Raw genomic sequence first — 144,179 nt, 5'->3', positions numbered from 1 at the left:
ACCTCCTTATGCAAACCGGAAGAGACTTGCCCTGGAGAGTGGAGGGAATCCATTCCTGGAAAGAGTTTGACAGACTGAATGCAGACATCAATTACTCTGTAGCATTGATTGCCTGTCCCTAGTTGCCCTTGAGAATATACTTGTAATTTACCTTCTTGAACAGCTGTAACTGACGTTCTCTGAGCTATCCCATCGTTGCCTAAGTGATTAAATTCAATGACTTTGACCCAGCAATACTGAAAGAACGGCGATGCATTTCCAATTCAGTCTGATGAGTGGTGGCTTGGAGGGGAACTTAGGTTAGAGTGGTGCTGAATAAGCACAGCAGGTCAGGCAACATCCGAGGAGCAGGAAAATCAACGTTTCGGGCAAAAGCCCTTCATCAGGAATACCTCTATTCCTGATGAAGGGTTTTTGCCCAAAACATCGATTTTCCAGCTCCTCGGATGCTGCCTGATGTGCTGTGGTTTTCCAGCACCACTCTCATCTAGACTCTGGTTTCCAGCATCTGCAATCCTTATTTTTACCTTGGAGGGGAACTTGCCTGATGTTGCCACGTATCTGCTATTCGTATCTTTCTACTTGCAAACATTCCTTGGTTAGAAAATTTCCACAATGCAGTATTTCTATCCTTTGACTTGAACGTTTAGCAATTGCACTTGTATACAGAGCTATCCATTCCTGCCAATCTAAGGTGTTTCTGATAACCACTCTTTCTGAAAGAGGATTGTACCTCACCAAGAGTGAAACTTTCCCTTCTATTCGACATCTATGAGAACAGCAAATTGTTTCCTCTGAGTTTTCAATTCCACTTTTCATCTGCGTTAACTGATTAATTTGAAGGGCTTGAATGGAAAGGAACTGAATGCCAGCAGGGGCAGAATTTGGAAAGATTGATACTGTTGTTTCTTTCTCTTCAAGACAAAGGTATTTTTAGAATACAATTACTTTCAATATGTACTACAGATATTATCCAAGATGGCGAAGCAGCTGTTTTGGGGCTCCTGTTCACCACTGCTTTCCTCTGTCCATTTCTCATTTTCCTTTCTCTGCAGTTTTCTCGTACCTTTTGCCCTTGCCAAGTTCAACTGTGGTGGAAATGGTGACATCAGGGATTGTGAGCCTATAGAGATAGTGCCAATGTTTGGCGACGGTTCTGATTAAAGGGGTGACAGGTTTGCATTTATTCGGGAAATTTGTGGACTTTGATACTTCAAATGATTCTGAGGTGGCTCTGGCATTGACACGGTGAGCACAGTGGTGAGTGGTGGGACTGGAGTGTAGCAATCTCAACAGAGTTGAGTCTGGCACATATGGCAAAGAGGCGCAGTTCTGGGCCAATGGCTTTTGCAGTGGTGGTAATATCACGCTGTCGGAACATTGAACCTCTACATTTGTCCCAACAAGCCAACACCAGGAACCCACGCAGACTATTACCGTATTTACTTCTGAGTAATGCACCCAACCAACTCATCCCTGAGCATTTGTGGGCGGCACGGTGGCACAGTGGTTAGCACTGCTGCCTCACAGCGCCAGATACCCGGGTTCAATTCCCGCTTCAGGCGACTGACTGTGTGGAGTTTGCACGTTCTCCCCGTGTCTGCGTGGGTTTCCTCCGGGTGCTCCGGTTTCCTCCCACAGTCACAAAGATGTGCAGGTCAGGTGGATTGGCCATGCTATATTGCCCGTAGTGTTAGGTAAGGGGTAGATGTAGGGGTATGGGTGGTTTGCGCTTTGGCGGGGCGGTGTGGACTTGTTGGGCCGAAGGGCCTGTTTCCACACTGTAAGTAATCTAATCTATCTAATCTAATTATCAGAAAGTTAGCATGGCTAATTGTCCTCATGTGCACATCTTTGGTTTGTAGGAGGAAACCAGAGCACCCGGAAGAATCCTACATGCATGCGGACAATCTGCGTATTTCACAAAGATAGTCGTGTGAAGCTGGAAATGAACCTGGGGTCCTGGTGCTGTGAAGCAACAGTGCGAACCACTGAACTACCGTGCCCTTTCCTTATCGGCCTGCATTCCTGTAACTGGGTGTAAGCATAAAATTTAATCTAATAAAATATAATCTAATCATGCGGTTCACCCAGTTCATGTTCCCTTTATTAAACAGCCAAATATTGAACATTTCCTGATGTCGACATTGAATGCAAAAGTTCGATGGTAAGATTGACTCTTGTTGGAGATGGCCATTCCTTGGCATATGTGTGCCCCAATTTTACTTGCCACTGTTTATCCTGGACGAAATGGGGAAGTGTGTTGTTTTTGCACGTATAGAAAAGCAAGAATGTGTATGTGCAGAAAAGAGGTACAAGAAAAATATTAGCTAAGAAAGCATTAGGGAAATGATTCTTAATCCTTAAAGTATATTTGTGGATAATTGAATACTAACTTTACTGCAGAATTATTAAAGTAAATAATTTCTTCATAACGTTTGAAATAATAGTCTCAGCAAAATGGTTGAGATAGCTGATTTGCATAGACTAAGCACTTAAAGATGCATTGTTAAAACGTACGTTCAGGAATGAAATGTACCAACGGACAATGGAACATGTTACAAGTAAAGTGAAGAGAGAACATCAAGATAAAAGTTTAACCTTGCGTCAGCACTTACAGAGGGAAAGGTTGCCAACTTAGAGAGAAGGGGGCAAAAAGGGTGGAGCATAGCTGGGCAGTGGCAGAATACGTAGATAGATGGGGTAATGTAGGAACGGGGAGAGATGACCTCACGCAACTCAAAGCTGTAACTGTGTTGTACTTTGAATTCTCTTTGCTCATTTTCTTCTGCAATTGATGCCCTTTCTTATAAGATCGCAGAATAAATTGTCTTGTATCCAGTTTTGGTGGTCTCATCTAAATTTTATTGAGTTTGTTTCTCACAACCTCAAACCTGTATTTTGTTGAGAGGAGAAGCAAGAATACCAGAACTGGGGCTAAGAACATTAAAAATTTTCTTCGTTGAAATGTATGTAGGTCATGAGGGAATTATGTGTATATTCTGAGATCATGTTTCCCTCTATAAGGCTACTATTTGGGTTTAGTCACAGAAAAAGACGTGCATTTCTGAAGGGTGCCAGACCAAATTCAGATAGGAACTGAAAATTGAAATGAAAAATCCCATCAGATTAACGTGTAAATTGTTAAAATCTCTGTCAGGAACCACGGATTTTTTTTTAAAAAACAATAATCTGCAACGCATGACGTGCTCCGTTCTGTACTCCAAGAGTTTCCAGGCTGAACTTAACAGATTCATTCTCAGCTCAATTCTACTGTAAATGTGTATAATTTACTGGCATACTGGCAATGCGTCTGATTCCCTCCTTATTAATCCATAACCTGAATTCGGCAGAATATGATAAGGTTTACTTCTCAGGGATTCCACTGAAACATATATAGACAAATGCATACTTAATTATGACAAGAACAATGTTTGAGATTTCGTCTGATGTCGCAAATGGATATTTCATCTGAACATGTGGAGATTGTCAGAGGAATATAAAGAGATGATACAGATACCTGATTAGATTAGATTCCCTACAGTTTGGAAATAGGCCCTTTTGACATAACAGTCCACAACAACACTCCGAAAAGTCATTACTTTCCAACGAATGCAGCTCACACTATGGCCTATTTAGCATGGTCAATTCACTTGGCCTATGGTAAGGAAACTCATGCAGACACGGGCAGAACGTGCAAACTCTAGACAGACAATGCGTCTGAGGCTGGAATCGACCGTACGACCCTGCTGCTGGAAGGCTGCAGTGCTAATCACTGTGTAACCCTTAACGAAAGGCATCGCCAATGGAATAGGTTGACAGTAGGTCGTACAAAATATGAGAGTACCTGTTCGATTAAATTTCGTGGTTATTTTCAGATTTTAGCAGGGCATAACCTTCCAGAAGATGACAAATTCAGGGGCAAAGCTAACATACTTGCTGCAGTTTCAAATGCTGCCGGGTTTGCAAATTGGCATTGAGTAATCTAAACAGTGCTCTTAATGCACACACTCATGATAAAAACAATGACTGCAGATGCTGGAAACCAGATTCTGGATTAGTGGTGCTGGAAGAGCACAGCAGTTCAGGCAGCATCCAAGTAGCTTCGAAATCGACGGTTCGGCCAAAAGCCCTTCATCAGGAGGGCTTTTGCCCAAAACGTCGATTTCGAAGCTACTTGGATGCTGCCTGAACTGCTGTGCTCTTCCAGCACAACTAATCCAGAATGCACACACTCATGATGAGTCAATTTAACAGTTAGACACTGTTTACATTTAGAAGCACGTAAGGACACTCAGCCTGAATGAAATACAGCCTACTTTGTTTGAAAATTTAACAATTGTCTCTAACCGTCATTCATCGTGAAGGGAACATTTCACATGATAATATCGAAAGAACAAATTATAAAGGCAAATGGTAGGCATAAGAGTAACACAGTCCTGCAGGAATGATCAAGGTTGTATACAGGAATTACACAATGTATATTCTTCTCAGAGAGAGAGAGCAATGAAGATTCACTAGCTTAATGTTTCGATTATGGTGCTGAATTATAGTACTGTACGAGGAGAAAGTGAGGACTGCAGATGAAGATCAGAGCTGACAGTGCAGTTCTGAAGAAGTGCAGCACGTCAAGCAAAATTGAAGGAGCAGGAGAATCGACGTTTTGGGAAAGCACCCTTCATCAGGAATGAGGCTTGCTGGCCTTGGGGCTGAGAAATAAATGGGAAGTGGTGGGATTGGGGAGAAGGTAGCTGAGAATGCAATATGTAGATGAAGGTAGGGGAGAAGATAATAGGTTGCAGAGGAGCGGGAGGCTAATAGATGGGAATGACAATGGACAGGTGAAGGGGGATGCTCAGTTGGAGGCTTAGTACTGGGATAAGGTGGGGTAGATGAAATTAGGAAACTGGTGAAATCCACAACGAATCAGTGTGCTTGCAGGGTCCCAAGATGACACGGCCTTCCTCCAGTCCTTGGGTCGTTACGGATTGGTGATGGAGGGGGGCAAAGACGTGAATGTCTTTGGTGGAGTGGGAGGTGGAGTATTCTGCTACGAGGCATTTGGGTTGGCTGGCGCGGGTGTCCTCTGAAGTGTTCTCTGAAACAATGTGCAATTTGGCGGTCTGTCTGATTGATGCAGATCACTCTTGACCTGCCCATAATCTTTCCCATCTATCCTCCCCAACCTCTTATCTACCTATTGCATTCTCAGCTCCTTTCCCTCTGCCCTATCCCCTCCCATTTATCTCTCATCCCTACTCCAGAAACCTCATTCCTGACAAATCGCTTATGCCCAAAAAGTCAATTCTCCTGGTCGGATGCTGCCTGACCTTCTGTGCATTTCCAGCAAGACACTCTCAACTAAATTTTAGCACTGTACACCTCATATGCTCTGACGGACGTTGACGTTGCCAAATGCAAAGAACGAAGGATGCAAAATATTTACCACAAGAATTGTGCTATTATGAACAGACGTAAATCATCTTAAAATATCGTTTCCTCATTCTTCAGCAACATCATATCCAAAACGAGCTGCAGAAACATTCTTTATTTGGCATCAACTTTCAATACGTATCTCAGTGACATTGATGTACAGCCAACCTCTGTGAGAGCCTGTAGCAGAGCAACAAGTTTCACTTCAGAATATTGTATGTTTCAAAGAGAGCACTAGTCATTCTTCTATACTCTTGTGAATAAATGTCCAATTTACTTCGCCTCTTTTCACATGACTATCCCGTCATCCGAATTTAGTGATTCTTTGCTATACCACTTTGTTGTCAGTTGATCATGAGTTCAACTTGGGACGTTCCGAATTGACTCACAGCTGGATAAATCAGGCCTGACAGAAAATTGGCCAACATGATTTTTGCAGCAGTGAGCACATATTGGCAACAGTGAACATTGGATCCCGAGAAATAAGTGGTATTGTTTAGGTTTTCCAGCTCCATGACTTCCAGCCAGTCACTGAGGACATGAAGGTTACACCTTTTGAACATGCAAACAGACAATGACGTTGCCACAATTACATTGGATGATTTGAACCATGCATAAGGTCCAATTGGTTAAAGGAAACAAAATGTTCTACAGGATCCGCAGCAATGGGAATAAAAGTACACTCTTGGAAGACGACCGATCAGCAAAGACTCATGATAGAATGTTGTGCAGCAACTTTGAAGACCCAGCGGAAGATATGCCTGGGAGTTGGGAGACAAACATTCTGGTGTATTCAAGGTAGAGGACAGCAACATATTGTGGCTGTCAGAGCTGCTGTTTTCTTGAATATTTTTGCGGTGTTGTCGCTGGTTTCCTTGAATTCCTTGAACAGTCATAACTGCTTTATAAGTTGTTGCATTATTTCCGAACTTTGGCGTAAAAGGATTCAAACAACGGCACTTTAAATGACAAGGAGACAAAGGCACAGACAATATGATCCGTGAATCAAACGAGAAAGAAACATTGTTTGTTACAACAGTTAATTTGCACAGCGACTGCTTCTGATGTTTGAGTTCAAGTATCTCTTGGCATCGCAGTGCATTGAAGAAAAATAACAAACACCAAAACTAACAGCTGGCCTTGGAGGAACTTGTGCGCTGGAGCTTAGCGTCTGGGAGCAGTTGCAATGCATTTGAAGGCGTGTACTGTACGTTTATGAGTGAGTGAAGATGTTTGGCACTGAGAGCTCGCAGACACCTGTCTTGAGACTGACAGGCAGTCCAGAGTGTACAGGAAAATTGAATATAAGTAACATTTGGCTGTTTTCACAAAAAGTTCAAATTTAAACAATCAGATTAAATCATCCCCAGGATAATGAAACCCAATCGAAATTGAATTCATTGTTTTTGTCAACCTCGAACCAATGAGATGATCCGATGTTCAGAGTATAAGTAAGCTGGCACTTTGACAGTGAGCATGTCAAACCAACTGCATTCTCTCGAGAGACTGCCATTCAAACACTATCAAAGGTACATTTCTAGTACGAAATATCTTTGCAGCAAAGGACAGAAGATGACCAAGGGAACTTCCAGATGAAAGAAGGCAGTCACCAATGCCGACAGCCGCTGAATGGTTTCGAAATTAAGTTCATGTAATCTTAATAGTGGCTTTTATTGTATCAGCAGATTGTTATGGAGTGGGATGTAGATAACAAATATTGAAGAAAAAGGAGGCTTAGATTTTTTGCAAAAATGTTGTTGATTAATTTTCGCTTTTAGAGTTAAAGATTAAATTGATATTGTTACGACACCAAGTAAACCCCTCTACTAATGTCAACCAGCCACACAGAAAAGAATCACCGCTGTAATTTTTTAAAATTCGAGAGGCAAAGAACAATCCCAGAGGTAACTGATTAAAGTCAAAATTAACGTTAGACTTTAAGTCCAACAGAGAATAATAAAACTAACAACTATGTACAACTTCTTTCTTGGAAGCCTTTTTTAAATCTCCTATTCTACAATACCAGTGCAATAAAAAAATTCCGTTTAAGATTTACAAACAAAATCACGTTTCAAAACGTTTCAAATCAGAGGAATAGATAGAGTAGACAGTCAGAAACTTTTTCCGCGGGTACAACAGAGTGTTACAAGGGGACATAAATTTAAGGTGAAGGGTGGAAGGTACAGGGGAGATGTCAGGGGTGGGTTCTTTACCCAGAGAGTGGTGGGGGCATGGAATGCGCTGCCCGAGGGAGTGGTAGAGTCAGATTCATTGGCGACCTTTAAGCGGCATTTGGATAGGTACATGGATGGGTGCTTAATCTAGGATAGAAGTTCAGCACAACATCGTGGGCCGAAGGGCCTGTTCTGTGCTGTATTGTTCTATGTTCTATGTTCTATGTTCTAAAACCAGTCTGCTTTGTCGAGATTCCTCTGTAGATTTTCCCCAGGTCAGTTTCGATGTCTTGCTGTGTAAATGTCTTCCCCAGAGAGATATCTCTGAGAGAACTTTAAAACTAGCAGCCTACACCTGTTGTTGTTTTGGCAGTAGTCTCTTAACTTTCAAAAATGTTCGGTTTTATACCCTAAAACATGGAATCATGTCATTGGGTTCAACATAATCAAAATACTTAGATTAAACTTGATTGGAGTTGATACCTTGGGGCGGAATTTGAATTGATTGGTTGAATTTATGTTTGTCTCATGGAAACCCAGCTGCTCTATTTGTGTCGATAATGTGTTACATTGTTACCTTGTTCAGATACATTTGAGCTGTGTGAAGCAGTTTTGCTCTTAAAATTAAAATGGCTCTTAAAATTGTGAAGGAGATTCCAGGGTTGATGAGGATTCCGAAAATTCCCAAGGAAGTTTAGGAAGACAGAAAATGACCATTACTATAGAATTAGCGAAGAGGTTAGGTTTGGGTTGAATGAAGGACAAAAGTAAGTCTGAAATTGTAAGTGAGTAACTCAACACTTAGGTGTATCAGAGAAAAAGGCGAGTGCAGTTGAGTTCGCAAATAAAACGTCATTTAGAATTGAGAAGCATTAATTTAGAAGATAAACACAGAGGGTGAGGAAAAAGAACGGGAGAGATAACCACGGAGGGTGGTGGGGGGGGGGGGGGGGGGTGGGGGGGAAAGAAAAGGAGAGACAAAAAGAAAGAGAGAGCGAAGGTAGAGAAACAGATGAAAAGGAATGAGAGAGAGTAAAAATAATGAGAGAGAGAGAAAAAACATAGAGAATATTCTAAGCTGAGCAAGAAGAGCGAGAAGAAAGTGAGAGAGAGAATAAGAAAAGGAGAGAGTAAAAGAGAGAAAAGATAGAGGAAAGGAGAGACAATTTGACATTGAGAAGTTGCCACTTAGTCAGGAAAATCAAGTGAACAGGATGGAGATGAAGAGAGAGACGATACTGATATATACAAGTATATTAAAGCAATGACACATTTCGATGAGAAAGATATCCAAGACTTCTTTATCTAATTTGAAAAAAAAATGGCTAGGCGGATGGAGTGGTCTGGGGACTTGTGGGTAATGGTAGCTTAGACGAAACTGATAGTCAGAGCTAGTGAGATATTTGCAGCACTATCAGACGAGATTATTAATGATGAGTTTATGCTGTCAAGAGATAATGAAGATGTCTGACAGGCGATTTTGAGGGCTTATGAACTGTTATCAGAAGTGTGTAGACAGTCGTTCAGAAACAGAAAGAAGAAACCAGATCAGAATTATGTTCAGTTCAAAAGATTGAAACATAGTAATTCTAGGTATGCGGGCCTAAAAAAATAGAAAAGATCTATGAGGGCATCAGAAAGATTATTCTGCTTGAGGAGTTAATAAAATCACTTCGAGAGATGAAAGGAAATCTCAAGAATTCAGAAGAGCAGCAGACATGGCAGAGGAATATACATTACTACATAAGGCAAAGTTTGGCTTCCAGCAAGAATTTCATCCTGTGAGGGATAGAAATTGGGAGAAGGAGAAACTCTACACTACAAACCAAAGAGTAGAGAACACGAGTAATTATTTACTACAGCTTCTAAAAAGAAGCCCAAGTGGCGAGGTTGGCGGTTCAATGCCTCATGAGTATTCAGTGTAATGGAGTGGGATACAGAAAATTATAGTGCTTTAAGAAATGCATTGAGAAAAGGTGTCTTCACTGCCAGAAGGTAGGATGAAGGAAACCAAAAGCAATGTTGAGGAGTTTCAGGACAGTGCACAGCCTAGGCAGGGGCTCGGTATGGATTTAGAGCCTGACCTCTTCAACAAATTCACTTCTGTGGGTAAGTTTAATGATAACGAACGGGGAGGAAGGGCAAGAGATAATCATTTTAAGAGATACATGATCTAAAAAGTATCTAATAGTAAGAGATGAACACAATTGCAAACATTCTGACTGTTACCCGAAAGAGTGTAATTTGTGTGATTTGTGGACACAAATTTACAGTTGCCGACAATGAAGACTGCAGATGCTGGAGATTAGATTCGAGCATGTGATGCCGGCAAAGCACCGCAGGTCAGGCAGCATCCACACAGACACACACGCCCACATCTATGAAAACTAGTAGCTCAGAGGTGGAGCTTCTGGATTTATGTTTTCTTACTGAGCTGGAAGGTTCATTTTCAGTCGTTTTGTCACGATAGTAAGTAACACCATCAATGAGCCTCCGGTGAAGCGCTCGTGTTGTGTCCCAACTTCTTTTTGTATTTAAGTTTCCTTGTTTGATGTTGTGACTTCCTGTGTTAATGTCATGGATACTGTTGGTGATGTCATTTCCTGTTCTTTTACTCAGAGGCTTGCAGATGACGTCCAAGTCGAAGTGTTTGTTGAGTTCCAGTTGGAATGCCATGTTGCTCTGAATTCTCGTCTGTGTCTCTGTGTGGCTCGTCCTATGATGGATGTGTTGCCCAAGTCAAAGTGGTGGCCTCCTCATCTGTATGTAAGAAGACTAGTATACGTGGGTAATGTCTTTTTGTGCTAGATGATGTTCATGTGCCCTAGTGGGTCGTTTTTCTTTAACATGTTTGTCCATTGTAGTATTGTTTCAGTTCTTGCTTGGAATTTTGCAAATGACGTTTGTTTTGTGTGTTGTCTGTATATGGTCTTTTAAGTCGATTAACTACTGTTTAAGTGTATTGCTGGGTTTGTGGGCTACCATGATGCCAGGATGTTTGCGTAGCCTGGCAGCTATTTTCGAGATGGCTTTTATGTAGGAGTGATTGACTTGGGTTTCTATGCGTTGTTTTCTGCTTATTTGGGTTTGGTGTTGAGAAATCAGTGGACTCTTTTTATTGAGTATGCATTCTTTTTGAACACGCTTTTAAAGTGATTTTCCTCTGCTCTTTGTAGTTTCTCTATGCTGCAGTGTGCGGTGGCTTGTTGAAATAAAGTTCTAATGCAGCTTCGTTTGTGGGTGTTGGGATAATTGATTCTGTAGTTCAGAAAATGGTCAGCATGTGTTGTTTCCCAGCAGATGCTGGTTTGAAGTTCTCCATTGACTGTTCGCTCTACTCTGACATCTAGGAATGGCAGTTTGTTTTTGTTTTCACCCCCTTTTGTAAATTCTGTGCCAGTAATAATATTATTTATGGTCTTGAAGGTTTCCTCTAATTTGTTTCATTTAATGACAACAAAGGTGTCATCTATGTAGGGGAACCCAAGTTTGCATTACATATTTGGCATTGATGTAACTTCGTAACTCCGCATTACTGCCTCTGCCGAATTTTGTTTTTGCAAGTGTGTGGGTATTGAAGAATAGCTCTACGAGGTGACGCTGTTATCCTTATTTATCAAGTTTGTTGTGTTTGGTTTTTGTGCCTTTGCATCTTCTGATAGTGTAGTCAGTGCTTCTTTGGCCAGGTTGATGTTGATGAATGTGAACAGGGCTGCTACGTCAAAGCAGACCATTATTTCACCCTCTTTGATCTTGGCATTTTTGATGGTGTTTAAGAATTCTTGGGTTGACTGAATGGAGTGGCAGGAATCTTCCAAGAGGTGTTTTATTCTTTGGTGTGGTTAATTGGCTAAGCTGTACATTGTCGTTCCAGATAGGGAGACCAAGGGTCTGAAGGGGGAACCTGCTTTGTGAATTTCGTGTAATCCATGGACTCAAAAAGTTCCTAGAAACACTATCCATTCTCCCCGACCTCAAATACATCTCCGAAATGACTGCAGACTACTCAAAACGCTTGGCATCATTGTAGCCCCCATACCCACCAACACACTAAACCAGAAGCTAATTAACTTAAAGGACCCTACCCAGACAATGAGCAAAATCAAAGGCATTAACAAAATACCTTACAAGAACTGTAACAAACAATACATTGGGCTAACAGGCAGAAAACAAGCCACCAGGATAAATGAACTCAACGAGCTACAAAAAGGCATGCCCTACTATCACCAGTATTCTTACGTTGAGATGATGAAGGACACCACTTTGACTGGTACAACACATCCGTGCTAGGATGAGCCAAACAGAGACACGCACCAGAATTGCTCGAAGCTTGGCATTCAAATCACAACTCTACCAGGAAACGCATCAATTTAGATCCCATCTACCACTTTCTGGGAAAAATGCATCCCTAACGCATGAAACGACGTCACCGGCACAGAAAATCAAATCACCAGCTCAAACACACCTGAACACAGAAATAGGAAGTGGTCTATAACTTCAGTGCTTCATTGGAGGCTCACTGATGCTGTTACGTTGTATATGACTAAAAGGCTGATAATGAATCTTCCAGCTCAGGGTGCAATCTGACATCCAGAGTTAAGGCGAATAAAGGGATCTTAGAAACAGATTAAGGACAAAGTGGTAACTAAGCAGAGAATGAGGCTCCTACATTATCAGCAAGCAACCTATAAATGGAGCCACAACAGATGTGGGAGACACTGAAAGAGCATTTTGCATTATTCATCACTATGGAGAAGAACTGGAAGGTACAGAATATAGGAAATACTTTCTGACATATTGAAAAAGGTCCATATTACAAAGGATGAGATGCTGGTTGTCATAAAATGCATAAATGTGTATAAATCCCCTGGACCTGATCAGGTGCACCCTCGAACTCTGTGGGAGGCTAGGATGTGTTTGCTGGTCCCCTTGCTGATTTATTTGTTTCAGTGATAATCCCAGCTGATTTGCCAGACCACTGGGAGTTGGCGAACGTGATGCCAGGTTTATAAGGATGCAGTGAAGTAAAGAACGAAAGATTTGTGAGCCTGATATCAGTGGTAGGCAAATTGTTGGACGGAATCCTGAGGGACGGGCTTTACATGCATTTGGAAAGGCAGGGACTGATTAGGGGCAGTCAACCTAGCTTTATGTGTGGACAATCATATTTCACTAAATTATGATTCACTAAATTCACTAAATTCACTGAGTTTTTTAAAAGATATAACAAAGAGGATTGATGAGGACAGAGTCGAGTTCTATGTGGTCTTTACTAAGGCAGGCAATAAGGATCCTCAGGATAGATTGGTTAGCAAAAGTAGATGAATACAGGGAGAAGTAGTCTTTTGAATGCAGAACTGGCTCGAAGGCAGAAGACAGAGCATGTAGTGGGCGGGATGCATGTCAGACTGAGGGACTGTGACCTGTGGCCTGCCAGAATGATGGGGGTTGGATTCACTGATCTTCATCATGATAAGGATGTAAATGTCGTAGGTGTATTTGGGAATGTTGCAGATGACACCAATATTGGAGGTGTCGAGCTCAGCGAAGAAAGTTACTTCAGAGTACGGGTGGGATCTTGATCAGATGGGCCAGTGAGCTGAGGAGTACCACGTAGAGTTTAATTTACATACACGTGAGGTACTACCAATCAGGGCAGAACAGATACAGAGATTATCAAACAGTACAGCACAGTAGAGATCCTTTAAGTCTTGATATTGTGCCAAAGTTTTCACCTACTCGAAGTTGAAACACAGCAGCAGAACAAACTCTTAAAACTACATCTCCATGCGAATTAACGCCAGCACATCATATGGTTTCTGAACTATCTTGTCAACTTGGTTGGCAACATTGAGGGATTCATGGACGTGTACCCCAAGATTCTTCTGTTCCTCCACACTGCCAATAATTCTGCCTTTTATCCTGTGATCTTCACTCAAATTCGACCTTCGAAAATGAATCACTTCTCACTTATTCATGTTGAACTCCACCTGCCAATTTTCAGCCAAGTTCTGCATCCTGTCAGTGTTCTAATCCAAACTACAACAGCCCTGCATATTATCCACAACTCCACCAATCTCCATGTCATCTGTAGGCTTACAAACCCCACCCTTCCATTTCCTTATCCAAGTCAGTTATAAAAATCACAAAGAACAAAGGTCCCAGAACAGATTCCAACGGAATACCACTGGTCACTGAGCTACTGGCGGAATACTTCCCATCAACTACCACCTTCTATGGGCCAGCCAATTCTGTATCCAGACAGGCAAGTTTCCCTGTATTTCATGCCTCCTTCATTTCTGAATGAGCCGACCAAGGGGACTATGATCATATGCCGTGCGAAAATCCAAGTACACCACATCTGCTGCTCTACTCTCATTGAAATGTTTTGCCACATTCTCAAATAATTCAGTAAGGCTTGTGAGGCATACCCTGTCTGCCACCAAGCCATGCAGACTAACTCTTATCAAGTTATGCTTTTTCAAACAATCATAAATCGTGTCTCTCAGAATCCGAACAACAATTTTCCAATCACCAAGATAAGACTGACTTGTCTCTAATTCCAATGTTTTGGGGTGGTTGCTTTCGTAGTTCAGGACTTGGTCTGTGTGTGTGGCTTTCCTGTATACATTTGTGGTGAATTCTCCGTTAGGTGTTCTCTGTGCCAGCACGTGTAGGAAAGGGAGATTGTTTTCCTTTTCTTCCTCTCTAGTGAATCGGATTCCTGTGAGTGTGGCGATAATGATCCAGTTGGTGTTTTCTATTTGTGTGTTTTCAAGGATTACAAAGGTGTCATCCACATATCTGACCCAGAGTTTGGGTTGAATTTGCGGCAAGACTGTTTGTTCTACTCTCTGCATCACCGCTTCTGCTGTGAGATCATAGATGGGTGAGACCACGGTGTGCCGTTGATTTGTTCATATATTTGGTTGAGGATGTCAACTAGACGGGGCACGAACGTCTGCAACACAAAATCCCAGCTCGGCGAACAGAACCTCAACAACGAGCACACGTGCTACAAATCTTCTCACAAACGTTGAACACCTACGAGCGAGAGAGAAGCCAGGAAATGGGAATCCTCTGCCAACCACCTAAGCGCCACATAAAAACAACTCCGGTTCCGGCATGAATGCCAAAAGAATCGAATCCTTCCACCATGTGTCAGATACAGACCACCAGTCAACAACACACAAGCCAGGGAGACAGCCAGACAGAACGGATTCAGGATTATCCAGGTAATGATTACAGACGCTCACAAAAGATTTCACATATGCAGACAAGAAATTGCGCGCCAAAAATCGTTAATTTCAAAAAATACCAATCAGGAATGGACCTGGACCATAGATCAAGCCGTTACCACAGGACAGAACAGGATCACAGACCGCAAAAAAGGCACTAAAAGAAAAAATGGCCAAATAAACACACAACTGAGAAGACACCACAACACACACGTGGGTTAGACACCTCTCCCACAGACTGCTCACAGACACGGAGAGAACAATACTGGCCAAGGGACTCAACTACAACGACAGGGACGCCAAGACAGCAGACTTCCGAGCAGCACTAGAATGCATACTCAGGAACAATGGACTGACAGAAGAGACACAGCAAACAGTGAGACAAAGTATTGTACCTCTGATAACAAGGAAAAGACAAACACATAACCTCAACACCAAGGAGAGGGAAGCAACAAAATCACTCAGAAACGATAAGAACATACTACCAGCAGACAAAGGCAGAATGATAGTCATCCTGGAAAAAGCAGACGACATCCAAAAAGCGCAACCACGACTTGCAGATGACACCACCTACCAATAGAGGGAGTTTGACCCCACCCCCAGCTCACCAATAGGATAAACAACACACTGAAGAACCTATAAAAAAAAGGACAGACAACCAGATTTCATCTACAAAGAATGAAACCTGAAAGCAACAACACCCCCAAATTCTATGGACTAACTAAAGTGCACAAGCCAGACATCCCATTCATATCAATGGTATCACGACCAGGGATACCATCACACAAACTGGCTAAAGAACGACAGCAGAAACTGAAACACCTGATCAGCGAATCTAGACACTCCATACAATCAACACAGGAATTCTTGGACATCAATAGAAATAGACACATAGAGAAGGAAGAAACCATGGTCTCATTCGATGTAATGGTAGTGTTCACCTCTATCGACAAAACCCTCGCCAGAGAAACAATAGGCAACCTGCTGGACATACAGAACAGACAACAGGACGGTGAACCTATCAACAAAGTGGGCATACTCAAACGACCGGACCTGTGCCTCACAACACACTTCACATTTAACAACCAAACCAATTCAACAAATCAACGGCACACCCATGCGCTCACCCAACTCTGGAGTCATAGCAGAAGCGGTAATGCAAAGAATAGAACAAACAGTCTTACCGCAAATTCAACCCAAACTCTGTGTCATATATGTGGATGGCACCTTTGTAATCATTAAAAACACAGAAATAGAGAAAACACACCGGATCATCAACGCCACACTCACAGGAAACAGATTCACTAGAGACGAAGAAAAGGATAACCAACTCCCATTCCTACACTTGCTGGTGCAGAGAACACCTAACGGAGAATTCACCACAAATATATACAGGAAAGCCATACACACAGACCAAGTCCTGAACCACCCCAAAACACACAAAAGAAGTTGCATCAAGACACTATTCAATAGGACCACAACACACTGCAGTACAACAGAACTGCAAAAAGAGGAGGAAGAACACCTATAAAATCTATTCGCCAAAAATGGATTCCCGCGCAATTTCATCAACAGATGCCTAAGGGAAAGACAATGGAACGAGGACATGCTGCAAACCAAAGGACGAGCCTCACTACCATACATCAAGAGCATTTCCGAACGAACAGACAGGCTACAGTGACCACTAGGACTCATAACAGCACACAAACCAACAGCCACTCTCAGACAACAACTCACCAGAACGAAGGACCTGATACCCAGCATGAGCAAAACTAATGTACTTTACAAAATACCAAGCAAGGACTGCACAAAATACTACACAGGACAAACAGGAAGACACCTAACGATCCGCATCCATGAACACCAACTTGCCACGAAACGACACGGCCAGCTATCCTTAGTAGCCACACACGTCGATGCCAAGCAACATGAATTCGTTTGGGACAACACTACTATCATAGGACAAGCCAAACAGAGAACAGCCAGGAAATTCCTGGAGGCATGGCACTCATTCACAGATTCAACCAATAAGCGCATTGACCTGGACCAATATACCAACCACTGCAACGGACAGTTGGAACTGACAACAGGAAGCGGCAGATTCAAACCACGACAAATGCCGGAGGAAAGATCACTGTAGCGCTTCGCAGGAGGCTCCCAAGCACTAAGGATGACACCTAGACAGGGGATGAAACGTCTCCAACGCAAATTCCCAGCTCGGCGAACAGAACCACAACAACGTGCACCCGAGCTACAAATCTTCTCACCAACTTTGAGCAGTTTGATAATAGTGACCACAATTCTGGTTTGGTTGCATTTGTGATGTAAAGGGATCAGTATATGCCTCGGTCCAAGAGTAATAGCTGGGGAAAAGGCAATCATGATGATATTAGGCAAGGTTTAGGATGCAGAGGATGGGAAACGAAACGATAGAGGATGGGCACAATTTAAATTGTCAGAGCCCTTGATAAGCATGTACCTGTCAGGCAGGAGAGAATTTTTCGAGCATGGGAACTGTGGTTTACTGAAGAAGTTAAATCTCTAATCAAGACGATAAAGGAGGCTTATGTAAAGATGAGACATGAAGCCTCGTAAGAGCACTTGAGAGTTACGAATTAACCTGGAAGGACCTGAAGAGAGAGGTAAGAAGAGTCAGTAGAGGACATGATATGTCTTTGGCAGTTACGATCAAGAAAAAACAGAAGCTTTGTAAAGGTATGACAGGAATAAAATAACGACCAGGGTATGATTAGGGCCATTCAAGCAGAGGAGTTAGACATGATGCATGGAGTCCAAAGAGAAAGGTCATGCACTAAATGAATATTTTTTTGTCATTAATCGCCCAGGAAAAAACTCGCACTGAATACTGAGATTATCAGAATATCTGTGCCTTGACTATTAGACTAGAAGGGATTGCAGTTCACAAGGAATAGATATTGGCAATTCTGGTAAGTGTGAAAATAGATAAAGCACATGCGCTAGCTGCGATTTATCCGAAGATTCTCTGGCTTTGATCTTTCAATCTTTGATGTCTACAGGAATAGCGCCAGAAGTTTTGAAGTATAATAAATGTTGTTCCCACGTTTAGGAAGAGGGGTTGAGACAACCCTGGAAATATTTGGTCAGTGAGCGTTACTTTTGTTATGGGCAAGTTTTTCCAAAGGATTATAAGAGATTGGATTAATATTCATCGAGAAATAAAAAATTGATCAGGGATTGTGAATTGTAGGTCGTGCCTCACGAACCTTGAGTTTTTTGAGAAAGTGACCAAACAGCTTGATGAGGGTAAAGCAGTTGATGTCCTGTATATGGATTTTACTAAAGCGTTTAATAACGTTCCCTACGTAGGCTATCACAGAAAATACGGAAGCATGGGATTGAGGCTTATTCAGCGGTTTGGAGAAGAAGACAGAGAGTGGTGGCTGATGTGAAATGTTGATGGTAGAGTTCAGTTACGAGTGATGTCCCGCAATGATCCATTCTGGGGCCACTGCTGTTTGCCATTTTTATAAACGATCTGGATCAGTGCGCAGAAGGATGGCTCAGTAAATTTGCGGATGATCTCAAGTCGGTAGTGTTGTGGACAGTGCAGAAGTATGTTGGTGGCTACAGAGGGACAGATGTAAGCTGCAGAACTGGGCTGAGATATGGAAAATTGAGTTTCATGTATAAAAAAAGTGTGCAGTGTTTCATTTTGGCTGGAGTTACAAAAACACAGATTACTGAGCTAATGGTAAGAAACTTGGGAATCTGGATGCGCAGAGATAACTCGTTGTCCATGTGCGTAGATTCCTGGAAGTTGCCACCTTGTTTCGGAATGTTTCTTGAGAAGGCATACGGTGTGTTAGCTTTTATCGGTAGAGGATATGAGTTTCGGCACCATGAGGGGTGTACAGCAAACTCCCAGTAAAGTGGATGTTCTATTCCTTTTGCTGACTTCCACCCATACTGACTCAGCTGAGGTACACATTATGGTAACGTTCTGGTGTTATGTTGCTGAACAAATAGATGTTGGAGTGCAGGTCCTAGTACATTGGAAGTGGAATTTCAAGTAGGTCAGCGTGTGAGAAAGACTTTTGGTATTTTTTCCTTTACTGTCAGAGTATTGAGGAAATGTGGTTATGTTGTGGCTGTACAGGACATTGGTCAGACTACCTTTAGAGGATTGTGCATAATTCTGTCCTCCCTCCTATCGGGAAGACGTTGTGAAACTTGAAACGGTTGAGAAAATATTTAAGAGGATGTGGCAAGGTTTGGAGGATTTGAGCTCTCAGGAAAGAATGAATTAGCAGGGACTGTTTTCCCTGCAGCATTGGAGGTTGCGGATAGACGCTGTCGAGTTTTTAAAAATCATTAGGGACATAGAAAGGGAAATAGAGATGGTATGTTACCTGGGTTGGGGCGAATCCAGAACTGAAAGGCACAGGTTTAATGTGAGAGTGAGAAAGTTGAAAAGGGACTTAAGTGGCAGCTTATTCGTGCAAAGTGAATGGCATGAGAATGGAATGAACTGCCATAGGAAGTAATGGAGGCTCGAGCAATTACAACCTTTAAAAAGCATCTGGATGGATAAATCAAAAGGAAGTGTTCAGAGGGTTGTCGGCAACGTACTGCAAAGGGTATTAGCTGCATTTAAAATACAAAGTCAACATGGATAATTTGGACTGACGAGAGTGTTTAATGCTGTTCATCTCTATGACTCTATGTCTTGAAAATACAGCGAAAATAAAACGCTCTTCGTGAGATTGTTATTTTGGAGGAGTTTGGAGCAATAGTAGCGAAACTGTCTTGTATTCAAACAGTTGATACAGATGGAACAAAGTTTGTTGTGATGGCTACTGTTGTCGAAAAGCCAGTGGAAAATCAAACAACTGAGGTGTTATGGAAATTATATCCTGAATATTTATTTTAATTGTGTGGTAACAAGTTCAAAAAGATATAGGTTTAAATAAAGGGAACAAAATCAAGGAATAAAAATAAGGAAGCTGATGCTAAAATATCGGAAACCATGTTTGATCAAATGGTTGAAAGAAAATCTGAACACTGAAGGACAAAGTGGATATTTTTCATTCTGACAAATTAAATGAATTAGAGCACGAAGATGAAAGATTAAAAATACAAGCAGTTTAATGAAAACGCATACACAGAATAATATGAGTTTGTTACTCTTTTCAAAAATGAAGCTTTGTTGAGAAAATGGATATCATCACATATTTAGGCGAAGGAAAATGTCCAAAAGTTCATGAATGTGCATCACCATTGGATGATATGAAATGGTGTTGCTGCTAATGTTATGACACAGCGGTGAACTCTTCTGCTAACAACCAAATGCCCAAAAAATTTCACCTCGCCTCGAAATCTGTTGAAGAGTGAGTGACAGAGAAGTCCAAAATTCCACAAGTTAAAGAAAAAAGTATCAACTTATTCAAGTTTTAATGACTCTGACAGCGCAAGAGAAATCAAGTGAAATAGTTCACAAATTAGATATATCAAACTAATACTCTCAACATTATCCCGGCCATGTTGGTCGAGTTTAAAGTATAGAGACGCACTGCACAACGTTGTGGGTCATGTGTGATATGACAAATTGCACACTGCCATCAATACATTCTTTCTAGTCCTCGCAGTGGGTTAATTGCCCAGACTTTCTGAATGATGGTTCCTTTTGCAACATAAATGGGAGTTGTGCATGGAGAAACTGCATAATTGAAGGAATTGCTTCGAAACTGCAACTCCGACCCTCCAAATATTTCCATTGAAACAGATAATTTGTCGGGTCGTGACCAGGTGTCTGCCAGTTTATAAAGTATTCCAGGTAATAGAGGGGTTCACAGAACCACAGTACAAACCCTGACCAAGTGAAGCTTCAAGCCATCAACATCCCTCACAAAATTTGTGCAAGAACATCACACCTAAAATCAATGTGACAACACAATAAGTAATAGAAAATTAATGAAGAAGGTATGCACATCACTATTACAATTTATTTACAGCATGAACATTTGAACATCGCAGTAGATTGCAATACTTGATAAAATCATGATTGACATGGATAGGATAAATAGACAAAGTCTCGTCCCTGGGGTGGGGTGTCCAAAAACAAAAGCATAGATTTAGAGTGTAAGGAGAAAGATATAAAAGAGACCTGAGAGACATTTTATCGCGCAAAAGGTGGTACATATATGGAATGAGTAGCCAGAGGAAGTGGTGACAGCTGGTACATTTACAACATGCAAAAGGCATCTGAATGTGTAAATGAACAGGAAGGCTTTGAAGGGATGTGGATCGGATGCTGGGAGGGGGGACGAGATTGGTTTGGAATCTGTGATCGGCAGGGACGAGTTGGATCGAAGGGTCTGTTTCTATGCTGTTCATCTCTACGACTCAATGACTCTAACTCTGAAAGTGAACGATAAACTACAACGATTAACAATTCCAAGCCTCGTTCCTCTTAACTGCTTACTATCTGTTTCCAACTGTAAAACAACATACTTTTTCAATAACAGCCCAAATTAAAATTACAACAAATTAATTACAAAATCACACAGCGGCTGTAATTGCCTGTGTCTGTCTTCCACTGGCTGAAGACAGTGGTTGCCTCACCTTTTAACTTTTATTGCAAAGATGTTGCATATGAAAAAAAGTGTCTTTGACTGAGAGTGTTTTGAAGGATATTCTCTCCCTAGATTGCAGTTACGGTCTGGCTCACTTTAAGCATGCCCCAAACATTGAATGTCTCATTGGTTCAATGTTGGCAAAACAATACATTCCATAATGGTTGGGTTTTATCATCCTGAGATATAATTTAAACTGATTGGTTAAATTCAAATGGTTTTCAAAAGAGCAACCAAGTCAGTCATCTCTTTTAAGGCCAAGTGTTACACATTTTCAATTTTCCAGTTCATTTTGAGCCTGCTAGCTTGTCATACAACAGGTGCTTGTAAGTTGTTAGTGCAAACAGCAGTGACTCTCTCTGAAAGGTACAGTACACGCTTCAAACTTCATAACACCTCATAAAATATTTTTTTAAAAACCATCATAATGAAAAGAAGACATCATTGCTTTTCCTATTTCTTAACCACAGTACAATGAGATACCTATGACATTAATCTAAGTTCGTATTAATTTCTGCACACATGTATATGTATAAAACTTTGGTATCAATTCATTCTTATGTATATTTTGTCTACTAAATCTACGATAACACATCTACTATCACATTCTTCCGACCCGCAACATATACATGTTGTTAATTAAGAGTCCGTAACATAACACTACAATGAAATAATTTCAGATTCTTGTCATTAAACCGTTCCAACAATATAAAAGATTGCGATCCGTCCACATGACTTGTCTGAAGCATTGTTCATCACATAAGTATTAAATGTTGCAAGACCAGTACCAAACACAGCAATTCCTTTCAATGGTAATGTATTTATTTTGGGGGGTGTTATGTTTCTTTGAAAAGTAACTAACTGGCAGTTCAATTTCATCATCATCTTCCCGCAGCTCTGGCAAAGATTGCAACTTTGAAGTGATTCAAAGTGTTTGCTGTCGTTTAAACTGGTGTGGTGGTTAATACTGCTTTTAAACTGTCAAATCCGTCGATGCCCTTCATCTTTGCGTTCCTTGTGAACAACCTTCATCGTCCGATGCTATATCGCATTCCCTCTGTCTTTGCACCTTTTATTTTCCTTAAATCTATTACCAGTTTTGCTTCTCTCATCGCTCAGAGACTTCTGCCAACTGTATCATTTGATCTTTCTAAGACTCATGAAAGGTAACTACATCATCCAGACCGACTGCACAGATTATTAACCCATCCACAACTCTGTGCGTACATCTTTAGAATTTTTTGGTACAATTTCCATTCCAAAACGCATCACTTTCAAATGATATAGCCCATTTGGGGTTAAAAATAAAGAGAAGTCTATCACTTTCTCTGATAAAGGTGTCAGAAGGCTAGCTTTTTTTTTGCTAAAAGCTGTTCCTTGGATAAATGAAACTCTGTCCTTGGTTTTTTTCAAAGATGTAAAAAGCAAGGGCAGGCACAAATAAGTCTCGTTTGCAGCAGAGATGTAAAGGATTTTGAGAAGCCCTTTGCTTATATGTAAGCAGAAGAGACTTTGGGCCGAAGTGGTCATGCTTTGTAAATGATCTGGATCATGAAAGGGGAGTTGTCAACTCTCAGGCTGAGCAGTTTAATTTAGTCTTGAACTGGTTGGAAGTCTGACAGTGATCTTTGGGGAAACTCTCTCTCTCCTTCTAAATTCAAACTACAAGCATGTGTTTCACTTACATTGGTTTTTTAATGAGAGTTTGCTTATTGAGACTGTTGTGTATATTCGGAAAAATGCAATAAAGTGTACATTGGGTAGACTGACTTCTCTAGGATTTCACTATTCTGTTCTTTGTGTTTTATTTTGTGAATGAAGTTTTGTCTGCTTTAAAATATAGTAGTCAATTTAGCTTAGTAATCCAGGTAATTTGATAAGTTAATTTGCCAATGCTCAAGTCACCTTCCTGGGCCACGTTATTGAACAGTGACCAATGGCCCTACGGTATGTGAAAACGAAAGTAATTGGGGAATTTCCCACACCATTGACAAAAAAAAAATCCCACTGTTCCAAGGGTAAAGTGGATTTTACTGCAAGATTGTGCCGAATTTGAGCATTGTGGCAAGTCCACTCACTGAATTGTTTTTTTTAAAAAAGGCAACAAGTTTCAGTGGAAAACTGACTGTCAAAAGGCATTTGACATTCTGAAACTGTGTTAACCAATGCCCCAGTATTATCCACATTGGATTACATGAAGCCTATCAAGGGGGCTATCGATAGCGGTAATGTGGATGTCAGTGCATTGATCCTGCAGGAGGATGGCGAGTGCATAGAAGGATCCTTCAGGTATTATTCCAAGTAGTTGAACATTCCTTAACAGAAAGAAACTTTAAGCTTTGTGTTCATCTTACAACATTTCAGTGTTTATATCACTAGTAACGCATCTGAGACAATCGCATACACTGATTACAACTAACTTACATATGCGTAAACATTTAATGACAAAAATGCCAAACTATGCAGATGGAGATTGTTGTTGCACCCTCACAATTTTACAATTGTGCATGGTAGGTCGCAAAAACCAGCTTGCTGAAGTATCATCGAGACTCGAATGAGATAAGGGGACGATCGCTGACGTGTATGCTGTGGTCTGATTTTTCATGTAGTGGTGCATGTCTCGATGCTTATAGTTAATATCGTATGTATTTGTTTGTTCAGACGACTGATGAGATTTTGAAGGATTAAAAATGAAGACTTTATTTCGTATTGATGGATCATTTGTTTAAAGAGGGGGGTGTCACAAAGCTAATCCCTTCTTTTTTTTTGAAAAGCTGTTCCTTGGTTCAAAAATACTCTGTCATTGATTTTTTTTTTGATAAACCAGGCCAGGAACCAATTAGTCTGGTTTTGTGTAAAGATGAAAAGGAGTTTGGGATGACTTGGGTTTATATGTAAACAAATGTCATTTCATGCCATAGTGGTCATGTTTTAGAAGTAACCTTTTAACTTAAAGGGGAGCTGTCAGCTCTCTCGCTGAGCAGTTTAAGTTAGTATTGCACAGTTTGGAATTCAATGGTGAGCTGTGTGGTAACTATCTCCCCGTCCAATTTCAACCTGGAAAAATGTGTTCCATTTAAACTGTTTTTAAAAGGGAGATTGCTTACTGGGACTGTTGTGGACAATCAGGTCATTATTATTAAGTGTAGTTGGATAAACTAAATTGTGTAAGGATAATTTAATCTGTTCTTCGTGCTTCTTTGTGTAATTTTACGAATACATGTCTGTCTGTTTTAAAATTTAGTAGTCGACCTATCTAACTTAGTTTGGATAATATTCACTGTGCACTTAGTGAAAACATTTGCAAAGTTATTGTCTGTGCTGCCTGCTCCAGAATGTTATAAGCGGTCTGGCCCAGTCCATAACAACGTTTACTGCTATGAAGCACGCAGTAAGTCCAAATTTCTGATGTAACCACCTTGTCCAAATTTCTCTGTCACGTCTTCCAAGTCTTGGTATTGGGGATGAGTCTGATTGTGTGGCAGCATTGACCTTTCGATAGTCCATACAAAATCGTTGAGTGTCGTCAGGTTTGGGAACTAACATTATTGGCGAACAACATTAATTCTGCCGCGATTCGTTTACACCTTCTTTGAGCATCGCATTAATGTCCATCTGACGTGTGTGGGTTTGTGATGATGAAGTCCGTAAAAGGCGTTGCTTTACTCAACAGCAAGAGTCCTTCCCATTTTTTTTCTGAATTTGTACCCCTACTGTTGCAATTAACGTTTCTACTGTCTTCCCTGCCCCTGAGACAGATAGTTCAGATATTTTCCCACACCTCAAGGATCTCCTCATAGTTTGACATATTTTGAAGCACATGAAACCGCACGACATCTGGATTTGACTTCTCACTCTACGAGGCAGTACTTAAAAAGTGTCTCTTCCATTCCCACACTCTATTATAACAAACATTCAACGTATTGACATGACATGCCCAATGCAATATTTTTCCTTTCCCACATATTTCTCACATATTTTCCATTACTCAACGTTTCACATAACTTGAAATAAACGACTAACCTGGCTTTCAAGGTACCCCTGACCATTGGTAACAATACTAATATCTCATCTGCAAGGGAAAACATCCGAATTTCAAATTGTTTATCTGCCACATGCTTCATTCGATGCTGTGCCCTCTTCTGTTGCAGTTCAGCTAATTCATGTACACGGTTTAATCTCTCCCTCACCTCTGATTACATAATCCAAATGTGAGATCTCTGATCAGAGTCCTGCAAATTTCTCTTTAAATACTTTCAAAGAAGCTGTCGCTTCATGTCCAAATATTTCCTCAATGGGAGTAAAACGGAATTGATTCGTTTGGGGCAGCCCGAAAGCATCAATATGGATCGGGTACCTTTGTCCGAATCATTCAGGTAATCCTGACAGGACGCTGTTTACATGGTCTTCACGGTGCAATGCCACCTTTCTCAAGCTCCCTGTTATTCAGGCTCATACCCACTTGACTTAAAGTCTTCTATGTCTAAGATATCCATGACTTTCATAAGCAACCAAGCAATAACATTCGACCGTTGATCAGACTGCTGAACAGACTGTATCTCTCTGTATCGCCCATACCACGTGATGAGATCGACTAACTCCTCTACACACTTTATGCCTTATACTCCGTAATGGAATTGCCTCTGGATATCCAGTAGACATATCCATTATGCATAGCAATTACTGGTTTGCAATTTTATCTTTCAGGAGGATCATCATCCACATGAAAGTTTCTTCGAAAGTAGGAGTTGGCATCAATGATGCTGGCATTTTTACTGCTGCGACTTACCGACCATTTGTCATGTAGTGCAAAATTTAACCGCATCCTTGTGGATTTTAGATCAATACAAATGTTCCATTCCATAATTCAGGTATCCGTACGACTTCCAGTCTGCATGTTTCTGCCAACAGAATCTGGTGCACTTTTACCCGATTTCCTTCTGCACTAATCTGCCATGGTCTCAATTTTCGTTTGTTTTTGAATTATATTTTTCACATAATATTGTTCAAGGATGTTCCCTGATTCCTTTTATGAGTATACACTCACACACACACACACACACATATATATATATATATATATATATATATATATACATAGAGAGAGAGAGAGAGACAGTACAAGTACTTCCCATTGAAAGGTAAATGGACTTACAACAGAAAGATGAGACAATAAATGATATAACTTTTTTACAGATAGGATGAAATGATATATATATGTATATATATAATTTTATATACATATATATATAATTATATATATATATATCATTTCATCCTATCTGTAAAAAAGCTATATCATTCATTGTCTCATCTTTCTGTTGTAAGTCCATTTGCCTTTTAGAGCGAAGTACTTCCGCTTGACACTCTACCTGTTCAGGACCTTCCTGCACCATTATATCAAACGGGATTTCCGCGAACTGAACCTCAACTCTTTCACGTTTCTCTTCAGTTTTTGTTTCGTTTTGTGACCTATGATTTTTGGACGTTGTTGATATCTAGCCTGGAAGTGTTTCAGGTCATTTTTTAAAACTCCTCGATTCCCTGATCTTCTTTGGGCTGCTCCGCAACAGGAAGTGTCACTCCGATCTTGGATCCTGCTGAATCGTTCCCAAGAAGAAACTACATTCCTGGAACTGACTCTGTCGATCACTCTCACGTCTCCTTCCCGAGTCTTGAGTTGGCACTCCAACATGATCTTACATAGGGGAACGCTAAATTTCTGTCCAACTATCCCACATATTACTACTTCCTCAGGTAACAGAAGGAATGCACATACTTTCATCTCTTCCTGTTGAGACGGGTGAGACCTTGTATCTCTCAAAATTATAACTTGCTTCCCCTCTTTACACGGTCTTTCTGAGTAAGCTTCACCCACAGAGGCGATGTCTTTTCAGACAGCAATCGTTACCTCCTTACCTAGCCCTTGTCTAGGCTGTGCACTTCCCTCCACCTTCTCACTTTGCACGCAGTTTCCTATACTACTTTCTCAAAAGTCGCTGACTGAGCTTCTTCGATGACATCTTTTCCACTAGTGCCTCTCTTTAATTACCAGCACTATGACTTTACGTGTCCCATCTTCTCGCAGTGAAAAGACCTTTTCCCAGTGTCCTTCTTCAAAAGCTGGCACTATAATATTCTTTGTGCGACTCCATTCCAATGAAAATATCGGACATATTTCTCCTCATTTTAACCTTCTTAGGCTTCTTATTTTTAAATGGTGATATACTAATATCAGTGTGTTCTGCTCTATTTTTATACATTAGAGTCTGCCTTTCTCCCAATGTCTATCCCTTACAGGACGATATTCATTTTTCTTTCACTTTTATTTTAACAAACCACAGGTAAACGAAAGTAAAAAATATTTTGTCCTGCTGTTATGAAGATGTGTATATACCTTTAAGAGACTTAACATCAACACAACTGCCGTACCCAGAATTTTGTGTACTCAAAAATTGTGACCCTATGACTCTGGGTTGAACCACAAAACCATTGCGAGGAGACAAAATCAAATTTGCGTCCAGCCAATACATTTAAATTATAAACATATCAAACCTCAATCAAGATTAAATTGTGTATTTTTAAATCTAAAAATCCAATGACATAATCCATAATATGGAATAATAAAACCGAGGCATATTGATTATTTGAGAGGAGAACTGCCACAGCCGAGGAGAAAATGACTGCTTGAAATTAGCTCTCTCTTTGAAGTACCTTTTCGATGAGTAACCTGCAAAACAGAAGTTCCTCACCAGAAGAAGACACAGGAAAATCTGAGGACAAGAACCGAAAGCTGTCTGGTTTTGTGATATGAAGTGTTGTTTTCTCAAATTTGATTGGGAGTTTTATAAAACAAGTATTATAGCAGGGAAGGTTACAAATAGGTTATACAATTAAATTGTAAACTGTGGCTCGTTAATCATTTTCTGTTTTATTTTAAGACAGGAAGTTGTTAAGTTTACTTTGCATTGTTCTTGGCCACTCGATTTTGTGACAGATTACTGCATGGGATAAATCTTTTTCTGTGTTTCTGGCTTTAAAATAAGCAGGAGGGGATACCCCGTGTTGTAACGCCTTTAATACATTGTTCGACAAGTGCTTAAATCTGCTGGGAAATTTCGCACCCAAATCAGTTCAAATCTGTCCAAACCTCAGACTAGATCTGCCTAAACCTGTGCAAATGACGTATCCGAAACGCCAAACTCTTTAGAGACGGTGGTGAACGGTTCTCTTTATTTAATCAAACACCAGAAAATCTACCGGCCGAGCAGATTGTTAAAGTGCGAGTAGCGGCGAACTCCCAAATTCCCATATTAATAGTACAATAATCATTACATTCTTTAACTCTGGCAGTGAATATAAAAACAACAACAAAGAATAAATCTAAGAACCATTTCATTTTAATGTTTGTTATCTGACTCCAATTATTTTACAGTATAAATTACATCAACTTAATTTCAAAACCACACAGCAGCTGTCGTCATCCGTGTCTGTCTTCCTTGGCTGAAGATTTCCCCCTGTCATCTTCTGTCCTTTACAGTAATGATGTTTCATATGAAGAAAGGTACTTTCATAGAAAGTTCTGAGAACAACAATTTCTCTCTCTCGATGGCAGTTACTCTCTAACGAACATTCAAATGCTTGCTTTTTTTCCCCCAAACATCATAACATATGACGAAGGCAAATCAGTAACTTCAATGTCGATTTAGCGTCCGGAGGCATAAGTTAAACTAGTTCGTTAAGTTGAAATTGTTTTCAAAAAAGCAACTAAGTCAGCAATGTGTTTCCCAGGAAATGTTACATGTTTCCAATTTTCGAGTCTACACTTGGACTGCTAGCTAGTCATATGACAATTACTTTTCATCTGTCAGAGCAAAACAGCATTCCTTCTCTCTTCAATGTACAGTACAAGTCGTCAACTTCACAACGGTAGCACCTGGGTTACCAGACAGAGGCAATTTGGATGTCAGAGGCAACATTTGTGGGGCTGGAGAAGCACAGCAAATCAAGCAACATCTGAGGAGCAGGAGAATCGACATTACATTCAAAGTCCACATACCTTTCAATTCGAAAACATCAGACAGTGATAACACCACCAGTAATACACCAGTAATACCACGACCATCCTCCAAGGAATGATTTTAAAAGACTCAAAATTGACTGCATCGGGCTTCTTCCTAATAAATAAAAGTCATAATCAATGTTTGTTGACCCAAAGGCACCTGTCTAATCGTTTTTCAGAGGTAACCCCAGTACATCGTATTACAGTAAAAGGATTAGACAAGATATCCTCCTTTATTTGAGGGAGATGGACGACTCACACAGATTCAATTGGATCCAGTATTGAATTTTTAGTAAAATGTATTCTAGGAAGATTTGGATGGCTGAAGATTAAAGCAAATCAAATGCACTGCACACTTTGGATTCACGAGGAGCTTTGCAGCGATGGCATCATACTTTAAAGACCAGGTTGAACAACAACAGTGAAGACTATGTAGGGCATTAATTTTAAAATAATTCCATGTGCACTTTTTTGGTATTCGGTGCCAACTGCTTAATTGAATACATTCAATGCAATTGAGTAAGTTTTTTGGGCGTGAAGTAAGAGGTCCACTTGAAACTTTTAAAGGAGAAATTGATAAGACAAATGTTAAGGGATACACAATTGGACAATGTGTCAAATGTAATGCAGAGTTTGAATAGGACCAGTGAGTTAGCAAGAAAACAATTAAATATAGCACAGCGTGGAATGAGAAAGAAGCAGACAGTTCTTCAAAAAAAGGGTAAAACATTTGTCATTCCGTCACTAATAAGTGAACCTTTAAAGGAAAGATTGCATGGTACTTCTCAAATTAGAAGGAAATTGAACGCTGTGAAATCTTACGTAATAACGCCAGAGAGGAAGAAATATAAGAAAAGGTTCTTGTCCCTGTTTCAAAATATACTGCTTGAGAGCAGGAAAGCTAAAAGAGACTGTGGTACTGGTTACATCTCAGTGAGAAGAACAAATGCAGACGATTGTAAATTGGACATTCCTCCAATTAAAATGCAATATGAAGAACTTCTCAAATAAAGTAGTTAAATTACTGAATTTCTTTCCAAAGGAAAATTGATGCACCTAAAAGAATTATAATCATCACATGAGAAGCTATGATAGCATCAGGTGGAAATATTAATCTCATCAGACATGTTGTAAGTGAAGGTAATTCTTTTGCAATTAAGTAACATCCTTAACAGCCCAACCTTTCAAATTGGCATCGTTTCGAAAGGAGATTAAAAGCATTCTCGCGAATGATGTACTCGAATTGATTTTGTAGCATCTGGAGCTCAGCCATAGTCATGTTACCAAAACTAGATGGTACACAATGGTTAGGTGAGGAGTATGGCAAAATCAGTACAGTAAAGAACTGTGATTCATATCCTAATCCACGTTTGGATGAATTTAGCAAGACGTTAGGACAAGCAATTTCTAAGTTGCAATTACTTTGAGGATATTGGCAAATGTATTTACCTGAAATAGTGAAAAAAATTGGTTTTCATTGCAGCAAATAGACTTCACCAGTTTAAGGTCATGCCTTTTGGTCGAAAATGCATCAGCCCCGTTTCAGAGACTAATAAATGAGGTATTTTTTGGTTCTCCAAATTTGTGATGTGCAATTCGCTTTTTCCTCACACAATGAAATAACGTCTGGAGCATCTGGCAGAACTATTCAAGGAGGTGGGCTTGGTCATAACATTTTTAAAAGTGATCACTCAAGAGACAAGTCACATTCCTCAGCCATGTAATTAGATATGGATCAGTGGTGCTGGAAGAGCACAGCAGTTCAGACAGCATCCAAAGTGCGGCGAAATCGACGTTTTGGGCAAAGGCTGGAATTCCATAAGACGTGGGAATATAGGCTATGGGGGTCCTTCACATGCAGACGATGTAGAAGGAATGCCTACGTTTCCTGGGACTGTGTTTGTTTTTTATTGATAATTAATACTGAATTTTAATAATGTGGCTTTTGAACGAGCTGACATTTTGAAGAAATGCAGAAAAAGTCAGTGTTTGGATCAGTATCAGAAGGCATTTGACAAGTTGAAAGCTGTGTTGACTGCACTGCCGGTGTTTGCAGTGCCTAATGGGTACTTTTCGCGATAGTTTAATATTCATCAGAAGACCTATTCACTATTGAGAAGGAGATCTTCAATATGGTGTTGACCTCGCAACATTTCAACATTTACGATGCCAGCAATGTATCTGAACCAATTATATTCGCTTATTTCGCCATTTATCACTTATGGAAGTAAAACAAATGGTGAACACACCAGACTGTTCAGTTGGACATTATTGCTGCAGCTATTCAATTTAAAAATTGTACATGTTTCAGGATGAACAGAATTGCTGAAGTGTTGCCACAACTTTGATGAAGGAAGACACTATGTTTGGTCGAGTATGAAATGGACTGAGAAGAAATTTAACGTTGAAATTTGACATGCTGAGTTTTAACGTAATACACTTCTAAAATCTTGGATATTAACATAAAAGCAACGGCTTTGAAATTGTATGTTGATGGTTCATTTTTCAGGTAGAGATTGGAGGAGACGTGCATATAAGATGGATTTGATCTGGACTGCTCCTCTTGTGTAGGGGTGTCATAAATCTGATGCCTACATGTCTGTAGACAAGAAAGGAGGTCCTGCATGGGTGGAGTCAGGATAACAAATACCTTGACTTTCCTTTTTCACTTTCCGTCATTGAAGTTTCTTTAAAATGAAAGTTCTAGATAAAACGGTCTCTCTAAGTCTCTGTCTGTCTCTCAGTCTCCGTCTCTAAGTCTCTGTCTGTCTCTCTATCGCTCAGTCTCCCTCTCTGTCACATCCCCCTTCTCTCTCCACCCCCCGCCACGTCACTCCACGCCCACCCCGTCTCTGCTGCTGCGACTGGTAATGCTGCCACCACAAACCCAGCAAAATTCGTGTACTTGCATTTCTTTCCATTCTTCAACACGAGAGAAACGTGAAAGTGACAGAAGTCAGCTTTGCTCATTTTGCCTATGCCAAGAGTCTGTTTATCGGATCCTGCTGCATTGAAACAGTTGCTGAGTAGTAATGAAATCACATTTTATCTTGCTGTTCGTATCTTTTCTGGGTAGGAACAAAGTTGCTTCTGCTACAGGCCCAGTACTTTGAACAATCAAATTGCATCTTTTAAGAAGCGACTTACATTTGACATTGTAAAAGATATTAATTCGAATCTATGTTATAATCTTGATATATTTTGACTCCATTTTGTCTGTTGAATAGTAATTGTTCCAGAAATAAAGGTTTCCTGAGTCAATCAGTGAATGTTAAATTCAAATCAAATGTTTGGATTCATCACTATCCAAAGTAAACCAGAACTGAGGTTTGGCTTTGGGACCACAGAAGTATTTTAATCTATCTTATTACAAATTAACCAGGTCACTGATATCATTTCCGAAGCCCTGGCAAACAAACCACGCAATAGTAAACAAAGGTGTTCTCATGTCCTTTGTGTGTTCAAGCTGTGGCAGAGTGGGTCAGAGATGGCATTTGCAGAGCTCTTGATAGGCACAGTCAGAGGACAAAAATGGAAATAGGATAATGTTCGAATTCCATGCCGAGCATTCCTCTATTCTTATCAGAGTGTCACTAATTTAAACAGCATTTTGAAAGGATATTTATCCCTTTCGTCAGTTCCTCTCTGATTTTTTTTTCTGGGTTACTGCATAAATAAACGTGTTTGTACAGTAAATCAAAAGCTGGAGTATAACACAGGTACCATCTGAGATCAGCACTGAGTCATTCCAACCTGTTGAATAATGATGGTTTGTACTTTTCTTGAAGATGAAGATGATCACATCCGTCATCCATAACAGAAGGAAGTTACCAGATATTGTGAACAGTAAGATGATGGATTTTCTTGGCTTCTCCATCTCTGCCTCATTCTGATCCAAATTCTGTTTGCTTCCTCTCAGCCTCCTGCGGTTTCTGCTGGCTGTAAAAATGTTGCTGATGGTCAGTGTATTGAGCATCAAGATCAGAAATGTTGAGAGAACTGAAGTAAAGCAGCAATCATTCCAGCTAAATGCTATCCATGAAGTTTTGGTGTAATATTCGGGCTTCCAATAAAACCCCCACGCGTTAGTTTCGGTTGTAATGAATGGTTCGAATGCAACGTAGAAGGGAATGATTTTCAAGCACAACAGCAGACACATGGATCCGAAAACCAATGCTACACTTTCCTTGGTGCGATATCTGACTCTTAACTTATTGCAGCAAATAGTAATTTACGATCAAAAGTGAAAGCAACTGTTAACCAGACAGAAACGTCAGTGTCTGCATGGAGTACCAATATGTTCACAGAACACACAGGCGGGAGTATTAGGATTGAGCTTGGGAATTAATAATCATTAATCCTCCAAAATAAAGCGTCAGTGATAAGTGTCAGTAAATCTGCCAATGCCATTGTTCGCAGATAGTGAGTTGCACACTTGGAGAAACCACATTTTCCCCAGGACATGATCACAATAGTTATTGCATTAGCTGTAAAAGGATCAAAAACAGAAATTAGGGATCACCCACCAGAATGATAAGAAACGAGGTCGCCATGCCTTGAAGTGTAGTTTATTTCACAATGTGTTGACGTATTTTGAATATTACTGTAAGAAGAATTGGACAAGAGAAGTGATATTAATGCAATTTTCAGTCGAAATAAATTATAGATATTTACATCAAATATACACCCCTCAGTAAATGCCCCTTGAACTGTACAGTTCAACAGCTCGGGGCATTCAAAACTACACAGGCAATAGTCACTGATAATATTCCAGCAACCACACTGAATACGCATTCTCCAGAAATTGCCACACCTCGAGCTCAGCTCTTCCAGTAAATTTACATCAGCGCCATCTAGATGACAATGTGGGAAATTGCACAGATACCTCCTGTACACAAAAACCTGGACAAAATCGAACTCGGGCAATTACCGACCACGCAGTCATGGAAGTGGTCATCAACAGTGCTATCAAGGACCATGTTCTTAGCAACAATCTGCTCAGTGACGCCCAGTTTGTGTTTCGTCAGGTTCAGTCAGATCCTGATCTCATTCCAACCTTGGTTCAAACATGGACAGAAGAGCTAAATTCCAAACATGAGGTCAGAGTGACAGCCCTTGATATTAAGGCCACATTACATCGACGATGGCATCAAGGACCCTTGGCACAACAGGAATCAAAAATCTTCAGCTGCTTCATCAAAGTCGTTCCCTCTGCCATAAGTTTAGAAGTTATTTTCTTCGCCAGTGATTCCATAGTTTTCAGCACCATTCGTGTCTTCTCAGATACTGAAGCAGTCCTTGCTGAAATGCAAATAGTTATGGACAATATCCAGGCTTGGGCCAACAAGTGGCAAGTAACATTCACACCGTACAATTGCAGAAAATGACCATCACCAATAAGAGACAGTCCAATCACCAACCCTTGATATTCACCTTCATTAACCTCACTGAATCCCCCGCTGTCAACATATCTGAGGTCGCCATTGACCCAAAACACAATTGGACTCAGCACATAAACACAATTGTCGACAAGAGCAGGTGAGAGAAGAGGGACACCGTGGAGAATAACTCACCTCCTGACACCCCGATGTCTATCCACCATCTATATGACACATCCATCCGGTGTGTGATGGAATGTTTCCCATTTGCCTGGAAGAGTTCAGCTCCAATAACCCTCAGGATGCTTGTCAGTAAGTAGGAAAAAGGAATTCGCTCGATTAGTACCATATCTAGTAACACCCAATCCCTCCACCACCGGCACTCAGTCGTAGCAGTGTGTGCTATCTTAAAGGTGCACTACAGAAATTCACCAAATATCCTGAGACATCACCGTCCAAACCCACGACCACTTCCATCTTGAATGACAAGGTCAACAGGTACTTGGGAAGATCACCAACAGCAAATTAACCTGCAAGCCACTCACTCCACTGATTTGGAACTATACCACGGTTCCTTTCCAGTCGTTGGTTCAAAATCCTGGGATTCCCTCCCTACTAGCATTGTGGTTCAACCCACAGCAATGGGACTGCGGCGCTTCAAGAAGAAAATCAGCATCACCTTCTCAACTGCAAATAGTAATGGGCTGTCAATGCTGGCCAGCCAGCGACACCAAAGGACCACAAATGTTTTTTTTTAAAAGACTGAACAGTTTTCTCCATTATTTGATAAGTGTAGATGTATTGAGATTGAAATACAACAAAGGAAATAAAAGAAAATGCAGGCTGCCTTTTATATGCGAAGTCCGTCCAAACACCCAACCTGGATTTGAATCATGAGCAGCAGCAGATACCTGGTGAGGAAAATTACTTTGATGTATCAGGTTACTTTTTCACAAACGAGCGGTTATGATGAGAGGCTGTGGGAAGAAAATGGTCAAATTACGCGTTGTTCATATTAATTTGAACTAAACGTAGAGCATTTATCAGAGACTGCTCTCTGATCCATGTTTTTTGTTTGCCCATCTAATTTGCCCCAATTGTACCACGGGTTAATAATCAACATCTGGTTATTGCTGAGGTGTTCCTTCATGTCCTGTGTTCTTGCTCCTATTACTCATTCTGAAGACTATGTTCATGCTTTCGATGACTTTTCCTTCCATGTGGACCGCAATAAGTCGACTCTCCATATCTGAGTGTAAGACCTTCCAATCCAAGGGCATATATCCTGAAAAATGGCAGAGGGTGTACAATACAGACATTCAAAATACATCATTTTCGAACAGAGAACACTTGTCTATCTCCCTTGCTGTACTGTCACCTCGCAACGCTTTAATTGTTTTTGCATCATATGCATGAATGACATGTTTTGTCATAGTGCATGGTTCAATTTGAACTCCAACTTTGCTGTTCTCACAGATTAGATCAAAACACTGTGATCCTACCACATTCACTCGTAAAGGTTGGTGCAGAACTTAGTATGGCACAGGAGGAGGTGGGTGCACAAATAACTTCAACCTCAATCATGGGAGAAACCAACACAGCAATGCAAATGATGAATAATGTGTTGCAGAATTCACCAGAAGTATCGAGTCGATGATCAATTCTGTCTTCCTCCAGAGGTCCGCAGCTTCATAGAATGAGTTTGGTACCAAGTAAGACAAGGAAATCTTGAATCAATGGGAATTGGGTAGAAAACTGTACATTCTTGCGTGTCAGTCGATACACTCCCTGGACATCTTTACATGAGCGCTTAGGGTAGTGTCCGATGGTCAACCATTTTTATTATTCATCATTTACCTTCCCTGCACCACATCATCAGAAATAGGAATATTCAGTATCTTTCACGAGTCGACAGATATTTCAGAAGACAATGTTCAAGATAACAAGCTCTGGGCAATATTACACCTTAGACTAAGAAGTGGTAAGTAACATTTACACCCCATAAAAGGCAGACATGGACATTCTCCAACAAGAGATAATCTGACGATTGCTGCTGGAGTTTCGATGACTTTACCATCATTGAATCAGGCACGATTAGCATCGCGAGAAGTCACCTTTCCTGAAACTCAATAGTGTTTCACGTATTCATGCATTGATAGAATATGTTTTAAAAGGCCAATATACTGCTTCGAGGAACTTACCTCCTGATTCCCCAAAGCCTGTCCAGCATGTGCAAGACAAAAGTCAAGAGTGCTTTGGAATATCACGCACAATCCTGTATGAGACATTTCCAACAATACTCAAGAAGCTTGAAAACACTCAGGACGATGTCATAATGCTGTTCCTTGTTGTAAAATGCTGAGGTTACGTTTGAGCTGGGGTTTGGAGCACTTTGTGGCGAAGAGATACTGCCTCAGGCAACCATCAGTGACAAGGGTTTTACTTTTTTCTTAAGAAAAACTATCACAATAAAAGGGGACTGGCCAGGTCTCTCTGTTCAGAGAGTTATTTCCCCAGTTTTGTTACTGCAAGCAGTTTGTTTGAAGCTTCGAATCAAATAAAGCTGCTGGGAACGAAGTTTCCCTGAATCAACAAACGCTTCTTGCAGACTCTCTCTATTTGACATCTCTCTGAGAAGAAACTTTTGCTGGATGTGTGTTTATGGATATGTTGCAGTAAATTGGAACAACATCAGTAAGTGGTGGTACAACGGTTGTGTTTTCAGAAACGTTAAGTTATTCTATATCATGTTCTCTTCTATTCATATTTCATTCAGTAGTCTGCAAATAAATTTTGTATGTTTAAAGCTGAGCGCTTTGGCCAGGTGTGTCTCTCCTGGAATATCCACACTACAACTGCCTACAAAAGCTGGAAAAGTTAGTGTCTGGGCTTCCTTCGGCAAATGTTTTGAGGGAATCTGACCTGGCGTATAACAGCAGGTTATAACTGCTTTATTCATCAGCACACTCTCTGCTTCTCGACTGTAATTTAAAACGGAAGGATTTACCTTGAGGACAGTCATACTGATGAAAGTTTTACTTTTACTAAATCCCAGAGCCCTAATCTTTTGGCCGAAGTTCCAACGGTCTGAATTTAACTCAAGAATCTTAACTTCCAGGTAAAACAGCCAAATTAATTTGAATTAAACTCACTAACATTTACTCACACTACCGCTGATAGTCAGCAGTTGCACAATTTTAAGGTACACTTCAAAACCATAAAAAAACTTAGACTTATACAGCTTATTCCAAATGTAGACCATTATCATACGAACAGAGAAGGTCAACAAATAAATGGCATGTCAGCACCTGAAGATTTCCGAACGATCCGCTCACCAAACTAATGTGGAAATATGTCACCATTACTTCAGTGTTGCTGAGTCAAATTCTTGGAAAGACATCGCACGTTACATTGTGAATCTGGCAACGCAAAAGATGGCACCTTACCAGCACATTTTAAATGGCAACGTAGAATGACAAGAAAATTCTGTCCTTGCCTATGACACGCCTATAAACGAAGACAACAAAACTAGAGCAACTGGAAACACATTCGTTGTGTTCGCAATTCCGGGTCAGTTTTAGAACTGAAATACATCCACAGTATTATCCTGAAACTTTTGACCACAAGATTTGCGTTACCTAACCATAATTTAAACATTTTCGGCATCACTAATCATTCTTAAAAATCTGTATTAGAACGTCCACAAAGACACCTTCAAACTGTACACACAAATTCCACTTTGCTATGACCCAACATTGTAGCCCTGAATTCTCTGCCAAACCTGAAGCTGCAATTCTGTCTTTCCTTCACCTCTCTGATATTATCTGTGTGACACTTTCAGATAAGGCACAAAACCACAACAATGGAAATTTGCAAAATTGAATCTGAGATCTTAGCATATTAGTTACTGAAACCTATTGTGTAAATTCAAAGCAAAATTCGAGGGCATGCACCAAACGATCAATAACAAAGCCCCTTGTAATTATTACGATCTTTAACATTAAGACTATTAATGTGATCGCTTCCTGTACAAAGGGAAACATGCAGCCACTCCGAAGGACATTAATAGTACATCATGATCACAAATTGAAAACACACAGTGAGGAATGACTCGAAAAATGAAATTCTAATATTGATTGAGAAGCAGAAAAGTGAATGGTTAAGAAGTGAACAAGCATACTATGACCACCGACTGTAAAGCAATAAGAAAATGGCCTCTCACACGTGTGCAATATCACATTCCTTCTGAAGTCTGCATGGTGAAAGCAGCACTGAGATTCCAATCTAGAGACAAAGCCTGGAGCGTTTCGAAATTCAGTGTAACATTGTTTGAATGATCGGCGTCTGAAACTGCTGCTCACCCCAGTTTTGGGGTGAAAAGAAGGGAGCGTGTAGGGAGTAATTGCCTACCACCACCTGAATCAAAGGAAATTCTTGCTGGTTGTGTGATGACGTGTTGAGATGAGCCTTTGATAAAATAATTACAATACTTCATTGTGACAGCCAGTCACAACTGAAAATTCGAAAACAACAACAACAAAGATTCACAGCATTTATGAAAGATTCAAATACGTCTTTCAAAGAAAACACATGGACTGGTAGTGACCAAGGGGAGCAGGCAGGACACATATTGGATTTCTGCTTTTGAATCAGTGTGAGCACGAACGCAACATTGAACAGAGAGTGTCTGACATAGAAATGGGTACACAAATGTCCATGATTTATACAATTTGTACTAAAACTGCATATCATCACTTACCAGGGATTCCAACTGCTAATATAATTGGATAGTCATTCATTGCAGACTGGACAACAGGTGGTAGCAGAGGAAATGGATATGAACTGAATGGAACTCTCATCATGTCTGAGAAGTGACAGTGCCTCTTGTTGCTGCACACTGAACCACAGCTCACTATAATATGATGGTTGAAGAGAAAACACATTTATAATTGAGAGACATCTCCCAGTTACATTCGACATCATCTGTACACTTGACCGTTCACCAATTGTATTGAATAAGCAGCGAAGTTCCTTCTCTCTCATGGGTGAGTTTAAGTCAGTACATCCAAATTGAAGGTGTGAATGTTTCAATTAAACTTCCCAAATGCTAGCATAACAGCTCATCATATTTGTATTTGACAATGTATTCAACAAGACTCTGACTACATCATTGCTGCTACACATTAAAACGAAGAAACTATCATTTTCCTCATTTTATTCCAAGGTTCACTGCTGTTAATCAGTAATCACCTTCCACAAATTCTCCTTCAGATTTCAAGGATTAACGCTGTTGGCAGTGATGTAGTTTAACTGTTTCCGTTTCAGGTTTTAAGCAGGATCCTTTGTTACAGAGTCAATGCATCGTGCCACCTGTCAGTGGAGTTCAAATATGTGCAGTGTCTTATTGATATAATCACTTCAAAATAAATAGGGCGCTGAAATAAAAAGTCATGAAATGTTGTTTAAACCATTGACATTTTTAGGAAAATTTACAATGGAATTTGACTTTTGCCTTCAAAGAAAGCATCTGGACGTTTCTTTCGTAGAAGCAATGTGACGTGGAGAGCATGGGGGAGTGGGACAAGTTCATGAGTTTGGAGAGAATCGGCACCCTTTCGATGCACCAGATGAATGTTCATATTGTGAACATGTTATCATTGCGGGTAAGAGTTTAGGAAGTGGATTGCTTTCTTTTCAGCTGATGGACAGTGTGGAGTATGTAGGATATACTATTTAAATATCAAAAGACTTCTTGATGATATCCATGGATAAATGCACAAAATGTACTTCTTGTGCAAGGAAGGAAAGACCTGCTCTGGAGGGTGGGGCCTAATTTATTCATGGACAGCATTTCACAGAGTGAATGCTGACGCCACTTGCTATGCAGCATTTACAGCCAGCCACACATTACCATTTGGAAAGTAGTTGTGAGTTGCCTTCTTGAACTGCTGCAATCTACTTGCTCTGGGCTGACCGATCATGATGTGGGGCGCGAAATTCCAGGCGTTTGAACCAGTCATACGGACAGAACGGTGCAACATTTCCAAGTCAGGATGGTAATTGTTAGCTCGGACTTGAACGACTCGTTGATGATATTGGCAGTATTGACTGCTATTGCCTTTCTACTTGGAAACATTCCTTTGTTGGAAAAGTGCAATCTAAGGAAACTTAGTGAATTTCTGCAATCCCTCTGCTCGATTTTGAGCACTGCTACTCCCGTGATGTTAAGGCAGTGGAAACTATTAAAATTCTGCAAAGAACCGAGAAATTCTCAGAAATTAATCTGCAATGAATTACTCATTTCAGTCTGAATTGAAATGTTTCAGTCTCAGCTCAACTGTACTAGACTTAGAGCAGTGGTAGTATCTGTGAACGCCTCTGACTGTCTCCATATGAATCCATGAACTGAATTCAGGAGATTATGAACGAAACAGTTTCCTTGTCAAAGATTCAAATGAAGCCACTATAAGTAAATATGTATCTAAATATCTAAAACACCAAACTCCCAGATTGAGGCTGATGCCGAAAATGAATGTTTCATTTGAATATGTGTTGACCGCCAGACGAATACAAAGGGATGATACAGATTTCTGTAAACAAATAAGTTGCCAAATGGTCGTACAGAAAACGATTGTTGCTTTTTTTATTAAATGGCATGGATGTTTTCAGTCTTCAGGCTAAAACGATTCCGAACAAGATGACAATTTCGAAGGCAAAGCCAACATATTTACAACATGGTAAAATGCTGCCCTTTTCGCTGATTGGCAGTGATTTTTATAAACAGTGTCATGGACAGTGTACTCACTAATAGTGAGTAAACTGAACAGCGAGAATCTGTTTACATTATAAAGCAGGTCAGGCCACTCAGGCTCGTTTTTTTCTTAATATTCTCTGAGAAAATTCATGTTTTTGTACGTTCTAATGTGAATGCCAGTGTTGAACGTTAGCATCGAGACTGAGAGGTGTTATTTTAGAACTCAAAAATCTTGTGGGTCATTTATCAAACAAAGTTTAGGATAACGTATTTTCAGAAGAAGAATACGGATAAGGCCTATACCCAACTCCCTCAGACTATGTCAGGCTGATAATATAAATCTTATTTTTTTTAAATTAAAGGGCATGTGTCAAGCATTTCGGTTCAGATGTTTCCAACTAATAGCTTTCAAACACAGCATACTTTATTCAATGCCTCTTTTAAAATACAAACAAAATGATTTTTACAAATGTTTGTGACTGTAACCTTGCAGGAATACTAAAGAAAATTATAATTATAAAGTGCTACACACGAACTGTTTCAGTGCCGCAGTACCCTATTGCCTCATTTGGCTAAGACAATTGGAGCAAAATAGGCTTTCCTCACTTGATTGCTTCAATTCAGGAGGAGAGAAATTCAAAATCAGAAAAGAGAAAATTTAAGATTTTGCAGCAGCAAAGAGCTTGAACATCCTGCAAAATCCTTCCTTCACAAACTGAAAGTAAAGTCTGGAATACACTGCGTCAGTGTGAACCTGACACTTCCTGTTCATTCTTCTTTAGACTACATTTTACAAAACAAAAATCCAAAGTCTGCTCTTCATCGACAAGCCAAAGTCATAACAATCTATGCACAGCAAGTCAACCTCGACACTCCAAACAACCATTCGCCTCACTAATATCTGATAGTTACCCCTGACTAATCCGTCTAATCTATACATCCCTGACCTCTATGGGTAAATTAGCATGGCCAATTCACCAAACCTGCATATCTTTCAATTGAATCTGGAAACTGGAGCAAGCACAGGGACAATGTGCAAACTCCACACAGACAATCGCCCGAGGCTGGAATCGCACCCGGGTGACACCTACCGTTCTACCTACAAAAAGAATGCCTGAACAGGATTACAACACGGGTCATGCTCGTGAATGCACCAAATTACAAACAAGAGAAGAAAGGGAGACCAAAAGAGAGAACAGAAAAAGAGAAGAATAGAGAATTGAAATTCAGAAGTTGTGAATTAACCAGGAAAATCAATTTAACATGATGGAGATGAAGGGAGAAGCTAGTGACATATACATATATGGTAAGATATTAACGGATTTGCACTCTTTCTGGCCTGTTACCCGAGACAGTGGTAATGTGTGGGATATTTGGAGAGAAAACTAGCTTTCCGGTATGTAAGATTAATTATGAGTACAAACTAAAGACTGGGGAAGCAACATTGGGAGTGATTGACAGAGTAAAATTCCTGGACGACGGTTTGTTCAGTTGAACATTTTCGCAGGATCCTAGGAGGAAGTAACACCACTGGTTGTGGAGAAATCCAAGGTGGACCAGGAAACTGATGAGTTAAATGAAAAGTATGCTGGAATTTTCCCAGCTGACAATATCCCACTCATATAAATCACAGTAGGCAGCAAAATCTCTGCAGATAAATGAACGAGTTGATGTCCAGTTAGGAGACATCCTGGTTGATCTAACGTTTGCTGTAAAAACCTGAAAAGGCAGAAGGTCCGTCTGAAAGTCTCATGGATTATCAACAGAAAGATGAGACAATAAAAGACATGGATTCTTGACAGTGTGGAGGAACAGCGGGATCTTGCTGTGCAGGTACACAGATCCCTTAAAATTGCCAGATTTGTTAAGAAAGCATATGGTGTTTTGGCTTTCATTAACAGGGGGATTGAGTTTAAGAGCCGTGAGGTCTTAATGCAGCTCTATTAAACTTTGGTAAGACGGCACTTGGAATACTGTGTCCAGTTCTGGTCGCCCTATTATAGGAAAGATGTGGATGCTTTGGAGAGGGTTCAGAGGAAGTTTACCAGGATGCTTCCTGGAATGGAGGGCTTATCTTACGAAGAGAGGTTGACTGAACTTGGACTCTTTTCACTGGAAAAAATAAGGAAGAGAGGGGACCTAATTGGAGGAGATTGGTGAGATGAAAGAAAAATATTGTCCATCAGTGTTTCCTGTGGAGAAGGATATAGAATATCTAGAATGTGGGTTAATGAATAATGACTTCTTCCAAAATATCAATAAGAAATGGAGAAGATACGTCGTCTTAAAACATATGAAAAAGAATAAATTCACGGGACCTGATGAAGTGTACCCTATAACTCTGTTGGAAGCGAGCAATGAGATTGCTGGGCGATTTCTGAGAAATTTTTAATCACAGGTGAGGTGCCAGACGACTGACGTTTTGCTAACGTTGTGATAATATTTGAGAAAATCAATGCTGGCCAAGTTGTTGGCGGGAATCGTCAGGAACAGTATTCACATGTATCTGGAAAAACAAGGATTATTTGGAAACTACCTTCAATAAGTATCTCAGTGCCATTAGTGCACACACAACAACTATGAAAGCCTGCAGACGAGCAAAAGTTTTCACTTCAGGATATTGCATGTTTCAAAGCGATCACTGGTAATTCTTCTAAGCTCCAGTGAGTATTGTTACAATTTACTTCGCTTCTCTTCACATGTCTATCTGTTTATTCTAATTCGACGACTTTTGTTATATTATTTTGTTGTTAAGTGAGCACGAATTCAACTTTGGACATTTTGAATTGACCACTGCTGGATTAAGCAGTTTGACAGAAAATTGGCCAAAATGAATCATGCAAAAGTGAAGACATTTTGGCTTCTTTGGATCCCGAGATGTGGAGATGTATCGTTCAGATTTTCCAGCTCCTTAACTTCCAGCAGGTCACTGAGGACATGAAGTGTGCACCTGCTTAATCTTTAAACAGATTAGTATATTGCCACAACCCATTGGATGATTTGAAATACGTACAAGGTCCAATTGTCCAAAGTGAAAAAATATTCCATAACGTCCGCAGCAAGGAAGTAAAAATACACTCTTGAAAGACAACCGATCAGCAAAGACACATGGTGGAATGTTGTGGAGCAAAATTTGAAGAACCAGGAAAAATGCACATGGGACCTGCGAGACTAAAACTCTGGTATATTCAAAGTGGAAGATGGCAAAAAACAATTGCCTGTCAGAGCTGCTTTTTTTAGGCATTGGAGATGGTTTCCTTGAATTTCTTGAGCAGTCATTACTACTTTATAAGCTGTTGCATTATTTTCGAACACTGGGTTAAAGGATCAAAACAACGGTACTTTAAAAAATGGAAGAAGAGAGAAAAGGGAAAAAGAATACGGTCTGTGAATCAAACGAAAAGCAAACTGTCTGACACAGCAGTTAATCTGCGCAGTTCCTGCTTCTGATGTTCAAGTATCTCTGGGGATCAGAGAGCATTGGATAAAAATTAACAAACACTGAAATTAACAGCTGGCCTTGGAGGAACCTGTCCGTAGACCTCAGAGTATGTGAACAGCTATTATGAATTTGAAGGAGTTCACTTTACCTTTAAGAGTGACTGAAAGTGTTTTGCACTGAGATCTCAGTTGTCATGTGACTGACTGGCAGTCCCAGAATGCACTGGAAAATTAAAAATAAGTAACTTTTGGCTGTTTTCACAACAGTTCAAATGTACGCAATCAGGTTAAATTATATCCAAGAATACTAAAACACAGCCGAATTTGAATTCATTGCTTTTGTCAACTTCGAACCAATGAAATGATCCAATGTTCAGTGTGTAAGTAAATTGGCAATTTGTCACTCAGCCAGTGAGAGTAACTGCCACTTTTCGACAGAATGCCATTCAAACACTATCAAAGGGGCCTTTCGAGTATGAAACAGCTTTGCAGCAAAAAAACCTAAGCTGACCCATGGACATCTCGACCTGAAAGAAGGCAGTCACCAACGCTGACAGCTGCTGACTGGTTTCGAAATGAAGTTGATGTAATTTTAAATTTTTAATTTAGTGGAACGCAGATAACAAACGTTTGAGAGTTGTACAAAGTTGTGCTTTTAGGAGGCTTATGTAACGATGAGGCATTGATGGCTCAGTTACAGAGTTTCAATGATACGAGTTAGCCAGGAAGAACCTAAAGAGAGAGGTAGGAAGAGTCCGCAGAGGACATAGAAGTCTTTGGCAGGTAGGATCAAGAAAATCCCTAATTCTTTGGAGAGGCATGACAGGAAGAAGCAATGACCAGAATAAGATTAGGGTCAATCAAGGGCAGGCGGGAGATATTGTTTGTGGAATCTTAAGTGACAGGACAGGGACGAAATGAATATTTTTTCATCAATATGTACACAAGAAGAAGAAAACGTTGTCGCAGAGAATACTGAGAGTTTTCGAGTATCTGAGTTCAGGCTACCAGACTGGAAGAGATTGTGGTTCATAATGAGGAGATGTTAGCAATCCTGGAAAGTGTGAAAATAGATAAACCCCTTCTGCTGGCAGAGACGTTTCCGAGAATTCTCTGAGAAGCTAGGAATGAGATTGCAGAGCCTTTTTCTTTGATCTTTATGTCGACGTTGTCGACAGGAGGAGTGTCAGAAAAGTTGAAGGAGAACAAGTGTTGTCCCCTTGTTCAAGAAGAGGAGTTGAGACAGCCTTGGTAATTTTTGGTCAGTGAGCCTTACTTTTGTTGGGGGCAAGTTTTTGCAAATGAGTATACGTGAAGTGATTTATAATATTCTTGAATGGACGAATTTGATTTAGGATTGTTTTGTGAATAGCAGGTCATGCCTCGCAAATTTGGGTCTTTAGGCAGGTGATCAAACAGGTGTGATTGTGCGAATAGGTGCGAAAATGTGATTGTTGTTGTGTCATCGAGACTCAAATGAGATAAGCGGACGATCAATGGCGGGTGTGTTGTGTTCAAAATTTGCATGTAGTTGTGCATGTCTGCAAAGTAATAGTTAGTATGGCATTTACGTGTGTTTAGACGACTGACGAGATTTTGAAGGGTTAAAACTGAAGCCTTTATTTGGTATTGATATTTCATTTTTTTAAAGGGGGAGATGTCACAAAGCTAATCCCTTCTTTTTTTTCTGAAATCTGTTCCTTGGCACAAGGATAGTCTGACATCGATTTGTTTGATAAACTAGGCCTGGCAATAATTAGTCTGGTTTGGTGCAGAGATGAAAAGTGCTTGGAGATGACTTCTGTTTATACATAAGCAGATGTCACTTCCGGCCAAAGTGGTCATGTTTTAGAAGTGACCTGTATACTGAAAGGGGAGTTGTCAGCTCTCTAGCTAAGTATTTTAAATCAATCTTGAACTGTTTGGAATTTCAACGGTGAACTGTCTGGAAATTCTGTCTCCTTCTAACTTCAACCTGTAACCGTGCCTTCCATTTAATCTGTTGTTAAAACGAAGTTTGGTTGTTGGGACTGTTGTGTTTATTTGGAACTGCATAATTACGTCTAGTTGGTAGACTGAGTTCTGTAGCGGTTCTTTATTCTGTTCTTCATGTTTCGTTGCGCAATTTTATGAGTAATTTTTTGTGTGTTTTAAATTTAGTCAGCCTAGGTAATTTATTCTGGATAATTTTCACTGTGCACTTACAGAAACAAATTTCAAAGTTACGGTCTGGGCTGCATGCTTCAGAATGTTTTGAGAGGTCTGGCCCAGTCCATTACAATGTTTACTGTCATGAACCACGCAGTCAGTCGAAATTTCTGATGTAACTGCATTGTCCAAATTTCTCTGTCTAGTCCTCCAGTCTTGGTATTGGGTACGAGTCTGATTCTGATACAGCATTGGTCTTACGATAGTCCACACAAATTCGTTGAGTGTCGTCAGCTTTGGGAAACACCACTATTGGCGAACTGCATTTATTCTGACTCGATTCGAGTATATCTTCTTTGAGAATCGCATTAACGTTCTGCTGAACCCGCGTCGCTTTGAAAGGATGAAGTCTGAAGGGGAGTTGTTTTACGAAACAGCATGAGTCCTTCACATCTTATTTCTGCATATGTCGTCCCACTGTAGCAACAAACCTTCCTATTTTGTTCCCTGCCCCTGAGACAGATAGTTCACTCATTATTCCACACCTCAAGGGTCTCCTCGTTGAAGCACATCAACCTATACGTTACCTGGATTGGATTACTAAAACGGGGAATCAGTAACAAACAAGTGTTTCTTCCGTTCCCTCTCTCTGTTATAACAAACTTTCAACATATTTACATGACATACACAATGCAGATACTCTGCCTGTTCAGGCCTTTGCTGCACCATTACGTGAAATAGTATATCCGTTAACTGAATCTCAACCACTTCATCCTTCTCTTCAGTTTTTGCTCCGTGTTGTGACTTATGATTTGGGACATTGTTACAACCCAACCTGGAAGAATTCCAGGTCATTACTCTTTTAACTTCTCAATGCCCTGGTCTTCTTTGGGCTTCTCCGCAACAAGATGTGTCACATCGACTTTGGATCATGCTGAATCTTTCCCAAGAACAAACTGCATTCCTGTAACTGAGTCTGCCGATCAATCTCACGTTTACTCCCCTCGTCTTGAGTTGGCACTCCAACCTGATCTTACATAGGCGAACGGAAAATTTCTGTCCATCTATCCCACAAATTACTACTTCGTCAGGAAACATGTCACCAGTAGTGAAAATACGTTCATCTCTAACTATTAGAGAGTGGTGAAATCTTGTATCTCTCAAAATTGTAACTTGTTTTTCCTCTTGCCGCGATTTTTCTGAGTAAACTTCACCCACAGAGGCGATGTCTGTCCAGAAAGCAATCATTAACTCCTTACCTAGCCCTTGTTTAGGCTGTGCACTCCCCTCCTGCTCCTCGACTTTGATTGTGGTTTCCTTTACTACTTTCTGAAATGTCGCTGACTTAGCTTCTTCGAACACATATTTCCCCCTGTGCCTTTCTGTAATGACCAGCACTATGACTTTACATGTCCCAACTTCTCGCAGTGAAAAAACCTTTTCCCAGTGCCCTTCTTAAACAGCTGGCACTGTAATATTCTGCGTTCCACTCCATTGCAATTAAAATATTGGAGATTTTTAAACTTCTTTCCTCTCTCTTGGGCTTCGTGTTTTTAAATAGAGACTTACTATTAACAGTGTGTTCTGCTCTATTTTTGTCGATTTGGTTCTCCCTTTCTCAATGCCTATCCCTCGCAGGATGATATTCATTTTTCTTTTACCTTTAATTTAACCAAGCACAAGTAAGCGAAATTTTTTTTAAAAATACCTCTCCAACAGTTATGAACATGTGTGTATATCTTTAAGAGAGTTTAAAAAAAGCACAACTACCGTCCCCAGAATTATGTGTTCTCAAAAGTGGCGACACTATAACACTTGGCTGAACCATTTGATAACGTCATTCGAATAATTTAAACTGTTTGGTTAAATTCAAATGGTTGTCAAAACAGCAACCAAGTCAGCAGTATATTTCACAGCCAAATGTGACATGTTTCAAATTTTCCAGTCTACTCTGAGACTGTTATGTAGTCATATGACAGGTACTTGTCAGCTGTCAGTGCAAAACAGCATTCCCTCTCTCTTACATGTACAGTTCTCAACTTCAAAATAGTAGCACTTGGGTTACCAGACAGAGGTAATTTGGGTGGAAGGAACGTCCAAGCGAAATTCAAGCAGATATTTTTGGCAAAATGACGTGGTTGCATTTTACAAGTCATGTCATACGGGTCAGAGGCAATATTTGTGGCTTGGAGAAGCACAGTAGGTCATGCAGCATGTGAGGAGTAGCACAGTCAACATTTAAGCCAAAGTCCACATACCTCGCAATTGGAAAATATCAGGCAATGATAACATCAGCACCCGTAATACTATGTCTATCATCCAATGAATCATTTTAAACGTCTCTCAATTGATTGCATCGGGCCCCGTTCAAAATCAAACAGAAGTGACAATGTTTTTTGACCCTAAAACATGTGTCTATTCGTTTCCCAAAGGGCACCACAATACACAGTGGCACAGTGGTTAGCACTGCTGCCTCACACCGCCAGAGACCCGCGTTCAATTCCCAACTGAGGCGACTGACTGTGTGGAGTTTGCACATTCTCCCCGGGTCTGCGTCGGTTTCATCCGGGTGCTCCGGTTTCCTCCCTCAGTCCAAAGATGTGCAGGTCAGGTGAATTGGCCATGCTAAATTGCCCGTAGTGTTAGGTAAAAGGGGTAAATGTAGGGGTATGCTTCGGCGGGTCGGTGTGGACTTGTTGGGCCGAAGGGCCTGTTTCCACACTGTATGTAATCTAATCTAATACTATTATAGTTAAAGGATTGGGAAAGATTTCCTTCTTTATTTGGGAATATGGACTACTCAGACAGCTATGCTTTGATCAAGTAATATATTTTTCATCAAAAGTATTCAATGAAGATTTGGATGGCTGAAGATTAACACAAATCAAATGCACTGCATTTAGATTCCCAAGAAGCTTTCCAGCGATGGCATCATAAATTAAAGACCGCGTTGAGCACCAACAAAGAAGACTATCCAGCGCATATGTGGATTAAAAATAAAGCCATTTCTACTTTTTCCAATTAAGCACGCAATTAATTATTCAAATACAGTCAATCCAATTGAATCAGTATTTGTTTGTGAAGTAAGAGGTTAATTGAAACTTTAAAAGGAGAAACTGATAAGTCAAATATTTGGTGGTTCACAATTGGACAATGTGTCAAATGTAATGCAGAGGTTGTGTGGATCGAGTGAGTTAGTGAGAAAACAATTAAAAATAGCACAGCGTGTGATGAGAAAGCAGCAGACAGGTCTTCATAAATAATTAATTTTTCTCGTAGAGACAAAGCATTAGTGGTGCCATCACTAGTAAGTGAACCTTTGAAGGCAAGCTTTCGTGGCACTTATGAAATTGAAAGGAAATTGGTTGCAGTGAATTATTGAGTAAGAACGCCAGATAGGAAAAATTCTAAGAGAAGATGTCTTGTGGTTTTTTCAAAAGGTGCTGCTTGAGCAAAAGAAAGCAAAAGGAGACTGTGTTACTGGTTATATCTCAGTGAGAAGATCAAGTACAGACGATTGTAAATTGGACATTCCTCAAATTATTTGCAATATTAAAAACGTCTAACAAAAAAAGTTAAATTACGGTATTTCTTTCAAGAGGAAAATTGATATAACCTGAAAGAAGTATAGCATCCCTTGAGCGAATATGATAGTATAAGGTGGAAATATTAATCTGATCTAAAATTGAGTATTAATTTTAAATAAAAACATTCACTCCCATGAAACGTAGGAATTCGTTCTTCATCGACTACATGAGAAAGACACCCATAACTTTTATTTACACGTCCCATGTGCAATCCGTTCATATCCAATCCCATGGCGAGGAATGAAACTTGGGCTCTTGCATGCTCAATTAAAAATAGTTTTATGACCCATCTGCCTCCTGAAGTCCATTGAATAATTCTGCCAGTTGCTCCAAAAGTTCTTTCATTGTGTGAGCAGAAGTTGTAAGTGAAGGTAATTCTGTTGCAATTAAGCAACATCATTAACCGCCCAACCCTTTCCTTTTGGGACAGTTTCAAAGGGAAAATGAAAGAGAGAAGGCAAAATCAGATGTAATGGTGTTGAGAGAGGAACTTGAGAGAGGAACGGACGAAAATAGACTGGAAGCAGAGACTAGCGGGAAAGACAGTAGAGTAAAAATGGCAGGAGTTTGTGGGTATAATTGAGGACACTGTACAGAGGTTCATCCCCCAGAAAAGAAAGGTTATCAGGGGAGGGATTAGACAGCCATGGCTGACAAAGGAAGACAGGAAATGTATTTTAGAAAAAGAGACAAACTATAAAGTGGTCAAGAGCCGTGGGTAATCAGATGATTGGGAAGGCTACAAAAACAGAGGATAACAAAGAGAGAAATAAGGAAGGAGAGGATCAAATATGAAGGTAGGCTAGCCAGTAATATTAGAAATGATAGAAAAAAGTTTCGTTCAATACATAAGAAACAAACGACAGGCAAAAGTAGACATTGGGCCACTTCAAACTGATGCTGGAAGCCTAGTGATGGGAGATAGGGAAATAGCAGGAGAACTTAACAAGTACTTTGTGTCAGTCTTCACAGTGGAAGACATGAGTCATATCCCAACAATTAAAGAGAGTAAGGGGGCTGAGTTGAGTTTGGTTGCCATTACAAAAGAGAAAGTGCTAGAAAAGCTAAATGGTCATAAAACTGATAAATCTCCTGACCCCGGTGGGATACATCCTAGAGTTCTGAGAGATGTGGCTGAGGCTATAGCGGATGCATTGGTTGAGATTTTTCAAAAGTCACTGGAGTCAGGGTAAGTCCCGGATGATTGGAAGATCGCTGTCGTAACCCCCTTGTTCAAGAAAGGATCAAGACAAAAGATGGAAAATTATAGGCCAATTAGCCTAACCTCGGTTGTTGGTAAAATTTTAGAATCCATCATTAAGGATGAGGTTTTTAAATTCTTGGAAGAGCAGAGTCTGATTAGAACAAGTCAGTATGGATTTAGTAAGGGGAGGTTGTCTCTGACAAACCTGTTGGAATTCTTTGAAGAGGTGACAAGTAGGTTCGATCAGGGAAACCCAGTGGATGTGGTCTATCTCGACTTCTAAAAGGCCTTTGATAAGGTGCCACACGGGAGGCTGCTGAGCAAGGCGAGGGCCCATGGTGTTCGAGGTGAGCTACTGGTATAGATTGAGGATTGGCTGTCTGACAGAAGGCAGAGAGTTGGGACAAAAGGTTCTTTTTCGGAATGGCAGCCACTGACAAGCGGTGTCCCGCAGGGTTCAGTGTTGGGGCCGCACCTGTTCACATTATATATTAATGACCTGGATGAAGGGACTGGGGGCATTCTAGCGAAGTTTCCCGATGATACTAAGTTCGGTGGACAGGCAGGTAGTACTGAGGAAGTGGGGAGGCTGCAGAAGGATCTAGACAGTTTGGGAGGGTGGTCCAGGAAATGGCTGATGGAATGCAACGTGAGAAAATGCGAGGTCTTGCACTTTGGAAAAAAGAATAAAAGCATAGACTACTTTCTAAATGGTGAGAAAATTCGTAAAGCCAAAGTACAAAGGGATCTGGGAGTGCTAGTCGAGGATTCTCTAAAGGTAAACATGCAGGTTGAGTCCGTGATTATGAAAGTGAATGCAATGTTGTCATTTATCTCAAGAGGGTTGGAATATAAAAGCCACGTTGTGCTACTGAGACTTTATAAAGCTCTGGTTAGGGAATATTTGGAGTATTGCGTCCAGTTTTGGTCCCCAAACTTCAGGAAGGACATACTGCCACTGGAGCGTGTCCAGCAGAGTTTCACATGGATGATCCCTGGAATGGTTGGTATAACATACGTGGAACGGCTGTGGAACCTGGAATTGTATTCACTGGAGATCAGAAGATTAGGGGGAGATTTAATAGAAACTTACAAGATAATACATGGCTTGGAAAGGGTGGACGCTAGGAAATTGTTTCCGTTAGGTGAAGAGACGAGGACCCTTGGACAGAGCCTTAGAATTAGAAGGGGTCAATTCAGATCAGAAATGTGGAGACATTTCTTCAGCCAGAGAGCGGTGGGCCTGTGGAATTCATTGCTGCAGAGTGCAGTGGAGGCCGGGACTCTAAATGTCTTCAAGACAGATATTGATAAATTCTTGATGTCACAAGGAATTGAGGGCTACGGGGAGAATGCTGGTAAGTGGAGTTGAAATGCCCATCAGCCAGGATTGAATGGCGGAGTGGGCTCGATGGGCCGAATGGCCTTACTTTCACTCCTATGTCTTATGGTCTTATTCTCGCAAATCATATACTCGAATTGAGTTAGCAGCAACTGGAGCTCAGCGATAGTCATGGTCCCAATACTAAATGGTACATAATGATTACGTGAGAACGATAGAGCAATATCAATGCAGTAACGAAATCTGATCTATATCTAATTCCACGTTTGGAAAAATGTAACGAAACATTAGAAGAATTTTCTTAGATTGACGTTCTCTGAGGGTATTGGCAAATGCATTTCCCTTAAATGCAGAAAGGAAGTTTGGGTTTCATTTGCTCTAAATAGACTTCACAGGTGAACGTCATGCCTATTGGTATGGAAAATGCATCAGCCATATTTCAATGACGAACAAATGAGGTAATTTATGGGCTATCCAATCACGTGGTGTGTCTCAACAGTTTGGTGACTTTTCCGCACCAATGAAATATTTTTTAGTGCATCTGGCAGAATGATTCGATGGACTTTAGGAGGCGGGCCTAGTTATAATTTTTTTAAAGTGAGTATGAAAGAGCCCAAGTCATATTCCTCGGTTATGTGATTGGATACGAACAGATAGCCCCATGGAACGTGGTAATGAAAGGTAGGTTTTTTTTCTCATGCAGTTGATGAAGAAGGAATGCCTACGTTTCCTGGGGCAGAGTGTTTTTATCGAAAATTAATAATGAATTTTAATGACGTGGTTTGTCAACTAACTGACCGTTTGAAGAAATCAGAAACTTCTGCATGAATTAGAATCAGAAGGCTTTTGACAACTTGAAAGCTGTGTTGACTGCTGCTCCGGTGTTTGCAGCACCTAATGGGTATTTCTCGCTATAGGTCAATATTTGTCAGAAGGTATATTCACTATTGAGAAGAAGATCTTCAATATGGTGTTGACCTCGCAACGTTTGAACACTGATTAGGCCAGCAATGTATCTGAGCAAATCGTATCCGTTGATTTCACTCCTTATCGCTCATGGAATTTTAAAAAATGGAATAAACATACCAGACTGTTCATAAGGACTTAATTGTTGCAGCTATTCAATTTGAAAAATGCAGACGTTTACAGATGAACAGACAGAATTGCTGATGTGTTATCATAACGTTGATGAAGGAAGACACAAGTGGTCAGTAGAGTAAGAAACGGACTGAGAAGAAATTTTATATTGACATTTGACATGATGATGCTTAATGTAATATATTTCTATAATCTTGGGTAGTAACGTCAAAGAAACGCCTTTAAAAAAGTTTTTTTTTATGTTGATTGTTCAATTTTAAGGTAGAGATTCGATGAGATGTTCCTTTAAAATGGATGTGATCTGAACTGATCCTCTTGTGTTGGGGTGTCATAAATCTGATGCCTACTTGCCTGGAGACAAAAAAGAAATTGAGTCAGGATAACAAAGACTTTGAGTTTTATTATTCGCTTTCCATTGTTGAAGCTTTTTTAGAAATATGAAACTGCTAGTTAAAGCTCTCTCTCTATCTATCTATCTATCTATCTATCTCCCTGTCTCTCTCTCTCTCTCTCTCTCTCTCTCTCTCTCATTCTCTCTGTCTGTCTGTCTGTCTGTCTCTCTATATCTATCTATCTATCTCGGCACCAACCACCTCTCTGCTGCTGCTACTGGTACTGCTACTTCGGCAAAACCTGCAAAATCTATGCATTTATTTCTTTCCAGTCTCCAACACGAGGGAAGCTTGAAAGTGACGAATATCTGCTTTGCTCATTTTGCCTTGCCAAGAGAGCATTTAATAGATTCCACTGCATTTGAACAGTTGTTGAGTAGTAATGAAGCCACATTTTATCTTGCACTTTGTATCTTATCTGGATAAGAATAAAGTTGGTTTTGCTTCAAGATCAGTAATTTGAACAATCAAATTGCATCTCTCATGAAGTGTCTTACGTTTGACTTTAAGCAGGATATTAAATCGAATCTAGTTTATAACTTTCAGATGTTTTGATCCTACTTTGCCTGTTCAATAGTAATTATTCCAAGAGCAACATTTTCCTTCGTCAATCAATGAGTGTGAAAATTTACTGAAATGTTCATCACTTATTCCAACATGAAACCAGATTGAGGGTTGGTTTTGGGAGCACAGATTTTTTCTAATCCATCTTGTAACAAATTAACTAGGTAACTGTTATCACTTCCTAAACCCTGGTGACGGACCCTTGCAAAGGGAAGCAAAGGGTCCTTTTGGTGATCAGGCTGGGGCAGAGTGGGTCTGAGATGGCGCCTGCTGATCTCGTGTTAGGCACAGACAGAGGACAGAATCGGAATAAGGATTCTTGACTTCCATGCTGAACATACCACGATTCTAATCAGAGTTTCACTAATTTAAACATAATTCTGAATGGATATTTGATTCCTTTCGTCAGTTCTTTTCTAATTTTTTTCTGGGTCACTGCATAAATGAACGTGTTTGTGCAGCAACTCAAATGCAGGAGCATAATGCTTGAAAAGTCTGCGATCAGCATTGGGTCATTATAACCTGATGAATAATAATGGTTTGTAATTTTCATGAATATGAAGAAGATCACATACACCATCCATAACAGAAGGAAGTTACCAGATACAGTGAACAATAAGATGATGGATTTTCTTCGCCTCTCATTTTCTGCGTCACTCTGATCCACAACGTGTTGGTTACCTCTCAGCCTCCTGCGGATGCTACTTGCTGTTAAAATGTTGTTGATAGTCAGAGTATTGAACATCACGATCAGAAATGTTGGGAGAACTGGTGTAAAGCAGCGATCAATCCAGGTAAATGCTGCCCATGCAGTTTCGGTATAATATTCTAGTCTCCAATTACACCCAAAGTGTACAGTTTCGATTGTAATGAATGATTCGAATGCAAAGCAGAAGGGAATGTTTTTGAAACAGAACAGCAGGCACACGGATCCGGTAACCACTACTGCAGTTTCCTTCGTGCAATATCTGACTCTCAACTTATGGCAGCAAATGGTAATAAAACGATCAAAAGTGAAAGCAACTGTTAACCAGACAGAAGCATCAGTGGCTGCACGGAGTAGCATGAAGTTCACAGAACAGACAGGTGTGAGCAATAGGAATGAAGTTGGGAAATAATAATCATTAATCCTCCAAAGTAAAACATCAGTGATAAGTGTCAGTAGATCTGCCAATGCCATTGTTCGCAGATAATGAGTTACACACTTGGAGAGACCACATTTTCCCTTGGACAGGATCACAATAGTTATCACATTAGCTGTAAAAGAATAAGAAACAGAAATTAGGGATCACCAACCAGAATGAGAAGAAACAAGCACGCCATACTTTGAATTGTAGTTTAACTTACGATGTAGTGATGTGTTCTGAATATTCCTGAAACCGGAATTGGACATGAGAAGTGATAATAACGTAATATTCAATTGAAATGAATTACTGATTTTTTGCATCAAATAGACACGCCTTAGTAAATACCCATTGAACTGTACAATTATCTTTCCAGTATTTTTCCAGGACCTGCTCCCTTTTCCCTCCAACTGAAACCTGTGATGTCAGCCCAGCAGAATTTCCTGGAAAACCAACGAACCAGATCAAAATTCTACAGCTCTTCCATTTAAGTCGTTAATGGTGATGGAGAATTAAACAACTCACTGAAGGAGGAGCCTCCGTCATCCTCAATGATGGAGGAATCCAGCATGTTAGTGCAAAGGATTGGGCTGATGCATATAGAACATTCTTCAGACAGAAGTGCCTCTTGGATGATCCACCTCGGGCTCCTCCAGTAGTGCCCATCATCACAGATATCATTCTCCAGCCAATTCGATTCACTCCACCTTATATCAGGAAACGGCTGGAGGCATTCAACACTGCAAGGGCAATGGACCCTGATAACATTCCGGCAATCACACTCAATACATGTACTCGAGAACGTTTTGCACATCGAGCCGAGCTCTTCCAGTACAGTTACAACATTTCCTGACATTCTGGGAAATTGCACAGTTATCTCCTGTACACAAAAATCAGGACAAATGTAACCCGGCCAATTATCGTTCAATCAGTCGACTTTGCAACATCAATAAAGTCATGGAAATTGTCATCAACAGTGCTATCAAGAACCATATTCACAGCATCAATGTGCTCAGTGATGCCCAGTTTGGGGCTCGTCAGGTTAGTCAGCTCCTGACCTCATTCCTGCCTTGGTTCAACCATTGACGCAAGAGCTGAATTCCAGAGATGAGGTGAGAGCGACAGCTCTTGACAAGGTACATTCCATCGAGGATGGCATCAAGGACCCCTGCAAAACAGGACTCCACAATTTTCAGCTGCTTTATAGAAGGCATTCCCCTGTCATAAGATCAGACGTTCGGATGTTTGTCAGTAATTGCATCGTATTCAGCACCATTCGCGACTCCTGAGATAGTGAAGCAGTCCTTGCTCAAATGCAAAAGCGTACGGACAATATCCAGAGTTGAGCTAACAAGTGGCAAGTAAAATGCACGCCATACCATTGCCAGAAAATGACCATCACCAATAAGAAGGAGTCCAATCACCACCCCTTGACATTCAACTTTTTAAAAGCATCGCTGAATCCTCCCCTGTCAACATCTCTGAGGTTACCATGGACCAGAAACACAATGGGACTCACCGCACAAACAGAGGAGACAAGAGCATGTCAGAGACGAGGGATACCATGGTGAATATCTCACTTACTGACAACCCAACGTCTAATCCACCATCTACAATACGTATCCATGAGGAGTGTGATGGAAAATTCCCCACAGGCCTGGAATGATGCAGCTGCAACAACACTCAGGAATCTTGAAACCAAACAGGTAAAATTAATCCTCTTGATTCGCACCACATTTACTCACATTCAATGTCTCCACCAGCGACTCAGTAGTAGCAGGTGTGTACTATCTAAAAGATGCAGGACAGAAATTCACCAAAGATCCTTAGTCGGCACCTTACAAACCCACGACTACTTCCATCAAAGAAGGACAAGGCTCACAGGTACTTTGGAACACCACCATCTGCAAGCTGCCTTGCAAGCCACTCACGACACTTGCTTGGAAATAAACCACCATTCCTTTACAGTCGTTGGTCCAAAATCCTAGGATTCCCTCCCTCTTAGTGCTGTGAGTCAATCCACAGCAATTGGAGTGCAGCGTTTGAAGAAGAAACTCAGCATTTCCTTCTCAAGGGCAAGTAGAGTTGGGGTATCAATAAAAGCAAATTACTGTGGATGCTAGAATCTGAAACCAAAAGAGAAAATGCTGGAAAATCTCAGCAGGTCTGGGAGCATCTGTAAGGAGAGAAAATAGCTGACGTTTAGAGTCTAACAGCCTTTGTCAAAACTCTCAAAGGCTATCAATGCTGGCCCGTCAGCTGCATCAAAGAACCACAAATGAATCTTTTCCTTAAAAAATGATGGAACAGTTTTCTCTGACGATAGAACAAACACGAAAAGAAAACTCAGGGCGCCTTTTACATGCAAAAACCACAACCCAACCTGGATATGGATCATGAGTGGCAGCAAATACTACAATTACTTTGTTTAATCAGGTTTTGTTTTCACAGACGGGCGGTTATGATGAGAATCTGCGGGAAGAAAATGAACATATTAAACAGTATTCGTACAAATGGCCAACTAAGTGGAGAGCATTTCTCGCGGACAGCTCTTTGATTCTTGTGTTTTGTTTGCCCATCTAGTTTGCTTCAATTGAACCACGGGTTAATAATCAACCCCTGGTTACGTCTGAGGTGATACTTAATAACCTGCGTTCTTGGTCCTCTTATTCATTCTGCAGACTATGTTCATCCTTTCGATGGCTTTTCGCTCTATATGGATCAAAATAAGTAGGCTCTCCATGTCTGAGTGTAAGCTCTTCCCATCCCAAGGCAGATATCCTGAAAAATGGCACATGGTACATAAAACAGACTTTCAAACGAAAGCATTTTCGAACAGAGAACACTTTTCTATATCCCTCAGTGTACTGTTACCTCGCAACACGCTAACCCTTTTTGCACCATCTACAGGAATGACATGTTTTGTCATCGTGTATTGTTCAGTTCGAACTGCAACTGTGCAGTTCTCAAATATTAGATCAAAACATTGTGGTACTGCCGTATTCAGTAGCAAAAGTTGGTGCACAACTTAATTTCACACAGGAGGAGGAGGGTCTACAAATAATTCCAACCTCAATGATGGGAGAACCCAGCATAGCAATGAAAAGATGAGGAATTTGCAACATTCTTCATCCAGAAGTACCAAGTGGATGATCAATTCTGTCTTTCTCCAGAACTCCGCAACTTTATAGAATGAGAGTGGCATCAAGTGAGCCAAGGAAATCTCGAATCAATGAGAATCGGATCGATATCAGTCCATTGTTGGATATCATTTGTTACATTTCCCAGACATCTCTACATTAGTTTTTAGGATGGTCCCTGATACTCAAATATCTTCAGTTGCTTCATCATTTAACTTCCCTGCACCACAACGTCAGAAATAGGAATGTTCGCCAATGATGACAAAATATTCAGCAGCTTTCACGAGTCTACAGATATTGCAGAAGGCACTGTTCAAAGACAACAAGCTTTGGGCAAAATTAAGGCTTGGGCTAAGAAGTGGTAAGTAGCACTTAGACCAAATAAATGGCAGACATTGACATTCTCCAATCAGAGATAATAGACAATAGACAATGGGTGCAGGAGTAGGCCATTCTGCCCTTCATTATGATCATGACTGAGCATCCTCAATCAGTATCCTGTTCCTCCCTTATCCCCATAACCCCTGATTCCACTATCCTTAAGAGCTCTATCAAACTATTTCTTGAAAGTATCCAGAGACTTGGCCTCCACAGCTTTCTGGGGCAGAGCATTTCATACACCCACCAATCTCTGGGTGAAGAGGTTTCTCCTCAACTCTGTTCTAAGTGGCCTACTCATTATCTTAAAACTGTGTCCTCTGGTTCGGGAGTCAGCCATCAGCAGAAACATGCTTCCTGCCTCCAGAGTGCCCAATCATAGAACATAGAACATAGAAAAATACAGCTCAGTACAGGCCCTTTGGCCCTCGATGTTGCGCTGATCCAAGCCCACCCAACCTACAGAAGCCCACTATCCTCCATATGCCTATCCAATGCCCATAAAGAGGGAGAGTCCACCACTGCTACTGGCAGGATATTCCATGAACTCACAACTCGCTGAGTAAAGAATCTACCCCTAACATCTGTCCTATACCTACCACCCCTTAATTTAAAACTATGCCCCCTCGTAATAGCTGACTCGATACGTGGAAAAAGGTTCTCATGGTCAACCCTATCTAAACCCCTAATCATCTTATACACCTCTATCAAGTCACCCCTAAACCTTCTTTTCTCCAATCAAAACAGCCCCAAGTGCCTCAGCCTTTCCTCATACAATCTTCCTACCATACCAGGCAACATCCTGGTAAACCTCCTCTGCACTCGTTCCAGTGCCTCCACATCCTTCCTATAGTGTGGCGACCAAAACTGCACACCATACTCCAGATGCGGCCGCACCAGAGTCTTATACAACTGCAACATGACCTCAGGACTCCGGAACTCAATTCCTCTACCAAAAAAAGCCAGTACGCCATATGCTTTCTTCACCGCACTATTTACCTGGGTGGCAACTTTCAGAGATCTGTGTACATGGACACCAAGATCCCTCTGCTCATCCACACTACCAAGTATCCGACCATTAGGCCAGTACCCCATCTTTTTGTTACTCATACCAAAGTGAATCATCTCACACATACCCACATTGAACTCCATTTGCCAGCTTTCTGCCCAGCTCTGCAGCTTATCTATATCCCGCTGTAACCTGACACATCCTTCCTCACCGTCAACAACTCCACCGACTTTCGTATCATCCGCAAACTCGCTCACCCAACCTTCTAACCCCTCCTCCAGGACATTTATAAAAATGACAAACAGCAATGGTCCGAAAACAGATCCTTGCGGAACACCGCTAGTAACTGCACTCCAAGCTGAACCTTTCCCATCAACTGCTACTCTCTGTCTTCTTCCAGCCAGCCAATTCCTAATCTACACCTCCAATTCACCCTCAATGCCATACCTCCGTTTTTTTGCAGTAGCCTACCATGGGAAACCTTCTCAAACGCCTCACTAAAATCCATATACACCACATCTACCCTTTACCCTCGTCCATCTCCTTAGTCACTTTCTCAAAGAATTCAATAAGGTTTGTGAGGCACGATCTGCCCTACACAAAACCATGCTGACTATCCTTGATCACATTATTCCTGTCCAGATGTTCATAAATCCTATCCCTTACAATTCTCTCTAAGACTTTGCCCACAACAGAAGTGAGACTCACCGGCCTATAGTTACTAGAGTTATCCTTACTCCCCTTCTTGAACAAGGGAACCACATTTGCTATCCTCCAGTCTTCTGGCACTATTCCTGGAGACAACGAGGACATAAAAATCAAGGCCAATGGCTCTGCAATCTTCTCCCTTGCTTCCCAGAGAATCCTAGGTTAAATGCCATCAGGCCCAGGGGACTTATCTATTTTCATCCTTTCCAGAATTTCTATCACCTCTCCCCTACATACCTCAACGCCGTCCATTCTAATTAATTGTGACTCAGTACTCACATCGGCAACAATGTCCTGTTCCTGAGTGAATACTGACGAGAAGTATTCATTCAGTGTCTCTCCAATCTCTTCAGCCTCCTCACGCAGCTTCCCACCACTATCCTTGATTGGACCTATTCCTACCCTAGTGATTCTTTTATAACTGACATACCTGTAGAAAGCCTTTGGGTTTTCCCTAATCCTATCAACTAAGGACTTTTCAAGTCCCCTCCTTGCTGCTCTTAGCTCTCTTTTCTGATCCTTCCTGGCTACCTTATAGCTCTCAATCGCCCCAATTGAACCTTCACACCTCATTTGTACATAGGCCACTGTCTTCCCTTTAACAAGGGATTCCAATTCCTTATTAAACCACGGCTCCCTCACACGACCCTTTCCTCCCTGCCTGAGAGGTACATACTTATCAAGGACACTCAACAGTTGCTCCTTGAACAAGCTCCACATATCGATTGCGCCCTTGCCTTGAAGCCTACTTTTCCAAGCCACGCATCCTAAGTTATGCCTCACCACACCATAATTTCCCTGCCCCCAGCTATAACTCTTGCCCTGCAAAGCACACTTATCCCTCTCCATCACTCATGTAAAAGTCACCGAATTGTGGCCACTGTCCCCAAAGTGCTCACCTACCTCCAATTCTAACACCTGGCTTGGTTCGTTACCCAGAACCAAAACCAGTATGGCCGCACCTCTTGTTGGCCTGTCTACATATTGTGTCAGGAAACCCTCCTGCGCACATTGGAAAAACACCGACTCATCTAACGAACTCGAGCTATAGCTTTCCCAGTCAATATCAGGAAAGTTAAAGTCCCCATAACAACCACCCTATTACTTTCACTCTTCTCCTGAATCATCCTCGCAATCCTTTCTTCTACGTCTCTAGGACTATTAGGAGGCCAGTAGAAAACTCCTAACAGGGTGACCTCACCTTTCCTATTCCAAACCTCAGCGCAAACTACCTCAGATGGTGAGACTTCATCCATCGCCCTTTCCACTGGTGTAATACCAGCTTTGACAAGCAATGCCACACCTCCCCTTCTTTTACCCCCGCCTCTGATCCTACTAAAACATTTAAACCCTGGAACCTGCAACAGCCAATCCTGTCGCTGTTCTACCCATGTCTCCGTAATAGCCACAACATCGAAATCCCAGGTACCAACCCACGCTGCAAGTTCACCTACCTTATTTCGTATACATCTTGCATTGAAGTATACACACTTCAAGCCACTTTCCTGTTTACAGGCACCCTCCTTTGAGATTGATGCCACGTTCCTAACCTCCCTACATTCCAGGTCCTGCACCCTAAAGCTACAGTCTAGGTTCCTATGCCCCTGCAGAGTTAGTTGAAACCCCACCCCTCCCCAGAGCACTAGCAAACTTCCCCCCAATGATACTGGTGCCCTCAGGTTCAGGTGTAGACCATCCTGTTTATAGAGGTCCCACCTTCCCCAGAAAGAACCCCAGTTATCCAGATACCGGAATCCCTCCCTCCTGCATCATCCCTGTAGCCACGCATTTAACTGTTCTGTCTCCCTACTCCTCGACTCTCTATCACGCGTCACGGGTAACAAACCAGACACAACAACTCTGTTTGTTCTAACTCTGAGCTTCCAACGTAGCTCCCTGAAAGCCTAACTTACATCCTCAGCCCTCCTCCTACCTATGTCGTTGGTGCCAATGTGGACCACGACTTCGGGCTGCTCCCCCTCCTCCTCCCCCTTAAGGACCCGGAATCCTTTAATAATTTTATATGTCTCAATCAAATCACATCTCAGCCATCGAAACTCAAGCGTATCAAAGCCCAACTGCTCCAATCTTTTACTGTGAGATCGTCCGGCCGTTCCGGGAATTGACCTTGTGAACATACACTGCACTCCCTCAATAGCCAGAATATCTTTTCTCAAAATTGGAGACCAAAACTGCGCACAACATTCCAGGTGCGGTCTCACCAAGGCCCTGTCGAGCTGCAGAAGGACGTCTTTGCTCCTATATTCAATTCCTCTTGTTATGTAGGCCAACATGGTCTTAGCTTTCTTCACTGCCTGCCGTTCCTGCATGCTTCCTTTCATTGACTCATGTACAAGAACACCCACATTTGGTTGTCCTGCTCCTTTACCAACTTGACTACATCTAGGTCGTAATCTGCCTTCCTGTTCTTGCCACCAAAGTAGATAACCACACATTTATACACATTAAACAGCATCTGCCATGCATCCGTCCTCTCACCCAGCCAGACCAGGATACCAATTTTTTTCGAACATCCACCTCATATTTCACACTGCCACCCAGCCTTATGTCATCAGCAAATTTGCTAATATTACTTTTAATACCTTCATCTATATCACTAATGTACATTGTAAAAAAGCTGCAATCCCAGCACTGAGCCCTGCGGCACACCACTGTTCACCACCTGCAATTCCGCAAGGGAGCCATTTATCACTACTCTTTGTTTCCTGTCAGCCAATCAATTTTCAATCCACGTCAGTATTTTGTCCCCATATTATGTGCCCTAAGTTTGCTTATTAACCTCCTATGTGGGACTTTGTCAAATGCTTTCCGAAAGTCCAGGTATGCGACATCCACTACATCTCCCTTGTCAATCTTCAGAGTTAGATCCTTAAATAATTCCAGAAGATTAGTCAAGCATGATTTCCCCTTCATAAATCCACATACACTCTGACCTATCCTGTTACTGTTATCCAGATGTGTCGTAATTTCGTCCTTTATAATTGACTCCAGCATTTTACCCACCACTGAGGTCAGATTAACTGGTCTATAATTCACTGTTTTCTTTCTACCTTCTTTCTTAAAAACATGGGACAACATTAGCCGCCCTCCAATCCGCAGGAACTGGTCGTGAATCTATAGAACATTGGAAAATGATCATCAATACATCCACGATTTGTAGAGCCATCTCCTTCAGTACTCTGCGATGCAGACTATCTGGTCCCAGGGACCTTTAAACCTTCAGACCTAACAGTCTCTCCAACACCATTTCCTGCCTCATATTAATTCCCTTCAGTTCTAGTCAAATAAGCAGACAATTGCTCCAGGAGTTTCGATGACTTGATCATAATTGAATCGGGCATGATCAATATCGCAAGAAGCCAGCTTTCCCCTGAAACTCAATAGGTTTCCACGTATAAATGTATTGATAGAATATCTATAAAAAGGCTAATATACTGCTTCGAGTATCTCACCTCCAGATTTCCCAAAGCCTGTCCAGTATGTGCAAGCCACAAGTAAGGAGTGCATTGGAATATCACGCACAAGCCTGTATGAGACATCTCCAACAATACTCAGGAAGCTTTAAAATACTCAGGAGGAATGCACTATGCTGTTCCTTTAATAAAGTTAGCCTGTCCTTTTTTTGTCAAAAAGGATTGTAAAATGCAAAGATTCTGTTTGAACTGGGGTTAGGGCACTTTGTGGCGAACAGATACTGCCTCAAGCAACCATCAGAGACAAGGGATTTAACTTTATTAAAGATAAACTATTATAATAAAACGGGGCTGGCCAGTTTTCCCTCTTCAGAAATTGTTTTCCGGTTTTGTTACTGGAAGGTGTTTGTTCGGAGTTTCGAGTCAAATAAAGCTGCTGGGAGCAAAGTTTCCCTGAATCAACAAACGTTTCTGGCGGCCTCTTTCTATCTGACATCTCTCTTGGCAGAACCTTTTGGGGGTACGTTTATGTTTATGTTGCAGGAAATTGGAACAACATGAGTAAGTGGCGATGCAACGATTGGGTTTTCAGATGAGTTATACGATATTATGTTCTCTTTTGTTCTTATTTCATTCGGTAGTCTGCAAATAAATTTTGTTTAAAACTCAGCGCTTGGGCCAGGTGTGTCTCCCCTGGGATATTTTTACTACACCTGCCTAAAAACCTGGAAAAGTTAGGGTCTGGGCTACCTTCAGCAATTGTTTTGATGGTGTCTGACCTGCTGTATAACAACAGGTTACAACTGCTTTACTCAACATCATACTCTCGGCTTCTCGACTGTATTTTAAACCTAAGGAACTGTCTTGAGAACAGTTATAGTGGTAAGAGTTTTCCTTTTGTTAAATCCCAGAGCATTAATCCTTGGGAGTCTCAACGCTCTGAATTGAACTCCGGAATCTTAACAACTTCCAGGTTAAAGCAGCCAAATCAATTTGAACTAAATTTACTAATATTTACTCACGTTTATGCGGATACTCATCAGTAACAGCAGAACGATGCACAATCTTGAAGGTACACTCAAAAACAAAAAAGCAACCATTAAGACTCATTAGACATTGCATTCCAAACACGAACCATTATCATACAAACAGAGAAGGTCAGGAAATAAATGGCATATCAGCACCTGAAGATTCACAAACAAACCGCTCACCAGTCGAATGTGGAAATATGACAACATAACTTCAGTGTTGCTGATTCAAAATCTTGGAAATACATCGCACATTACATTGTGAATCTGGCAACAAAAAAGATGGCAGCTTACCAGCATATTGTAAATGGCAATGAGGAATGAAAAATACATTCTGTCGTACCACGTGATACGCACGCTCTATGAATGAAGACAGGAAAAATAGAGCAACCGGAAGAGTTTCTGTGTGTACACGATTCCAGGTAACTTTTACGTCCACAATATCATCATTAAACGTCTGACCACAAGGTTTGAGTTACCTAACCATTATTTAAACATTTTAAGCATCACCAATCAATCTTTGAATCTGCATTAGAATCTTGACTAACACGACTTCACCCTGCACACAAAATCCACTTTACTTTGACCCACAATTGCAACCCGAAATCTCTCTCAAACCCAAAGCTGCAATTCTGTCCTTCCTTCACCTCTCTGATAATCTCAGTGTAAAATGTTCAGGAAAGACACAGAACTATTATCGTGAAACATTGCACTATGGAATTTGAGATCTTAGGGTATTAGTTACTGAAAATCAGTTACTGAAAATATCCATTAGGTTATTAGTTACTGAATTATGTAAATTCAAAGCAAATCGAAGGGCATGCACCAAATGATGAATAGCGATGCTGCTTGTAATTATAACTATCTTTAACATTGTGATCTTCAAGTAATAGCTTACTGTACAAAAGGAAACATGCAGGCATTCCGAAGGACTGTCATAGTACTTCATAGTCACAAATTGAAATCCCGCAGTGTGGCATCTTGCAGACAAGAAATGTGTCCAAAAGTGAAATTCTAATGTTGATTGAGAGACAATAAAAGTGAATGGTTTAGGAGTCAATGAACATTTTATAACCGAAGAAAGTAAAACAATAAGAAGTCGGCCCTCACTGGTGAACTAGATCACATTCCTTCTGAAGTCTGCATGGTGAAAGCAGCACTGGGATTCCGATCTCGAGACAAAGCCTGGAGCGTTTCGAAGTTCAACTAACATTTTTTAAAATAACCGTTGTCTGAAACTGCCATTCTCCCCAGTTTTGGGGTGGGAAGGAGAAAGCCTGTCCGGCCAATTGTCTACCACCGCCTGAAGTGAACGGAATTGCCACCTGGGGTATTTCGCAGTTCGACGGAGCATTCTTTCAAAACTATCGTCTGAAACTGCCGCTCCCCCCAGTTTTGTGATGAAATGGAGGGAGTGTGCAGGGATTCATTGCCTACCACCGCCTGAAGCGAAGGAAATTCTTGCAGGTTGGGTGAAGAAGTGATTGACAAAATAATTCAAATTCTTCATTGAGATAGCCAGTATTGAATTGAAGATGAATTAGTTTGCAAATTCGAAAACAACAACAACAAAAAAAAAAGTTTCACAGCCTTTCTGCAAAATTGTAAACCGTATTTAAAAGAAAACACATGAACTATTAGTGACCAGGGGTAGCAGGCAGGAAACAGATTGGATTTCTGTTTTTGGATCAGTGTGAGAACAAACACACATATTGAAAGGAGAGTGTCCGACATCGAAATGGGCACACTGTTATCCATGACTTATACAATTAGAACTGTAACGTCATATCATCACTTACCAGGGATTCCAACTGCTACTATAATTGGATAGTAAATCATTGCAGCTTGTAAAACAGGTGGTAGAAGAGTAAACGGATATGAACTGTATGGAACTCTCATCGTGTCTGAGGAGTAACAGTGTCCCTTGTCGTTGCACACAGAACAAAACCTCACTATGATATCACAGATGAAGAGAAAATGTATTTATAATTGAGAGACATCTCCCAGTTGGATTCGGCAGCAGCTTTACTATTGACTTTACTCCCAGTGTTTTGCACAAGCAGCCAAGTCCCTTTTCTCCAATTTGTGAATTTAACTCATTGCACCCAAATAGAGGGTGCGAATGATTTCAATTAAGCTTCCCAAATACTAGCGTAACAGATCATCATATTTGTATCTAACAATGTTAGACTCTGAATACATCATTGCTGTTACACATTAAAATGGTGAAACTTCCATTTTCCTGTTTTGTTCCAAGGTTCACTGTTGTTAGTCAAAAATCGCCTTCCAAAAACTGCCCTTCAGATTTCAAGAATTAACGCTGTTGGCAGTGATGGAGATTAACTGTTTCAGTTTCGGGTTTTGCATGAGTCCTTGTTACTGATTCCATATGCCTTGCCGCCTATGAGTGGAATTCCAATATATGCAGTGGAATTCCAATATGGATTCTCATACTTCAAAGTAAATAGGGTGCTGAAATATATTGTTTTGGAAGGTTGTAGAAACATTTTCATTCTTAGGAAAATTGACAATGGAATTTGAGCTTTGCTTAAAAGAAAGCATCTAGATGTTTCTTTTGCAGAAGCCGTGTTAAGTGGAGAGCGTGGGGGAGCAACGTTCATGAGTTTGGAGAGAACTGGAACCCTTCAGGAGGACCAAATTACATTTCATGTTGTGAAAATGGTATCATCGCATGTGAGAGTTCAGGAAAAGGATTGCTTTGTTTTCTGTTGATAGCTGGTCGGCAGCATGTCGGAAATGCATATTGAAATATCTAAAGACTTCTTGATGATATCCATGCAGAAATGCATAAAATGGACGTCGCCTTGTGCAAGAAGGGACAGACTTGCCCTGGTGGTTGGGGTCGAATTCATTCATAGAAAGCATTTCACAGACTGAATGCTGACATCACTTGCTCTGTGGCATTTATCACCTGTATTTTGTTGCACTTAGGAATGTAGTTGTGGATTGCCTTCTCAAACCGCTGCAATCTACTTGCTCTGGGCTGACCCATCGTGACCTGAGGGATTAAATTCTAAGAGTTTGACCTAACTATACTGAAAGAACGGGGAAACAGTTCCAAGTCAGGAAGGTAAGTGGTGACTTGGAGTTGAACCTGCAATTGATGGTATTGGCAGTATCTGTTGTTATTATCTTTCTATTTGGAAGCATTTCTTGCTTAGAAAAGTGTATTCGGAGGAACCTTGGTGAATTTCTGCAACCCATCGGCTGGATCGTGAGCTCTGCTGCACATGTGATTTTGTAGGAATGTAAATTAATAAAAGTCTGTAAGGAACCAAGGAATTGTCAGAAAATAATTTTCAATGAATTTACACGTTCAATTCTATGCTCTACGCGTTTCAAAACTGAATTTTAGGGTTTCAATCTCAGCCCAGCTGTACTCGACTTATGGCAGTGACAGTATCTATGAATGTCTTGAATTCCCTCCATCTGAATCCATGAACCGAATTCAGGAGATTATGAGCTAAGCAATTTACCTGTCAGAGATTCAACTGAAGGAAATATATATACAAATGTGTGCCTAAAAATATTCAAGATCAAACTCAGATTGAGGCTGAAGTCATAAATGGATGTTTCCTCTGAATATGTGTTGATCACGAGAAAATGAGAAGATAACGAGAAGATAAATGCAGAATACTGTGACCAAATTAGTTGTCAATTAATCACACAGATGATCAGTGTTACTGTTATATTAAATGTCTACAATGTTTTCTGTCTTCAGCCACAAATGATCTTCCATAAGATGACAATTTCAAGGACAAAGCCAACGTCATTACTTCAAGATAAAATGCTTCCTCTTTCGCAGTTGGGCAGTGATTGTTATAAACAGTATTATAGACAATGCACTCATTAATAGTGAATAAACTTAACAGCCAGAATCTGATTACATTATAAAGCAGGTAAGCAACTCAGGCTTTCTTTTTTCTCAGTATTCGCTTACAAACTTGTGTACCTTACATTGTGAATGCCAGTGTAGAATGTTGAGTTGTGAGACTGAGAGTTGTTATTTTAGAAACCAAACATCCAGTATATCTTTTTTTCTCTCCAATGATTCAGAGGATATCACACTGTAAGCAATAAGTACTATTGTGACAGAAACCAAACCACCACAGAATGTATCAGGCAGAATATATAAACCCCAATTATTTTCTTAATTAAAGCCAGTGCATCTTGCATGTTGCTTCAAATGCGTCAAACTCTAGGCTTCAAGGTTATTCCAATGCTACAGTTAAAACACAAACTTTTTAAAAAATGTCTTAATTGTAACTCTATATAAATACTTAAGGAAAGTATGACAATTAAATGCTGCCCACGAACTGTTTCAGTGCAGCATTATTATCCTATTATCCTAATATCACACTTGGCAAAGACAAATGCAGCAAAATAGATCTTCCTCACTTGATAACTTCAATCCAGGAGATAAATTCAAAATCTGAAAAGAGAAAAGTTAAGATTTTGCAGCATCAAAGAGCTCTGACATCCTGCAAAATTCCAACCTCACAAACTCAAAGCAAAATTTGGAATACAGTGTATCTGTGTGAGCCTGACGCTTCCCATTCATTTTTCATTTGTCTTCATGTTCGAGCAGCAATTTCAGCACGGTTTGCAATAGTTGCTTACAAGAGAAACTCGCCAGAACATATCCCTCTTCAATGCAGATCTCGTCACAACTCCCCGCAATGTTTGAAACTTTTAGTCTCACGTGATTAGTACATTACACATACAGAAATATATCCATTCCACTGAGTCTAAGCATGAAATAATGCAATACTGCAGATCATCTCAGGTCAATTTTTCCAATTCATCAAAGTCACAACAATCTGTCAGCAACGAAGTTATCTCTTCCTGCCCTGTGGAAAATATCAAGGCAATAGGTACCAGACCGAGCTGCCAACCAAAAAAAAACGCAAAGTGATGAAAAGGGCGAGGTTCGTTTAAGAAGCTTCAGTCTCGGATTAACATTTATTGATTGAACAATGAAGGCTAAAGGAAACAACATATGATATCTGGACACGAACCACTTTATAAATTATTTCATTGACGCTTTCTATGAGTTGACAATCTTAATAAATTGTGATATAGATCATAGGTTCGCTATCGTGCGGAAAAAGGTCATTATTCATAACACATTCACGCCGATCCTCCAAAGATTAGACAACACGCATCAATTCTCCTACTCTATTATCCAATAGTTACCCCTGACTGATGCATCTAACCTCCACGTCCCGAAGTACTATGGGAAATTTAGCATGGCCCACTCACCTAACCTGCACATCTGTGGATTGTGAGAGGCAACCGGACCAGCCAAGAGGAAATCTACATGAACACAGAGAGAATGTATAAACTAAACAAAAACAGTCACCCAAGGCTGGAATCGTGCCCACCTCCCTGGTGCTGAAACGCAGCTGTACTAACCACTAAGCGACATTGCCAGCTACAAAAATTGCCTGACCAAGATTTCAACACGGGCCATGTGAGCGAAAGCACCAAAATACGAGTAGGTCAACATAGAAATACTCCATGCTCAGTGATTTTTTTTTACGTAACCTGAATTCAAATTAATTATAAACATTTCATTTTACATAAATTGGTCACAATACAATTTTGAAATCAGAGAAATTCGTTGACTTTCAGCAAATAACATTTCCCATAAAAATATACAAATGACTCGGAAATTGAGATATATTTATCATTAACCACAGCTGTGTTGCAGACCAAAATATAATGAACTCACAAAATGTTACCTTCCAGTCGTGCGAATGTTTGAACTTTTAACATTTTATGAAGGGTTGGAGTGAACCTTTAAGTAAGAGTAAAATCTATGTTGCATTGAGAGTTTGCAGGCCCATGCCATGTCTTGCAATCTCAGAGTGTACTGGAAAATTGAAATTGTGTAACATTTGGCTGGAAAACAAATATCTGAGTTTTGGCTGCTATGTTTCCACGGTAGTTAGAATTTAACCAATCAGTTTAAATTATGCCTCAAGATATTAAAAGCAAATCCAATTGAATTTCACTGTTTTGCCAACCTCGTACCCCCTCCCCCCCCACCCCCCCCCCCCCCCCCCACCCCCGCCGCCCCCAAATGAGACAATCCAATGTTTGGGGTCTGAAGAAGCAGGCGTTTTAGAGAGCTTGCCAGTGATAGCGACCAATTGCCATCGTGAGAGGAACTGAGAGCAAAACACTCTCAATCAAGTGTACATTTCTCATATGAGACAGCTATACAGTAAAAGACTTAAAACGACTCAGGGAGACCAGTAACCAAAGGATGACGCATGAGATCACAGACGCTGTCTGGTTTTGAAAATTGCATTGAAGTAATTTTAAGATGGGCTTTTGTTGGATCAGAATACTATTATGGAGTGGGAGGTCGACAACAAAAATTACGTAAAAAGGAGGATTGGAGCTGTAAGTGGTTGTAGTTTAATATTTATATTTTGACTTAAATAATAAAGTGATTCTTTTGCTTTAACTTCTGGAAGTTGTGATTTCTCTGTCATGTACTTTCACAGATTATGAGACATGATGAGCTTTTCTGGGTGTTTGGGTTTATTGGCAGAAGAGTTCATTGCTGAGTCGTAACAGTTTGGGAGCTCGGGTCCGTAATTTGAACAGGTTTAGACAGATCCAGTCGGAGAGTGGAATGGATTTGAACAGATTTCGGGTACACGATATCCCAGCAGATTCAAACGCTTGCTTATTAGTGTTAGAGATCTTTAAACAAAAGGTAGATGAGACAATCTGCTGAATTCCTTTTACTTGTGTTTGGTTAAATTAAAAGAGAGATCCATGGCTCTTAAAATTGCGAAAGAGTTTATTGTGGTTTGAAAATGAATCCTAAATTTGACAAGCAAGTTTGGAACGACAGAAAAAGAACATACTTTTGGAATGCACAAAAAAAAGCTGAGAATTAGTTTTAAACAAGGACAAAAGTAAAGCACAAAATGTAATGGAGTTACTTAAAGATCTTGGTAGGTCAGAGAAACAGTCAAGTGCGGTAGAGTTAGAAAAGCTGAAATTACAATTGAGAAAAATAGAGATGGAAGGTAAATAAAAAGAGAGAGAAAAACGAAACGGAAAGAAAAACAAAAAGAGAGAGAGAAGAAAGACAGAGTGAAATGTGGTCAGTGAAGAAAGCGAGAGGAAAGACAGAGAATCAAAACTAAAAAGGAGAGAGAATTTGAACTTCAGAAATTGCGAAAAACCAGGAAGTCAAATTAACGGAAGTTAGATGAAGAGAGAAGGTAGTGATATAGACATATCTGTTGAAACATTGCCACATTCTGAAGAGAAAGCTATCGAAACCTTCTTTATTTGATTGAAAAATTGCTCAGAGAGATGGAGAGGTCAGAAGGCTTGTGGGTAATGTTAGTTTAGACTTAACCAGTAGGTATAACCAGTGAGTTATTTGCAGCGCTGTCAGATGAGGGGGTCAAGAGATTATGGAGATGTCAACAAGCTATTTTGAGTTCTTATGAACACTGAGCAGAAGCATATACATTCGCGGTTCAGAAGCACAAAGAAGGAACCCGGTAAGACTGATGTTGTGTTCAAAAGAATTAATCATAAAATTTTTGATAGATGTGTATCGGCTTAAAAAGCAAGTGAAACCAATGAGACTCTGAAAGAGATTATTCGGCTGGAAGAGTTAACTAATGCATTTCCAAATATGATAACAATTCATTTGAAGAATAGCAAGTTCAAGAATGGGAATAGCAGCAGAGATGTCAGATGAATATACATTGGTGCATAAAAGCAACGTTTAGATTCTGGCAAGAATTTCATCCTGTGAGAGATAGAAATTGGGAGAAGGGAAGATCCGACAATACAAAACAAAAGTGAACACTGCTAATTGTTTACCACAGGTTAATTAAAAAAGGAAGCGCAAGAGGGTTGAAAGGAGGTGCAAGGCCTCAGGGTTTTCCGCTGTAATGCAGTGGGGCACGTAAAAGTGCTCACAGTGCTGGTCATGAAAAAGGCACTGTAGTAAAACTTTTGGTAAAGAGGCTAAGCTGGTGGCATTAGTAAAAGATAGTAAATGAAACCCCAGGAAAATCACGGAGCTGCAGGAGAGTGCACAGCCTAGGCAGTGGCTGGTATGAATATAATCCCTCAATTCTATAAAGAATTCGCCTATCTGGGTAAAGTTTACCCAGAATTATCACATGGGCAACGGGACAGAAGTTATATTTTTGAGAGATACAGGATCTAGCCAGTCTCTAATCGTAAGAGATGAACTTATTTGCACTCTTTCTGGCCTGTTACCGAAAGAGTACTAATGTGTAGGATAGATAGAGAGAAATTTAGCGCTGCTCTATGCCGGTTCAGTTTCGAGTGCCAACTAAAGACTGGGGAAGTAAAACTGGGAGCGGTTAACGGAGTAAGATTCATGGAATACAGTTTCTTCTTGGGAATAGTTTATCAGGATCGAAATTGGGAGCAATACCCCTGTTTGTGGAGAAGTCCAAGGAAGTCCAGGGAACTGAGGAGTTAAAAGAAAAAAGCCCTGGAATTTTCCCAGGGTTTGTAATAAGAAGATCCGACTAATGTAAGTCACACCACGCAGCAAACATTCAGTAAAAAATATGAACGAGTTAATGTTCAATTCGCAGACACCCTGGTTGACGTAATGACGCTGGAGAAACCTGAATAGGTAGAGGGTCAGGCAGAAGTGTTTAGTCCTGAAAGACTAATGAGTTTGCAACAGAAAGACGTGAAAATGAAAGAAATGTATATGCTGATGCATACACGGAAAAGGAATCAGAGAATATTCCTGAGTGTTATTATCTTTAAAAATTGAATTGTAAGATGAGAATGGAGACCATGGAAGGATAGCGCAGAGGAGAAATGGGCAGAAGTACACCAGATTGGGTCGCATACAGACAGGAAGTGTTCCAGGCAGAACCTGAACTACAATCGAAGATCACCTCGGTGCACGATAGACTCAGGCAAAAGTCTAAAGTCTTTCTATTGGCCTGAAATGGATAAGGATGTGGTTAACTTTTGCCATACATGTCATACATGCCAAACCGTAGGTAAGCCATAGGCAGTAAGAAAACCAACACCTTTGCAGCTAATATCTGCATTCCAATAACCTTCTGTGCGGGTTATAATTGATTGTTTCAGTCCCCTCTCGAGACCTACATTTGGGAAAAAATACTTGATAACCATAATGGATGTATCTCCCAGATATCCGGAGGCAATTCTATTACAGAGTATTAAGGCAGAAAGTGTTGTAGAAGGCTTAGTGGCTTTCTTCACTTGGTATGGGATGTCCAGAGGGATTCATTCGAACCAAGTGTATAATTTTAGAGCTGGAGTACTTAAGGAAGAAAGTAGGTGAAATCAAATTCTGTCATCCTGCATCTTAGGGAGCTTTAGAGCGGTGGCTGCAGACCCTGAAGGCCTTATTAAGAGCGTACTATCAGGAATACCCCAATGGTTTTGAATAACGACATCCCATTCGTATTGCAGCCACTGGATATGCCACAAAAGAAAATAATCTGTTTACTCCCGTTTACATAACATTCAGACATAAAGTCACGAACCCCCTTGAAATTAATTATAGAGACAAAGTCTGGAAAGAAGTCGGAGATCTCACACTTCGATTCTGTATCAGAGGTGAGGGAGAGATTAAATCGGGGAGGTGAATTAGCTGAATAGCACCTGAGCAGAGCACAGCCGGGATTGTGGAGGAAACAGATGAAAACCCTGAAATTCAGACGTTTTCCAGTGGGGGTGAAGCGTTAGTATAGTTACCATAAGTAAAAGGTTCCTGCAAAGCCAAGTTTAGTGTTCCCTATCAAATTCAGAAAAAGATATGTCCATTAAATTATCCAGTCACGGTGCTGGGTAGAAAAAGTTCTGTATAGGGTATGTCATGTAAGTATGATGAAAAGTTATTATAATGAAGAGAACGTATTGGAGAAACAGGTGTTAGTTCCTCACTGAGTGAGGAATCAAATTCAGATGTTGTGGAGTTTGATGTACCTCAATATATGTTGAGCAAAGAGGAAGTCCTGGAGAAGTTGGCTTGATTAGTAAACTACTTCTCAAGGAGCAAAGAATGCATTTTAAAGTTTGTTTCAGAAGTATGATGCCATATGTAGCAATAAGATGGGGAGGACTCGTGCTATTGTGAGGTAGATGTAGGGAATGCTGTTCTGATCAGAAAACAGCCCGATAGGCTTAACCATTTCAAAGCCAGAAAGTAGATACAATGCTCAACAATGATATCAGTGAGTCAAGTCAAAGTGATTGGAGATCATCAATCGTGCTAGTTTCCCAAATCCGATGTGAACCACTGATTTAGTGTGGACGATTGGAAGGGTAGTGCTGTAACAAAATTGGACTCAGACCCAATATCAACATTGGACGACTGCATAGGGAATGTTGGACAAGCGAGTTACATCACAACGTTGGGCCTACTTGATGAATATTGCCAAGTACACTTATCAAAATAAAGCAAAATTAATGTCTATTTTTGTAAAGCCAAATGGGCCATATCAAAACTATGTTGTGTCCTTTGGAGTAAAGAATACAGCGGCCGCATCCCAAAGACTCATGGATCGATTTTTAGATAGATGAATAAACTGTGCCGTCTATCTGGATGATGAAATGATCTTCAGTGGTTCATGGAAAGGTCATATAATACAGTTGGCAGAACTCTTTGAACGACTAGGAGAAACAAAAGTGATAACACACCTAAACGAAACAGATTTTGCAAGAGCAGAGGGGACGTTCTTGGGATATAATGTCAACCATGGAAGGTTGACAGCAAAGAACGCAAAGTCAAAGACCATCAAGCAAATGCAACAACTAAATTTGAAGGAAGAGGTGCTTCGACCTATGGGAGAAAGCGGATTCTGCTGGAAGTTTGTTCCAAACTTTAGCATTGTAAAGGCATTGCTAACAGTTTTGCTGAAGAAGAACATAAACATTAAGTGGAGAGAAAAATGCCAGCATGCATTCGACAATGTAAAAGCAGTATGAACCACTCGCACCAGTTTTAGCTACAACAGACTCTTTGAAAATCTTCAACGTTGCAATCAATGCTAGCGACATCAGCATTAGAGCTATACTACTCCAGGAAGAATTATTGAATTGAACGGAAATTGGTTACTTTGCAAAGAAGTTCAATACCCACTAGAAAGAATGCACTATGAGTGATAAAAATATTGTGTTTGTTACTGACCTTGCAACGTTTTAATGTTTATGTGACAAAAAATATGTAGGAGATGGGTGCGTGCACGGATCACAATCCTCTGACAATCTTGGAATGATGTAAAAACATGACTGTGAGACTATTTCAAAAAATAAGAACAAAGAACCTTACAGCACAGGCACAGTTCCTTCCAAGTCTGTGCCATTCCAGATTCTCTAGCTAAACCTGTCACCTATTTTCCGTGGATCTGCATCCCTTTGCCGCCTGCCCAATTGCGCATCTGGCACGATATATCAAAAATGACACTACCGTTCCCACCACTTTCACCTCCGTAGGCAAACTGTTCCAAATACCCATTACCCTATACGTGAAGAACTTTCCACGGAAATTTCCCTCAACATTTACTCTCTTAATTGAACTCATGATCCCTGGTAATGAGCCAGACTGGGAAAAGTTTTCTTGCTATCCACCCTGTCTTCATCTCTCATAATTTTGTAGGTCTCAATCAGGTTTCCACTCAACTTACTTTTTTCCAATGAACATAATCCTAATATACTCGAAACCATGTTGCATATCACTGATAAACCTATTTTCTTCCAAATGGATGTATACTCTATTCCTTACTGTATTCTCCAGTAAATTCCCCATTACGGACATCAGGCTCAAAAGTTTGTAATTAACTGAATTATCCCCACTACCCTTCTTAAAAAAGGGTACAGCATTAGCAATTCTCCAGTCATCAGGGACGTCCCCCATGTTCAAGGAAGCTGCAAAGATATATGTTAAAACGCCAGCCATTTGCTCTTTCGCTTCCTACAGTAATCCAGGAGAGATCCCATCCGGACCTGAATGCTTGTCCACCGTCATACCTTTTGGAAGACATATTACTTCCTCTTTCCTTGTGCCGACTTCACGTCGAATAATTAAACATTTGTCTCTAACTTCAACATCCGCCACGTCCCTCTCCTTGTTGAATACTGATGCAAACTACTCATTAAGAATCTCATCCATTTTCTATGATTACACACATATTTTCCTCCTTTGTGCTCGAATGGGTAACCCTTTTGCTAGTTACCCTTGTGCTGCTTATATCGCAATAAAGAGGCTTTGGGATTTACCATAACCCAGCTTGCTCGGAATATCTCATGACCCCTTTAATCCACTTCATTCCTCGTTTCAGATTGGTCCAACATTCCAGATATTCTTCCTAGTCTTCATCTGTTTTCAGTCTCCTAAACCTTCTGCATGCATTTGTTTTTCCAGTGAGCCAGTCTCACGTTTTCATCTGTCATCCATGGATCCCTCATCTTGCCATTTCTACCTTCCATTTTCACAGGAACATATCTCTCCTGAACTTCAATCAATCTCTGTTTAAAAGCCTCTCATATAATGAATTTGAATTTCCCTTTAATCAGCCGGTCTCGACCTACATTCCCCATCTTCTGCCGAATTTTGGGTTATTTGGCCTTATCACAATTTAGCACTCTTCCTTTAGAAACGCTCTCTTCTTTGTCCATGAGTGTACTAAAACTTATGGAAATGTGATTACTATAGCCAAAATTATACCTCCTGAACCTTCAGCCAATCTGCTCGTGCTCATTTCCGAACACTAGGTTCAGTACGGTATCTTCCCGACTTGCAGTATTTACATATTGCTCGAGAAAATGCTCCTGGATGCTCCTTACAAATTGTGCTCAATCCAGACCTCGAACTCCAAGTTAATCCCAGTCAATGTCGGGAAAATGAAAGTCTCCTATGACAACACCCTGTTGCTCCTGCATATTTTCATGATCGCTGTACATATTTGTACGTCGATGTTACATTCGCTGTTGAGAGGTCTGTTGTACGATTCCAGCATTGTTTCTGCACCCTTCCTTTTTCTCAGCTCTACCCATATTTCCTCACTGCTCGAGTCTTCCATGGTGCCCTCCTTCAGAACAGCTGCAGTATTTTATTTTACCACGAATGCAACTTCTCCACCCGTTTTGCCTTCCTCCCTATCCCGTCGGAAGCGTTTATGTCCTGGATATTTAGTTGTCAATAATGCGCTTAGTCAGCCAAGTCTCAGTAACAGGAATAACATCACACACCCAAGACTAATCCAAACACTCAGCTCATCTGCCGTAAGTTCTACATTTCTTGCATTTAAGCAAACGAACTTCAGCCCACAAGTCCCTCTGCATTCATACTCCGCTTCCTGCCTACTGTGCTCCTTATTCGCTGACTTCCTTATCTAGTTCGTTACAGGCTATAATTAGGAGCTCCTTCCTGGCCGCTAACATTCTCATTTGGTTCCTATCCCCCTGCTGCATTAGTTTAAACTCTCCCCAAAAAGTCAGCAAAAGCACACTCAAGGGTAAAGCCAACATATTTTCTGCACTATAAAATGCAGCCTTTTTCTGAAACTGGCAGCGATTGGTATAAACAGTGCCATGGACAATGCACACACCAATGAGGAATAAACTTAATAGCCAGTCTCTGTTTACAATATAAAGGAGGAAAAACAACTCAGACTGAATCGAATTGTTACTGCCTTGTTTGAATTTTTGTAACAATCTGTCTCTGTCGTTTAACATCAAGGTGAACATTTCACATGGCTTGGAGATGCCGGTGTTGGACTGGGGTGTACACATTAAAAAAATCACACAACACTAGGTTATAGTACAACAGGTTTAATTGAAAGCACACTAGCTTTTGGAGCGATGCTCCTTCACCTGATGAAGGAACGTCGCCCCGAAAGCACAATCACCTGATGAAGGAGCGTCGCTCCTAAAGTTAGTGTGCTTTCAATAAAACCTGTTGGACTATAACCTGGTTTTGTGTGATTTTTAAATATTTCACATGACAGACTTGAAAGCATTCAGAGCATTTCCAAACCAATCGCATTCTGATGTTGTTCACGAAAGAAAAACTTAATCTTGCATAGATTTTGAGAACTGCAAGACAAATTGTTTTTTTCTCAATATATTTTAACTAAACTTACATTTTTGTATTTTCTGTTGTGAATGCCAGTGTAGAGTTGACCAGTGAGACTGAGCAGTGTTATCTAAGAAACAAACATTCAGTGTGTCTTCTCCCCGATGCAGAGACTATTGGCTTGTAAGCAATAAACACCATCATGGCCTTGACCAAACAGCCTCAGAATATATCAGTCAGATAACGTAAACACCAACGTTTTCTTATTTAAAGGCAAGTGGAACACAGTTTGTTCAAGATGCGTCAAACCACTAGGCTTTCAATATAACACATTTTATTGTTACGTTGGTTAAAATACAAAGAAAATGTGAAATAAATTGTCTTAATTGTAATTCTATAGAAATACTTAAGAAAATTAAAATGATTAAGTGCTACCCACGAACTGTTTCAATGCAAAAGTATCCTTATAATGCCCTTGGCAAAGGAAACTGGAGGAAAATGGACAGCCCTCACTTCATACCTTCAATGGAGAAGGAGAGAGATTCGAAATCAGAAAAGAGAAATTTTAAAATATTGCTGCAACAAAGACCTCGAAGTTCCTCCAAGATCCCAGCTTCACAAACTGAAAACAAAATCGTGAAAACGTTGCTCCTGTGTGAGCCTACCCCTTCCCAATCATTCTTCTTTTGTCTACATTTTCCAAAATAATGTTCAAAGTCCGCTTTGCATTAAGAAGCCAATTCCGGATGATTGCATCACTTGTTTTCAAGAGAAACAGGACAGAACAATTGCCTCTGAAGGGCACATCTCGTCACACCTTCCAAAATATTTGAAAGCTTTCGGATCGTGTGATTAGTCCATTATACTTAGTGAAATATACAATCACTGAGTTTAAGCATGCAAAACTGCAGTAATGCAGTCCATCTCAAACCTATTTTTATTCCTGTTTTTATTTCATATCTCCAGCCAACCTTGATTTCATTTATCTCAATGTTTGGGACTTCTTCACACCTATCCTAAAGCTCTATCCACTCTAATCACATGAACGCACACCAAGTAGAAATGCATTTTCTCCATTTACCCCCAAATTCTCAATGTTGTCATTCGTCATTTTGAAGATTTGAAATACGTGTCGCTCAGCCTTTCTTTTCTCTGGGAAACAAAAAAACTGTGTCGGTCTGTTCAATGTTTCCAGCTAAATTCTCAATCTCTTCTCAATCTTGTCGTTATCAATGAAGTTGGTATCTTCTTCCATTTTGTTGATGCTCTTTTTACAAGAACTGTGCTCAGTGCTCCGAGTGTTGCCTCACCGAATTCATCATATAACTTTCAATTTTCTCCTTTTTTTCCTCAACAGGTAGATCTCAGTTGTGATCTCTGTTTTTTATTTCTTAAAATAAGACAATTGATTTGCCTCACTGCTTTTTCTGTTTAATGAATCTGTAGGTCTGCCCTTGTTCAATTTATTCTTTGGTCCTAGTTGAGAACAAGGACTGCAGATTCTATATAGAGTGGTACTGGAAAAGCACTGCAGTTCAGGTAGCATCCGAGTAGCAGGAAAATCGACCTTCCTGTCTGACCTACGCAATTGAAACTATCATGTGGCGAATCAAAAATCTGAGTGACACCTATATTTGGATGCGTGCGTGCACATTGAAGGCGAGTCAGTACGTGGGAAAAAAAAACTGTGATTTGCATTTATACCAACACTGAGGAAATCACATTGAAACGAGAAATGTCGCCGATGGCAGGTTATCAGTTTCTTAGAATTCTCTTCCAATCTCTCCTCGTTTCAGTTGAATCATAAAGAAATACACATCACCATTGGACAAAGCAGAAGATTATTCGTAAGCGAATGACACGCAAACATCCTCGTGAGCGGGATCAATGATCGAGGACCACGCACGAAGCGGTTCACCTTCGGTCTGCAATGTTTTGGTTCGGGCGCGTTCCTTTCAGGAGGAGCAAACAGCCAACTCATCCCATGAAGCATCCTATTGACAACACAGGGGACAAGAGAGCACTGTTTTCGATTGGTCAGTGCTAGTTTATGTCAATCCCTTGATTCCCTTAGAATAGAATCTGCACAGTTTGGAAACAGGCCTCCAAAGTACATTGTTCCCAAATGCCACCACCTTCTAACTACCTCTGCAATCCTATATTTCCTGGCTAATCCACATGATACAAATGGTAAATTTTGAATAAATTAATATTAAATTGATATTACCAGGAACCGAGTACAATTTCAACATATGGCAGAAGAACTTGTGCAGGGTGTGTGCTGCAGATATGTTGATCATTAGGATATCTTCCAAGTAAGATGGGATCTGTACAAGAAGAACGCATTGCAACTAAACTTTAGGGGCGCCAATGTCTCGCATGGAGGTTAATGAATGCCACTCGTGAGGATTTAAACAAATATTGCACATGTTTGGGAATTGGAGCGGCAGATCATTAAGTATAGAGACTCGGGAAGAACTTAAGTCTAAAGCAAATATAGCTAAGAGGAAGAGCAGTCATTGAGAGGTTGAACAGAACTGGAGGCAAGGTCTGTATCTGATTCAGGGCAAGAAATATAATTGGTAAAACGGATGAAATTAGAGCCTGGATGAATTTGTGATGCTGCTAGGGCACATATACGATTGAAGTCGGGACTGGACTAGCAGCTTAACGTTTTGGGATATCGAGGTTCCAGACAAGACAGAGGTCAACGTAAAAGAGGTTGGGGAGTTGCATTAATGATTCGGTAGCACATCAGAGCTGTGTTAATCGAAGAAATCCTGGAGGGATCTTGCATTGAGACATTCTGGTTGGATCTCGGGAACAGGAAAGATGCAATCACAATGCAGGAACTGCATTACAGGCTTCTCAGCTGCCAGTGTGAGTTAGAGAATGAGCTTTAAAGACAAATTCTGAAAAGATGTGAAAGTTTCAGAGAAGTTGTAGGTGATTTTAGCTTCCTCATATCAACTGGGACTCCCCCATTGCCAGGGGTTTGGATGAGGAGCAATTTGTTAGGTGTGTTCCGCAGGATTTAAGCTCTACAGAGCCAAATACAGAGGAAGTCCTTTAAGAACGTAGAGAAGGTAGGTAGGAGCTCAAACTGGGAGTTTGGAGGGTGATAAGCAGCTATGAAATTTTCATGGCCAGCAGAGTAAAGGAGAATCCCAAGGTATTTTATACATATATCAACAAGAGAGTAGCTAGTTAAGAAAAAGTAGCAATGAATACGAAATCCTCAAATGTTGAACAGTTGAACTCTGTGAGTCACATAGATTAAGAACACTGGAGATGAGACCATTTTATGAACTATCATGTGACATATCCAGCTCGTTCTGCAGGAATGGTGTTGACGTATTCAGCCTAATCAGTGAGAGAGATGCCTGAATTAGTGGATCCACAAAGCTTTTCAAATGTCGCTGAGTTTAATTAATACCTGTCCCTGGATGAGGTGATCCATAGTCATCACCGGGAGCATTCTACAGGAGTTATAGCGAGATAATCCACAGACCAGTCACAGGGAGGAGAGGGTGGAGAATGATCCACATGAATTTGATTTGATTTATTGTTGTCACGTGGACTGAGACAGTGAAAGGCATTGTTTTGCATGCTATCCAGACAAATCATCCCTTACATAAGTACATCAGGGAAAAGTAACCGAATGTAGAATGTGTTACAGCTAAAGAGAAGGTGCAAGGAAAGACCAACTTTAATATCGGAGAGGTCCATTCACAAAACTGAGAACAGTAGGGAAGAAAATATTATTGAATTGGTTGGTTCATGCTTTCAAACTTTTGCATCTGATGGAAGGAAGGGAGCGGGACGAAGAGAGTATAACCAGAGTCGGAGGGTCTTTGATTATGTTGGCTGCTTTTTGGAAGCAATGAGAAGTGTAGGTGGTGTCAATAGATGGAAGGCTTGTTTCGTGATGGTCTGAGCTGTGTAAACAACTTTCTGTAGTTGCTAGTATACTTGGGCAAAGCAATTGCCATACCAAACTGTGATTTATCCAGATAGAATGCCTTCTATGATGCATCTACAAACAAAAGTTTAGAGTTATTGTGGACATGCTGAATTTCTGCAGCCTTCTGAGAATGTAGTGTCAATGTAGTTGGACAAAGACCGATTGTTCATGATATCTACTCTTAGGAACTTGAAGCTCTCGACCAACTCCATCTCATCACCATTGACGCAGGCAGTCGTAGGACATCCACTCTGCTTCCTGAAGTCGATGACCAGCTCCTTTGATTTGCTGACATCCAGGAAGAGATTGTTGTCTTTACACTGTACCACTACGTTCTCTATCGCTTTCCTGTGCTCTGTCTCATTGTCATTTGAGACCTAACCTACTATGGTCGTGTCAACAACAATTTGTAACGAGCCATACCATTGTGAGTATATAAGGGATTGGGTGTGCAGCCTTGTGGGCACCAGTGTTGACGATCATTGTGGATGAAGTGTTGTCACCCTTCCATACTGATTGCTGTCTGAGGGTCAGGAAATCGACGATTCAGCTATACAGCAGGAAGCACAGTCCTAGGTCTCAGAGTATGGAGATGAATTTGCTTGGAATTATAGTTTTGAAAATGGTGCTAACATTCATAAATAGTAGTCTGACTTGGATGTCCTTGGTATCCAGATGTTCCAGGGATGAGTACCGGGCCAATCAGATGCCATCTGCGATGGTCCGACTGTGATGTTAGGCAAAATGCAGTGGTTCAAAGCAAGTTGGGAGGCGAGATTTGATCTATGCCATTGTTACCTTCTTGTCACAAAGAGTTATGAGGCAAACTCTTTATGAATTCTTATGACGATAAAAGAGACATTCTTGATCAGGAAGGGAATCAAGTGTTACCTGGAATGGGCATGAGGAGTGGACATGAGGAAAGTCTGATAATTCATGATTTGTTGAATTCTGTACGTTCCGGGGGTTGAATAATTACTTCATATTCCATTTCCTTATGGACTTTGGTCTTATTACTCACAGAACCTGATTCAACAATGCACCTGGATCCATTGAATGCTGCTGTTCTCTGAGGTGACTGCCGAATCGACAAGTAGATCCTCTCTATAAGTATACAGTAATTGAGATGGACTCGATGTTGATACAGATGCTGGGATGAATACTAGGTCCGTCTCTTTTCATCAAATTACACTAATGTGGGGTTGAGATGGCCAAAAGAGGTGGTTACCAGCAAAGCTTAGCTTGCTAAACAAACTCGACCTTAGAATGGAAAAGAGCCCTTTTCTCAGAAACAATGTACTTTTTTGCTAAAACTTTGAATCCATTTCATGTGTTGAGAAACTTCATGAAAGTATGCAGACAAAAAGTTGAGGAATCTGAGGGAGTGCTGAATCCTGCAAATACCCGTAAGTATAACCATTCAAAGACCACTTCATTCACATCAATCAGAGTCTGGACAATGTGCATTGTACATTTCGGTCATCTCTGAACTTTTTGAGATCGGAGTGGAAGAAAGTAATCCTTGTCTCAAGGGGCAGCGTAGGAAGAGTTGAAAGATTAGTTGCTGATCCGCATGTATCTGCTGAGCTTCACTCGCAATACTGCAGAAGATTGAGGAGCAGTGATCTGAGTGAGAGACAAACCACATGAATTAGCCACTTTAGCTCTGTGCATTCATTGGTTAAGGTAGACAGGCAGATTTTTAAATCAGGAAGTGATCAAGTGTTTTTGCGGAAAAAAGCAGGAAAGTTGAATTCAGGGATAACCGATCAACCGCACTCACATTCAATGGTGGCAGAACACTCTCACTGAGATGAACGGCCGATACGTTCTCTTGTGACATGTGATTTTATGTTCTTGTAAAGTAAGTGGACGATTCTGTGATTCAGATCTTTCTCAAGAAACTGACTACAATGCTTACTCCACGAACACCCCTGCCAGCAATTCGTTTTCATTGTCGATTTTTTTTGGAGGCTTCTATGACTCTGACTTGGATTGTTGGAAAGACTCGCATTTTGCTCAATGCAAACCCTGGGAAACAAGCGATCTCTGGTCAAATCAATATCAATGCACACTTTTCTTTCATTCCCTCACTTTTATCTTCGCTTTCACAAAATAAATGTTACTTGCACATGAAATTAATTTTCTTTTTTCGATGAAAAACTGTTGACAGAGTGGACCAGAAGCTGAAAAGAGAGGTTTCATCTGGCACTCCTCAGTTTGAACGCTGGTGATGGTGACGTGTGACAGTGAGCTGAGCTTGATGATAACTGAATTCAAACTCTTGGATTTGTGGGAAAACCCGTGAGTTCGGTCGACTTTAGAATTTCTGTTGTACTTCCATGACACCCCAAATCAGCTGCCAACTTCTGAAGTTGGAGGAGCTTATTATCCTTGTCATCCATACTTCATCACTACCAGGCCATTTTTGGAATTTGCTGCAGGGACAAAGTCCTTTGGGAACTGTTTTGCAGCAGTCTTATTGTGTTTGAGAATTGTGGAAGGTTTTGCTCTGAAAACTTAAACTTGTTTAGAAATTTGCTTATGTTGTACATGGCAAGTCTAATTTGACGTTGCATAAAATTAAACAGAGTTCAATTTTTATTCAGGGCAATTTGTGTGACTTTCAGGTACTTCAATATACTTGCAAAAATTTCGAATATATAACATACATTTTACATCAAATATTGTCTGATATGCTATTTGAGGAATCAAACAAAACATTAAAAAAACAGAACAAGCAATGGTGCATCAAATCTGCATAAAAATTGACTGAACCCAAACACAGAATGACTTCAGTAAATTCTGCTTCACGTGAATTGATCTATTCTCCTACAGTCATCTCACACAGTCAGAATAAACTGCTTCCGACTGTAAGAGTCCAGAGGAACAGTCCAGGAGGATGGAGCTCGGGCTGATGTACGGCCTCACTCACTTATGCTGGTATATTCTCCTGAAGTCTGCTTTCCTGTCACTCAAAGTTTGGACCCTCCACTGCTGTCAATACGAATCGTCAATAGAAAGTTGCATGAACACCTCATACTGAGGAACAAATACAGGAAGAAAAACAGTGTTTGCATAAACCAAGACATGCACACTCCGCACTGATTTAAACTGTGTGGAGATATACAAAGTTGTCTTGAAGCTACCACACAATTGTCATCTAAACACACACTCCATTTTCCCACAAACTACCTCACCTCCTGAGGGACCTTGGAAGTACCACAAGATCTGCACAGCCCATTGTTGACAACTCGAGTTCACCACCCTGTGCCGGTTCTATGAGGCCAGGTAAGCATGTTTGCTGAAGGGCATTAGCTGCTTTAGTTGAGGCTATAATAGTAAGCGCAGCATAAAATGCATCAGTGAGTTCTGGTGGGAGAGTGGGTCGTGACTGCGTCCCTGGTTTGGAATTTCAGATTTCATTTTGGCCATCAAAATGAAGACTGGATTTGTGAATCCGCCTTAAACAGACCAATGCCATGTGGGAAATCTTGAGAGATTCCTGTTCATGTGATGGAAAGAAAACAGATCCTCTCCCAATACAATCCATATCTACAGGCTGCAATTTGCACATGAAAGTGGTTGTTGTTGAAGCAACTCAGACCACTGTGTGCACCGCCATATTCACTGTTATGGTAAAGAAACAGGTCATTTGGCACAACCAATGCATTCCAGAGGGAGATACGCTGCTGGTGAGATTGTGACCAGATTTTACCTGGGAAGCTCTTTTTCCGAAATGCGGACATTGAACATGTGCCCTCATCCTCTAACATCTGACATAACAGAGATAATTGGAGCGTTCAAAGAACACTCAATAAGTTCCGTGCAGGCGGGTCCACTCGATGGTCGACAATATGAGAAATGTGTTTACTGACAAGGTGATCTACACAGAATGGTGCCACTGGAACAAGCCCCTGCTCATTTTATTAGCAGCTATCTTCAATCTTCACTTACGTTAAAACATCATTTTCTGAATATGTTTTCTGATCAATGTTGAGAAGAATGTTATGACATATCTCTGGAGCAGGTGAGATTTAAAGCCAGGAGTCGTGGCACAGAGGTACTACCATGCCAGAGACCACCAGAAATAATCTGTTTTTCTCATTCTAATCAACGTGTTCAGAGATGTTCTTACACACCTCTTGAGCAGGTGGGACTTGAACCCGCACCTCCCAGCCCTGGAGAAACGGACATTCTCATTGCAGCATATGAGGGCCAACTGAAATAAGTCCTTGTTTTAATTAATCTCTGTTTCTAATCAACTAGTTCAGAGATAACATTACACACCTCTGCAGCAGGGGAAATGAACCTGAATCTCCTGGCCCAGAGGTGGGGCACTACCATTGCACCACAAGAGGACCCACAGGAATGAGTTCCCTTTTCCCCCAATCATCCTTTTCAGAGAAGTTATTACACGTTGGAGCAGCTGGGACTTGAAGCTGGATTTCTTGGCTCAGCGGTAGGGCCCTACCATTAAAGTAATACACTGCAGCCACAGTTATGTAGCAGTTCCAATTGTTCCCTCCCCGCCATATTTTCTGATCAAGCTGGTTAAACATGTTATTACATACAAAGATTTAGGATTTGAACTCTTACTTCCTGCTTCAAAAGGAAGGATGCTATCACTGGGCTACCGCGAGAAATGAACCCATTTCGGGGAGTGACTAAATTATTTCACCTGGACACTGTTTAGTTAAAAAAAAACGCTTGTTTGTTTCAGCCTTGGTTCACTCAACCACATATCAAGACACAACTGAAGCTACTCGATACAGAGAAGTCTATGAACCCTGACAACATTCCACCATCGCTGCTGAAGGCTTGCTCTTTAGAACAACAATATTCATAGCAAAGATGTTCTAATAGAGCTCTAACACGTTGTCCACATTTCCTTGTCCATAATGATCAGAACAAATGCTGCCTCATCGAACTGTTTGTTCCAAATACCAATCCACTCGAAACAGTTGATACCAAGCAGCACTTACGTGGTAGTGAGCAGTTCACAAATGGTCTGCTTGTCTTCTGGCAGGTCTAATTAGCTCTTAAACTCTAGCTTCAACATGGAAAAAAATGACCTGAACAACTGAATGGCTACTTCTTGATGTCAAGGCAGTTTTTAATGAGTAAAGCGTCAATGAGCCAGTGGATTCCAAAAGGTATTTTACTTTACTGTGTGTTATCCCAAGCAAAGGGGAAAATGCAGGTCAGCTGTCATATTCCCATGATAATTCTGCATGCATTCCTCTGGGTGATATGGATTAGGCCCAACCATTCGCACTCACTTCAATGGTGACTTGTCCGACATCACAGAATCAGAAGGAGGATGTTCACTCACGGCTACACAATGTTCCCACTGTGAACCGCTGTGGTTTAACAGGGTTGCTCATGACTCACATTTGCAGGAGAATAGGGAATGAACATCAAATTCTACTGTAAAAGTAGCACCCGCATTTCATGAGTATACTTTTTAAAAATAAGTGTAAACTAAGGAAAACGGTTTGCTGATAATTCTGATCTGAGTTTTTGGAATGGTTTTGGTTGTATCTTGCATCATCTGGTGTGATACATTAAACAATTTATAACACATTAGGAAAAAAAAGAGTTTATTCGGTAGAATTGACTAAATTCTTGAAATGTTATTTGTGTGAATATGAGGCGTCAGGGAGGATTCCTCCTCATTGTGGTGTGAATGTTAAATAGATGGAGTAATTTTGCACTTGTCCTTTTTAAAAAGTGAATGTTTGAAATATCTATCGGAATATGTTGGTGGATGCTTGTGATCGGAAAGTTTATTTTTTTCTCAACAGTAGTGCAGGATAAAAATAAAAGGTTTTCTCTGGAGTGAACCTTGTGCTTTTAATATTTTTCTTGCGAACTCAGGAGGTAACAACGTCTCGGTTGTGCAGATATCAGTGTCAATTGTTGCACTTTTATGGGAGAAGCTGGGGAGACTAGATAATCTTTTCTTGGTCTTGTTCCTTTTCTGATATAATTGTATTTAATTTCAATGGCTTAATTGTGAGAAGGTGAAGATGGGACATGGACAGCAAACAAAATGAATGGCCTCTGAACAATATGATCTCTCATAGAACCCACTGAGGAAGAGGTATTGGAAAAAGCCATTTGTCCAAATAAGGGAGAGGTGGGAGGTGATTACAGTTTGAGAATATTCACTGGGGCTCCGTTATTGAATGGGAGAACTCACTGAGTCTCACACCACACAGATCACAGTCGTACAATGTTTTTCTACTTGATCCATTGAGCTTTACGCACTGGCAGAAAAGTCAGCTCACAGCATTGCTGTTCCTTCTCGCTGGTGATGTTGTACCCAGGAACATGGCAGGTTCAGAATTTGCTCTTGACTGCCTGAACCACCGGGAGAGTCACATTGCAATTGAACCAAACCTAAAATCCCTGTGGCTGTCAATGTTCAGTCAGGAAATTCGAAGGTTTGCATTGATGCGACTGAAGTGATCAAGCTCTCACTGCATGTTTCTGTCTTTTCTTTCAGAACACGATGATTGTGTGCCAAGCTATCCCTTTTACTATTTATCAGTGTGCCTGCCAATATCATAAATCCCTGTGATGAATTCCTGAACGTTGAATCATTTACCTCCTCTTATTTGCAGAGTACACAAAATATGCTTTTTCTCCCTACAGCCATACAAAGAGAAAAGCAAAATTGATTTTGCTGCAATATCTAAAAAAAACTTCAGTCAAATGCCCGGTCACTATTGTAAACCTCAGAGAAATCAGCTGTGTCTGAAAATGTTACTCTTGTTTCATATTCAAAACGTTCATCTTGCCCCAGCGCTATTCCTGACAATTGCGATTAACGGGTGAATTTTAACAAACACATGTGACACACCTATGTGCTGGAGGTAGGGATGCTTTGTGAGCTCAATTAAAGGCAATCAAAAGCAGATTGTGATCCTTTCTCCTTCTATGGAAGCAGCGCTACCAAATGGGGAGGATCTACATTACAGGCAACACACCAGGATTTATTATTGTCACATGTGCCAATGTACAGTGAAAAGTATTGTTTACGTGATAGGCAGACAAGTCTTCCCTTTCGTAAGTACATCAGGGTGCTTTATTGTCTGAACAATATGTAAATCATGGTAGAAAGTTTGATCTCAGCGCAGCTCTTTTTCTGCAGCAGCATTCAAACAGTTAGCATCTGTGGAACAATATAATTTATCTATGTGCCACAGTCTGACCAAGGCGAGGTTTGGCTGTTTTACATTGACTGTGTGCACCATGAGGAGCTTGATGTGTCTTGGTCCTGATTGTAGTAACGTAGAAAAAGAAAGCAATATCATGACGGATTTCTTTTTGTGTGGAGATGGTCTGAAGTCTGCCTTCCCTCAGAATAAAGACAACATTCATCTTGTCTGATTTGGAGTGTTCTGAGATGATCAAAAGTCCAATATGCAATCTCCAGAATCTGAAATATGGGAGGGATATCATGTTTGAAGAGTTGTACGAATGGGTGTTTGGAGGTTTGTTCACTCCATCAGCCTCCTCAATATATTGTATGCACAATCAATGAAGGTTTTCAATATGCAAATGAGATTCAAAGATTTGACGGAATTGTTTGTTCTGGAAACCAACTGTTCGTGTGTTAGGCTAAGTAAACCGAATGTTTGGCTGAAATAATAATCTAACATCAGCTACAACTTGGTTGCCTGCTCTTGTAGCTCTTTGTGCCCAGGAGTTTGTTTTATTACACTCTGTGAGAATGCATGGTGCTCGGAAAAGCACAGCAAGTAGAGCAGCATCTGAAGAGCAGGAGAGTCGCCATTTCTGGCATTATCACTTCACCAGAAATTTCTAATGCCTGAAGTGTCCACTCACCTGCTCCTCGGATGCTGCCTGACCTGCTGTGTTACTTTACAGGGTAAGGCTTTAATGCAACCTATAGCAAATTAACCAATTAACGGATATCATCTCGTGAACCCTGGAGACCGATTCATACAGTTGCGAAGAAGGACATTGTCAGACATTATCAGTGTTCTAGCTATAGCTTTATTGGGCTGAGTAGAGGCTGGACATGCAGAGAATAGAATGTAGGATATGGAATTCAATGCAGATTCAATTCTGAGAAATTCTCCTTTCTTTTAAGCGATTCAATAGTTTAAACATTATTTAGAGTGGATATTTGATTCCATTCTTCAGCTCCTCTCTGAATTCTTTTGGGTAAGTGCATGAATAAATGTGTTTGTGCAGGTGCTCTAATTTGAAGACAAAAAGCTGAAAATGTCTATAATATACCTCTGGTCATTACAACCTCGTGTTTAATACTGGTTTGTAATTTGCATTCATAAGAAGAGTATCAACATCCGTCATCCATAGCAGGAGGAAATATCCAGATGCAGTGAAGAGTAGGATGATACATGTCCTTCATTTCTCCATCTATGGATCATTTTGATCCATTTACAACTTCAGTCCTGCCAGCCTCCTGCGCAATCTATTATATGTTCAAATGTTTCCCAACAGTTCTTGCAGAGAAACGCAAAATGGTGAATGTTGGGAGCAGTAGGTTTAAACGATGATCAGTCCAACTAAATGCTATCCATGCAGCTACAGTGAAATATTGCACTTTAAATTGCAGAACAAAGCTACTGGTTGTCACAGATGCAGACGTTGTGTTCGAGGATGAAGCGGATGAGTTGTAGGATGGTGTCTGGAGATTGGCAGTTGTTGGTATGAAGTCCTGAGACTGTTACCATGATTCCGTCATCGTGGGGGATATTTGTTTAGAATGTTGAAATGTCCATTGTGATGAGGAATGTTCCTGGTTTTTTAGTCCATGTGTGTTGAATTTCTGTAAGAAATCGGGGTCCCCTTTACAATGGGTTGCAAGATACCCTTGACATAGCCAGAGAAGTTCTCACCCAGAATCCAGACATCCAGGTGTATTGGCTTTGTGTATCTTCGGAAGGCAGTAAAAGGCCTTAAGCAGATTTGATTTTGCAGATACATTCAATTTCGTTCAAAACGCACACAATCTGTAGCCGTCAGTCCATGTGACATTTTATCAACTCTTACTGTGGAAATAGTACCAGTCTGACTCGAGTGTGTGATACAGAGAGACTCTAACTATACACCTTTACTGCATTATCTGTGCTGAGATGTCACCTTTTTCTTTACAAAATCTTACGTTATCTAGGAAACGTGACTTGAAAAAATGTTCTTGAATTTATGTATTAATGAATCAAAACCCGCAACCCCAGTCTAAGTGACTAATGACTTTACAGCATTTCAGGTTTGTTCGACATATCGCATGACACTTTGATTTTCTTTTACTATAAGTTATGTATTTCCATGATCCTGTCCTACTCTTTGCCTGACAAAAAAGCAGCGTCCCAAAAGCCTGTGCTTCCTACTGTCCTTTAACCTGGTGTTGTATGATCTTTAAAGTTGTCCACCCAGTCCAACACTGGCGCTGACACATCATGAACAAATTGGTGGAATAGTAGACATGAAAAAGGTTCCCGAAGATGACAAAGGGGTCAATGAGAAGAAAAGTGGAAGAACATAGAACATAGAAGATTAAAGGCAGAACAGGCCCTTTGGCCATCGAAGTTGCGCTGACCTGTGAACTAACTAATCCCATTCCCCGACACTATCCCAACATCATCCATATGCTTATCCAAGGACTGTTAAAATGCCCTTAATGTGGTTGAGTTAACTATATTTACAGGCAGGGCATTCCATGTCCTTACCACTCTCTGAGTAAATAACCCGCCTCTGATATCTGTCTTAAATCTATCACCCCTCAATTTGAAGGTATGCTGCCTCGTACAAGCCGACATCATCGTCATCCTCGTAAAAAGACACTCAGTGTCCACCTTATCTAATCCTCTGATAATCTTTTATGTCTCGATTCAATCCCTTCTCAGCCTTATTCTCACCGATTAAATCAGTCCTTCAGCGTTTCCTCAAAAGACCTTCCCTCCAGACCAAGCAACGTCCTGGTAAATCTCCCCTGCACCTTTTCCAATGCTTCCTCTTCCTCTCCGCAATGGGGAGAGGGATCTATGTAAATAGACTCCGAAATCTCTCTGCACATTCACACTAACAAGGATCTTTCCATTGACCCAGTATTCTGCCTTCCTATTATTCTTCCCAAAGTGAATAATCTCACATATATTTGCATTGAACTCAATTTGCCTCCTCTCAGCCAAGTTCTGCAGTTTATCAGGTCCACCTGCAATCTGCAACATTCTTTCATACTGTCCACCACTGCACCAACTTGAGGGTCGTCTGCAAACTTATTAACCTATCCACGTATGCCTGCATCTAGGTCATTTATAAAACTGACAAACAGCAGTGGTCTGAAAACACATCCTTGCAACACACGACTAGTAACTGTACTCCAGGCTGAATATTTTCCATTAATCACCACCCACTGCCTTCTTACAGAAAACCAGTTTCTAATCTGAATTGCTCAATCAGCCGCAATCTCATGCTTCCTCAGCTTCTCCAAAAGCCTACCATGTGGAAACTTATCCAAGGTTTTACTGCCCTACCCTGATCCACATGCTTGGTCACCTTTTCAAACACGTCAGTGAGATTTGTAAGACATGACTTTGATGAAACCATATTGACTATCTCCAATTGCATTGTTGCTTGCTGGATGATTATGAGTCCTAGATCTTATAATCCTTTCCAAAACTTTCCCTACAACAGATGGAAGGCTCACTGGTCTATAATTACATGGATCATGTCTACTGCCCTTCTTGAACAAGAGCACAAATTTGCAATCGTCCAGTCCTCTGGTACATAACCTGTAGAGAATGATGACTGAAAGATCAAGGCCAAAGGCTCTGCCAATTCCTACATAGTTTCCCAGACAATCTTCAAAAAAATCCCAACCTGCTTATGGGACTTATCTACTTTCACACCTTCTCGAATTGATAATACCTTCTCCTTACTAACCTCAATTCTTCCTAGTATAATAGCCCTGATCGCAGTCTTCTCCTTTGCAATATTCTCCTTTTCCTTTGTGAAAACAGATGATAAATATTCATTTAGCACATCTGCAATCTTCACAGGGTTCACACAGAATTTCCCACTTCTTTCTTTGACCATTGTGTTCCAGTATAACCTTGCAATCTGGATAATACTCCCTCTTTTCCCATGGTGACCGATGGATAAAACAGGACCGTGAACTTGTTTCTGACACCACCCAGAGACATGATTCAGGCTTGTCTGAGAAGTTGTGTTTGTTCGCAGTTTCCGACCAGTTGCTCTATAGTTGCTGCGCTTTATGTTGTTCTTTCAGATAAATCCACACCCAAAGTTTCTTCCTTCAGAATTTCGGTTCATAGGACAGGGAATCAGAACGATATTCATTTCTCATATTACAGTGGAATCTAACGCTGGTAAGGTGCGTTATAATAAGGTCCTGGAGATAGATATATCATGAATATGATTTTAGAAAGGTACGTCGTGAAAGTGACTAAGTTCCATCAAGGACCATCATGGCTGAATTCAGAATGCAAACTGATCATTCGTATATGAGGAAAAGCCTTGGGGCTCAGGCAGGATTTCAAGCATGCATCTGCACACTGCAGGAATCGATTCGTCAGCTAATGGTAAGACAGATCACAGACATACATTACAGAATGATAGCAATTGAAAAGTAATCTAGGAGGACTGGAGTATTTGCTGCAGTTACCTCTTGGTCCAAGAGCCATTTGTTGATTCAAGTAATTTGAAAATTTTGGAATCCATAGGAATTCTCCAATGGAGGTATTGGAGACACTTGTTCGATGACCCCTGAAGGAATGCCAGTGAGATAAATGCGATTTTCTGACATATTAACATCCAATATTTTCCAGGTTGTGAGCTGTCTTCTTGAACCATTGCAGACGGAGCAGACCAGTAACATCCAGGACTATCTGGAAGGAATTCTATGATTTTGATCCATTTTTAGCGAAGGAGTGACGAAAGAGCTCCAGTACTATTTGCATGCTGAACACTTCTTCCCATTTAAGCAATTAATTTAATCCACCCACTGCCAGCATTAGGGATCATGGAATCATACAATTTGGAATTTTATAGGAGAATGGCGATTTGCGCATGCAATCTCTACTGGCTCCACTAAGGAGCTATTCAGCTCACACTTTTCTCCAGCCATATATATATATATGTCAGTCTCTTTTAAAACATCCTAATGAATCCACCTTCAATTATCTGCAAAGCAATGCATTCCAAATGCAAACGTATCGCTGAGTAAAGATGATTCGCCTCATCTCAATCCTGGTTCTCTTGCTGACAATCTTGATTTTGTGACCCCCCAGCAACTGACATAACAACTAATACAAATAGAATATCTTTCTTTCCCTTTGGTAAGGTCAACTCTTCATCTTGTCCTCTCCAAGGAGAATATACTCAAACTTTTGAACTTTATATTGCGTGTAAAATCCTTCATTCTTCGCATCATCCTGGTCGGTCTCCTTTGCACTCTTCCAAGAACTGAAAACAATGCTCCACTTGTGATCTGAACTAAAACTTGACGAGGGCTGGCATCACTTCCTCGCATTGTACTCTATGGTTCTAGTTATAAACACTGGGATCCTGCAAGCTTTCTTAGCAACTGTTCTAATTGCCTGTCCACGTTCAGAGAATCAAGCCGGAACTCCGATGTCCCTCTGCTCCTGTGCACCCTTCAACGTTGTTTCACTGAGTCTGTATTGTCTCTCTATCTTTCTTTGGCGAAACTGCATTCCCAAATACTTTTCTATATTGACATGCATCTTCCAGTTGCCCTTCACCCCACCCCCAATTGTCAATTTGTCAATGTCCCTCTGAAGTCTCTCAGCATCTTTCTCATAATTCACAATTCTCCCGCATATGATCAACACATTTAGAGATGTTGTCATGAAAACCTATGTACGAATTGTTTTTATTAATCAGAAAAAGCAAATGTCACAACACAGGACCAGGGGAACACCATTTTCATTTCATCTCCAGTCTGAGAAATGCCAATCTATTTCTCTGCTTCCTTTCTTTAAACCATTTGCTAATTCATGTTTGAAAGTACACATCAGTCCCAAGCGTTTATAATTTGGTAACCAACCTGCCATACGGGGCTGCATCAAATCCTTTTGAAAGTCCAAATAGGCAACATCCATAGTGTCCTCTCGTCAAACTATCCAATTAAAATAGTTAGACATAATTTGCCCTTCACTAACACATGATGAATGTTTAGGATTGACTTATTTTACTCCATCTAAATATTAACATTAGCTTGTTTTATGGCCTCCATTTTTACGCCTTCAATGGAAACCAGACAGATGTCTTATTTTCTGGATTATCGTTTGACATATTCTCCATCACTGTGTTGCATATGCAATCCTCTGACTGCAGGAGTAATCTGACACTTATTTCACAGAACATTTCTTTCAAGGTTCTATGATTTTCTCCCTTACCTCACTCAGCAATCTTGAACGTATCCCACCTGAGCCTGGTAATTTCTCTGCCTGGAGTGCTGACAGTCTTCAATTGTCTATACCACTAATCTGTTCAGATGCTCAACATTCACGTTTTCAACTTGGCCATTGTCACCATCTTCAATCTTGGTAAAGACAGAGACAAAATATTCATTTTTTAAATGTACTTTATCATTCAGAGAGCAGCTTAACCTGCTTATTCCGTTTGGACCCGATTGTATTCTTCACCAAGGTGCTGCTTTTAGTCTCTTTTAAGAGAATTTCACGTTTTGTTTCAGCTCAACCTGCCATTCTACTCTGATGCTTTCTCGTAGCCTTCATTAATCCAACAATCAACTCTCTCTGGCATTTGAAGACTTATTTACGATGTTTATGGCTATTAATATTTAGGCATGGAAAAAGTGCTTCTTTTCTCGTCCCTATTTCTCATTGGTATTTCACTATCTTGTACCCGCTTCATCACACTTTTGAATATTTTCATCCACTGTTCTATTTATCACAATACACTTTTAGTCAACTTCTCCAATTCAACTTTTTAGACATATAATAGATAACGTGGGATCTTAATCATTAACTGACCTTCACTAACACATGATGAATGTGTTTTCCAACTGAATGAAGTCAAAGATTGCTACAGCTGGGAGACAGGCCCTTTGGTCCAAACTGGTTCATGATGACCAAAATGTCCATCCATGCTAACCGCACTTCCCTTCACTTGTCCATATCCTTCTCATCTTTTACTATCCACGTTTTGTCCAAATGCCTTTTTTGGTAAACATACTTATTCGCAAGAAGGTAAATTCTTTTTGACTTGACTAAAATATAAATTTGTTAAAAATATAAAACGTAAAAAATACCAGCATAAAAAAGAAAAACATGAATTGCAATACAATTGCTGGCTAGTAACTACTAACGTACCCTATAATACAAAACGAAAACGAACACTGTGAAAACAACACTAATAAATGAATAAGTGACGAATCAAGCAAAACAAAAAGAACCACAAGGGAACACACAAAAACTAAAAAAAATGCTCAGTGCAAAGCTCTAAAAAAACAGAACGGGAGTGTTGTATTTACACCCATGTTAACTCAGGAGTCCCCACACCCTCCAGGGCGCACCAAACCAAATCATCCTGGTTAAACAAACGCCCTTGCTAAAATAGCAGATAAATCTGTATCCAAATAACTCAAAAAGGGCTGACATGTTGTATAAGCGAAGATCTGTTTTGCAGCATTTAAAAAAAAACAATCCAAGGGAATGTGCTTCATAGTTTGTTTCCACCATACCAGCAATCCCGACGGGTTCTTAGAAGCCCAAATCAACAGAATATTCTTCTGTGCACAGTAGTTAAGAGTATTAACTGGTTTCTTCTCATGCCCATTTAAGATGATAAATTCGGTATACACGGGAAGAGAGATATTGGGTCTACTTTAACTTCTTCAAAAGCCTTTTAAATGTTATTTATGTACCCGCCTCAACCACTTACGATGAAGGCTCATTCCATATGCGTACCACCTTCTGTGTGCAAAATGTTGTCCCTCAGGTTCCCTTTTATTCTTTCTCCTCTGAACTTAAAGTGATGTCCTCCAGTCCTTGTTTCCCCACTCCTGTGAAAAACGATGTGTGCATTTACTCTATCTATGCCTTTCTTGACGTTATACACGTCAATAAGGTCTCCACTCAGTCTTGTATGATGTAAAGAAATATGTCCTAGTCTCCTAGCCTGTCCAACCTCTCCCTATAATTCAGACCACTGAGTGCTGGCAACATTCTTGACTTTTGCTTCTGCACTTTTTCCAGATTGATAACAGCCTTCCTATAGAAGGTGACCAAAACTGAACACAATTTTCCGAGTGTGGCCTTACCAATGTCCTGTACAATTGCAACATAACTTCCCAACTTCTATACTCAATGCCTTGATTGATGAATGGCAGTATCCTAAAAGCCTTCTTCACTACCCTGTCTACCTGTGACTCCACTTTCAGAGAATTGTGAACCTGTACACAAGGTGTCTTTTTATATTATCCTCCTTGAGCCCCAACATACACCGTGGAACTCCTACCTATATTGAATTTCCAAAATGCAAGATATTCAACTCCATTTGCCATTTCTTGGCCCACTTCCCCAGCTGATCAAGGTCCTGCTGTAATTTTTGATAACCTTCGCCACTGTGCACAGTACCGTCTATTTTCATGACATCAGCAAAGTTATTAATTATACTTGTACATTCTCATCCCAATTATTGATATCGATAATAAACAATAATAGGCCCAGCACCGACCCCTGAGGCACTCCACGATCCACAGGTCTCAAGTCCAGCAAGCATGCTTCCCCTATTACTCTCTACTTCCCACCATCAAGCCAATTTTTGTACCCAATTGCTGGGCTAGATATTCTGCTGTGCGGCGCTGGGAAATCACAGCAGATCAGGCAGCATTGGAGGAGCAGGAGAGTCGACCTGTCATGCATACGCGTTTATCAGTAACTCCTGATGAAGGACTTGTGCCTGAAACGTTGATTCTCTTACTCTTTAGATGCTGGTTGAACTGTTGTGCTTTTCCAGCGCCACATTTTTTTTGCCTCTGATCGTCACCATCTGTAGTTCTCACTTTCGTCTTATTCTGTAGGAGTCGATATTTCCCAAATGCTCCATCATTCTGACATTCTCCACTTGATCCACCTCAATTCCCAGAACCAGATCTAGAACAGCACCTTGCATGGAAAGCTGGAAATGTATTGCTCCAGATGTCTACATGCACATATTGCATGAATTCTCTCCTTCCGTGCCTCTCATGCTAAACGTTTCCCCACTTAACCTTCATGTTAATTAACTCCTCATCATCACAACCCTCATTGTACAGTACACTTCCATACATTGCTTACGAATGCTCCTTTCTACATTTCACCACAATTTAGAGGAGCATAATGAGTGCCAAATACGGCCACTGCTCCCTATCTGTTTCTCAAATCCAACCATATTGATTTAATTAATGGTCTAAATCTTTTGAAGGAAAGTAATACAATTTTTTGCCAAAGGCCGTTACACATTTTCTCTCGTTACCCACACTGTTTCTACTAAAAGCCTTTGAACCAGGGATGTTACCTGGATTAAGACATTCTTCTGTAATGCTACTGTGTTGTATCCCCCAGAGGAAGTTCCGCTTCCAATTCCCCAGTGTTGTCCACCTTACTCGGTGTACTTACATTGATCCAAACTAGTCCTGCCCTTCGTTGTTTTCTTTCCTATTATGAAACGTAAGCTTCTCTGTTCAGTGGCAATACTGAACCCACCTCTCACCTCCTATTCCGAGTTTTATATTTTATCTGTTTTATCCTCTCTATTGCTTCTAACAGTACGATCAATAGTCAACCCACACCTGCTTTACAAGTATAAATTCACCATCACATTCTCTTGTCCAGGATGGATGAATGGATTAGAGTGGTGCTGGAAAAGTGCAGCAGTTCAGGAAGCATCTGGGGAGCAGGAAAATCGACGTTTCGGGCAAAAGCCTTTCATCAGGAATACAGGCAGAGAGTCTGAAGGGTGGAGGGATGAAGCCCATCTTTTCTGAATAACTTCTTCCTTTCTCAATAGTGATCTCATTGTCCTAAATATCGAACCCCTTCCCTTCAACATCGGCCCTCAAGCCATGGATTTACCTCCCTGATCTGCCTATGACGAAATGGTGGAGCTCATGACGAACGTCGTATATCGAGAATACCTGTATTTTAAACGACTCTCCATTGCCTGAACCTGATCCTGCTATTCCTCCAAATGGCCTCTCACTATGTTGTTGTTTCCCACGTGAACCACAACCTTTGATTGTTCATCCTGTCTTTGCAGAAGCTTATCCTGATATTCTGTTAGGTCTCAAACCTTTGCATCGAGGCAGCAGTGGACGATATGGGACTCATGATCTCGGCGGCGGGTTAGACCATCTATGTCTTGAACTAACCCGTCATATGCGATCATTATCTTACGAATCTGTTGACCAACCTCTTTCCCCAGAGTATCTTCGCGCAAGATGGCATTGTAGATTTCCCTTGAGGAATCCACCTCGACCTGTTCACTTAATTGGCCTAAAATTTCACAACTGTTTGACAGATCCAATGAGTTCTGGGTTTCCTGGACTTGCTTCCCCTTTCCTTTCGCCAAATAGTCACCTACTCATTTGACATCGCTACACTTCTCTTTGCCGACCATCTCGATGTAGAGTGATCATATTCTGGTACCTCTGATCTTGAAACCTCTCTCTTACTCAGACAGGAATTCAAAATTGGACACGATTGTCAGGTGTGGTTTTATCAAGATCCTGTATATCTTCAGTAAGGCTTTTCTTCTGCTGAACTCAAGCCATCTTACAATGAAGGCCAACGTATTACTGACTTCATTGTTGCTTGCTGCAGCTACCTGTTTGTTCTCATTGACTGGAGCAGAAGGACCGCTATATATATTGACGTGCAAAAGGGATTATCACCTGTATCATAATGATCATCCACAATCGCGAAGAATTGACCTGTTAGAGTGGCAATAGGGGGACATTAGGACTTTTGAAAAGGAATCTTCTACTTTCTTCTGTCCTCCTTCTTATTAGATCCTCGATATTTCATTTTTGCAAATGCATATCCAGCAGAGGGTGGCATTGTGTCATTTTAAAAACAAGATAGACTGGCTTCAGCATCGTAATGATCATTCCGAACTCTGAGTAGATTTCTTTTCTAAATTACTTCTAAATCATCACAATGTTCAGTCACAGCCTGAAATGACAAATTTATGTTCTTTGTTCTTGCAAGTATTTAAATTGGCACATGACACGCATGAACCGGTGAAATAAACCTGTCTTTTTAGTCCTGTAATCATTCCTCTGTTGGATGTGGTACTCCAGTTTCCTCTTGATGAATAATATTGCCAGGGTCAGTTTTACTACACATTGTGTGAAAGGGAGAGAGGCTGCAAAATTACGTATCTGGATATTTGAATGAGAATTTACATTAGCTCGAGCTGTGTATGCCTGGTTTCCTCAGGACTCTCGCAGCTTCTCGCAATAGATTCAACTTGTGAGTGTGGTTGAAATGCAGTATGTGGACATACGAGACTAACTTTGTTCAAGGTTTTGAACATTTGGCTTTCTTCAGCATCTTTTCAATCCTTCACATCATTATCTGTTTCGTCATTTTCTTTTCTCATGAAATATACAACAGAGAATCTGCTGTGGAATAAACATTGCAAATATATCTTGCTTGCCAACTTAATGAAGTATTCCAGTGTTATAGAGTCAGCTGGAGTTTTGTCGAAGAGAGTGAAACCAGCTCCTCCAAACTACGAAGAAGATGTGAAGCTGGTGTCCTTACAACTCAAAATATTTTCCCTCAACAGAAAGAAACGGCTTGGCTGTCGCTTTGACCTCCCCTGCAATATTAGCAACAAAGATCAGCGGACACTGGATGTACATCAACTCAGTTTAAATTTTCTTTATGCCTTCCCTTAAGACCAAGCAGCAGATTTTTCCTCTGTGGTTTGGAGTGTTCTCAGGTACAGAAAACTCTCAAAGTGAGACATGTGACGGATTTGAAGTTTGAAACAGGTTGCTGTTTAGAGGATTGTGCAATCCCTCAGGCTCTTCGACAAATTCATTGCTCATTTCAATACGTTTCTAATAAGTAAAATGGATTCAATATTTTTTTGCAGCAACATCTGTGTGAAGAAATATGCCTGGAAGAGGAATCTGTTCAGTCCCGATTCTTTTGAAGAAGGGTGTTGTACGTCTTCTAACGAAGTGGCTACTTCATGACAAAAAGACGAAGGAGTTTGAGTTTCTTTATAACAAGCAAACGAAGAATGGATTGGTGGAGTCAGACTCAGAGGCACCTTGGATTTTTTTTTTGCTTTCAGTTGTTGAAGTTGGGGATCTGGTGGAAGCTGTTAGATAGAGCTTTCTCTTTCGCATGCTCACTCTGAGCTACTGCTGAAAAATGCTTGAGGTCTCTCTGTCTGCTGCTACATTCACGCTTTGGATTTTTTTTGGTACTTACTTTCCCCTGATCTGGAGAAGATTGCAGGCTAGGCAAATCTTTGTTGTTGAATTTGAAATCCCAAGCATTTGTTTATGATATGCTGGTATATTGGAACAGTTGATGAATAGAAGTTAATTAACATTTTGTTTTGCCAGGTATTTCAATTGAATTGGTATGCTATTACTTCATTTGTTTTGTTTGAATTTAAATTAAGATAAAAATTACAAGACGCTGGCCAGTGTGAGGGTGGGCCGATCAGGGATAGGGGAGGTCTTTCATAAATACTTTGCTTCACTACTGAGAGGGACCTTGTTGTTTCTGAGGACAGCATGAAACAAGCTGATATGCTCGAGCCCGTTGATTTTAAGAAGATGGAAACACTGGAAATTTTGAAAAACATGAAAGTAGATAGTCCCCTGGGCCAGACCAAATACACACAAGGTTATGACAAAAGACATTGCTGCACCTGTAGCGATGACATTTGCATCCTCACCGTCCACTGAAGTAATACCTCATGATTGGAGGACGGTAAATGCTATTCCCTGGTTCAAGAAATGGAAGAGGGTTAACCCTGGGAATTACAGATCAGTCAGTCTTACGTCAGTGGTGGGCAAATTATTGAAGAGGATGCCGAGAGACAGAATTTATGATTAGTTATTTAATCGTTTGAATAGAGATAATCAGCAAGGCTTTGTGAGGTTCAGATCATGCCTCACAAGCCTTATTGAACGATGTGAAAAAAACACAGCGATGAAGATAGAACAGTGCATTGGTGTACATGGATTTTAGCAAGACATTTGATAAGGTTTCCCATAGTAAGCATGGTAAGGAGGAATCGGATAGTTGGCAATGTGGCTTTCTGGACACAGAAGTGGCTAGCCCTTAGAAGACAGAGGGTAGGAGTTGATGGAAAGGATTCGGTCTGAAGCTCGGTTAACAGTGGTGCTCTGCAAGGTTCTATTCTGGGACCTGTTCTCTTTGTGACTTTTATAAATCCCTTCGATGAGGAACTGGAAGAGTGGTTTAAAAAGTTTGCCAACGGCACGAAGGTTGGTGGTACTGTAGATACTGTCAAGGGCTGTTGCAGGCTACAAAACGTTGACAGGATGCAGGCATGGGCTGAGAAGTGGCAGATGGATTTCAAACTGGAAAATTGCAGATTACAGGATTCGTGGCACTGTGGAGAAACAGAGGAATGCTGGGCTTCACGTCAATAGATCCCTAAAAGTTCCCAGTCAAGTTGATAGGGTTGTTAAGAAGGCATAGTGTTTCTTACGTCTTACGAACAGGGAAATTGAGTTTAAGAGCAGCGAGGTCATGTCGTAGCTCGATAAGGCCCTGGCTAGAACACACTTGGAATAGTGTGTCCTGTTTTATTCGTCTCATTATAGGAAAGATATGGACATTTTAGAGAGGGTTCAGAGGAGATTTACCAGGGTGTAGCATGGAATGAGGAGAAGGTCGTTTGAGGAAAGGTTGAGGTAGATACAACATTTCTTATTGGACTGAAGAAGGACGAGAGGTGACTTGATATAGGTGTACAAGATGATGAGAGGCATAGATGGAGTGGGTAGCCAAAGACTTATTTTCCGAGAGTGGAAATGGCTATCATGAGGGGATACTATTTTTAAGTAATTGCAAGAAGGCTTAGGAGAAATATCAGAGGTAGGCTCTTTACGTGGAGAATGGTGAGTGTGTCATTTCAGTAGTCGTAGTAGAATTTTGATCCATGAGGGACATTTAAGCGACACTTGGATAGTCACATAGATGATAGTAAAATGAAGGGTCTGTAGGTTAGTTTGAAGTTAGAGTAGGATAAATTTCGGCACAACATCGAGTGCTGAAGGGCCGATATTGTGATGTAATATAACAAGAAAGAATACAGCTATGTTTTGCTGAAGGCCTGGTAATTTGCCCAATTAAATGCCATCTGGAATACAGTACCTTACAATTTCCTTCAAAAAAAAAACAAATTTTAGATTGGAGGCAATTTCCTGAGTATATTTTGAGGGCTTTCGCCTGGACAATAACGAGTAAGCGACTCTTGTCAGTTTCAAAATTTCTCATTCCAGATAGCAGTTCGAGTTATTGGACTCAAATTCAGTGAGTGATGTGTGTTGGTGTTGTCTGTTCAGCTGATGTGTTCAGTGGATTTAAACCATTTGTGCCTTGCATAACAATACCTCTGTCAGTGGATAAGATTTCCCTGGTGTGAAGGTGACTTTATCTGTTAGTTTACAGAAGGTGCGTAAGGCAAATCCTTTGGAATCAGCAGACAAGCTGAAGTTTAGTTTGCCTCATGTTTTGAGGAAAGGGGGAGATAATTAGTACAAAAGCTCAGCGTTTAGTTTTGCAGAAAGTGCCCGTTCCATTGGAATGGTGAACACCCATTTACAGTTGCAGCAGATTGAATTCGAAGCAAATGATAAAAGAACAGCTCCAGCAGATCAAAACGAAAACGATAATAAAAAGAAGTAAAAGAGAAAGTGCAATACATGCCGTGGAACAAAGAGCAAATTGCTTGAATGTGAAAAAAAAGTAGTTTGAATTACAACTAAAAAGCAGAAGAAAGCGTAAGCAAGAGAGAATGAAAGGGAGGAAGAGAAAGCATTTGAACTTCAGAAGGTGGCAATGAAAAATGAAAGTGGACATAAAATGGCGAGGTGCAGGTAAAATATTTTCTTAACTATGAGAACAGTGATGGAGAGGAAACCTATTGTATCCAAAGGCATGCTTGTGAACTATTTATATATATCTAAACGTTATCAAGGTTTGACAAGAAGAACATAGAAGCCTTTTTCCTTTTCAGTTGAGCTCGTAGCTAAACAAATTAACAGTCCACCAGTAATGCGGGTATTGTCGACTCGAAGTTGGATAAATCAGGCCTGACAGAACAATGACCAAAATTAATTACACAGCAGCCAACAGATACTGGCAACAGTGAATAGTTGATCCCGAGGTCAAAGAGGTCCCATTGAGATTTCATAGCTCATTAAGTCCAAACAGTGACGGAGGCCTTGCAGTTGACACCTTTTGAACGTGTAAACAGCCAATGCTGTTGGTACAACCCGATTGGATGAGTTGAACCTCACGCAAGATCCAATTGGTCAAATGGCACAAAACATTCAGCAAGGAGACAAAAATATACTCCTAGAAGCCAACCCATCTGCAAAGATTTGTGGTAGAATTTTGTGCGGCAACACTTGAAGACAAAGGAGAAGATCTGTCTGGGAACTGCGAGCAAACGATTGTGATTAGTTCAAGGTGGAGGACAGCAAGAAAAAAGCGACTGTCAGAGCTGCGGCTGTTTTGAGGTATTTTTGGCGTTGGAGTTGGATTACTTGAATTGTGGGAGCAGTAATTACTGTTTTATAAGCTGTTGCATTGTTTTGGAACTTTGGGGAAAAAGATCAAAACGATAGCAGGTTGAAAAGTTGGAAGACAGACAAAGGCAAAGATCACCTCGTCAGTGAATCAATGAAAAAGAAACCTACATATTTGTCGAACACAGAAGTGAACCTGCACAACTACTGCTATTATTGTTTGAGTTCTAGAATCTCTGGGTATTGTGGTGCAGAGAAGAAAAACAACAAGCAGGAGAATTCATAGCTGACCTTCGAGGAACCTCTGTGGTAGAGCTCAATGTGTGAGTGCAGTTAAGTGTGCAGTTTTAACTATTAATTATAGGGTTTTTTTTGCTTTATTGGAAATCTACAACAGTGAGTAGGGTGATTGTTTGATCATATTTATATTGCGATATCATTCTTCATTAAATGTCAAAAGTATAAAATGCTGGCAGTGAACCGGGACTGCTTTATTAGATTGGTTAGACTGCTATTTTCGACATCTGTGGTTTATTAAGGTGCAAAGATGGGCTTTAGTTGAATGATTAGTTCTTCCTTTCAAATATGGGAAATTAAGGAGACTTTCCATGTTACTCATCATTACTTCTGCAGGAAGCATGTTTGGTTGCAAATCCTATCAGACTGCACCATCAGTTGATGCTCCAATTCGAAACAATAAGGGATTTACAGTTGCTGGGGGTGTGATCGACGGCAGTGATAGGAAGGGAGAAAGTCTGCAGATAGACTGTACATGGGTTATCCTCAATAAAGTTAGGAGAGGAGGAAGGTAGGGCAGGAATTTCCTGTGGCTATCCCCATCTCAAACAGATATGCTGCTTTGGAAAATGTCAGTGATAGATCTCAGGGGAATGCAACATGAAGAGCCAGGTTTCTGGCAGCCGGACCCACTCTAATTTACATCAGGTTATGGATCCGACAGGTTCGAAGAAACCGATTGCAATTTCAAAACCTCTAGCCAGAGGCAGAGACTGCTCTTTGTGAGGCTGCCAGCGAGAAATCATAATGGCACGTTGTCTCCTCGGTTCCAGGATCAAGCATATATTGGAGAGAGTGCAAAATGTTCTCAAAGAGAACACGAACCAGCAAGAGTTTGTGCGGCACTTTGGAACTAATGACATAGAAAAATAATTTTAAAACTTATTGTGCTGGTTGATTGTGAGGGTACAAATAGGAGAATAGAGCAGCTAAATGCGTGGCTGAGGAGCCAGTGCAGGGGAGAAGGGTACACATTTTTGGATCATGGGTATCTCTTCTGGGATAGAAGTGACCTGTATAAGAATGATAGATTTTCAGGCGACTGATTTTCCAGTAGGGAGGTTTGCTAGAGCTGCGTGGCAAGATTTAAATGTAGGAACTGGTGTGGAGGAGTTTGGGACCAGGGAGATAATGAGGAAAGAGATCAAGCTGAGAATGAAATTGTCAGCGAGATTAGTTTGTTAAACAGTCAGGCAGGCAAGTACAAAGCAGAGAACAAGGCCAGACTGATAAATTAAACTGCATTTTTGTCAATGCAAAAGGCCTAACAAGGATGGCAGATGAACTGAGGGCATAGTTAAGTACATAGGAGTAGGATATCACACCAATTACAGAGTCGTGACCCAGGAATGCACAGGACTGGCAACTTGATATTCCAGGTCACAAATGTTGTAGGACGAAAAGAAAGAGGAGGGGTTGGCAAAAGAGGAGTGGGAGTGACATTTTTGATAATGGATAGCATTATTACCATACTGAGAAAGGATATTCCTGGGAATACGTCCAGGCAAGTTATATGGGTGAAACTAAGAAATAAGAATAGAATGACCACGTCATTGGGATTGTTTTATAGATACCCCAACAGTCGGCTGGGAATTCAGAAACAAATTTGGAAGGAGACCTCAGTTTTCTGTAAGAATAATAAAGGAATTTAAACTTTCCAAAAATTATATAGTGAGAATGCCATAGTGTTAATCGTTTACAAGGAGAGGTATTTATTAAGGGTTTACAATGAAATTTTCTTATTCGATATTTGGATTCATCTACTAGAGAACGTGCAAATATTTAACTATTCTTGTCAAATATGGCAGGGCAAGTGACTGAGGTATCAATGCTCGAGCAATTTGAGACAAGGGATAATAATTCTATTCGGCTTAAAATAGTGATGGAAAAAGATGAACTGTGTCGAAAAGCTAAGGTTCTAAATTGGAAGAAGGACAATTTTGACAGTTGATTGGGGCAGATATTCACACGTAAATGATGGAAAATGGGAAGATTGCCACACTGGGATAACGACAGTCCACAGTATGTTCCTGTTAGGGTGAAAGGCAAGGTTGGTCGCTCTATAAAATGCTGGATGACTAGAGAAATTGAGGTTTTTGTCAAGGAAAAGGAGGAAACATATGAACACGTATAGATTGCAGATATCATTCGAATCCTTAGAAGAGTATAAAGTCAGTAAGAGTATGGACAAAGTGAAAATCAGGAGGGGAAAAGAAGGGATATGAGACAGTTTTTGGCAAATAGGATTAAGGAGAAACCAAAGGGATTTTATCAATGCATTAATGTCAAATTAGGGAGAGAATATGCCCCGGCAAATGTCTGCAAGTCAACCTCTATAAGGAATGTAGGAGATGGGGAGATAAACAGATTTAATACATCAGTGTTTACTGTGGAGAAGAATATGGAAAATACCGAACATAGACAAAAAGGATGGTTACATGTGCAAAATGTTCATATTGCAGAGGATGAAGTGTTGGATGTCATTAAATGCATCCAAAGGGATAAATCCCCATGACAGTTCAGCACTGACAGTGAAGACTATCCAGCGCATTGGGAAGATATAATTCCCTGCGTACTTTTTGTAATTTGGTATGCAGCAAGTGAATCAACTAAATCCAGTCCATTTGAATTAGTTTATCGGCATGTAGTAAGAGGTGCACTCATTTTTTTAAAATGAAAAGTTTTAAAGTCAGAGACTATGCGTTTGGAAAAACATTGAAGGGAATGGGTGAGTTGGCTGGACAAAAATGTAGATGTAGTATAGTGTGTGATGAAAGAATCAGACAAGAGCTCAAAATTATAATTTGGCTTGTGGTGCTAAATCATTAGTGTTACTAATAAGTAAACCTGTAAAGTCAAGATTTAATGGAACTTATGACAATGAAAGAAAAATTATTGCAGTGAATTATTTAATAAGAAAGCCAGATAGGAAGAAATCTAAGAGTGAGTGATTTGGAGATGCCGGTGTTAGATTGGGTTGTACACAGTTAAAAACCACACAACACCAGGTTATAGTCCAACAGGTTCAATTGGAAGCACTAGATTTCAGAGTGCTGCTCCTTCATCTGGTTTCTGGTGAAGGAGCAGCGCTCTGAAAGCGAGCGTTTCCAATGAAACCTGCTGACTCTAACATGGATTTGTGTGACTTTTAACAAAGAGAGTGAGATATGTCACTATTTTTAAAGCTATTGCGCGAGTGAAGGACAACAAAAAGAGGCTGTGTTACACTTTACACCTCAGAGTAGAAAACCAAAGTCAGATGATTGTAAATTGGACATTCCTCAAATTAAGTTGCAGTGTGAAGAAGTTGTCAAAATGCATCCACTACCAACTGCATCACTCCTGAAATATCCACACTACATATAAAGTCAGAGAGTCACAGAGATGTCGAGCATGGAAACAGATCCTTCGGTCCAACCCGTCCATGTCGACGATATATCCCAACCCAATCCAGTCCCACCTGCCAGCACCCAGCCCATATTCCTCCAAACCAGCCTCCACCACTTCCTCTGGCAGCTCATTCCATGCACGTACCACCCTCTGTGTAAAAACGCTGCCCCTGAGGTCTCTTTTATATCGAGTCATAGAGTCGTAGAGAGGTACAGCACGGAATCAGACCCTTCAGTCCAAACCGTCCATGCCTACCAGATATCCCAACCCAATCTATTCCCACCTTCCAGCACCCAGAACATAACCGTCCAAACCCTTCCCATTCATATACCCATCCAAATTCCTCTGAAGTGTTACAATTGTACCAGCCTCCACCACTTCCTCTGGAAGCTAATTCCATACCCGTACCACTCTCTGTGTGAAAAAATTGCCCCTTAGGTCTCTGCTATATCTTTCCACTCTCACCCTAAACCTATGCCCTCTCGGTCTTAAATCCGCAAACCCAGGGAAAAGACTTTGCCTGTTTACCCTAACCATGCCATTTATAATTTTGTAAATCTCTGTAAGGTTACAGCCTCCGACACTCCAGAGAAAACAGCCCCAGCCTGTTCAGCCTCTCCCTGTAGCTCAGATCCTCCAACCCTGGCAACATCCTTACAAATATTTTCTGAACCCTTTCAAGTTTCACAACATCCTTCCGATAGGAAGGAGACCAGAATTGCACGCAATATTACAACAGTGGCCAAACCAATGTCCTGTACAGCCGCAACATGACTTCACAACTCATGTACTCAAGACTTTGACCAATAAAGGAAAGCATACAAAACTTCTTCTTCATTATCCTATCCACCTGAGACTCCACTTTCAAGGAGCTATGAACCTGCACTCCAAGGTCACTTTGTTCAGCAACACTTCCAAGTACCTTACCATTAAGTAAATAAGTCATGCTAAGAATTGCTTTCCCAAAATGCAGCACTTCGCATTTATCAGAATTAAACTCCATCTGCCACTTCTCAGTCCATTGGCCCATCTGTTCCAGATCCTGTTGTAGTCTAAGGTAACCCTTTTCGCTGTCCACTACACCTCCAATTTTGGTGTCATCTGCAAACTTACGAACTGTACCTCTTATGTTCACATCCAAATCATTTATGTAAATGACAAAAAGTCGAGGACCCACCACCGATCCTTGTGGCACTCCACTGGTCACAGGCCTCCAGTCTGAAAGGCAACCCTCCACCACCACCCTCTGACTTCTACCTTCGAGCTAGTTCTGTATCCAAATGGATACTTCTCCCCATATTCCATGATATCGAACCTTGCTAATCAGTCTCCCATGGGGAAAGCTTGTCGACCGCCTTACTGAAGTCCATTAAGATCACATCTATTGCTCTGCCGTCATCAATCTTCTTTGTTTCTTCTTCAAAAAACTCAATCAAGTTCTTGAGACTTGATTTCCTACGCACATAGCCGTGCTGACTCGCCCAAATCAGTCCTTGCCTTTCCAAGTACATGTACATCCTGTCCCTCAGGATTCCCTACAACAACTTGCCCACCACCGAGGTCAGGCTCACTGGTCTATCGTTCCCTGGCTTGTCTTTGCCACCCTTCTTAAACAGTGGCACCACGTTTGCCAACCTCAGTCTTCTGGCACCTCACCTGTGACTATTGATGATACAAATATCTCAACAAGAGACCCAGAAATCACTTCTCTAGCTTCCCACAGAGTTCTCGGGTACAACTGATCAGGTCCTGGGGAGACATCCAGCACTTCCTTCTCTGTAATCTGGACATCTTTCCCCTCTCACCCTAAACTTATGCCCTCTCGCTCTGGATTCCTCGACACCAGGGAAAATACTTTGTCTATTTATCCTATCCACGCCCCTCATAATTTTGTAAATTTCTGTAAGGTCACCCCTCAGCCTCCGATGCTTCTCTCCTTATAGTTCAAATCCTCCAACCCTATCAGCATCCTTGTAAATCTTTTCTAAACCCTTTCAAGTTTCACAGCATCTTTCCGAGAGGAAGGAGACCTGAATTGCACGAAATATTCCAACAATGGCCTAACACAACAACTAAAAAAGTTAGGGTCTGGACTATCTTCTTGGAAATGTTTTGGGTGTGTCTGGCTTGGTCCATAACAACAGTACATGGACAGACATCTACTCCTTCAAGCTGCCATGTTCATTACCAGCAGGCTGCACTTTCGACAAAATGCACTGTGGATATTCACTTAGAAATCATTTTCCAAATCCAAGTCCACTTCGATCCAGATGGACAAGGGCATCAGCAACTCCAGAACAAGACCAAATGCAAGATCCCCTCCAAGCCATTCAATACCTTGACTTGGAAATATGTTACATTACTTTCAATGTAGATGGAACAAAATCTTGGGAGATTCTCGCAAGCAGCGCGGTCGCTCTTCCTACAGCACATGGCCTGCAGCAATTCTAGAGGTATTTTACTTCCATCTTCTCCGGAGCAACTAGGAATGGGCAATGTTGCTTTGTCCAGTGATGTTCATGCCACAAATGTGAATGAAAATTCTCTTGTCTAAACAAACTGACAGAAGATTGCATATCTTCTGCAACTGCAAACATTTAGACACGCATTCTACTGCCGTTTGGCTGTTTTGAACTGCCTTAGTCATTGTTACACTGACTGCTTACCAGTAATTTACAAGGAACGAATTATATTATGGAGTGTTACAGTGGTGAGAGCTTTCCTTTTGTTTTAAATTCTGGAGGTCAAAGATTTGACTCAATGTCCCCACGCTCTGAATTTCACTCCAAAATCTTAACATTATCAAAGAAAAAGTAGCCACCTTAATTTAAATCATGTTGACAAACATTCATTCACGATAAGGCTGATACTCAGCTGGAGCACGCTGCAAGGCCTGCATGGTACAGAGTAGAAGAAACAGTCACTAAGACCTCGTCGACAGCCCATTATTATGGACTGCGATCGCTGTCGTCCCAAAAAGTGAGTTCTCCCCGGTTTGGTTCTGAGAAGGAGGGAACGCATAGGGACCAATTATCTATGACTGCTTGAAGAGAACAGAAATCCTGCTTGGAGGGTGAAGAAGTGATTGAGACCAGACTGTTGACAAAATAATTTAAAGCAGTTCATTGTGACTGCCAGTATTGATTTAAAACTGAACTAGTTTGCAAAAACAAATGTGTCAAACACACTGAACTGTCAGTGACCAGGGAAGTAGGCCGGAAACAGATTCGGTTTCAGGATTTGGATCAGGGCGAGAGCTAACACACACACACTGAAAGGAGAGTGTCTGACATCTAAATTGGAACACAGATATTTCTCATTTATACAGTTCATAACTGCATGTCATCACGTACCAGGGATTCCAACTACGACTGTAATTGGATAGTAAATCGTTCCAAGCTGTATAACAGGTGGTAGCAATGTAACTGGAGACAAACTCTATGGAACTGTCATCCTGTGTGAGAAGTGTCAGTGTCTCTTGTCACTGGACACTAAACTGCACCTCACAATGAGATGAGAGATGAAGAGAAAACATATTTATGATTGAGAGACATCTCGCAGTTGCTTCATAAAGCAGCAGTATTGTTGGCATTACTTCCCGTCAATTGAACAAGCGGTCAATTCCATTCACTGTAATGTCTGAATTTCACTCACGACATCCACATAGAGAGTGCACGTGTTTTTTTTTCACACAGCCAAAACAGTAGAATAACAGATAATCATATTTCTATCTAATAATGTGTTGAAAACAGACGCTGAGTACAACATTACTGTTATGCATTATCCAGCAGAAACTATCATTTCCCTTGGTTTGTTCCAAAGTTCGCTGCTGTTTATCATCAACTTCCACAACTTATCCTGCAGATTTCAAGGATTTACACTATTGGCAGCGATGGAGCTTAACTACTTTAATCTAGAGTTTTAAGCATTTGCCCCTGTTACTGAGTTAATACATCGTGCCAACTGTCGGTGGATTTCAAACATGTGCAGCATATCATGGGGAAGAGTGGTAAGCTCATTAGTTTGGCAAGAACCAGCACCCTTTAGACACACCAAATAACCACCTTTTATATTGTTAAAACTTTAACATCAGGTGCAAGCGTATAGGAAGGAGATTGTTTTGTTTTCCTTTGTTTGGCGCTGTCTGGCAGGTAGGACATATTATTAAAATATCAAAATACATCTTGCTGATATCTGGAGCGAAACGCATAAAATATACACCTCCTTATGCAAACCGGAAGAGACTTGCCCTGGAGAGTGGAGGGAATCCAGTCCTGGAAAGAGTTTGACAGACTGAATGCAGACATCAATTACTCTGTAGCATTGATTGCCTGTCCCTAGTTGCCCTTGAGAATATACTTGTAATTTACCTTCTTGAACAGCTGTAACTGACGTTCTCTGAGCTATCCCATCGTTGCCTAAGTGATTAAATTCAATGACTTTGACCCAGCAATACTGAAAGAACGGCGATGCATTTCCAATTCAGTCTGATGAGTGGTGGCTTGGAGGGGAACTTAGGTTAGAGTGGTGCTGAATAAGCACAGCAGGTCAGGCAACATCCGAGGAGCAGGAAAATCAACGTTTCGGGCAAAAGCCCTTCATCAGGAATACCTCCATTCCTGATGAAGGGTTTTTGCCCAAAACATCGATTTTCCAGCTCCTCGGATGCTGCCTGATGTGCTGTGGTTTTCCAGCACCACTCTCATCTAGACTCTGGTTTCCAGCATCTGCAATCCTTATTTTTACCTTGGAGGGGAACTTGCCTGATGTTGCCACGTATCTGCTATTCGTATCTTTCTACTTGCAAACATTCCTTGGTTAGAAAATTTCCACAATGCAGTATTTCTATCCTTTGACTTGAACGTTTAGCAATTGCACTTGTATACAGAGCTATCCATTCCTGCCAATCTAAGGTGTTTCTGATAACCACTCTTTCTGAAAGAGGATTGTACCTCACCAAGAGTGAAACTTTCCCTTCTATTCGACATCTATGAGAACAGCAAATTGTTTCCTCTGAGTTTTCAATTCCACTTTTCATCTGCGTTAACTGATTAATTTGAAGGGCTTGAATGGAAAGGAACTGAATGCCAGCAGGGGCAGAATTTGGAAAGATTGATACTGTTGTTTCTTTCTCTTCAAGACAAAGGTATTTTTAGAATACAATTACTTTCAATATGTACTACAGATATTATCCAAGATGGCGAAGCAGCTGTTTTGGGGCTCCTGTTCACCACTGCTTTCCTCTGTCTTTTTCTCATTTTCCTTTCTCTGCAGTTTTCTCGTACCTTTTGCCCTTGCCAAGTTCAACTGTGGTGGAAATGGTGACATCAGGGATTGTGAGCCTATAGAGATAGTGCCAATGTTTGGCGACGGTTCTGATTAAAGGGGTGACAGGTTTGCATTTATTCGGGAAATTTGTGGACTTTGATACTTGAAATGATTCTGAGGTGGCTCTGGCATTGACACGGTGAGCACAGTGGTGAGTGGTGGGACTGGAGTGTAGCAATCTCAACAGAGTTGAGTCTGGCACATATGGCAAAGAGGCGCAGTTCTGGGCCAATGGCTTTTGCAGTGGTGGTAATATCACGCTGTCGGAACATTGAACCTCTACATTTGTCCCAACAAGCCAACACCAGGAACCCACGCAGACTATTACCGTATTTACTTCTGAGTAATGCACCCAACCAACTCATCCCTGAGCATTTGTGGGCGGCACGGTGGCACAGTGGTTAGCACTGCTGCCTCACAGCGCCAGATACCCGGGTTCAATTCCCGCTTCAGGCGACTGACTGTGTGGAGTTTGCACGTTCTCCCCGTGTCTGCGTGGGTTTCCTCCGGGTGCTCCGGTTTCCTCCCACAGTCACAAAGATGTGCAGGTCAGGTGGATTGGCCATGCTATATTGCCCGTAGTGTTAGGTAAGGGGTAGATGTAGGGGTATGGGTGGTTTGCGCTTTGGCGGGGCGGTGTGGACTTGTTGGGCCGAAGGGCCTGTTTCCACACTGTAAGTAATCTAATCTATCTAATCTAATTATCAGAAAGTTAGCATGGCTAATTGTCCTCATGTGCACATCTTTGGTTTGTAGGAGGAAACCAGAGCACCCGGAAGAATCCTACATGCATGCGGACAATCTGCGTATTTCACAAAGATAGTCGTGTGAAGCTGGAAATGAACCTGGGGTCCTGGTGCTGTGAAGCAACAGTGCGAACCACTGAACTACCGTGCCCTTTCCTTATCGGCCTGCATTCCTGTAACTGGGTGTAAGCATAAAATTTAATCTAATAAAATATAATCTAATCATGCGGTTCACCCAGTTCATGTTCCCTTTATTAAACAGCCAAATATTGAACATTTCCTGATGTCGACATTGAATGCAAAAGTTCGATGGTAAGATTGACTCTTGTTGGAGATGGCCATTCCTTGGCATATGTGTGCCCCAATTTTACTTGCCACTGTTTATCCTGGACGAAATGGGGAAGTGTGTTGTTTTTGCACGTATAGAAAAGCAAGAATGTGTATGTGCAGAAAAGAGGTACAAGAAAAATATTAGCTAAGAAAGCATTAGGGAAATGATTCTTAATCCTTAAAGTATATTTGTGGATAATTGAATACTAACTTTACTGCAGAATTATTAAAGTAAATAATTTCTTCATAACGTTTGAAATAATAGTCTCAGCAAAATGGTTGAGATAGCTGATTTGCATAGACTAAGCACTTAAAGATGCATTGTTAAAACGTACGTTCAGGAATGAAATGTACCAACGGACAATGGAACATGTTACAAGTAAAGTGAAGAGAGAACATCAAGATAAAAGTTTAACCTTGCGTCAGCACTTACAGAGGGAAAGGTTGCCAACTTAGAGAGAAGGGGGCAAAAAGGGTGGAGCATAGCTGGGCAGTGGCAGAATATGTAGATAGATGGGGTAATGTAGGAACGGGGAGAGATGACCTCACGCAACTCAAAGCTGTAACTGTGTTGTACTTTGAATTCTCTTTGCTCATTTTCTTCTGCAATTGATGCCCTTTCTTATAAGATCGCAGAATAAATTGTCTTGTGTCCAGTTTTGGTGGTCTCATCTAAATTTTATTGAGTTTGTTTCTCACAACCTCAAACCTGTATTTTGTTGAGAGGAGAAGCAAGAATACCAGAACTGGGGCTAAGAACATTAAAAATTTACTTCGTTGAAATGTATGTAGGTCATGAGGGAATTATGTGTATATTCTGAGATCATGTTTCCCTCTATAAGGCTACTATTTGGGTTTAGTCACAGAAAAAGACGTGCATTTCTGAAGGGTGCCAGACCAAATTCAGATAGGAACTGAAAATTGAAATGAAAAATCCCATCAGATTAACGTGTAAATTGTTAAAATCTCTGTCAGGAACCACGGATTTTTTTTTAAAAAACAATAATCTGCAACGCATGACGTGCTCCGTTCTGTACTCCAAGAGTTTCCAGGCTGAACTTAACAGATTCATTCTCAGCTCAATTCTACTGTAAATGTGTATAATTTACTGGCATACTGGCAATGCGTCTGATTCCCTCCTTATTAATCCATAACCTGAATTCGGCAGAATATGATAAGGTTTACTTCTCAGGGATTCCACTGAAACATATATAGACAAATGCATACTTAATTATGACAAGAACAATCTTTGAGATTTCGTCTGATGTCGCAAATGGATATTTCATCTGAACATGTGGAGATTGTCAGAGGAATATAAAGAGATGATACAGATACCTGATTAGATTAGATTCCCTACAGTTTGGAAATAGGCCCTTTTGACATAACAGTCCACAACAACACTCCGAAAAGTCATTACTATCCAACGAATGCAGCTCACACTATGGCCTATTTAGCATGGTCAATTCACTTGGCCTATGGTAAGGAAACTCATGCAGACACGGGCAGAACGTGCAAACTCTAGACAGACAATGCGTCTGAGGCTGGAATCGACCGTACGACCCTGCTGCTGGAAGGCTGCAGTGCTAATCACTGTGTAACCCTTAACGAAAGGCATCGCCAATGGAATAGGTTGACAGTAGGTCGTACAAAATATGAGAGTACCTGTTCGATTAAATTTCGTGGTTATTTTCAGATTTTAGCAGGGCATAACCTTCCAGAAGATGACAAATTCAGGGGCAAAGCTAACATACTTGCTGCAGTTTCAAATGCTGCCGGGTTTGCAAATTGGCATTGAGTAATCTAAACAGTGCTCTTAAGGCACACACTCATGATAAAAACAATGACTGCAGATGCTGGAAACCAGATTCTGGATTAGTGGTGCTGGAAGAGCACAGCAGTTCAGGCAGCATCCAAGTAGCTTCGAAATCGACGGTTCGGCCAAAAGCCCTTCATCAGGAGGGCTTTTGCCCAAAACGTCGATTTCGAAGCTACTTGGATGCTGCCTGAACTGCTGTGCTCTTCCAGCACAACTAATCCAGAATGCACACACTCATGATGAGTCAATTTAACAGTTAGACACTGTTTACATGTAGAAGCACGTAAGGACACTCAGCCTGAATGAAATACAGCCTACTTTGTTTGAAAATTTAACAATTGTCTCTAACCGTCATTCATCGTGAAGGGAACATTTCACATGATAATATCGAAAGAACAAATTATAAAGGCAAATGGTAGGCATAAGAGTAACACAGTCCTGCAGGAATGATCAAGGTTGTATACAGGAATTACACAATGTATATTCTTGTCAGAGAGAGAGAGCAATGAAGATTCACTAGCTTAATGTTTCGATTAAGGTGCTGAATTATAGTACTGTACGAGGAGAAAGTGAGGACTGCAGATGAAGATCAGAGCTGACAGTGCAGTTCTGAAGAAGTGCAGCACGTCAAGCAAAATTGAAGGAGCAGGAGAATCGACGTTTTGGGAAAGCACCCTTCATCAGGAATGAGGCTTGCTGGCCTTGGGGCTGAGAAATAAATGGGAAGTGGTGGGATTGGGGAGAAGGTATCTGAGAATGCAATATGTAGATGAAGGTAGGGGAGAAGATAATAGGTTGCAGAGGAGCGGGAGGCTAATAGATGGGAATGACAATGGACAGGTGAAGGGGGATGCTCAGTTGGAGGCTTAGTACTGGGATAAGGTGGGGTAGATGAAATTAGGAAACTGGTGAAATCCACATCGAATCAGTGTGCTTGCAGGGTCCCAAGATGACACGGCCTTCCTCCAGTCCTTGGGTCGTTACGGATTGGTGATGGAGGGGGGCAAAGACGTGAATGTCTTTGGTGGAGTGGGAGGTGGAGTATTCTGCTACGAGGCATTTGGGTTGGCTGGCGCGGGTGTCCTCTGAAGTGTTCTCTGAAACAATGTGCAATTTGGCGGTCTGTCTGATTGATGCAGATCACTCTTGACCTGCCCATAATCTTTCCCATCTATCCTCCCCAACCTCTTATCTACCTATTGCATTCTCAGCTCCTTTCCCTCTGCCCTATCCCCTCCCATTTATCTCTCATCCCTACTCCAGAAACCTCATTCCTGACAAATCGCTTATGCCCAAAAAGTCAATTCTCCTGGTCGGATGCTGCCTGACCTTCTGTGCATTTCCAGCAAGACACTCTCAACTAAATTTTAGCACTGTACACCTCATATGCTCTGTCGGACGTTGACGTTGCCAAATGCAAAGAACGAAGGATGCAAAATATTTACCACAAGAATTGTGCTATTATGAACAGACGTAAATCATCTTAAAATATCGTTTCCTCATTCTTCAGCAACATCATATCCAAAACGAGCTGCAGAAACATGCTTTATTTGGCATCAACTTTCAATACGTATCTCAGTGACATTGATGTACAGCCAACCTCTGTGAGAGCCTGTAGCAGAGCAACAAGTTTCACTTCAGAATATTGTATGTTTCAAAGAGAGCACTAGTCATTCTTCTATACTCTTGTGAATAAATGTCCAATTTACTTCGCCTCTTTTCACATGACTATCCCGTCATCCGAATTTAGTGATTCTTTGCTATACCACTTTGTTGTCAGTTGATCATGAGTTCAACTTGGGACGTTCCGAATTGACTCACAGCTGGATAAATCAGGCCTGACAGAAAATTGGCCAACATGATTTTTGCAGCAGTGAGCACATATTGGCAACAGTGAACATTGGATCCCGAGAAATAAGTGGTATTGTTTAGGTTTTCCAGCTCCATGACTTCCAGCCAGTCACTGAGGACATGAAGGTTACACCTTTTGAACATGCAAACAGACAATGACGTTGCCACAATTACATTGGATGATTTGAACCATGCATAAGGTCCAATTGGTTAAAGGAAACAAAATGTTCTACAGGATCCGCAGCAATGGGAATAAAAGTACACTCTTGGAAGACGACCGATCAGCAAAGACTCATGATAGAATGTTGTGCAGCAACTTTGAAGACCCAGCGGAAGATATGCCTGGGAGTTGGGAGACAAACATTCTGGTGTATTCAAGGTAGAGGACAGCAACATATTGTGGCTGTCAGAGCTGCTGTTTTCTTGAATATTTTTGCGGTGTTGTCGCTGGTTTCCTTGAATTCCTTGAACAGTCATAACTGCTTTATAAGTTGTTGCATTATTTCCGAACTTTGGCGTAAAAGGATTCAAACAACGGCACTTTAAATGACAAGGAGACAAAGGCACAGACAATATGATCCGTGAATCAAACGAGAAAGAAACATTGTTTGTTACAACAGTTAATTTGCACAGCGACTGCTTCTGATGTTTGAGTTCAAGTATCTCTTGGCATCGCAGTGCATTGAAGAAAAATAACAAACACCAAAACTAACAGCTGGCCTTGGAGGAACTTGTGCGCTGGAGCTTAGCGTCTGGGAGCAGTTGCAATGCATTTGAAGGCGTGTACTGTACGTTTATGAGTGAGTGAAGATGTTTGGCACTGAGAGCTCGCAGACACCTGTCTTGAGACTGACAGGCAGTCCAGAGTGTACAGGAAAATTGAATATAAGTAACATTTGGCTGTTTTCACAAAAAGTTCAAATTTAAACAATCAGATTAAATCATCCCCAGGATAATGAAACCCAATCGAAATTGAATTCATTGTTTTTGTCAACCTCGAACCAATGAGATGATCCGATGTTCAGAGTATAAGTAAGCTGGCACTTTGACAGTGAGCATGTCAAACCAACTGCATTCTCTCGAGAGACTGCCATTCAAACACTATCAAAGGTACATTTCTAGTACGAAATATCTTTGCAGCAAAGGACAGAAGATGACCAAGGGAACTCTCCAGATGAAAGAAGGCAGTCACCAATGCCGACAGCCGCTGAATGGTTTCGAAATTAAGTTCATGTAATCTTAATAGTGGCTTTTATTGTATCAGCAGATTGTTATGGAGTGGGATGTAGATAACAAACATTGAAGAAAAAGGAGGCTTAGATTTTTTGCAAAAATGTTGTTGATTAATTTTCGCTTTTAGAGTTAAAGATTAAATTGATATTGTTACGACACCAAGTAAACCCCTCTACTAATGTCAACCAGCCACACAGAAAAGAATCACCGCTGTAATTTGTTAAAATTCGAGAGGCAAAGAACAATCCCAGAGGTAACTGATTAAAGTCAAAATTAACGTTAGACTTTAAGTCCAACAGAGAATAATAAAACTAACAACTATGTACAACTTCTTTCTTGGAAGCCTTTTTAAATCTCCTATTCTACAATACCAGTGCAATAAAAAAATTCCGTTTAAGATTTACAAACAAAATCACGTTTCAAAACGTTTCAAATCAGAGGAATAGATAGAGTAGACAGTCAGAAACTTTTTCCGCGGGTACAACAGAGTGTTACAAGGGGACATAAATTTAAGGTGAAGGGTGGAAGGTACAGGGGAGATGTCAGGGGTGGGTTCTTTACCCAGAGAGTGGTGGGGGCATGGAATGCGCTGCCCGAGGGAGTGGTAGAGTCAGATTCATTGGCGACCTTTAAGCGGCATTTGGATAGGTACATGGATGGGTGCTTAATCTAGGATAGAAGTTCAGCACAACATCGTGGGCCGAAGGGCCTGTTCTGTGCTGTATTGTTCTATGTTCTATGTTCTATGTTCTAAAACCAGTCTGCTTTGTCGAGATTCCTCTGTAGATTTTCCCCAGGTCAGTTTCGATGTCTTGCTGTGTAAATGTCTTCCCCAGAGAGATATCTCTGAGAGAACTTTAAAACTAGCAGCCTACACCTGTTGTTGTTTTGGCAGTAGTCTCTTAACTTTCAAAAATGTTCGGTTTTATACCCTAAAACATGGAATCATGTCATTGGGTTCAACATAATCAAAATACTTAGATTAAACTTGATTGGAGTTGATACCTTGGGGCGGAATTTGAATTGATTGGTTGAATTTATGTTTGTCTCATGGAAACCCAGCTGCTCTATTTGTGTCGATAATGTGTTACATTGTTACCTTGTTCAGATACATTTGAGCTGTGTGAAGCAGTTTTGCTCTTAAAATTAAAATGGCTCTTAAAATTGTGAAGGAGATTCCAGGGTTGATGAGGATTCCGAAAATTCCCAAGGAAGTTTAGGAAGACAGAAAATGACCATTACTATAGAATTAGCGAAGAGGTTAGGTTTGGGTTGAATGAAGGACAAAAGTAAGTCTGAAATTGTAAGTGAGTAACTCAACACTTAGGTGTATCAGAGAAAAAGGCGAGTGCAGTTGAGTTCGCAAATAAAACGTCATTTAGAATTGAGAAGCATTAATTTAGAAGATAAACACAGAGGGTGAGGAAAAAGAACGGGAGAGATAACCACGGAGGGTGGTGGGTGGGGGGGGGGGGGGGGGTGGGGGGGAAAGAAAAGGAGAGACAAAAAGAAAGAGAGAGCGAAGGTAGAGAAACAGATGAAAAGGAATGAGAGAGAGTAAAAATAATGAGAGAGAGAGAAAAAACATAGAGAATATTCTAAGCTGAGCAAGAAGAGCGAGAAGAAAGTGAGAGAGAGAATAAGAAAAGGAGACAGTAAAAGAGAGAAAAGATAGAGGAAAGGAGAGACAATTTGACATTGAGAAGTTGCCACTTAGTCAGGAAAATCAAGTGAACAGGATGGAGATGAAGAGAGAGACGATACTGATATATACAAGTATATTAAAGCAATGACACATTTCGATGAGAAAGATATCCAAGACTTCTTTATCTAATTTGAAAAAAAAATGGCTACGCGGATGGAGTGGTCTGGGGACTCGTAGCTAATGCTAGCTTAGACGAAACTGATAGTCAGAGCTAGTGAGATATTTGCAGCACTATCAGAGGAGAGTATTAATGATGAGTTTATGCTGTCAAGAGATAATGAAGATGTCTGACAGGCGATTTTGAGGGCTTATGAACTGTTATCAGAAGTGTGTAGACAGTCGTTCAGAAACAGAAAGAAGAAACCAGGTCAGAATTTTGTTCAGTTCAAAAGATTGAAACATAGTAATTCTAGGTATGCGGGCCTAAAAAAATAGAAAAGATCTATGAGGGCATCAGAAAGATTATTCTGCTTGAGGAGTTAATAAAATCACTTCGAGAGATGAAAGGAAATCTCAAGAATTCAGAAGAGCAGCAGACATGGCAGAGGAATATACATTACTACATAAGGCAAAGTTTGGCTTCCAGCAAGAATTTCATCCTGTGAGGGATAGAAATTGGGAGAAGGAGAAACTCTACACTACAAACCAAAGAGTAGAGAACACGAGTAATTATTTACTACAGCTTCTAAAAAGAAGCCCGAGTGGCGAGGTTGGCGGTTCAATGCCTCATGAGTATTCAGTGTAATGGAGTGGGATACAGAAAATTATAGTGCTTTAAGAAATGCATTGACAAAAGGTGTCTTCACTGCCAGAAGGTAGGATGAAGGAAACCAAAAGCAATGTTGAGGAGTTTCAGGACAGTGCACAGCCTAGGCAGGGACTCGGTATGGATTTAGAGCCTGACCTCTACAACAAATTCACTTCTGTGGGTAAGTTTAATGATAACGAACGGGGAGGAAGGGCAAGAGATAATCATTTTAAGAGATACATGATCTAAAAAGTATCTAATAGTAAGAGATGAACACAATTGCAAACATTCTGACTGTTACCCGAAAGAGTGTAATTTGTGTGATTTGTGGACACAAATTTACAGTTGCCGACAATGAAGACTGCAGATGCTGGAGATTAGATTCGAGCATGTGATGCCGGCAAAGCACCGCAGGTCAGGCAGCATCCACACAGACACACACGCCCACATCTATGAAAACGAGTAGCTCAGAGGTGGAGCTTCTGGATTTATGTTTTCTTACTGAGCTGGAAGGTTCATTTTCAGTCGTTTTGTCACGATAGTAAGTAACACCATCAATGAGCCTCCGGTGAAGCGCTCGTGTTGTGTCCCAACTTCTTTTTGTATTTAAGTTTCCTTGTTTGATGTTGTGACTTCCTGTGTTAATGTCATGGATACTGTTGGTGATGTCATTTCCTGTTCTTTTACTCAGAGGCTTGCAGATGACGTCCAAGTCGAAGTGTTTGTTGAGTTCCAGTTGGAATGCCATGTTGCTCTGAATTCTCGTCTGTGTCTCTGTGTGGCTCGTCCTATGATGGATGTGTTGCCCAAGTCAAAGTGGTGGCCTCCTCATCTGTATGTAAGAAGACTAGTATACGTGGGTAATGTCTTTTTGTGCTAGATGATGTTCATGTGCCCTAGTGGGTCGTTTTTCTTTAACATGTTTGTCCATTGTAGTATTGTTTCAGTTCTTGCTTGGAATTTTGCAAATGACGTTTGTTTTGTGTGTTGTCTGTATATGGTCTTTTAAGTCGATTAACTACTGTTTAAGTGTATTGCTGGGTTTGTGGGCTACCATGATGCCAGGATGTTTGCGTAGCCTGGCAGCTATTTTCGAGATGGCTTTTATGTAGGAGTGATTGACTTGGGTTTCTATGCGTTGTTTTCTGCTTATTTGGGTTTGGTGTTGAGAAATCAGTGGACTCTTTTTATTGAGTATGCATTCTTTTTGAACACGCTTTTAAAGTGATTTTCCTCTGCTCTTTGTAGTTTCTCTATGCTGCAGTGTGCGGTGGCTTGTTGAAATAAAGTTCTAATGCAGCTTCGTTTGTGGGTGTTGGGATAATAGATTCTGTACTTCAGAAAATGGTCAGCATGTGTTGTTTCCCAGCAGATGCTGGTTTGAAGTTCTCCATTGACTGTTCGCTCTACTCTGACATCTAGGAATGGCAGTTTGTTTTTGTTTTCACCCCCTTTTGTGAATTCTGTGCCAGTAATAATATTATTTATGGTCTTGAAGGTTTCCTCTAATTTGTTTCATTTAATGACAACAAAGGTGTCATCTATGTAGCGGAACTCAAGTTTGCATTAGGTATTTGGCATTGATGTAACTTCGAAACTCTGCATTACTGTCTCTGCAGAATTTAGTTTTTGAAAGTGTGTGGGTATTGAAGCATAGCTCTACGAGGTGACGCTGTTATCCTTATTTATAAAGTTTGTTGTGTTTGGTTTTTGTGCCTTTGGTTCTTCTGATAGTGTATTCAGTGCTTCTTTGGCCAGTTTGATGTTGATGAATGTGAACAGGGCTGCTACGTCAAAGCAAACCATTATTCCACCCTCTTTGATCTTGGCATCTTTGATGGTGTTGAAGAATTCTTGGGTTGAGTGAATGGAGTGGCAGGAGTCTTGCATGAGGTGTTTTATTCTTTGGTGTGGTTAATTGGCTAAGCTGTACTTTGGCGGTCCAGATAGCGAGACCAAGGGTCTGAAGGGGGAACCTGCTTTGTGAATTTCGTGTAATCCATGGACTCTAAAAACTCCCAGAAACACTATCCATTCTCCCCGACCTCAAATACATCTCCGAAATTACTGCAGACTACTCAAAAGGCTTGGCATAATTGTAGTCCGCATACCCACCAACAAACTAAACCAGAAGCTAATTAACTTTAAGGACCCTACACGGACAATGAGCAAAATCAAAGGCATTAACAAAATACCTTACAAGAACTGTATCAAGCACTATATTGGGCAAACAGGCAGAAAACAAGCCACCAGGATACATGAACTCAACGAGCTACAAAAAGGCATGACCTACAATCACCAGTATTCTTACGTAGAGATGATGAAGGACACCACTTTGACTGGTACAACACATCCGTGCTAGGATGAGCCAAACAGAGACACGCACCAGAATTGCTCGAAGATTGGCATTCAAAGCAGAACTATACCAGGAAACGCATCAATTTGGATCCCATCTACCACTTTCTGGTAAAAATGCATCCCTAACGCATGAAACGACATCACCGGCACAGAAAATGACATCACCAGCTCAAACACACCTGAATACAGAAATAGGAAGTGGTCTTTTACTTCAGTGCTTCATTGGAGGCTCACTGATGCTGTTACGTTGTATATGACTAAAAGGCTGATAATGAACCTTCCAGCTCAGGGTGCAATCTGACATTCAGAGTTAAGGCGAATAAAGGGATCTTAGATATAGATTAAGGACAAAGTGGTAACTAAGCAGAGAATGAGGCTCCTACATTATCAGCAAGGCAACCTATAAATGGAGCCACAACAGATGCGGGTCATACTGAAAGACTATTTTGCATTATTCATTACTATGGAGAAGAACTGAAAGGTACAGAATGTAGAAAATACTTTGTGACATATTGAAAAAGGTCCATATTACAAAGGATGAGATGCTGGTTGTCATAAAATGCATAAATGTGTATAAATCTCCTGGATCTGATCAGGTGCACCCTCGAACTCTGTGGGAGGCTAGGATGTGTTTGCTGGTCCCCTTGCTGATATATTTGTTTCGTTGATAATCCCAGCTGATTTGCCAGACCACTGGGAGTTGGCGAACGTGATGCCAGGGTTATAAGGAAGCAGTGAAGCAAAGAACGAAAGATTTGTGAGCCTGATATCAGTGGTAGGCAAATTGCTGGACGGAATCCTGAGGGACGGGCTTTACATGCATTTGGAAAGGCAGGGACTGATTAGGGGCAGTCAACGTAGCTTTATGTGTGGACAATCAGATTTCACTAACTTAATTGAGTTTTTTAAAAGATATAACAAGAGGATTGATGAGGACAGAGTCGAGTTCTATGTGTTCTTTACGAAGGCAGGCAATAAGGTTCCTCAGGATAGACTGGTTAGCAAGGGTAGATGACACGGAATACAGGGAGAAGCAGTCTTTTGAATGCAGAACTGGCTCGAAGGCAGAAGACAGAGCATGTAGTGGGGGGATGCATGTCAGACTGAAGGAGTGTGACCTGTGGAGTGCCAGAAGGATGGGGGTTGGATTCACTGATCTTCATCATGATAAGGATGTAAATGTTGTAGGTGTATTTGGGAATGTTGCAGATGACACCAATATTGGAGGAGTCGAGCTCAGCGAAGAAAGTTACTTCAGAGTACGGGTGGGATATTGATCAAATGGGCCAGTGAGCTGAGGATTAGCACGTAGAGTTTAATTGACATACATGTGAGGTACTACCAATCAGGGCAGAACAGATACAGGGAATATCAAACAGTACAGCACAGTATAGATCCTTTACGTCTTGACATTGTGCCAATTTTTTCTCCTACTTGAAGTTGAAACACAGCAGCAGAACAAACTCTTAAAACTGCATCCCCATGCGAAATAACGCCACCACATCATATGGTTTCTGAACAATCTTGTCAACTTGGGTGGCAACATTGAGGGATTCATGGACGTGTACCCAAAGATTCTTCTGCTCCTCCACACTGCCAATAATTCTGCCTTTAATCCTGTAATTTTCACTCAAATTCGACCTTCGAAAATGAATCACTTTTCACTTATTCATTTTGAACTCAACCTCCCAATTTTCAGCCAAGTTCTGCATCCTGTCAGTGTTCTAATCCAAACTACAACAGCCCTGCATATTATCCACAACTCCACCAATTTTCATGTCATCTGTAAGCTTACAATTCCCACGCTTCCATTTCCTTATCCAAGTCATTTATAAAAATCACAAATAGCAAATGTCCCAGAACAGATTCCAACGGAATACCACTGGTCACTGAGCTACAGGCGGAATACTTCCCATCAACTACCACCTTCTATGGGCCAGCCAATTCAGTATCCAGACAGGTAAGTTTCCCTGTATTCCATGCCTCCTTCATTTCTGAAAGAGCCGACCGAGGGGAATATGACCCAATGCCGTGCGAAAATCCAAGTACACCACATCTGCTGCTCTACTCTCATTGAAATGTTTTGCCACATTCTCAAATAATTCAGTAAGGCTTGTGAGGCATACCCTGTCTGCAACCAAGCCATGCAGACGAACTCTTTTCAAGCTATGCTTTTTCAAACAATCATAAATCATGTCTCACAGAATCCTAACAACAATTTTCCAATCACCAAGATAAGACTGACTTGTCTCTAATTCTTATGTTTTGGGGTGGTTGCTTTCGTAGTTCAGGACTTGGTCTGTGTGTGTAGCTTTCCTGTATACATTTGTGGTGAATTCTCCGTTAGGTGTTCTCTGTGCCATCACGTGTACGAATGGGAGTTGGTTTTCCTTTTCTTCCTCTCTAGTGAATCGGATTCCTGTGAGTGTGGCGATAATGATCCAGTTGTCTTTTTCTATTTGTCTGTTTTTAAGGATTACAAAGGTGTCATCCACATATCTGACCCAGAGTATGGGTTGAATTTGCGGCAAGACTGTTTGTTCTACTCTCTGCATCACCGCTTCTGCTATGAGATCATAGATGGGTGAGACCACGGTGTGCCGTTGATTTGTTCATATATTTGGTTGAGGATGTCACCTGGACGGGGCACGAGCGTCTGCAACACAAAATCCCAGCTCGTCGAACAGAACCTCAACAACGAGCGCCCGTGCTACAAATCTTCTCACAAACGTTGAACACCTACGAGCGAGAGAGAAGCCAGGAAATGGGAATCCTCTGCCAACCGCCTAAGCGCCACATAAAAACAACTCCGGTTTCGGCATGAATGCCAAAAGAATCGAATGCTTCCACCATGTGTCAGATACAGACCGCCAGTCAACAACACACAAGCCAGGGACACTGCCAGACAGAACGGATTCGAGATTGTCCAGGTAATGATTACAGACGCTCACAAAAGATTTCACAGATGCAGACAAGAAATTGCGCGCCAAAAATCGTTAATTTCAAAAAATACCAATCAGGAATGCACCCGGACCATAGATCAAGCCGTTACCACAGGACAGGCCAAATAAACACACAACTGAGAGGACACCACAACATACACATGGGTTAGACACCTCTCCCACAGACAGCTCACAGACACGGAGAGAACAATACTGGCCAAGGGACTCAAATGCAACGACAGGGACGCCAAGACAGCAGACTTCCTAGCAGTACTAGAATGCACACTCAGGAACAATGGACTGACAGAAGAGACACAGCAAACAGTGAGACAAAGTATTGTACCTCTGATAACAAGGAAAAGACAAACACATAACCTCAACACCAAGGAGAGGGAAGCAATAAAATCACTCAGAAACGATAAGAACATAATCATAGAACAGCAGACAAAGGCAGAATGATGGTCATCCTGGAAAAATTAGACTACATCCTAAAAGCGCAACAACTACTTGCAGATAACACCACCTACCAAAAGAGGGAGTTTGACACCACCCCACAGCTCACCAATAGGATAAACAACACACTAAGGAACCTATAAAAAAAGGACAGGAAACCAGCTTTCATCTACAAAGAATGAAACCTGAAAACAACAACACCCCCAAATTCTATGGACTAACTAAAGTGCACAAGCCAGTCATCCCATTCATATCAATGGTATCACTACCAGGGACACCATCACACAAACTGGCTAAAGAACGACAGCAGAAACTGAAACACCTGATCAGCGGATCTAGACACTCCATACAATCAACACTGGAATTCTTGGACATCAATAGAAATAGACACATAGAGAAGGAAGAAACCATGGTCTCATTCGATGTAATGGTAGTGTTCAACTCTATCGATAAAACCCTCGCCAGAGAAACAATACGCAACCTGCTGGACATACAGAACAGACAACAGGACGTTGAATCTATCAACAAAGTGGGCATACTCAAACGACCGGACCTGTGCCTCACAACACACTTCACATTTATCAACCAAACAATTCAACAAATCAACGGCACACCCATGGGCTCACCCAACTCTGGACTCATAGCAGAAGCGGTAATGCAAAAAATAGAACAAACAGTCTTACCGCAAATTCAACCCAAACTCTGCGTCATATATGTGATTGGCACCTTTGTAATCATTAAAAACACAGAAATAGAGAAAACACACCGGATCATCAACGCCACACTCACAGGAATTCGATTCACTAGAGACGAAGAAAAGGATAATCAACTCCCAATCCTACACGTGCTGGTGCAGAGAGCACCTAACGGAAAATTCACCACAAATATATCCAGGAAAGCCATACACACAGACCAAGTCCTGAACTATGAAAGCAACCACCCAAAAACACACAAAAGAAGTTGCATCAAGACACTATTCAAAAGGACCACAACACACTGCAGTACACCAGAACTGCAAAAAGAGGAAGAAGAACACCTATACAATGTATTCGCCAAAAATGGGTTCCCGCGCAAATTCATCAACAGATGCCTAAGGGAAAGACAATGGAACGAGGACATGCTGCAAACCAAAGGATTAGCCTCACTACCATACATCAAGAGCATTTCCGAACTAACAGACAGGCTACAGTGACCACTAGGACTCATAACAGCACACAAACCAACAGCCACTCAGACAACAACTCACCAGAATGAAGGACCCGATACACAGCATGAGCAAAACTAATGTAGTTTACAAAATCCCAAGCAAGGACTGCACAAAATACTACACAGGACAAACAGGAAGACACCTAACGATCCGCATCCATGAACACCAACGAGCCACGAAACGACAAGGCCAGCTATCCTTAGTCGACACACACGTAGATGACAAGCAACATGAATTCGTTTGGGACAACACTACTATCATAGGACAAGCCAAACAGAGAACAGCCAGGGACTTCCTGGAGGCATGGCACTCATCCACAGAATCAATAAATAAGCACATCGACCTGGACCCAATATACCAACCACTGCAACGGACAGTTGGAACTGACAACAGGAAGTGGCAGATTCAAACCACTACAAATGCCGGAGGAAAGATCACAGTAGCGCTTCACAGGAGGCTCCCAAGCACTAAGAATGACACCTAGACAGGGGATGAAACGTCTCCAACACAAATTCCCAGCTCGGCGAACAGAACCACAACAACGTGCACCCGAGCTACAAATCTTCGCACCAACTTTGAGCAGTCTGGTAATAGTGACAACAATTCTGTTTTGGTTGCATTTGCGATGATATATGCCTTGGTCCAAGAGTAATAGCTGGGAAAAGGCAATCATGATGATATTAGGCATGATTTAGGATGCAGAGGATGGGAAATGAAACTGTAGAGGTTGGGCACAATTTAAATGTGGAGCTTGTTCAAAGAACATCGACTGCATGCCCTTGATAAGCATGTACCTGTCAGGCAGGAGAGAAGTTTTCGAGCATGGGAACTGTGGTTTACTAAAGAAGTTAAATCTCTAATCAAGACGAAGAAAGAGGCTTATGTAAAGATGAGACGTGAAGCCTCGTAAGAGCACTTGAGAGTTACGAGTTAACCTGGAAGGACCTGAAGAGAGAGGTAAGAAGAGTCAGTAGAGGACATAATATGTCTTTGGCAGTTACGATCAAGAAAAAACAGAAGCTTTGCAAAGGTATGACAGGAATACAATAACGACCAGGGTATGATTAGGGCCATTCAAGCATAGGAGTTAGACATGATGCATGGAGTCCAAAGAGAAAGGACATGCGCTACATGAATTTTTTTTGTCATTATTCGCCCAGGAAAAAACTCGCACTGAATACTGAGAGTACCAGAATATCTGTGCCTCGACTATTAGACGAGAAGGAATTGCAGTTCACAAGGAATAGATATTGGCAATTCTGGTAAGTGTGAAAATAGATAAAGCGCAAGCGCTAGCTGCAATTTATCCGAAGATTCTCTGGCTTTGATCTTTACATCTTTGATGTCTACAGGTATAGTGCCAGAAGTTTTGAAGTATAATAAATGTTGTTCCCACGTTTAGGAAGAGGGGTTGAGACAACCCTGGAAATTTTTGGTCAGTGAGCCTCACTTTTGTTATGGGCAAGTTTTTCCAAAGGATTATAAGAGATTGGATTTATATTCATCGAGAAAGAAAGAATTGATCAGGGATTGTGATTTGTAGGTCGTGCCTCACAAACCTTGAGTTTTTTGCGAAAGTGACCAAACACCTTGATGAGGGTAAAGCAGTTGATGTCCTGTATATGGATTTTAGTAAAGCGTTTGGTAACGTTCCCTACGTTAGGATAACACAGAAAATACGGAAGCATGGGATTGAGGCTGATTCAGCGGTTTGGAGAAGAAGACAGAGAGTGGTGGCTGATGGGAAATGTTGATGGTAGAGTTCAGTTACTAGTGATGTCCCGCAATGATCCATTCTGAGGCCACTGCTGTTTGCCATTTTTATAAACGATCTGGATCAGTGCGCAGAAGGATGGCTCAGTAAATTTGCGGATGATCTCAAGTCGGTAGTGTTGTGGACAGTGCAGAAGTATGTTGGTGGTTACAGAGGGACAGATGTAAGCTGCAGAGCTGGGCTGAGATATGGAAAATTGAGTTTCATGTAAAAAAAAGTGTGCAGTGTTTCATTTTGGCAGGAGTTACAAAAACACAGATTACTGAGCTAATGGTAAGAAACTTGCGAGTCTGGATGCGCAGAGAGAACTCGTTGTCCATGTGCATAGATTCCTGAAAGTTGCCACCTTCTTTCGGAATGTTTCTTGAGAAGGGATGGTGTGTGTTATCTTTTATCAATAGAGGAATTGGGTTTCGGAACCATGAGGGGTGTACAGCAAACTCCCAGTGAAGTGGATGTTCTATTCCTTTTGCTGATTCTACCCATACTGACTCAGCAGAGGTACACATTATGGTAACGTTCTGGTGTTATGTTGCTGAACAAATAGATGTTGGAGTGCAGGTCCTAGTACATTGGAAGTGGAATTTCAAGTTGGTCAGCGTGTGAGAAAGACTTTTGGTATGTTTTCCTTTACTGTCAGAGTATTCAGTATATGAGGTTATGTTGTGGCTGTACAGGACGTTGGTCAGACGACCTTTAGAAGATTGTGCATAATTCTGTCCTCCCTCCTATCGGGAAGACGTTGTGAAACTTGAAACGGTTTAGAAAATATTTAAAAGGATGTGGCTAGGTTTGGAGGATTTGAGCTCTCAGGAATGAATGAATAAGCAGGGACTGTTTTCTCAGCAGCATTGGAGGTTGCGGATAGACGCTGTCGAGTTTTTAAAAAATTAGGGACATATATAGGGAAATAGAGATGGTATGTTCCCTGGGTTGGGGCGAATACAGAACTGGAAGGCACAGGTTTAATGTGACAGTGAGAACGTTGAAAAGGGACTTAAGTGGCAGCTTATTCATGCAAAGGGAATGGCATGAGAATGGAATGAACTGCCAGAGGAAGTAAAGGAGGCTCGAGCAATTACAACTTTTATATAGCATCTGGATTGATAAATCAATAGGAAGTGTTCAGAGGGATGTCGGCAAAGTACTGCAAATGGGATTAGCTGCATTAAAAATGCAGAGTCGACATGGATGATTTGGACCGACGAGTGTGTTTAATGCTGTTCATCTCTATGACTCTATGTCTTGAAAATACCGCGAAAATAAAACGCTCTTCGTGAGATTGTTATTTTGGAGGAGTTTGGAGCAATAGTAGCGAAACTGTCATGTATTCAAACAGTTGATACAGATGGAACAAAGTTTGTTGTGATGGCTACTGTGGTCGAAAAGCCAGTGGAAAATCAAACAACTAAGATGTTATGGAAATTATATCCTGAATATTTCTTTTAATTGTGTGGTAACAAGTTCACAAAGATATTGGTTTAAATAAAGGGAAAAAAATCAAGGAATAAAAATAAGGAAGCTGATGCTAAAATATCGGAAACCATGTTTGATCAAATGGTTGAAAGAAAATCTGAACACTGAAGTACAAAGTGGATATTTTTCATTCCGACAAATTAAATGAATTAGAGCACGAAGATGAAAGATTAAAAATACAAGCAGTTTAATGAAAACGCATACACAGAATAATATGAGTTTGTTACTCTTTTCAAAAATGAAGCTTTGTTGAGAAAATGGATATCATCACATGTTTAGGCGAAGGAAAATGTCCAGAAGTTCATGAATGTGCATCACCATTGGATGATATGAAATGGTGTTGCTGCTAATGTTATGACACAGCGGTGAACTCTTCTGCTAACCACCAAATACCCAAAAAATTTCACCTCGCCTCGAAATCTGTTGAAGCGTGAGTGACAGAGAAGTCCAAAATTCCACGAGTGAAAGAAAAAAGTATCAACTTATTAAAGTTTTAATGACTCTGACAGCGCAAGAGAAAACTAGCGAAATAGTGCACAAATAAGATATGTCAAACTAATACTCTCAACATTATCCCGGCCATGTTGGTCGAGTTTTGAGTATAGAGATGCACTGCGCAACGTTGTGGGTCATGTGTGATATGACAAATTGCACACTGCCATCAATACATGCTTTCTAGTCCTCGCAGTGGGTTAATTGGCCCAGACTTTCTGAATGATGGTTCCTCTTACAACATAAATGGGAGTTGTGCATGGAGAAACTGCATAATTGAAGGAATTGCTTGGGAACTGCAACTCCAACCCTCCAAATCCTTCCATTGAAACAGATAATTTGGCGGGTTCTGACCAGGTGTCTGCCAGTTTATAAAGTATTCCAAGTAATAGAGGGGTACACAGAACCACAGTACAAACCCTGACCAAGTGAAGCTTCAAGCCATCAATATCCCTCACAAAATTTGTGCAAGAACATCACACCTAAAATCAATGTGACAACACAATAAGTAATAGAAACTTAATGAAGAAGGTATGCACATCACTATTACAATTTATTTACAGCATAAACATTTGAACATCGCAGTAGATTGCAATACTTGATAAAATCATGATTGACATGGATAGGATAAATAGACAAAGTCTCGTCCCTGGGGTGGGGTGTCCAAAAACAGAAGTATAGGTTTAGAGTGAGAGGGGAAAGATACAAAAGAGACCTGAGAGGTATTGTTTTTCGAGCAAAAAGTGGTACATATATGGAATGAGGTGCCAGAGGAAGTGGTGACAGCTGGTACATTTACAACATGTAAATGGCATCTGAATGGGTACATGAATAGGAAGGCTTTGGAGGGATGTGGATCGCATGCTGGCAGGTGTGACGAGATTGGTTTGGGATTAGTGCTCGGCAGGGACGAGTTGGATCGAAGGGTCTGTTTCTGTACTGTTCATCTCTACGACTCTATGACTCTAACTCTGAAAGTGAACGATAAACTACAACGATTAACAATTCCAAGCCTCGTTCCTCTTAACTGCTTACTGTTTCCAACTCTAAAACAACATACCTTTTCAATAACAGCCCAAATTAAAATTACAACAAATTAATTACAAAATCACACAGCAGCTGTAATTGTCTGTGTCTGTCTTCCACTGGCTGAAGACAGTGGTTGCCTCACCTTTTAACTTTTATTGTAAAGATGTTTCATATGAAAAAAAAAAGTGTCTTTGACTGAGAGTGCTTTGAAGGATATTCTCTCCCGAGATGGCAGTTACGGTCTGGCTCACTTTAATAATGCCCCAAACATTGAATGTCTCATTTGTTCAATGTTGGCAAAACGATACATTCCATAATGGTTGGGTTTTATCATCCTGAGATATAAACTGATTAGTTAAATTCAAATGGTTTTCAAAAGAGCAATCAAGTCAGTCATCTCTTTTAAGGCCAAGTGTTACACATTTTCAATTTTCCAGTTCACTTTGAGCCTGCTAGCTTGTCATACTACAGGTGCTTGTAAGCTGTCAGTGCAAACAGCAGTGACTCTCTCTGAAAGGTACAGTACACGCTTTAAACTTCATAACACCTCATAAAATATTTTTTAAAAACCCATCATAATGAAAAGAAGACATCATTGCTTTTCCTATTTCTTAACCACAGTACAATGAGATACCTATGAATTAATCTAAGTTCATATTAATTTCTGCACACATGTATATGTGTAAAACTTTGGTATAAATTCATTCTCATGTATATTTTGTCTACTAAATCTACGATAACGCATCTACTATCACATTCTTCCGAACCACAACATATACATATTATTAATTAAGAGTCTGTAACATAACACTACAACGAAATAATTTCATATTCTTGTCATTAAACCGTTCCAACAATATAAAAGATTGCGATCCGTCCACACAACTGTCTCTGAAACATTGTTCATCACATAAGCATTAAATGTTGCAAGACCAATACCAAACACAGCAATTCCTTTCAATGGTAATGTATTTATTTGAGTGGGTGTTGTGTTTCTTTGAAAAGTAACTAACTGGCAGTTCAATTTCATCATCATCTTCCCGCAGCAGCCCTGGCAAAGATTGCAACTTTGAAGTGATTCAAAATGTTTGCTGTATTTTAAACTGGTGCGGTGGTTAATACTGCTTTTAAACTGTCAAATCCCTCGATGCCCTTCGTCTTTGCGTTCCTTGTGAACAACCTTCATCGTCTGATGCTATATCCCATTCCCTCTGTCTTTGCACGTTTTATTTTCTTTGAATCTATTACCAGTTTTGCTTCTCTCATCGCCCTGCCACCTGTATCATTTGATCTTTCTATGACTCATGAAATGTAACAACATCACCAAGACCGACTGCACAGATTATTAACCCATCCACAACTCTGTGCGTACATCTCTAGAGTTTTTTGGTACAATTTCCATTCCAAAACGCATCACTTTCAAATGATATAGCCGATTTGGGGTTACAAATAAAGGGAAGTCTATCACTTTCTCTGATAAAGGTGTCAGAAGGCTAGTTTTGTTTTGCTAAAAGCTGTTCCTTGGATAAATGAAACTCTGTTCTTGTTTTTTTTTTCAAAGCTGTAAAAAGCCAGGGCAGGCACCAACAAGTCTCGTTTGCAGCAGAGATGTAAAGGATTTTGAGAGGCCCTTTGCTTATATGTAAACAGAAGAGACTTTGGGCCGAAGTGGTCATGCTTTGTAAATGATCTGTATAATGAAAGGGGAGTTGTCAACTCTCAGGCTGAGCAGTTTAATTTAGTCTTGAACTGGTCGGACGTCTGACAGTGATCTTTGGGGAAACTCTCGCTCTCCTTCTAAATTCAAACTACAAGCATGTGTTTCACTTTACATTGGTTTTTAAATAAGAGTTTGGTTATTGGGACTGTTGTGCATATTCGGAAAAATGCAATAAAGTGTACATTGGGTAGACTGACGTCTCTAGGATTTCACTATTCTGTTCTTTGTGTTTTATTGTGTAATTTTGTGAATGAAGTTTTGTGTATTTCAAAATCTAGTAGTCAATTTAGCTATGTAATCCAGGTAATTTGATAAGTTAATTTGCCAATGCTCAAGTCACCTTCCTGGGCCACGTTATTGGACAGTGACAAATGGCCCCACGGTATGTGAAAATGAAAGTAATTGGGGAATTTCCCACACCATTGACAAAAAAAGCAATCCCACTGTTCCAAGGGTAAAGTGGATATTACCAAAAGATTGTGCCGAATTTAAGCATTGTGGCTGGTCCACTCACTGAATTGTTTTTTAAAAAGGCAGCAATTTTCAGTGGAAAACTGACTGTCAAAAGGCATTTGACATTCTAAAACTGTGTTAACCAATGCCCCAGTATTATCCACATTGGATTACATGAAGCCTATCAAGGGGGCTATTGATAGCGGTAATGTGGGCGTCAGTGCATTGCTCCAGCAGGAGGATGGCGAGTGCATAGAAGGATCCTTCAGGTATTTTTCTAAGTAGTTGAACATTCATTAACAGAAATGTTCAACGGTGAAGAAAGAAACTTTAAGCTTTGTGTTCATGTTACAACATTTCAGTGTTTATATCACTCGTAACGCATCTGAGACAATCGCATTCACTGATTACAACTAACTTACATGTGCGTAAAAATTTAAGGACAAAAAAGCCAAACTATGCAGATGGAGTTTGTTGTTGCAGCCACACAATTTTACAATTGTGCATGTGGTAAGTCGCGAAAACGAGCTTGCTGAAGTATCATCGAGACTCGAATGAGATAAGGGGACGATCGCTGGCGTGTGTGCTGTGGTCTGAATTTTCATGTAGTGGTGCATGTCTGGATGCTTATAGTTAATATCGTATATATTTGTTTGTTCAGGCGACTGACGAGATTTTGAAGGATTAAAAATGAAGACTATATTTCGTATTGATGGATCATTTGTTTAAAGAGGTGGGTGTCACAAAGCTAACCCCTTCTTTTTTTTCGAAAAGCTGTTCCTTGGTTCAAACATACTCTGTCATTGATTTTTTTGATAAACCAGGCCAGGAACCAATTAGTCTGGTTTTGTGTAAAGATAAAAAGGACTTTGAGAGGACTTGGGTTTATATGTAAACAAATGTCATTTCATGCCATAGTGGCCATGTTTTAGAAGTAACCTTTTAACTGAAAGGGGAGATGTCAGCGCTCTCGCTGAGCAGTTTAAGTTAGTCTTGCACAGTTTGGAATTCAATGGTGAGCTGTGTGGTAACTCTCGCCCCTTCTAATTTCAACCTGTAAACATGTGTTCCATTTAAACTGTTTTTAAAAGGGAGATTGCTTACTGGGACTGTTGTGGACAATCAGGTCAGCATAATTAAGTGTAGTTGGATAAACTACATTGTGTAGGGATAATTTAATCTGTTCTTCGTGCTTCTTTGTGTAATTTTATGAATAAATGTCTGTCTGTCTGTTAAACTGCTCAGCGAGAGAGCTGACAACTCCCCTTTCAGTTAAAAGGTTACTTCTAAAACATGACCACTATGGCATGAAATGACATTTGTCTGTTTTAAAATCTAGTAGTCGACCTAGCTAACTTAGTCTGGATAATATTCACTGTGGACTTAGTGGAAACATTTGCAAAGTTATGGTCTGGGCTGCCTGATGCAGAATGTTATGAGTGGTCTGGCCCAGTACATAACAACGTTTACTGCTATGAACCACGCAGTAAGTCCAAATTTCTGATGTAACCACCTTGTCCAAATTTCTCTATAACGTCTTCCAGTCTTGGTATTGGGGATGAGTCTGAATCTGTTGCAGCGTTGACCTTTCGATAGTCTGTACAAAATCATTGAGTGTCGTCAGGTTTGGGAACTAACACTATTGGCGAACAACATTAATTCTGACCCGATTCGATTACATCTTCTTTGAGCATCGCATTAAAGTCCATATGACGTGTGTGGGTTTGAGATGATGAAGGCCATAAAGGCGTTGCTTTACTAAACAGCAAGAGTCCTTCCCATCTTTTTTCTGAATTTGTCCCCCTACTGTTGCAATTAACGTTTCTACTGTCTTCCCTGCCCCTGAGACAGATAGCTCAGATATTTTCCCACACCTCAAGGATCTCATCATAGTTTAACGTATTTTGAAGCACATCAAACCGCACGACATCTGGATTTGACTACTCACTGTACGAGGCAGTACTTAAAAAGTTCCATTCCCACACTCTATTATAACAAACATTCAACGTATTGACATGACATGCCCAATGCAATGTTTTTCCTTTCCCACATGTTTCTCACATATTTTCCATTACTCAATGTTTCACATAACTTGAAATAAACGACTAACCTGGCTTTCAAGGTACCCCTGATCATTGGTAACAATACTAATACCTCATCTGCAAGGGAAAACATCCGAATTTCAAATTGTTTATCTGTCACATGCTTCATTCGATGCTGTGCCCTGTTCTGTTGCCGTTCAGCTAATTCATGTACATGGTTTAATCTCTCCCTCACCTCTGATTACATAATCCAAATGTGAGATCTCTGATCAGAGTCCTGCAAATTTCTCTTTAAATACTTTCAAAGAAGCTGTCGCTTCATGTCCAAATATTTCCTCAATGGGAGTAAAACGGAATTGATTCGTTTGGGGCAGCCCGAAAGCATCAATATGGATCGGGTACCTTTGTCCGAATCATTCAGGTAATCCTGACAGGACGCTGCTTACATGGTCTTCACGGTGTAATGCCTCCTTTCTCAAGCTCCCTGTTATTCAGGCTCATACCCACTTGACTTAAAGTGTTCTATGTCTAAGATATCCATGACTTTCATAAGCAACCAAGCAATAAAATTCGACCGTTGATCAGACTGCTGAACAGACTGTATCTCGATGTATCGCCCATACCACGTGATGAGATCGACTAACTCCTCTACACACTTTATGCCTTATACTCCGTAATGGAATTGCCTCTGGATATCCAGTAGACACATCCATTATGCATAGCAATTACTGGTTCCCAATTTTATCTTTTAGGAGGATACCTAAACAACCAATCATCATTCACATGAAAGGTTCTTCGAATTTAGGAGTTGGCAGCAATGATGCTGGCTTTATTACTGCTGCGACTTACCGACCATTTGGCATGTATTGCAAAATTGAACCGCATCCTTGTGCATTTTAAGTCAATAGAAATGTTCCGTTCCATAATTCAGGTATCTGTACGACTTCCAGTCTGCATGCTTCCGTCAACAGAATCTGGTGCACTTTTACCCGCTTGCCTTCTGCACTAATCTGCCATGGTCTCAATTTTCGTTTTTGAATTCTATTTTTAACATAATATTTTTCAAGGATGTTCCCTGATTCCTTTAAGAGAGAGAGAGAGTGAGTACAAGTACTTCGCACTGAAAGGTAAATGGACTTACAACAGAAAGATGAGACAATAAATGATATAACTTTTTTACAGATAGGATGAAATTATATATATATGTATATAAAATTATATATATCATTTCATCGTATCTGTAAAAAATTTATATCATTTATTGTCTCATCTTTCTGTTGTAAGTCCATTTACCTTTCAGTGCGAAGTACTTCCGCTTGACACTCTACCTGTTCAAGACTTTCCTGCACCATTATATCAAACGGGATTTCCGCTAACTGAACCTCAACTCTTTCACTTTTTGCTTCAGTTTATGTTTCGTTTTGTGACCTATGATTTTTGGACGTTGTTACTGTCTAGCCTGGAAGAATTCCATGTCATTTTTTAAAACTCCTCGATTCCCTGATCTTCTTTGGGCTACTCCGCAACAGGAAGTGTCACTCCGATCTTGGATCCTGCTGAATCGTTCCCAAGAACAAACTACATTCCTGGAACTGACTCTGTCGATCACTCTCACGTTTACTTCCCTAGTCTTGAGTTGGCACTCCAACATGATCTTACATAGGGGAACGCTAAATTTCTGTCCAACTATCCCACAAATTACCACTTCCTCAGGTAACAGAAGGAATGCAAATACTTTCACCTCTTCCTGTTGAGACGGGTGAGACCTTGTATCTCTCAAAATTATAACTTGCTTCCCCTCTTTCCCCGGTCTTTCTGAGTAAGCTTCACCCACAGAGGCGATGTATTTTCAGACAGCAATCGTTACCTCCTTACCTAGCCCTTGTCTAGGCTGTGCACTTCCCTCCAGCTTCTCACTTTGCACACAGTTTCCTATACTACTTTCTCAAATGCCGCTGACTGAGCTTCTTCGGTGACATCTTTTCCACTAGTGCATTTCTTTAATGACCAGCACTATGACTTTACGTGTCCCATCTTCTCGCAGTGAAAACACCTTTTCCCAGTGTCCTTCTTCAACAGCTGGCACTATAATATTCTGTGTGCGACTCCATTACAATGAAATATCGGAGATATTTCTCCTCATTTTAACCTTCTTAGGTTTCTTATTTTTAAATGGTGATATACTAATATCAGTGTGTTCTGCTCTATTTTTATAGGTTAGGGACTGCCTTTCTCCCAATGTCTGTCCCTCACAGGATGATATTCATTTTTCTTTCACTTTTAATTTAACAAACCACAGGTAAACGAAAGGAAAAAATATTTTCTCCTGCTGTTATGAAGATGTGTATATACCTTTAAGAGACTTAACATCAACACAACTGCTGTACCCAGAATTATGTGTACTCAAAAAATTGTGACTCTATGACTCTGGGTTGAACCACAAGGCCTTTGCTTGAAGTCAAAATCAAATTTGCGTCCAACCAATACGTGTAAATTCTAAACATATCAACTCCAATCAGGATTAAATTGAGTATTTTTCAATCTAAAAATCCAATGACATAATCCATAATATGGAATAATAAAACCGAGGCATATTGATTAGTTGACAGGAGAACTGCCACGGCCGAGCAGAAAATGACTGCTTGAAATTAGCTCTCTCTTTAAAGTACCTTTTCGATGAGTAACCTGCAAAACAGAAGGTCCTAACTAGAAGAAGACACAGGAAAATCTGAGGACAAGAACCGAAAGCTGTCTGGTTTTGTGATATGAAGTGTTGTTTTCTCAAATTTGATTGGGAGTTTTATTAAACAAGTATTATAGCAGGGAAGGTTACAAATAGGTTATGCAATTAAATTGTAAACTGTGGCTCGTAAATCATTTTCTGTTTTATTTTAAGACAGGAAGTTGTTAAGTTTACTTTGCATTGTTCTTGGCCACTGGATTTTGTGACAGATTACTGCATGGGATAAATCTTTTTCTGTGTTGCTGGCTTTAAAATAAGCAGGAGGGGATGCCCCGTGTCGTAACGCCTACATTTTATTTAGAGACTTAAGACATTGTTTGACAAGTGCTTAAATCTGCTGGGAAGTTTCACACCCAAATCAGTTCAAATCTGTCCAAACCTCAGACTAGATCTGTCTAAACCTGTGCAAATGACGTATCCGAAACCCCAAACTCTTCAGAGACGGTGGTGAACGGTTCTCTTTATTTAATCAAACACCAGAAAATCTACCCGCCGAACAGATTGTTAACGTATGAGTAGCGGCGAACTCCCAAATTTTAATATTAACAGTACAATAATCAATACATTCTTTAACTCTGGCAGTTAATGTAAAAACAACAACAAAGACTAAATCTAAGAACCATTTCTTTTGATTGTTTGTTATCTGACTCCAATTATTTTACAGTATAAATTACATCAACTTAATTGCAAAACCACACAGCAGCTATCGTCATCCGTGTCTGTCTTCCTCCGGCTGAAGATTTCCCCCTGTCATCTTCTGTCCTTTACTGTAATGATGTTTCATATGAAGAAAAGTACTTTCATATAGAGTTCTGAGAACAACAATTTCTCTCTCTCGATTTCAGTTACTCTCTGACGAACTTTCAAATGCTTGTTTTTTGCCCCCCAAACATCATAACATATGACGAAGGCAAATCAGTAACT

Source organism: Chiloscyllium punctatum, chromosome 30 (assembly GCF_047496795.1).
Source record: "Chiloscyllium punctatum isolate Juve2018m chromosome 30, sChiPun1.3, whole genome shotgun sequence".
Lineage (NCBI taxonomy): Eukaryota > Metazoa > Chordata > Chondrichthyes > Orectolobiformes > Hemiscylliidae > Chiloscyllium > Chiloscyllium punctatum.
This window is presented reverse-complemented; position numbering follows the sequence as displayed.